Here is a 144179-nt window from a genome sequence, read left to right on the forward strand (position 1 = left end):
CAAGAGAGAGATGAACATGAAAAATCACATGAAGAGCAAAGGCCATTTGAATGTCAGTATTGTGAAAAAAAATTCAAGCTGAAACACCATCTCCAAGACCACATTAGAATTCACACAAAGGAGAAACACTATGAATGTCCATATTGTAACAAGAAATTTATCCATGCGATTTCATTACAGTTTCATGTGAGTAATCCAGAATGTATCAAATGCAGAGAGAAATTTGTCTGTGCGACCATGAAGTATACACATACAAAAAATTGTCGTCCATATCACGATAAATCTCGTGTATGTCTGAAATGTGGCAAGAAATTCAGATTGAAACAGAATCTGAATAAACATACACATGAATTTCATAGAATGGATAAGTTATTCCAGTGTAACCTTTGCAGCAAGGAATTTTCTGACAAGAAGAAATATGATACGCACATGTCCTCACATGTTGAGAGAGATTTACCCGAGACTTGCCTGTGTCAGTATTGTGGAAAGACATTCCGCACAAAAAGTAATCTAATGGGGCACCTTAAAACCCACACAAGAGACTCCTCTTTCATATGTAAACATTGCGGTGCAGAATTCTACCGTAGGATAACATTAAGGTCACATTTGGGTATTGGAGGAGCAAAACCACCAGAATGTCTCAAATGCAAGCAGAAATTTGCCTGTGTGACCATGAAGCGAAGACACATGATAAAGTATCATGGATACTGTAATAAATCTTATAAGTGTCTAGAATGTGGAAAGACGTTCGTTATAAGGAGTAATCTTAATAAACATCTTGAACTTCACGCAAAGGAAAAATCCTTTGAATACAAGATTCGATATGATACTCATATGACTGCGTATACTGAGGGAAATTTACCAGCAACCCATGAATGTGAGTATTGTGGCAAGACGTTCAACCAGGAATATCGTCGAGATTACCACATGAGAATCCACACAAAAGAGAATCTGTATAAATGTGAGCATTGTGACATGGAATTTATCCATAGGGGTACATACATTTCACATGTGGGTAATGCTGGACTGATCCCTCTAGAATGTTTCAAATGCAAACAGAAATTTGCCTGCAAGACCATGAAGCGAAGACATATGACAAAGTTTCATGATGGATTCCCCTTTGATTGTCGGAAGTGTGGCAAGAAATTCAAATTAGAAAGTAATCTGAATCACCATAAGTGTGTCAGAATTAAAAAGAAGAAAGCCTTCAAATGCGAAATGTGCAGCAGGGAATTTCGCTACGAGAAGTGGTATGATGTGCATGTGGCCACTCATGTTGAGGGAAATGTACCAGAGTAACACGGTGCTCTCAGTGGTAAAGACAGGTTTTACAGCATTGAAAGTGAACAAGGGAAAGGCCATCTTTGGGAACAACTTGAGCTGCTTATACATGAATAGTGTGAATGGCAGTCTTGTGGAACATGTGCAGGAACATACAAGAAACACATTCAGAATTGAAGGATTCACTAAAACATCCCTTGGCTTGTAGGAAAGACCTGTCTCCAAAGGTTCTGCTCTAGGCTGTTCTAATACAGCTTAGGATAGCACTGTCTGTTCCTTCTCATCGTGTGACCATCTCTTTCTCTTTCTACCATGGCAGCATTGTGTCAAAAACATTGCCAAACCAGAACAGCTTGTATTTCTTGACCAACTTTAGTATTGTCTCTGAGTGACCCACTAGTTTGGTGACATTGTCTCTGAGAAACCCATTGGTTCAATGTTCCTAACAGTTTATATTTCCAGTTTCAGCTAGGATTGTGCCTGTTGCACATCCATAGCTTATGATCCTGTATAGTATTTGCTGCTTTTCCATATTGAGCCTAGTCAACTCTACTGTAAGTGCCATTCACCATTGCTCTAATGTATTCGAAGCTTTTAACTTTCTCTCATGTTTATCTGCTTATTGTGATGTTTGCAGTGATAGTCTTAATGCTTAAACCTTAAGGTCGATATCAATGAATCAGGATATTGCAGAGAGGTCCACCACCAATTTAGATTGATGTGTTGTGGTCATGGAGTGTTTCCTTTATGATCATCTCCAAGAATACATGTTGAATGAGACTTGAGAAAGTAAACAACCATGCCTCATGTCGGATGTTGTCTGGGAAGAACTTTCTGAAGTGGCTCTTGAAGATAACATTACTACATGAAGTAAAGTCTGTGAACAGAGTCTTAATCTCCTGCACTATTTTCAGGCCTTGGTCCTGGACTCTCTGTTGTCTTCCATCTTTTGCTATGCCAAAAGTTTGATAGATCAATATTGTTTTTGACAGAGTATGGCAGGAATGCTATTTCATGCCAGACTGAGATCAAAAGTCTTACATGGCTGCAGAGTTACCTTCTTAAAGCATGTTTCTGGCCAATAATCTGGAAGGCATGTCATCCATATGATGTCTGACAAGTTGTCAGATCAATCTTAATACTGAATCTTAATCTCACACACAGTGCAATTAATAGCAAAATCGAAAGACGAGCTGTACAGGGGAGGGAATCCCTCTAGCATAGCCTGATGTAAATTATTGCACATCGCCTTTTAACTGCAGCACTGAATTAATTCATAAGGTTGTAATATACAAGGACTTTTATATAGTGGAGACTCAAAAGGGTATCATGGCAAACTTAATGCTGCAAAATTGTGGGCCAAATGCATATAAAGTACAGAAATCTTTTTATGATCCTCTTGCTAGACTTTTACTTTTTCCAATCCAATCAAAGGTCATTTGATATAGCGCCTTTTCCTTTCAGCTACAAAGTGCTGTGCACACACTACTCCATGTTTGGGCCACTAAAACAATTTATACTTGTAATTAAACGCCTCAGAATGGTTAGCTTTTCTAGAATTAGCATTCCGAAAGTAAACATCTGTTTGTAAGAAAATCTTTGCCAGGATTTATACATTTCATATTGTGTTTGCACCAGGATGAATCCTGTTAATGGAACCAAAAGTACATGGCTAGCTCTTGGTGTCACCTAGAGCATTTGGTTTTAGAGTGCAACACATTCAAAGCATTGCAAATGGTCAAATGCAGGTTTCATCTTTAAATGACATATATAACCTTCTGCTCCCCACTTGGGTTAAACATTCCTCTTCAAAACAAACAATTTCACAGAATTGATGAATCTTTCGTCATTTGTTGTTGTCTTATTTTTTTTCTCATGAATATGTTGATTTTTTTTTTTGCTCTTGTAGCTTTTATTGCAAAATAGACTTTACTGTCATTCGAACAAAATAACTTGCATGTATGTGGAAATTAATTGCGTATTTTTTAAAGTCAGGAATATGAAGGTTTTTTATCTCTATGTACTTATATTACATGTATCTCATGAGTGAAAAGTACAATTTGTTCAATTGTTGTGTGGTACCGTTATATTTTATCTGTTTATCTTTCTATGACCAAATTTAAAAAGTAATCTTCTTGCCACACTATTCAAGGTACATCTCTCTTTTACCAAACCATTACTGTAGTTTCCTGCTAAAATCGGTGTATGCCAGTGCTTGGTAATTCTGGTCACCAACACATTTATTTTACACAGTTTAAAGCACTTGGTAATTCTTTTGAGATTAATTTTTGAAAGTTTCATCTTTTCATTATTATGACATGTTTTCATAGCATTTAGGGTCATGCAGCTATTAATTGGGAATGAACTATTATCAACACTGAACTCTGCAAAGTCTGCCTTTTTAATGTCTGCTATAAGAGTCAAAATGATGAAAATTTGCCATAATGTTGACTTCAGGAATGTTTTCAGTTATCAAGTCACCTATTTTGTAAGCGCTGTGGATAAATCTAATGTTGAATTAATCAGTAGCATTGGATGATTTTTTGCTAAAGAATTTCTGTTGAAAAAGGACAAAGAATTTTGGTTTAAAATGGCAATAAAACCAAATATGTAAATGGAGAGCTAGAACTACACATTCAGGCGAAGTCAACTTTGTAATTAGGAAGAGCTGACTGTTTTCTGTATCTTCAAATTTCAGGACTTATATCATAACCTTTTAATTTTGATGTTGAACAACAAAATTCATGGTTTCCCATTAAAGTCATAAATCAAACACCTGTTCATCTTTATCTTTCTCCAATGCAGTTGTGAGAGAATTCTTAAGCCTCTTTTAAACTTCTTGTATTGGCATTCGTGTGGACTCACTCGTCTTTAAAATCTGTTTGGATTGGGGAAATAGACAGAGTTAAAAGGTGAGAGATTGTTCCAGCACAGCAATAGTTCACTCATGCAAAAAGCATGATCAGAACATTGTGATATGAGCCATTGCCATGGTGAAGGACCCAGGTTGTCCTGCCAACACTTTCACCTTTTTTCAAGCGTTTGGGTAATTGAACACTGGATATCTTACTATAGATTTGTTGATTGAACACCTACCTTTTTTCATTGTAGACAATAGCAAATTTTTGCAATTCCAACAGGGACAGGTTCTACAACATAGCGAATCTATTGAAGATGCGCGTCAAATTACAATGAAGATCTTGGAGGTCTTTGTCAAAAATTGGTGAACCAGGACAGTAGATGGTCCTCAGATTCGGAGCTGACAAGAAATTGCAAATAATGTCGCTTGTCCAGAGTCCGAGTCCAGGATGACACTGCTATTTTGATTCACTTATTTTCAACAAAGGCTGCTTTGTCAGGAAGGGCATTTGACAATAGATTCTCAGTGTTCCAGAAAGCATCTGCGTAGTGGTTTTGAAAACTCCCTAATGCTTCTGTCATCACATAATGTGATTGACAAGACTTCAGTTGTGTACGATCTGTGGCTCCCTGTCCAAATTTGTTGAACTGATATGTCTTCCAGAAGAGTCTGTCAATCATCGATGAAATGGAACATTAACTTGAGGATGATTACCTTGAAGGGGAAACTGATATTTTTTTTTATTTCACATCAAAATATTTTTGTGGTACCAGTCCTAAAAACTTCAGACATACTTCATGTAATATAGAAAGGTTATAGTGTGAAATGATGTACGTGTTATTTTTATATTTTGAAAATGAAATTGTTGATGGTAATATTATTGAATATACAGCATTTTCATTCATGTGCATCATGGTATGGATTAAGTGGGAGATCGAAAGAGAAGTAATGGGTAGAAAGAAATGGAATGAAAAGGATAAATGTATAGAGAGTGTGTGTGGTGGAAAGGAAGTGGCAAAGGTGCGGGAAATGAGAGAAAGATTGAATAAAAGGAAGGGGTATCGGAGGAAGTATATAAGTGCAAGGGGCCAAATGGTCTGAGAACAGATGGGAAATGAGAGAGGGAAGCAAACTTAAGAGATGGGGATGACGTTTCGTCAAAATTTGCCATCTGTAAAGTTGTACCAGATCTTGCAACTTCCATTGATTATGATTGGCTGAGAAGCACGGGTATCTGAATGTTATGGTAATTGTCTGATTAATCATTTGACAAGATCCTTTCATGAAATGTTCCCAATGAATTGAGGAGTGAAAAAGGTGTGTTGGGCACTTTGGAAAGAGTGATTAAACATTAATGAGAAAAAGAAAAGGGGGAAGAGAAGGGTACACAGAGCAAAGAAAACATGATATAGAGACAGAATTCTATAGGAGAGAGATAGGTCAGGACACACTGGGAAGAGCAAGAGAGGTGGGACGAGGGAATGAGTATAGGCCTACTTTCAGAAAGAGAGGGTTATGCTGCAGTCACATTTCCCCTATGGCGGCCGTACCGCGAGTCAAAAATATCAGTTTCATTTATTTTTATTAAAACCACCTTTCTATGTAGCGGGTTTTAAAAGCGGGTTTTCGACTCGCTGTATGACCGCCATAGGGCACTTACATCAGAAACGTGAGAAAGCTGAAAGCAATAGAAGTAAACGAGAGCTGAAACCTCAGAGGGATAAATAAAGATGGGGTAACAAAAAGTAAAAGATCAGAGAGAGAGAGAGAGGAACAGATTATGGTGCAGGGAGAAATCGGGATGGAAAATCTAGACAAAAGAGAAGATCTCAAAAGATATCTCATTTACTTTCTCACTTATTTATGTTCCTATCATTGACATCCCCTGATAAATGAATGGTATGCTTCTTTTTTTCGTTGGAAGAAGGTGTAATATGCATTGTTTTGTTTAAAGAGATGCGCGGCCCTTCCTCTTCACTATTCTATTTCTCTTTTTAATCTGCTCTCTTGTGACTTTTATCTTTTCGTCTCCTGTCGTCATCCTCTCTCTCCCTTTCTTTTATTTTATTCTCTTTCTCTTCCCCCTTCCGTTTACCTTTTTTCTCCTGTTCGTTTTCTGTTCCTGCTCTTTCCTTTTCCCTACCTTCCCTGTCTCTCTCTCTCTACTTTCTTAACTTTTCCCATTCCATTCTATTCTTTCTCCCTTTCCCTGCTTTCCCTTTTAATTCTCCCATTTCCCCTTTCTTCCTTCCTTTCTTTCTTTCCTCTATTCCTTTTACTTCTTTCCCTTCTCGTTCTGTTCTCTTTGCTCCTATATCCCCCTATATCCTTTTTCATCTTTTTTTTATAATCGCTTTGTGTCATGTCGTCATCTCTCTCTCTGCCCCCTTTCCTTCTCTTTCTTCGTCTACATCCCCTTCTCCCCAACTCCATGCTTTTCCTTCTTTGCCTTCATTCACTGCCTTTCCCTCTTTTATTCCCCCCTCTCAGTTTTCTTTTCCTTCTCTTAATTTACCTCGTTTCCCCTTCCTGTTCTTTAATTCCTTTCTCCCTCAGGGCCCTATTTGGAACGATTTTTTTTTACAGGGGTGCTGATGTAAATTTGAAAAGCAAAAAAAAGTAATTTTGGTTACATTTCTCAACACTTACAAAAATTCCAGGGAGAGTTGCCTATGGAAATTAGCACGTACATGCAGCATTTCTGCTTCTCAGTGCCATACATGTTTGTTCTCTTTTCGTTTTCTCCATCCTCTTTCCACCTCCTTTTTATCTTTCATGCAGGGGCGGATTCAGTATTTTCCAAAGGGGGGGGGGGCACATTTTCCCGAGGGAAAATGTGACAACCAAAAAAAAGTTTTCAACAGAAAAATATTTTCAAAAGTTGGGGGCACACTTCTGTTTTAACGGCATTTTTATTACAAATTCTAATTGTGCCTCTCAAAGGGGGGGGGGGGCACCGGCCGGACGATCTCAGAGCATATGAATACCTCAAACACTCTCTTACATGATAGGCTGAAAAATATTTGTGGTGGAAAATGTCTGGCATACCCAAGTTATTGAAGACTTTTTGTGGTTTGTCCCTCCCTGGCCCTCGATCGATTGGGAAATCCTGCAAGGATCTGCCCCGGGATCTGCCAATGGCCAATGCCCCCCCCCCCCCCCCATGGTCTCATGCCCTTTTCGCGAGTCCATCTCCTGGCCTTGAAAAAATAGCTTTTGTGTAAGAGCTTTATGAATACCCGGCAATGGCAGTAAATATGATGACATTGTCATGTGCATGAGCTTGTAAAATGATTTGACAAACCATAAAATGATTCAGTTTTTCTTTTATGATTTGTTATCCAGAAGACACAGTAGAACCTACATTTTTGTGTGTGACTTCGAAAATTTGCTATCATTCTCATTTTACAAGTTCGTTGGGCTAAAAATGCCTCTCAGATGGTAAGTAAAGTGATATGTTTTCAAATGATTGTAACTTTTCAATTTAGTAGTGTGGTGTTATCATAATAAAATATGTTTATTTTACTGTTTTTCCGTAATTTTGGTGCCGGCCCGGTGCACATCGCCGCGCCGGCTGACGTTTGGTTGCGTCGACGACTGTCGTCGTTGACATGGTACCGCGACGCTACCCGCTGCCTGTCCGGTTTCCGGGAGCGAGCCGGCCCAAAGCGCGGGAGGCCTAAATAACTATCCAAAAACCTCTCTCAATTCGGGCCACCAAAACTTAACATTTTTTCAATAATGGTTGCCCGAGGTGAATTTCTGGTGGCCACCGCTAATGTCGAGCCTTGCCGTCCTTATCGTCATCCAAGTCACTGGGGACAAACTTGAGACACACCTCAAAGTCAAATATCAGCAAACTTTCAATGGAATCCACGGTTGGAAGATTTTCAAAAGAAATCTATTGTTCGCGGTGCGAAGCTTCTCACTGAACGGGGACTTCCTTCCACCACACGTTTTCCCATTGACACAATAACAAATGACTCGGACACTTTTTCAAACGACAATAATAGTCTTTTTCTTTTCTCTCCTGTGGCTGTATATTCTTCCAAGTTGATGAAACAATGATCAAAAACACTAAATAAAACAAAATTAATCACATTAAAAACACTATTTAACTGTCTAATTACTCCTCGTGATCCGAGTCCCCTTCCCGTGTTGAGACTGCCAATTTCCCATAGGAGGGGACTCGGATAACGAGTAATAGTACTCCTCGTTATCCAAGTCCCCTCCTATGAGAAATTGGACAGTCTTAACACGGGAAGGGGACTCGGATCACGAGGAGTAATAAGACAGTTCAATAGTGTTTTTAATGTGATTTTCATTGATTTTAATGATTCTTATTATCGAAAATGTTCATTTATCATCTCTAGGAAACTGTCTAAAAGTGGTAGAGTGGTTTTGAAGAGGAGGGAAATGAGGGGTAGATGAATATCAACGGGTTAATTGCCATTTTGTATTTTTAGGAGAGGGGACTTGGATCACGAGTAATAGTACTCCTCGTTACAGGGTAGGAATTACACGGGGGCGACGGGCGATTTTGCCCCCATGACAGCCCAAATCGCCCCTAAAAATTCTCAAAACCCAATGCTTTGGGGCGACTTTTTATTTCAGAATCGCCCCAATAAAATACCATCGACAATGTAAAAAATACTTCACATAATTACGTTCTCCGGGCCGCCGGCGGAGCAAGCGCATCTTTTATATCGCCCTTGCCAGCTTTAAGTTGAACGGTCGATGCAATATCCGAACCTTCCGTAACACCGGAAGCTTCGCGATTGTAAAATAAACGCGCAATGCAATATGGGATGCGGAGTGTACACGCATAGTCTTTAGCACGGGGTTTTTAGAATTATTGACGCACTTGCCGCATGGCTTATGTACATGTACGCGTGCACGATTAGACTGCACAGCTGGTAACGAGACCACGTGCATCGTACGGTATATTATGTGTACTAGGCCTAGGCATGCACAGAATTGTATGCGATCAGCTGGTGATTGTGACAGCACTGATTATCGACATCGTCGAGTCGCAGTGCGAGATGGATAAGTTTCTAATTCGAGTTCAACCTGGCTCTGCCAAACGGCCAGAGCCAGCGCAAGAAGCCTCTCCAAATCGAGATACTGTTGAGAAGGATAAGCCAAAAAAGAAACAGTACTGTACAGAGACAATCGACAATAAAGTCTTGGGGCCTCGATTGGCTCAAATCTGAAGTGTGTGAAGCTGAAGCTCTGGTGCACTAGCGTACCTACGGGGGGGGGGGCAGTCTGCCCCCCCCTGACGAGTCCCAACCCATGCACTTTTCTTCTTTTTTTTTTTGCTTGTCAATTTTTTTTCTGGTACGAAATCTTATATTTGTGGTTGAAGACTTGTTTATATTTATTTGCTTGTCACATTTTTGGGCAGACGAATTTGCCCCCCCCCCCCCCCCCCCCCGTGTGAAAAATCCTAGGTACACCACTGCTCTGGTGGGATCACTGTTGTTTATTGTAAGGCCTGTAGCCTACAGTAATTACAGTTAAAAATGTTCTGAGCTTTTAGGCATCACATTGAGTCTCGGAATGTCAAAAGGTAATTGCTGATATGCGATAAAAAAAGTAGCCCCATGAATTAGAAAATAGCCCCAAGATATTCAGTGGTAGCCCCAATGTAAAAAAAAAAGTAGCCCCTAAAAAAAAAAAATTAATTCCTACGCTGCCTCGTTATCCAAGTCCCCTCCTATGAGAAATTGGACAGTCTTAACATGGGAAGGGGACTCGGATCACGAGGAGTAATAAGACAGTTAAATAGTGTTTTTAATGTGATTTTCATTGATTTTAATGATTCTTATTATCGAAAATATTCATTTATCATCTCTAGGAAACTGTCTAAAAGTGACAGAGTGGTTTTGAAGAGGAGGGAAATGAGGGGTAGATGAATATCAACGGGTTAATTGCCGTTTTGTATTTTTAGGAGAGGGGACTTGGATCACGAGTAATAGTACTCCTTGTTATCCAAGTCCCCTCCTATGAGAAATTGGACAGTCTTAACACGGGAAAAGGACTCGGATCACGAGGAGTAATAACACGTTTAATAGTGTTTTTAATGTGATTTTCATTGATTTTAATGATTCTTATTATCGAAAATATTCATTTATCATCTCTAGGAAACTGTCTAAAAGTGGCAGAGTGGTTTTGAAGAGGGAAATGAGGGGTAGATGAATATCAACGGGGTTAATTGCCTTTTTATTTTAGAGGGGGGACTTGGATCACGAGGAGTAATTATGCAGACATTCTTTTTACCTAACGAAATAAAGCAATGGAGACTGTTAAGAGGGATCGAGATGCGATTTGATTTATTTAGTAAAAACGTGATAGACGAAATAAAGCAAAATCATAAAAAACATATATATGAAAAGGGATTTATTTAGCATAAAAAGTACAACGAAATAAAGCTATAAGTACTGAAAAAGAAGTAGATGCAATCCTGATTTATTTAGTAAATTAGGAATCAACAAAATAAAGCAATGGAGACTGAAGAGGGATCTAGGGCCTATTGATTTATTTAGTAAAAACGTAGACGAAATAAAGCAAATTTTATATTGTGAGAAACATAAAAAAGATTAATATAATCCCGATTTATTTATATGAAAAGTACTAGTTTACGGATTAAAGCAATATAGATTGAAAAGAAGTAGGCCTAGATGCAATTCTGATTTATTTAGTAAATAAGGAATCAACGAAATAAAGCAATTGAGACTGAAGAGGACATACTCATATAGGGCTTAAGTTATTGATTTATTTAGTAAAAACGTAGACGAAATAAAGCAAATTTGATATTGTAAGAAACATAAAAAGATGAATATAATCCTGATTTATATATACGAAAAGTAATAGTTTATGAACTAAAGCAATAGAGAATGATGCAAATTCTGATTTATTACGCCAATAAAATAAAGTGGAGACTGAAAAGAGACAAGTAACACACAACTACGAGCTAGGTTGGTAGAGACAGGTAGGACATGTTTTACGTTGTGAAAAATTGTCCGTGGATCCGAGTCACCGGGGACTTGGATCACGATAATGCCGCCTTGCCTACTAAAACCTTGTAAAAGTTGTAAGTAGACACTTCACTTCAGCCGGGCGGGCGATCGCGCGGACACAGCGCTAACACTTTTACTTACTGGTAGGGTGTCTGAAGCCACACTGAAAAGTGTCAGCATAAAACAGGCTAATTTAGGGGAAAATATGGCACATTTTTTCGGGGAAGTTCAGGCTACTAGAAAAATGTGATCTGAATTGATTATTAACTTGTGTTTGGCATGTATGGAAAGAGAAAATTCAGGGGCTTCTTCTGACAGCAAGGACAAGTTTATATGATAATTTTAAATAAGGATTTAGAGATAAATTGCAAACCCTTATTTTTGTGTGTGTTGAAATTGCCATTTCTCCATGCATTTTCTATGGGAAAATGAAATTTCTGTTTTGCACAATTTTTTTCACTTTGTCGCAATTTTTCATTGTGATCTGGTTTCCAAATCTTTATAAAAATCATACCATCAGATAGAGCATAAAAAATCCTATTGGACTCTTTATGGACAAGTTTTTGGCATTAATAATAAATTTATAACACTACAGCTCTCGGAAGCAAAAAATTTTGATTTGTGTGTGTCCATTTCTTAACTACACAGTCTATGGCAGAGAAATGCTGAAAATTTACCCAATTTCATTCTTCTTTTTTGCAGCCAATAATTGGATTTTTTTCAAAAATGTTACATTTCTGTCAGTCTGAAGGTAATTTCTCTTCAAATTCACAAAGAAAATGTGATATTTTCTTGAAATAAGAAAAATTATTTTTTTCTCCAGACACCCTATTACTGGTTAGACGTAGATTTTTGCATTGCAGTGAATGGCGAGCGCATATCTAACACACACAGTTCGCTCCGCTCGGCACTTTGGCCGAGCGCTGGAGTTGCATTCGGCATTGCTCGAAAAGACAGAGTCAGTTTCTTCCTTTATTCCGCTAATTTTGATTGGTCAAAAATTCCCGCGGTTGCTTCGTACATCTTCGGTAAACATCGGAAATATAATGTACAAGACGGAGTATCCATTACTTTCATGCGAGGAAAGGACCTAATATTCAGGTATTTATTTTTCTTTGCTTGAAATCACCTTCTTGTAATCATCGGATCCCTTGTATACTCGGTCAGTAATAAAATTGTATATTTGAGAACATTTTGTTAAATTCTAATCAAATTTGGTCCGTAGAGAGCCTGCGGATATGAGCTTCAGTTTTGAGTGTCATGAGGTGTTTGTGAATCTGACTCGGCCGATCGAGCAGGGTTGTTTTGAGCGTATACGAACAGCTGTGAGTGACGTCATCCCCACTGCGTTGGGCCTTAGATTAGTCTTGGTATTCAGACACAGTATGTTTCAGCCGTTTTATATTTTTTTAAATTACGATTTGAGCTCTGTTAATTATGAAAATCAAATTGTTATTTTGAAAATAATTTTATAGAATTTGTGTGAAAAAGGAATTAAGAGCAAAACTGTGAGTAAACTTCAAGAATTTTGTTTGATAAGTGATTTTTTTGTTGGAATGCGTCTGAATGTCTAGAATATGGTATTGTTAATGAAAGTCGTATTTTTGAATGGCACAGAAAGCTCCTTTCATGAATTTAATTTAGAAATAGGTTTACATACATGAGATGTGTTTCATGAATTTGATATCTGATTTATGGACCTTTGTTATGGTGTTAATTATTATTTTGAAGATATTATGAAAAAATAAGAGAAGACAATAATGAGGCAACAGTGATGATGAGACATTAATAATATGAGACAATAAATATTGAGACAATTATAATAATTATTATTACAATAATAATTATTATGATTATAATGATAACAATTATAATTATAATGACAATAATTATAATTGTAATAATTATTGAGACAATATTAATGAGACATCAATTCTAGTATTTATTGACAATAATAATTATTACAGTAATCATTATTATAATAAAATAATTGTAATGATAACAATTATGATGATGTAATTTGAATTGTAATAATTACTGAGACAATAATATTAATGAGATATCAATAATAATCATTATAATAATAATGCTTATTTATAATTAAAATAAATATAATTGTAGAAATAATTATAATTAAAGGCCTTATAATTATTGAGAAAATAATAACTATTATTACAATAATAATAATTATCATAAAATAATTATAATGATAAAAATTATAATGAAAGTAATTGTACTTGTAATAATTACTGAGACAGTAATATTGATAAGTCATCAATAATGATTATTATCATAAAAATTATTATAATTATAATTATAAAAATAATCATAATTATAATTAAAGGCCTTATAATTATTGAGACAATAATAATTATTATTATGAAATAATTATAACAATAACTATAATGATAGTAATTATAATTGTAATAATTATTTAGAAAATAATATTAATGAAACAAAAATAATTGTCATGATAATAATAATTATTATAATTATAATAATAATTGGGACAATAATGAAACGATGATGAGACAATAATAATATCAAAAATTTTATTGAGACCACAATAACAAGACAATAATGAGATAATAGACAATTGAAATCAATCTGTTTTTATTTTTTGATAGAAATCCTAAGATTATTTTAATTCTCTTTCTTTGATTACAAATAATATTCATTGAAAACTTATAATTTCTAATGTTCAAGTAAAGAAAATCAATATCAAGTCATGTTTACCCTGTGCACAAACCTACCACAGGGCAATTACCCCCGAAACAGGGTTAGGTTAGGTTAGGTGTAGATTTTTGGATAGGGGTACAGACTACAGTGTAGTTGTCCGGGGGGGGGGGGGGGTAATTGTCCAGGGTGGGGGAGGGGAATTGTCTGGGGGTGGGGGTGGGGTGTTATCGTCCAGGGGTAGTTGCCCTTGAACCAAAGAAATCATATGCCAATATGTCAAATCAATCTGAGTACTTTAAGATTTAAATAAAAAGCTTGTACAATTCCCCATTTAGCTATGTATTATAAATGTGCCATGCCCAAAACAAAGAGAATAATAAGATTTCGCAATCTTCTTTTGTCCACAAAAAGCACTGTTTTTTCATCACAAAGATGACAATAACTTGACTTCTAGATATCGGAATTTGAAAATTCAAACAGTTTTGTGAATCGTAGATATTGAGCCTCATTGTGAGCCTATCAAATATGCTGGAACAGCCTTTCCTAATTTTCACCTGAAGTGCCTATTGTAAGTATAATTTCTGACTTAGTCTTAGAGAAGTCTTAGGAATTTCATAAATAATTAAATTATGGAATTTTTCTGTTTTCATTTAATTTATTTAGATTTTCACCTCTGATTCTGAAGATACTAGCAAGAGATAAAGATGTCTTTGTTCAAAGCAAGAGATTGGTGGACAACAACGGTTGGTTCAGGAGAGGTCTTTGATCAGGGCAGCCTCGCTGTAGCAAAGATTGATGGAAATTCAGCTTCTCATGGTAAGACATTCATCAAGGCTTTAATACAAAACCAATGCGAACAGGGCCGTTTCGTAAAGCTCTTCTTAAGGCCACTGCACACCTTACAACTGGTCCACGATCTGATTTTGGAGCAAATCACAGTTTGCTAATTTTCTGAAAATGTGAAATTTTTATGAAAAATATCCTTTTATTTGAGATATTTGCTGTATTTATTAAGTGAATTTTGACATTTTTTAAGATAAAACTGTTAAAATGTTCATACTCTCCATAAAATTGTATTATCTTTGCCCATTTCTGTATTTGTCAAATTTTCATATTTCAGACAAAATTGTTGTTGGAAGTTTGAATGGGGTTCTTCGGATCTACCAGCCTCAACCGTCTAAAGGAGATAACCTGAAAGCTGAAGATGTAGTTCTTGAAGCTCAGTTGCAGCAACCCATCCTTCAGGTTGAAACAGGACGCTTTGTTTCGTAAGTATTATATTTTTTATTCGGCTGCATACAAGATGTACATGTATGCTAACAAAGAGTACAATGCTTTACCTAAATCCACTTCCACTATCAATTCATAAACAGTTATCTCATTGACTTCATCATCACAGCTTCATACATCAATAATAGGAACCATCTTCTCCATTTGTCTGTAGCAGAAGCAACTCTTGCTTTGAATTCTCATTCTTTCCTCATATCATACATATCTGAAACCAACTTCAACCATGGTAGATACTGCTCCAGTAGTTACTGTCGAGTGTATCATGGTCTGGTGGTTTTGACTCTCCGCTTTTAAACAGAGGGTCGTGGATTCGAATCCCAGCAATGTATTTGCATGCATGCAGCCATTGGCCGTGTTGTTTAGGGGGCTCTTCTGGCTGGTGATTGTAATCTTTCCTGCATTAAATTTTCACAAAAGACGAAATGGATTTCATTTTGATGTTGCACTTTTCCTGTGTCGTTAGGGATATGTATCTGCACAAATACCTATTCTTGACTGGTGACAGTCAGTGTAAGTTCTCATACTCACAGTTTGCTGTGAAAAGGCTGATTAATGCATAGATAGGGTTGCTAACAAGTTTTTTGATGAATGCCAGGTAATCTAGCCTACTGGTCATATGGTGGGTTGCATCAATTGGTGTAAAACCAGGTAAATATTCAACAAATTGGGCATAGCCTAGTTGGAAATCTGACATATTTAACATGGTAAATTGTTAATTTTTATTGATTTGCAGAAAAATCTGTTAGTCACTATTACAGAAAAGAGGTTCATTTTCTTCTGTACTTTTTTCCATTTCAATATCATTGTAATTAAAGGGTTTTAAGAGTAGTTAGGCAGTACTGTTACCCTGGTCACTATTATTTGATCGAAATAGTCACTGCTTACTGTGTCACATGGCATCTAAGTTTTTGGTTGGTAACTCCTTTTGCCAGTGGATTTCTTCCTTCAAATTATTCTCATAATATCTGTTTCTTATTTCTCATCAGGGCATCAGAATCGGTGCATTTATCTGTACTCCATCCCCGTAAACTGGCAATTTACTCTGTCCATGGTGAGTTGTAATGTTATGTTGTGCCATGATCACAGTCATTTTGAATAATGTTACATCCACTTCAATTGGTCTGCTATCATTTGGGTTTTCAGGGGGGGGGGGAGTTTTATATGTTGTTATATAAATGCTAAAATATTGTTGTTGTTTTTGTCTCGCCTGCATAGCAGAGCGAGACTATAGGCGCCGCTTTTCCGACGGCGGCGGCGACGGCGGCGGCGGCGGCGGCGTCAACATCAAATCTTAACCTAAGGTTAAGTTTTTGAAATGACATCATAACTTAGAAAGTATATGGACCTAGTTCATGAAACTTGGACATAAGGTTAATCAAGTATTACTGAACATCCTGCCTGAGTTTCAGGTCACATGACCAAGGTTAAAGGTCATTTAGGGTCAATGAACTTAGACCATGTTGGGAAAATTATTTTCAAAATCTTAACCGAAGGTTAAGTTTTTGAAATGACATCATAACTTAGAAAGTATATGGACCTAGTTCATGAAACTTGGGCATAAGGTTAATCAAGTATTAGTGAACATCCTGCTCGAGTTTCAGGTCACGTGACCAAGGTCAAAGGTCATTTAGGGTCAATGAACTTTGGTCAAGTTGGGGGTATTTGTTGAATTACTATCATAACTTTGAAAATTTATGGATCTAGTCCATGAAACTTGGACATAAGGTTAATCAAGTATTAGTGAACATCCTGCCTGAGTTTCAGGTCACATGACCAAGGTCAAAGGTCATTTAGGGTCAATGAACTTTGGCCAAGTTGGGGGTATTTGTTGAATTACCATCATAACTTTGAAAATTTATGGATTTAGTTCATGAAACTTGGACATTAGGTTAATCAAGTACCACTGAATATCCTGTGCGAGTTTCAGGTCACATGACCATGGTCAATGGTCATTTAAGGTCAATGAACTTTGGCCGTGTTGGGGGTATATGTTAAATTACCATCCTAGCTCTGAAAGTTTATGGATCTAGTTCATAAAACTTGGACATAAGAGTAATCAAGTATCACTGAACATCCTGTACGAGTTTCAGGTCACATGACCATGGTCAAAGGTCATTGAAATTTGGCCGTGTTGGGGGTATTTGTTGAATTACCATCCTAACTGTGAAAGTTTATGGATCTAGTTCATAAAACTTGGGATATAAGAGTAATCAAGCATCACTGAACATCCCCTGTGAGTTTCAGGTCACAAAACCAAGTCAAAGGTCAGTTAAGGTCAATAAACTTAGGCCATGTTGGGGTAATTGTTGAAGTGCCATCATAACTTTGAAAGTTTATGGATAGAGTGAATGAAATGTGGACATGGGTGTAGTTGACAGTCTTAAGTCTCCGTTCAAATGTCATTTATGGTCAATGAACGTGGTATTATGTCATTATATGAATGATGTTTTTGTGAATGATTATTTTATAGTAGTTTTCAAAGTTAGCACTGCTGCTATATTAGATTGCGTAATGCAGGCGAGACTGCCAGAGGCGTTCCACTTGTTTAGTATTCCTCGTGCAGTTGTGCGAGGAAACGGGTAAATTGTGACATTTCTTTCTGTAATTGATTTCTGCACTGCAAACATATATAGTTACGTATGGCACACAACACAGCAGATGATCACTGCTCGGATGATATCAACCTAGAAAATTCTTTTGCCAAATCCACAACATAATACTCTCAGTATTTTGAACTAGAACAAGAGAGAGCCAATGTTATCAATTGCATGAAAGATTTGTACGAAGGACAAACTGCCTTGTCACCTTCGGATAACACAAAGGAATATGGAATATTTAACATGTATGGCACTCACACATCTATAAGTACAGAATCCAGTGTTCAAAGTTTTTAATAATACCAATGAATATACATTTTAAGGAAACTTAATTCTATGGAAAATGCCTTGAGCAGTCTGTTTAAAATTGTTTTGCTTGAGCATAATTAACTCATTAATTTGCACATATTCAAGAAATGGTATTGAACAATTTTACATTTATTGATTTTAACATTTTGTACACTAGGCGAAGATGATAATATATGATTTTGTTGTGTTCAGGTGTGACCGGTGCAGTGGAGCATGGTTCTCAGTACCATCTAAAACTCATGTATGAACACAACCTCCAGAGGACAGCACACAGTCTTGTAGTGGGACCATTTGGAGGGGTCAAAGGTCAGTATTTTGTGTTTCAAAAGTTTTGTACATAAAATGGTTTGTACATAAACTGTTTGTTTTTTGTGTTATTTTGGGGGCTTTTGATGTCTATTTCATACTTCACCCCTACTTGTTATTGTTTCCTTTATTGCACATTCAGTTCAAATTTGTTTATATATATTTATGATACTTATTCACATGGCACCGTACCATAATACCTTGCCAAATGGGTTCATGGGAGCCTGAGAACTAGTCTGGTTTATCATTTTATTTTAATTTCTAATGTCAGTAGGGAAAATAGTGTCTTTTAGGTGCGATAGTGCATTGAGTCACTGTCATAATTTTTTTTGTTAGACAGTTCTGATCAGCAGAGACCATCGTAAAGACATCACTGATCCCCCTTTAATACAGACTGTTTAAAAAAGGGAAAAGTTTTCAAATAGATTGATGGCCTGGTGGCAAAATCAATACTTATACGGGCCAATGAGAGTATGGGCTTAATCTTTTCTTTTCAATGTTATTTAATGTTAATTGTTATCTTGAATATTTGATTTCTTATCCTCTTTGTACATCATTTGCCTTCAGTCACTTCTTCATATTTGTTTCTCCACCTTTACAGGAAAAGATTTCTTGTGTGTTCAATCAATGGACGGCACCGTTTCTTTCTTTGAGCAGGAGAGCTTTGCCTTCAGTCGTTTCCTGCCTGGCTTTCTCCTACCCGGTCCTATCAAATACATTCCACGTACCGATTCCTTCGTGACGGTGTCGTCCTCATGGCAGGTAGAAAGTTACAAGTATCAGGTCCTTGCTGTGGCCTCTGATTCCAAGACCAAGGAAGAGTCTCAGAAGATGACGTTAGGCAAGAGAATCACTGTAAGTTTTTGAGTTGTAATCTTCCCTCTTCTCCAATGAGTCGCTTTTTAAGCCGTATTCAGACATGGTGAGACAAATCATCCAGCTTTAATATGCTGATGAGCATGCACTACCCTCTAGTGTAGCTGGAAACCTTGTCAGGAAGGGAAAAATTGTTCTGACATCAAAGGAAAAGGTACCTCATCCTTTCGGGAAGCACTTTCATACCAACACAAATTTCTGACAAGTAAAAGAAAAAAAAAAGATATTGCACCCCCCTCTTTCTCTTAGTTATGCTAGTGCCAAATTCAAGCGCAGGCAGAAGACATATTTTTCATTGCCTTATACAAAGTATTGCTGAGCTTTGTTGGTTAGCTTTTTCCATCATATCTGAACAAGGTTTTAGTGTCCTCTTTTCTATTTCATTCCCCAGCAAGAGCTGACATTTATAGTAATCAGCTGGTGATTGGGAGAGCTGTTGGGTGGCTTATAAAATTTGGCTCACACTGTTCCGGGGGGGGGGGGGGTGATGGAGTTCAAAGCCAGCAGAAACGGAACATGCATTCTTTATGAATGGGCATATATACTTGTCACAGCACTGGTATAATTTACAATTGCCATTTCATCTGTATTGAAAAACAGGAGTGTATACTTGAATCAATTTTTCTTGTGGGTATACTGTGCGTTACAATATAGGTCTAAAATTGATTAAACCTATGCTTATTTCAGATTGTGTTCAAAGTGTAATTACTTGCATATTCTTTAACAGGCTGACTGGACATATCCACTGGGGGAACCTGTCCTTGATATGTCAGTCATAACTCATGCAAATGCAGTACCATCTATAGTCATATTGGGTAAGTAAATATGAAGGCATGATTTCATATAACATGTTGGTCTCTATTCTAAACTGTGAACTATCCATTAGTTTATTGTACATGTAGATTTTCTATTCATCCAATGATCTGACTGGATTAGGTTGAATGATCCGTGATCTTTTCCTAAAATATACTGTAATCACAATAACTTTATATCTATATTAGAGGTAAGACTACTAAATCATGATTATAAGGTCAATGGTACAAAAAAAATATGGAAAAAAAATTATTTCAATCACAATGACTATATTTGGAAGCAGAATAATCAAATTCATACCCAAGTTGCATGGCTTGAAGTCATAAACAATTAAAAAAATAAATTACAACCTTCATGAAAAGCCACTGGAAATATATATATATTTTTCTTACCTTAGATGCATTTTAACCATATTCAAATGGATTATATCCACTAGGTCTACAAGATGTGGGTCTACTTCTCAATTAGTGTAATACAACATGGGTTAACCCCATTTGGTCTACTATCAATTTAGTCTAATTTCCGTTTGGTGTACATATTACACTTAGACTAATACCCACTTAGTCTAATTGTATACTGGTGTTTTGGCTCGGTTGGTTGAGCGTCAGTCTCACAACTGGGAGGTCGGGAGTTCAAGCTCCAGCTGTGTCAGATCGAAAGACGTTAAAAGATTGGAGTTGCTGCTACCCTGTTTGGAGTTTAATAATTTCAAGGAAAAGAGCAATGTTTATCTGGCGCTGCTCAGTGGCTGCCGGGCCCCCGATCAATTGGACAAAATGAATTTTCGGATGATATCTATTTCTGATTTCTATTTCGAACAACAAAATATGGATTTTCATTTTCATTTTGCAATATCAGTACAATGCCCAAATGGTCTATTTCACCTGGTCTAATTCATGTGCAAACTTGAAACTTGGATTCATAAGCAATTTATCTTATCGTTAGACCAAGTGGGTATTGTATTGTATTAGCTGAAATTGGTATAGCCTAGCAGGAAATTATATAAACCGGTGAATGGGTTTATATATGGCAATTAGACTGAATCTTAAGTTGATGAACTGGCTGTAGACAAACTAGGATTAGACCATGTGGGATGAGACAAACATTAAGTAGACATTGCAGGTGTAGAACAAGTGGCACTTTACCATTCAAACATGGAAATATGCAGAATGAAGACAAAATTATGCCTGCCATTCCGTTTGTATTGAATGTAGTGATAATTTATTGAATAGATGTTATATAAAACGTGAAAAATTTCAAATTTTTACTACTATCTCTTTTCAGGAGAGAGGTCAGTTGTCTGCCTGAAAGATGTTGGAACGTTGTCTTTTTCTAAAAAGCTTGAGTATAATCCCAGTAGCTTCTTCATATATGCCTCATGTAAGTATCAAGTTCATTGACTTTAATACTCCCCGGGGAGTGGAGGGTGTGTAGACATTGTGAGTGGGAATGACTGACTGAATCTGATGATTGGGTTAATAAGATGTGTACAATTGATGTCTTATATACATTGTAAATAACCAGATGATGATGATTATTATTGTTTTTATACATTCGTCCTACTACGGGATGTATTATGGTATCACGCTCATTGTCCGTCTGTCTGTTCGTCCTTCCGTCCGTTAACTTTTCTTTGTAAACTTGATAACTTCAGTTCAACTTAAAATAGGCTCATATAATTGGTGTGTGGGATACTAGCATGGATCCCAGGAAGCTTATTGATTGGTCAAAAGGTTAAAGGTCAAAGTGACATGTTTTCATCTTACCCATCCGAAGTCCTTGTAAACGTGATAACTTTAGTTTTACGTAACTTAAGCTCATATAATTTGGTGTGTAGGAATTCTATTGATTTTAAGGTCAAAGGTCAAGTCGCCACCTTCAACTTTTCTTGCTTGACCAATGAATCCATTTTGAGCGTTACAGGCGAGCGTATTATGTGCTGGCCCCAGCGACACTCTTGTTGTTATTGTTGTTATTATTATTGATCAATCTTGCACAAATATCTTTTCAGAATGATATAGAGCACCACATAAATGATGTAGAATGCCCAAAGAGATAACTATTATTTGAATTAAATACTTTTATGGGAATATAAATGTCTTGCTCCTCCATTTCTTTCTCTTGATAGTAAATGAGAATAGCATACAGTATATGGTTGGTACCCATACCAGGCAACTTTTGGTCTATGAAGATGCAACACTCAAGTGGGCAGCCAAGCTTGAACATGTTCCAGTCGCCTTGCGAATTGGAGAGTTCCAGTAAGTTACACTCTATATTTTTCTTTCTCATAAATTTACATATATACCATATGAAACGAATATGGCAACCCAGCTCATCACCAAAGATAAAGGCATAAGTTGTCATCGATTTGTTTTGTGTCTCTGATATGTTACAAAAATGAAGCCCAGTAAAAAATCAACATCTAAAAATAAGTATCTAGTGCTTTAAAAAGGTAAAATCTAAAAAGATCAGAAACACCATCTTAATTTCATTATTAATTAACAAAGAGCAGTATGATAAGTAGAAGTGGAAATTAGGCTATCTGGGCTTTAAACTAAATTAGAAAATTGACCAAGTGATGGTTGGACTAAACGGTAATTAGACCAAATTGATCGTAGACCGATTGGATGTAGCCATGATGGTGTTAGCCAATCTGAGAATTAGACCATATGTTTGTACACCAAGTTGATACAAACCTCCTATTTACAACATATATTTGGTTTCCTTTCCAGAGATTTAAAAGGAATTATTGTCAGCCTTGATGATGAAGGACACCTGATGTGTTCCTACCTCGGTACCGATCCGTCCCTCTTTGTGGTGCCTCCACCGGATTCTAGGGAAATAGACTATGACAACCAAGACAAGGAAATGAAAGATCTTCAGAGAATCATCAAGGATTCATCTCATAAAGCAGGTAAGCTTTTCATTCTTTAGATTGTAGACATTCATGCTTGAATGAAATACTAAGTCACCTGCATGAAATGTGTTTGTGTGTGGTTGTGTTTGTAAGAGAGTTTTTAAAGTGTGTCAATCAGATATGATTATTTACATGTGGGCAGCCCTTTAGCATCATCATCTGAAGATGTGACTAGAGTTCGAACATTGAACCTCTGCATCAATTTGTAACTTCACCATCTAGCTTTGATTACAGTTGAGTGTTGCAGTGTCCAGTTTCATTCATTATGTTTGTCTCTTTTCTAGATATGTGTAGGATTCAAGTTAGTCTGTTACAGAAACAAATCATCGCATTCCTTTCAACGAAAAACTAAACTGATATGCAGCATTTACATATTGGTTTATACTCATTTTTTAAAGTAATAGCACTAGTAATCATATAATCATAATCCGTATTCATAACACAATTGATTTGATGTAGAATTCTTTGTAATGAACAATGTTCAAAATCCTTCATTAGAATCAACTCTGCAATTTTGTGTGTGTTTGAGTGTTTATAGCATAATTTATACAATGTAATGATGTTTGATATTATCTGTTTGTAGATTTTGCTCCTAAGAAGAAGATTGATGATGATCTCACAATGACAGCTTCTGTACCATCCAATCTAGATGCGAGTTCAGTAAGTTCAACCATTTACACTATGTTAGATAGCAATCTCCACTTTATTGTCAATCAATCTATTCTATTCTACTGACTGCACAACCTCCAACCTCTGGGTAGTATTCCAACAATGAGTTGTCAGTCTGTTCTAATTGCTAAGCCAGCGACATTGACATAACCATTATTGAAGAGTGATCTGTTCTTTCATGCCACAATATTAAATTATTATTGCACTGTCTTGTAGCCTTACCCTTCAGCTGCCTCTACTACATCCCTTCATTTAGAATGTCTCATCAAGAATCTCATTATTTGCCTTTATTTTATTTTGTCAGGCTGCTCAAGAAACGGAGATACCAGATGAAGATCAGATTCCTTTATTAACTGTAAAGGTAAGTACTGCTTTATATTAGTAATGTGCAGAGTCATATGTAACTTACAAATATTATCATTATTGCTATTATTATTATTTGACCAAATCACACAATACATGATACAAACATAAATTACTTTCACATGATAGAAAACAAACGATACAGAATGGAGTAGTGCTACTCGCTGGTCAGGGATGATAAAAGCATAATAAAAAGCTGTTGCTCAGAAGCATCAATAGCTTAAGAAAACGACCCTAGGTTCTTTGTGCATTACCTCAGTAGGTTTTTACATGCAAGACATCAATGAACACGGTCTGAAGGTGATATGAGAAAATGGAGAAGCACGTTAGGAAACTTGAAGAAAATATTTTTTTAGACATCAAATGTGAGGGCTAAACTTCTCTAAACATACAGCATTACTCAAACTATATCTATCTGATAGGCACTCACTCTCTCGACACTTTGAAATACTGTTTTAACGATGTGGATGATGATGCAGTTAGCTGCTGTTACAAATGGATTACTTTCATGAAAAAAATATCAGGTAACTTGTAAAGAATAAGCAGCTACCTAGACCCAGGCCTACCATGAACATTTGATGTGATTTTAATATAAATGTGATTTTAAAGAGCATATCACTGTTGATTTAATCATAATTGTTATTTACATCATTTTCCAGCTCACATTGAAGAGTCAGACTGGAATATCTAATGTACGAGTTTTACTACACTGTCCGTATCCATTGGCTGCAACACAGAGTACTTTCACCATTCCATATGTCGGTAAGCTCTCACTTTTATGAGATATTCTTGCAGAGATTTCATTTATATAAATCATTTTACCTTGTAGAAGTTAGAATCTTTATCATGAAATGTGCTATATCTTTGACAATTATGGACATTCTTATGTTGGAGAAGAGTGTAAAGCAACTTTCAAAACTTGGGTTGTTTGGGGGGACTTGAGCTTTAATTTTCAATGTGCCACATTGATTTATGTTGGAAAGTATTTTTTTCTTCAAATTTCTAAGATAATGATGAAAAAGCCTTGCTTGGTGAAGATTACTCAAAAATAATCCACAGACATACAATACAATGAGCATTGTTGTTTTACAAGGTCTGTACCGCCAGCATTAAAGAGAAAATGAATTGTTGCGAATGTATAGATAATAAGTATGATTGCATCAAAATGTATCTGTGGCATGCTAAATGAATGCCCTTTGTTCTGCAGGAGATGTGTCTAATCCCACTACCACAATGATCACGTTCTTCATGAGAGGACATTGTTTACCAGCTTCACTAGTTGCTAGGGCAACAGCAACATACACTACATCAGCAGGTAAATATCTTGAAGTAGTCCCATTTTCTGCATTTACAGTAGAGGTTAGACTAAAGAGAGTTGATATTGAAGATGTGCCTTTTCTATCTATGTTTAATTGTTTTTTATATCAAGTTCTCAGAATATACTTTCTCTGGTATTCTGCACACTTTTTCATACCCCCATATACAGTGGTGCTCAAAAATTAGTGAACCCCAGATTCAAAGTGTTCCAAGTTCTGTAATGTTTTAGATATTTAATTGTGATGTCATGTGATAAAGTGTTACATTCAATAAAGTTTGTTTATCTGGGCTCGCCGAACATTGTAGTGTTGTTTTCTAGATTCAACACTCAGCATGAAGGCGTGCATTTTGTGGTGGGATTTACTAACTTTTTAGCACAACTGTAGGCCCACCCACACACACATGCTCATTCATCTTGGATAGTAAGGGCAAGTGGCAAAGTTGTAAACATAAAATGAGAGGTGCTGTCCTCAAATTGTCTCTCTATAGTTAGCTGTGGTTCATTTAAGGTGTGAATTTCATATCATGCGAAAGCTGTAATATTAATAACGACATTTATTGAATTCAGACTATCAGATTTGTAATTTATTTCTTAAATAGTGCAACTCTGTTGGGACCTGGTTTACACGGTCATGATTTCTGTCATGTATTCTCTCATTATCTGTTGAGTGCAATCAAATCTTTTGATGAAGAGCTACATGTACACTGAAAAGGTTAATTTTTGTCTCGCCTGCATAGCAGAGCGAGACTATAGGCGCCGCTTTTCCGACGGCGGCGGCGGCGTCAACATCAAATCTTAACCTAAGGTTAAGTTTTTGAAATGACATCATAACTTAGAAAGTATATGGACCTAGTTCATGAAACTTGGACATAAGGTTAATCAAGTATTACTGAACATCCTGCCGGAGTTTCAGGTCACATGACTAAGGTCAAAGGTCATGTAGGGTCAATGAACTTAGACCATGTTGGGAGAATTATTTTCAAAATCTTAACCAAAGGTTAAGTTTTTGAAATGACATCATAACTTAGAAAGTATATGGACCTAGTTCATGAAACTTGGGCATAAGGTTAATCAAGTATTAGTGAACATCCTGCTTGAGTTTCAGGTCACATGACCAAGGTCAAAGGTCATTTAGGGTCAATGAACTTTGGTCAAGTTGGGGGTATTTGTTGAATTACTATCATAACTTTGAAAATTTATGGATCTAGTTCATGAAACTTGGACATTAGGTTAATCAAGTACCACTGAATATCCTGTGCGAGTTTCAGGTCACATGACCATGGTCAATGGTCATTTAAAGGAGAATGAAACTCTTGGAGCAAGTTAGCTTTTATGAAAGCAGAAAAATCAAAGAATAAGATCAACAAAAGTTTGAGTAAAATAAGACTAGCAATAGAAGAGTTATGAGCATTTTAATGTCGAGATCACTAATGCTATGGAGATCCTCGCATTGGCAAAGCGACCAAGATCTATGATGTCACAGATGAACAACTCTCCCCTTTTGGACACTGAAAATACACTGTATACCCCAAAACATCTCTTTTTGCTCATTCTAATCATATGACAAACGATTCATCAATGATATAATGTTGTGAAACCTCTGTACTTGTCCTCTCATAAAGAGAACACCTCACCTTTTGATAGACTCTATAAAAGTGAGAATATAAGTGAAATAAGTACTAAAGTAATGAGGGAGTTGTACGTGTGTGACATCACAGATCTTGGTCGCATTGCCAATGGGAGGATCTACATGGCATTAGTGATCTCGACATTCAAATGCTCATAACTTTTTTATTATTCATTCAATCTTCCTCAAACTTTCAACAATATGTTTCTTTGATTTTTCTCTTTGATATGGATTCAGCTGGTTTCAAGGGTTTCATTCTCCTTTAAGGTCAATGAACTTTGGCCGTGTGGTTTTTTTTGTGTTAAATTACCATCCTAACTTTGGAGGTTTATGGATCTAGTTCATAAAACTTGGACATAAAACTTGGGGTATAAGAGTAATCAAGTATCACTGAACATCCCCTGTGAGTTTCAGGTCACAAAACCAAGGTCAACGGTCAGTTAAGGTCAATAAACTTAGGCCATGTTGGGGTAATTGTTGAATTGCCATCATAACTTTGAAAGTTTATGGATGAAATGTGGACATGGGTGTAGTTGACAAGTCTTAAGTCACTGTTCAAATGTCATCTATGGTCAATGAACGTGGTATTATGTCATTATATGAATGGTGTTTTTGTGAATGATTATTTTATAGTAATTTTCAAAGTTAGCACTGCTGCTATATTAAATCGCGTAATGCAGGCGAGACTGCCAGAGGCGTTCCGCTTGTTTTGTTAGGGGTGTACAGGTGTTCTGTTGGATACTGTCAAAGCATTCAAGACTTATTGTTTCTTTTTCAATTTTACTCTTAGGAGTACCACACATTGTTCAGTGTACCATCAAGCTACCTCTGAAGCTTGTATGTAAACCCTGCCAACCTGCCAAGAATGCTACACATAAGATCACACTGGACTCTAACAAGAATTGTGCCAATCTACACGATATATTCCCAGGTAAGCACTGCATCACCAATGGTAACTTATGGTTACCAGACCAAATTACCTCTGTCTATACTCTCTTTTTTCCTCTCTCTCATTCTTTTATATTATTTTTTATTTTGGGTGGATGTCCCTTGAAGCGTACCTCTCATATTTTGATTCTTATTTTATTGTACTTTGTTTCTAAGAGATAGTTATGACTGTATTATGAGTTAAGTGTCATCAGGTTTGATTTATGGGTTTGATATTCATAAGTCCGTATTGTTTTTTTTATCACCCTCAGATTTGATTAAAAAGTTTGATATCCATGATTGTATTGCGTGTTTTGCATCCTCAGACTTGATTGAAGGGTTTGATAACAATGATTATATTGTGTGTATATATCATCCTCTGATTTGGAATAAAGAGTTTGATCAACATTATTGCATTTTCCTCAGCTTATGATTAAAGTGTTTGATAACCGTGGTTGTATTCTGTGTATAAAACAAATTGTCCTAAGATTTGATTAAAGATTTGATAATAATGATAGTATTGTGTGTGTATTGTCCTCAGGTTAAGAATCAAAGGTTTGATCAACATGATTGTATTGTATGTTGATTGTCCTCAGATTTAACAGGACCAGAAGGAATGGGATCAGGTAATGCTCTTGGTTTACAGATATTTGGAGGTCCCAGAGTTACCATCCTAGCTTCTAAATCATCACGTAAGTCAGTCATTTTGTTTGTACCTGAATAGTGAATATTTTTTTATACAGTTGATTCTTTGTGAGAAATGATTTTTAAATCTCTTGACATCAAACATACACCCCTTCTCAAATAGCAGATAGTCTTTGTTTCCACTGACTAATTTGTTCTGAGCCAATCAGATGAAAGGATTTCAGTAGCTTATAACAGTTGTCTGTGAAAATCTCTTATAATAATCAGTAGGTACTTACAACCCTGGAGCCCGTTTCATAAAGATTTACAACTGTTGTTACTTTGCCATTATGGCAACTACCATGGTAACAGGGCTCGGCACCGAATCAAAATCAAGGTTACCATGGTAATTGCCATAATGGCAAAGTTGTAACTCTTTTTTTTATTTGGGGGGAGGGGGTCTGCCTTTCACATTATCTGGCTATTTCAGGTCATTTCAGAAGGAGATGGGTTCTTCGCAAACCAGGAAAAAGATTGTTATAAATTTTGGGGAGCTATATTGTAATGCATAGTTTACGTTGAATCCCTGGGAATATCAGGGGCTCTTTTCTATTTAGTTTTCCAAGTCTCTAAATAGACATTTCAGGGGTGAATTTGCCTCAAGCACCTGTGTGTTCCCCCCCTCCCCCTTTGCAAACAGCATTTTTAATACAGCAGCATCTCTCAATGTCAGATTTTGAAGAACAACACTTGACATTAAAGAATCCTTTCTTGTATCTGCTTTCTTTTTCCAGAGAGGTATCGACTGCAGTGTGACATCTTTGAAGCAATGTGGCCTGTGGTCAACGAGTTCATTGAACGTGTCAGAATATATCATGTGAATACTGGGGTCAAGGATTTCAAGCTCTCTTTCTCATCAAATCTTATGATGCAGGAATATTTTGAGCTTATTGATACACACATGGAGGTAAGGATCATATCTTAGGCACAAGAGATTAAATCCCTCTTGTGTGCGAACGGGCTCTGAATGGGTTCTGAACGGGGATTAAAAGAGTCGACAATAGACCCCGTTCGTTCAAGTTCATTCACGTTCAGAATCCTACTGAAGGATTGAGCTGAGAAGAGTACTGATTTTCATTGTCTTCTCGCACAAAAGGGGGTGTCACTGTACGGCAAAGCGAACGGTCGGATTATTAATGAATGAATACATGCGAACGTTGGGATTAATTCAAGCCTTGATAGAGATTTCTTACTACAACGCTGGGCATTTCCCGAATAAAAAGGGATGATCAAACTTTGAGCGCTTCTTAAGTTGGACGAACAAACACGCGGCCTTGTATTTATTCATTGATATTGAAAGTTTATTATCAACCTTCCCCTTTTTAATTTCGCCGGGCGTATTGTTCATTTATAACCATTTTGACATTCAATACAGATCGTTTGTCAAGAATTTTAAGACATTTCCCGTGTATGAAGGAATGTCCAAACTTTGCGCTTTTTTATTTTGACGACGATATTTTTTTATTTATATTGAAAGTTAATCATTAGACATTCGTTACAAATCGTCTAACAATAATTTTAAGACATTTCTCGAATTGGAAGAGATGTCCAAACTTTGCGCTTTTTATTTTTGACGAACGTATTTCATTTAATTTAAAGTTGATAGACAACTTAACGATGTCGATGCTATCTCTCCGACACCAGGTCCGGCGCAAAATTGACATTTTTCTTCCCGTGGTCATCCTTTATTTCATACCCTGACATCGGTTACGTGATCATAAAATAGGTTCTGACGTCAGACAACTTAACGATGTCAACGCTATCTCTCCGACATCAGATCAGGCGCGGAGGTCGTCCGCTAGTTTATCCTTGACATTTTTCTTCCCGTGGTCATCCTTTCTTTCATACCCTGACATCGGTTACGTGATCAAAAAATAGGTTCTGACGTCAGACAACTTAACGATGTCAACGCTATCTCTCTGACATCGGATCAGGCGCGGAGGTCGTCCGCTAGTTTATCCTTGACATTTCTCTTTCCGTGGTCATCCTTTATTTCATATCCTGACATCGTTTACATGATGATAAAATAGGTTCAGACGTCAGACAACTTAACGATTTCAAAGCTATCTCTCCGACATCAGATCAGGCGCGGAGGTCGTCCGCTAGTTTATCCTTGACATTTTTCTTTCCGTTGTCATCCTTTATTTCATATCCTGACATCGTTTACATGATGATAAAATAGGTTCAGACGTCAGACAACTTAACGATGCCGGTGCTATCTCTCGGACACCAGGTCCGGCGCAAAATTGACATTTTTCTTCCTGTGGTCATCCTTTATTTCATAACCTGACATCGGTTACGTGATCATAAAATAGGTTCTGACGTCAGAGAACTTCACGATGTTGGCGCTATCTCTACGACATCGGATCAGGCGCGGAGGTCGTCCGCTAGTTTATCCTTGACATTTTTCTTCTCGTGGTCATCCTTTATTTCATACCCTGACATCGTTTACATGATCATAAAATAGGTTATGACGCAGAGAGCTTGACGATTTAGGGGAAGGGGGGGGGTTTGCTTTGAGGCCGATATTCTATACTTCAGTTTTAAAACTTTATTTCATATCGAGAAGCATCAAGAAGAAGAGATATGTGTATATTGTGGGAGGATAGATAGTAAATCGCGCAATTATATCAATCTGATTATTCCCTCCTTTAATTATTCAGAATTACGCTCATTGACAATCATCTTTTAATTTAATATCCTAGCACAGTTAAACCTTCATTTTTTATGCCGTGTCGGATCGAGAAAAGGCGAGAATCATATTTGGTTGGAAGATAATGATTTTAATTCACAATGCAAATTGCATAATAAGCTCTGATGTCTTTTAAACATATAAGCCTCCGATGTCGGAGTAAGAATTTATCAATACAGCAATGTCGAATTTTAGGGGGTTTGGGGAAAATGGTTTCATTCAATATCGATCAAAATTACGAAAATCACAAGCAAAACAAAAATTGGTCACAATGATATGCCTATATATAAATGAGTGATCATCACTCCTACTCCCTCGTTATTTTCATGACCGTATACTTTATCATTATTGTGATTCATCATGCTCAAATATATTCGACCCCCCCCCCCCCCCTCTGGATTAGAAGCTCTGTTAATATTAAACAGTTCTGACCCGAATCCGCGTCAAAAGGGATTTACGTTCGCTCAAACAATAACATACACTTTGATGTCATTCATACCTTAAGAATCACTCCGGGGGTTAATCCCCGGCCGCGGCACCTATGCCCGTCAGCAAGGCATTTAATCCGCAGCGTTCTTTTATCCTGCATTCAAATAAAGGGTGAATCACCTTTAAAAGTATGGTATTGTTCAAGTTTTTAAGTGTCAGGAATTTGAAAGAGCAAAGTTTGCTGCAAGATTAAACGTACATTATTATCGTTTAGTAGAAGTTATTTTGCGACATTTATCGAGTCAGAAGGGATGTCTAAACTTTGATGCTACCCGATATGAAATAAATGTTTAAAACTGAGGTATACTGTAGAAAACAACCTCAAAGCCCCCCCCCCCCCTCATCTCTCTCGCTCTTTTTCTCTCCATCCATAGACCCCACCTCTCCCTCCCTCTCTCAAACTCCTAACTCTATTGGTGCCCAAATTTTTCTTATCACAGTTCAATATTTATAAACATTGCAGAAAACATGTGGTTTCATCGTGGAAAAAGGTCAATCTCTCAGTTCATGTCAATCAAATCCAGTTGTGGATTGCGCAATAGAAAACAATGGTGTTGCAATCATTGAGCCTCGGTGTGCTCTGTGTGAGAATAAATAATTTCGAAAGGTATAGGTTAAAAATCGTTAGAAGTATCAAATAACAATTTAAAACCTTTTTAGGTCAATATTCGTTTCATGGCGGAGCGGATAAAAATGAAGCAAATATTTGATGTTATTGGAAGATATAATTACTAAAGGTGAACCCGGAAGGTGAATTATATTGATATGATTATGTCCATCTCGAAATTCTACAAAATTATGCTCATTGACGATCATCTTTGAGTTTAGTATTCTAAACTGAAATCAAATAAAGGGATGAGTTTGAGAATAGTAGGAAAGTCAATAGATGGAGAGATAGAACGAGAGAAAGATATATATGGAGAGGGGGGGGGGGAGATAGCGACTTTTGCGCCTGATGTTGTAGAGATATAGCCGACATCGTTAAGTTTTCTGACATCAGAACCTATTAAACGATCATGTAAATAATGTCAGAATATGAAATAAATAATGACCACGAGAAGAAAAATGTCAAGGATGAACTAGCAGACGACCTCTGCGCCTGATCCGATGTCGTAGAGATAGCGCCAACATCGTGAAGTTATCTGACGTCAGAACATATCTAACGATCATGTAAACGATGTTAGGGTGTGAAATAAATGATTACCACGGGAAAAAATGTCAAGGATAGAATAGCGGACGACCTCCGCGCCTGATCCGATGTCGTAGAGATAGCGTCAACATCGTGAAGTTTTCTGACGTCAAAATCTATTTCATGATCGTGTAAACGATGTTAGGGTGTGAAATAAATGATTACCACGGGGAAAAAATGTCAAGGATAAAATAGCGGACGACCTCCGCGCCCAACCTGATGTTGGAGAGATAGCGTTGGCGATCGTTAAGTTATCTGACGTCAGAACTTGTTTATGATCATGTAAACGATGCCAGGGTGTGAAATAAAGGATGACCACGGGAAGAAAAATGTCAAGGACAAAATAGTGGACGACCTCCGCGCCTTATCTGATGTCGTAGAGATATAGCCGACATCGTTAAGTTTTCTGACGTCAGAACCTATTAAACGATCATGTAAATAATGTCAGAGTATGAAATAAATAATGACCACGAGAAGAAAAATGTCAAGGATGAACTAGCAGACGGCCTCCGCGCCTGATCCGATGTCGTAGAGATAGCGCCAACATCGTGAAGTTTTCTGACGTCAAAATCTATTTTATGATCATGTAAACGATGTTAGGGTGTGAAATAAATGATTACCACGGGAAAAAATGTCAAGGATAGAATAGCGGACGACCTCCGCGCCTGATCCGATGTCGTAGAGATAGCGTCAACATCGTGAAGTTTTCTGACGTCAAAATCTATTTCATGATCGTGTAAACGATGTTAGGGTGTGAAATAAATGATTACCACGGGGAAAAAATGTCAAGGATAAAATAGCGGACGACCTCCGCGCCCAACCTGATGTTGGAGAGATAGCGTTGGCGATCGTTAAGTTATCTGACGTCAGAACTTGTTTATGATCATGTAAACGATGCCAGGGTGTGAAATAAAGGATGACCACGGGAAGAAAAATGTCAAGGACAAAATAGCTAGTGGACGACCTCCGCGCCTTATCTGATGTCGTAGAGATATAGCCGACATCGTTAAGTTTTCTGACGTCAGAACCTATTAAACGATCATGTAAATAATGTCAGAGTATGAAATAAATAATGACCACGAGAAGAAAAATGTCAAGGATGAACTAGCAGACGGCCTCCGCGCCTGATCCGATGTCGTAGAGATAGCGCCAACATCGTGAAGTTTTCTGACGTCAAAATCTATTTTATGATCATGTAAACGATGTTAGGGTGTGAAATAAATGATTACCACGGGAAAAAATGTCAAGGATAGAATAGCGGACGACCTCCGCGCCTGATCCGATGTCGTAGAGATAGCGCCAACATCGTGAAGTTATCTGACGTCAGAACATATTTAACGATCATGTAAACGATGTTAGGGTGAGAAATAAATGATTACCACGGGAAAAAATGTCAAGGATAGAATAGCGGACGACCTCCGCGCCTGATCCGATGTCGTAGAGATAGCGTCAACATCGTGAAGTTTTCTGACGTCAAAATCTATTTCATGATCGTGTAAACGATGTTAGGGTGTGAAATAAATGATTACCACGGGGAAAAAATGTCAAGGATAAAATAGCGGACGACCTCCGCGCCCAACCTGATGTTGGAGAGATAGTGTTGGCGATCGTTAAGTTATTTGACGTCAGAACTTGTTTATGATCATGTAAAGGATGTCAGGGTATGAAATAAAGGATGACCACGGGAAGAAAAATGTAAAGGATAAACTTGCGGACGACTTCCGCGCTTGATCTGATGTCGAAGAGATAGCGCCGACATCGTTAAGTTCTCTGACGATTAACGAAATACGTTCGTCAAAATTAAAAAGCGCAAAGTTTGAACATCCCTTCTGACTCCAGAAATGTCTTAAAATTGTTAGACGATTTGTAACGAATCTCTAATTTATTGACTTTCAATATAAATGAAAAAAAATATATATACATATATATATATATATATATATATATCATCCGTCAAAATTAAAAAGCGCAAAGTTTGGACATCCCTTCACACACGGGAAATTTCTTATCATGAGCGCAAAACATCTGTACTTGATCACCTTTTAATATAAATGAAGAAATACGTCCTTCAGAATTAAAATGCGGGAAGTTTTGACTCAGGATATTTCTGAAAATGATCGCCAAACGATCTGCATCGAGTGTCAATTCCATACATTGGCAAACTTTTTTTTTTTTTTTTTTTTTTTTTTGTCACTTTTATCACTTGGGGAAAATCCCCCTGGACCCGGCTGTAGCTGTTTCTAGCTGAGCAGAACTATTCTACGTTCTGAACGGAGTACTTAAGCGCTTTCTATTGACTTCTTTGTTAACAATAATCCTTGCGTTCGGGTGTATGCAGGGGGCTTTACAAACGCATTCGTGATGGGGATTAGCAAGACAATAGAGCATACCGAACGCGCACGAACTTAAGTGATATTAAATCTCTTGTGCCTTAATCAAACTGTTTGTTAGGATAGTACAGACAAGCTCTTTAGAATGCTCTATAAATGATAAGTAAGCATGACTAATCAAACTTACACACCTGGGGGCCGTTTCATAAAGCTGTTCATAAGTTAAGAGCGACTTTAAGAACGACTGGTGATCCTTTATTGTGGTAAATGGTATATTCATTGGCGATGGTTACGCGCGTAAGAAAGGTTCACCAGTCGTTCTTAAAGTCGCTCTTAACTTACGAACAGCTTTATGAAACACCCACCTGGTGGGTGTTTCATAAAGCTGTTCGTAAAGTTACACATAACTTTACATACGACTGGAACATGATCTTAGATGCTAAGTGAGCTACATAGGGTAATATCATTTAGCACAAGAAAGGGTCACCAGTCATGCGTAAAGTCATTTGTAACTTTACGAACAGCTTTGTAAAACACCCACCAGGTAGTAGTTTTCAGCAGGCCTTGAATTTTGACATTTTAGAATAAGGGTACATCTTTATATTAACCAATCATGTGGAATGTTTATAAATCAAAATGAATGAATTAATCTTCAATTGGTTTTAATTCAGACTATAACTACACGTTCCGTTGCGATACCATTTTCAAAGAAATTGTAGTAGCATTTGATTTGAACATTCCAACTTCTAAAATCTTAATGATCAAAGTTTTGAATAGTGGTATGAATACTAAAATCAATACCAGTCTAATTCAAGTTTCCCTTTAGAGATAAATGCAAATCAAATTCCAATTTGTAATGATGTTATCATCTGTTGCGACTTTAAGCCAACTGCGACTTTACTGCAACCACAATGCTTGCAGCAAAGCTTAATTCTGATTTTAGTAATGTGAACTTTTACACTGAACTTCAAAGAAAATAATTTCACTTCATAGTTAATGCGAAATGTGATTAGATGAAAAATTATGCCTTAGTTTGATTATGTGGTATAAGATGGGCGTAAGTGATGTATTTTTTAAACAAGTTTCATTTTAGAATACACACTATTCTTTGATTTAGTTGAGGGTTCACGCAGAGAGATACAAGGAGCTTCTAGACCAGAGAGCTAAACAATTCCGAGCCATCCAGAGGAGACTTCTGACCAGGTTTAAGGATAAGACCCCATCACCTCTCAATAATCTTGATACATTATTGGAAGGAACCTATAGACAGGTGAACAAATAGTCCTCATTCAACTTTATCTTAGTTCCTCAGTCATAGATTGTATGATTACTAAAGTAAACATACTAGAAAGTAACTCTTGGTTTATCAACACTTCACTATTCTAGAGGCCTGAAAATATCTATTGTTGTGGAGAGGGAAAACAAAATGTCTCATGAATCAAATTACTATTAAACTTTTAAATTCTGTTTTTGAAAGTAACATCTACCTCCCTGTGGGTATCATGTATGCACCATGAGTGAAAATAGGAATGCTCCCATAGGACAATCCGATATCATGACTGCTCCCTTCAGCTACAAGAACCTAAAGACAAGCTATTTATATAAATAGATGAATAAATGAGATACAATGATGATAACATTGTAGGAAAAGAAAATGAGTAAATTGATAAAAAGTAAATAAATAACAAATATGTAAGTAAAAAATAAAACTAAAACAATAAGAAAGTAGCAAATAAACAAAAGATGAATAATAATTGAATAAAGATAAGAAACAAAATAATACATTAAAAATTACCAAATTAACTGGTTTGAATAGAAGTGAAAATAAAAAATGCTTTATGTCCTTATCAGAGAATATGATTTTCAATACATGGTTTCCTTTTTCCTACGTAGATATTGAAATTAGCTGAAGGCGTGGATGAAAATCAAAAGGCTCTAGTTCGCTGCTCCATGGGTCTGAGCTGTGCCACTAGTATAATTACCACTCTTCTTGCTCTTGCTCATGGGTTCAGCGAATCAGAGAAAGAGATCTTGGATGCTAGTCTGTCTTCACAAGTACAGTGTGAAGGGGATCAGGTAAGTAGAGAGTGCAGTTGTCATAATGGTGATGATGATGAAAAAAGAGAACTTGATAAAACAGGGGTTAGTACTGATATCATTTTAAATGAACTTGACCTAAGGTTAAGATTTCAAAGTTTCAAGATAGCGTTGTAATTATAAGTCTATTTTTTTAATCTTGGATGTAATGATGAGTTTGATTATGATATCATAATCAGGTAACTGGGTCAAAGGTAATTTCAGGTCAGTTAATTTTGATAAGAACTGGTATTTTTTTATGATTTAAAAAATAGCCACAAAAGACAGGTTTTTGCTATACACAGGTGGTCGCAAAGACAGATTTGACTGTATATATATTTTTTTCCTATAATTCTTTTATTTACAAAAGGGTTGGGAGGAAACGGTAGATGCATCCATCATCAATCTTCTGAAAACCTGCTTGGCTAAATCAGCCAAAGACCAAGCGATTAATCCAGCCCCACTGACCTTGACACCGGATACAACCAAGCTCAAGAAACATATCATGCAGGTCACAGAGAAACTTGCAAAAGGTTCCCGGCTCCATGTCGAAGGACAGGCACAGGGTATGTACAATACAAGAGTGTTTCTTGTGGATTCTACGTTCTGTGGCATTAAATCGTAAATTGTTATTATAGTTGTTGCTGTTATTATCATTAATGCTCAAATATTTGATAAAAATACCTTAAATCAGGGCAAATTGCCTCAAATGAGGGAAAAATCAGGGAATTTTGATTAGCTATTAAGTCAAAAGCACATTATTCAGTCAGACTCTGTTATATTTTGTTGCATATCAAAACATCCATTGAATGACTGGTTATGGTGGTACTAACTAGTTTAACATTATTTTTATACTGAAAATACATGTAATTCACTGCAACAACTTAGAAAACATGCGAAACTGGGAATGGGTTTTGATAATTATCAGGAAATTTTAAAACTTTATCAGGGAAAAATCAGGGAAAACAAAGAAATTTTGTTTTCTTGAAAAGCTGGGAACCCTGCATTATGCTCTATGCAAACTGTGAATACCAAAGGTATGTGCCTGCTGACTAACCAACAACTGTCTTGTTTTGTGTGTATATAGGTGAGAGGGATTCTTCAGTTGGGCACTCACATTCAAATTCTACATCCGAGAGCAATGATTTCTTTGATGAGGAACCTGCATCTACTAATAACAGGTATGTTTTTTTTATTTGTGTTAATGCAACCCCTCCCATCCCAAATAAAGAAAGTACACTATTGAAAGGCAGATCTTTGCATCTTTTGGACTGACTCTAAAACCGATTATAACGGGCCCGTTGCATAAAACTTTGCCATAAACAAATCTGGCAAACAACCAAAAACTCTGGCAAAAAACAATTATGCCATTGACATTAACACTTTAAAAAAAAATTCTGGCAACTTTTTTGCCATAGTTTTTCTTTTATGCAACAGGCCGCAGGTATTCTCTAAATGGAAATTTTACTGTGATCTACCCTGATCAGAAAATACCAAGGAGTTTCGCTAGTGTGATATCAAATTACTTGTTATATTCTCAAACAAAATATGTGCTATATAGTGCACGTAGGTACTTACCAAATTGACAAGAACTTTCTCTCAAATTTTTCCAAGGTTGCAAGTGGTGTTCTTGCAGTGTCAAAGCAAATTTCACATCCCTGCAAATAGCTGAGCTTGGGTGCTGATTACTGCTTCCATGATATGTCATGTCAGTAGAAAAAATTGTCAGATAGAATTAACGTCCTTGTCTTTTCTTATGAATAAGAAGTAAGAAAAAAATCTTTATGAGAGAGAATTTGTTTAAGGAAATGAAAAATTGAATTCCATTACAAGTAGTTTTCCTGTCGGTAATGAGCAAATATTCTTTCAATACTTGTTGTATATAGGTCATCGATAGAATCCAAGCCAGCACCGATGGCATCCCAGCCACAAGCACCACCCTACGATGCAGCTGCACCACCAGATCGTACATCCTTAACAGATGGTACACCGTCCAGCAATGGACTAGGAGGACCAGCCCTCGCATCACCCAGAAGCCAGGGTCTGCTGGGTGATCTACCGGCTATGGGAGGCATTGGGGTGCGTGGGGGCTCATCCCTACCATCCCTTGGTGGAGCACCAGGTCAGTAGCATGGCAAATTAAGATGCTTCTTAAAGGGAAATAACAATTTTGGGAATTAAATGATGTAAGTGAAAGAATGAGAAGAAGGTGGGAGGGGGGGACAGAGTGTTGAAAGTTGAAAGGTAATCAGACAACAAATAAGAAAGTTATGGCTGTGCAAAAATTGGGATCACTAAAAATATGTACCCATAAATGTAAAGTTGGAAGGGACTACTTTTACATATGTCCTGCACATAATTATCAGTTTTTTTGTCCCCATCCTCTTCCCTGGGTCAATAATAGATAACCTTCTACATCTCATATACTCATTAACTCATATATTTCCCACCAATATCAATTGTACTGTGTCAGCCTTAAATCCTGGAATGATTTGCCACTCACATTTAGAAGGTCTCCATTACTGGTAATTTTCTAAAGGCATAAAAAATCCATCACTTTTGTAGTTTGTAATTTTAAGATTATCTATTTCCATTTAACTAATTCATTGTAAGCATTTCTGGGCAAAATGGGGAAAAGCGCACTATAAGTGCTATAATGATAATTAAAAGTCCAGGGGCACATTTCATAAAGAGTTGCTATGATAGCAACTCTTGCTGGAATATCACCTTTCATTGGAAGAGACAATCACAAAACTGAATTTTCTCTGTTGCATTAGAAGTTGGCCTTCCATCAAGACTTGCTAGCTTAGCAACTTTTCTTGAAATGGGGCCCAAAAAAAGATGACAGTTAATCAATTTTTTTTAAATTATTCTCTGATTTTTTTTCAGCAGGTGGTTCTTCGTTTCCTGCTCTGCAACCAATCAAAAAGAAGAAGAAGAAAAAGAAGAAGTCTTCAAAACCTCGTGACGACGATGATTTGAGTGATGACACAGATCTAAGCAGCATGGGACGGTCCTCTCCTGACTCTATTGTCTTATAGAATATTGAAATGGTGAACATCTGAGCCAATAATTCAAATAGATTTCAATCTTTGAAACGGCGGTTCCTTATCACCCTTATTCATTCCTTGTTCTTGTTCTTTTTTTTTCTTTTTTTAAAATAAACACATGCACACATTTTTACCATCGATGCATAGAGCATTTTCATTTATTTGATTAAAGATAACAAGAGCCATGTACGGTATTTGCTTAGGGGCATAAAGGGCTGTGTCGGGAATCAAACCGTTGACTTTCATGTGCGTGTCGGGTGCCTAAGACCACTTGGCCACTGGAAAAACGTGTAAATGTATGAGTGATATTTTAAATGTAAGACTCGTGTTACATATTTTAGGGGAGGGATTTTCAAATCGTGAAAATCTTCGCCGATGTTTGGAAGCAATATGGAATGATCCATTTATCTAACTGCCATTTTGATTTCATTCTTGACCTCTCTTGTTTAGAATATATAGAGAATGTATACAACAAAATTAATCCTACTCCATGGAAAAATACTGGGAAATTGAAATTACTTGCAAATCAGTTGAACACATTTAACTATCATATACACATGAGTGCAGTTTTAAATTTCTCCTATGCTCAAGTATTGATGCATGTCATTGTTAAAAAAGTGATGCTAGGACTTATTTGTTCCCTTGTAGATTTTAGACTTTGTTGATCTAGACCTTGGGATTTAAATTTCCTGAAGGCTTTTGGGGTTCTTGCTGGTTAATACGCAGGGTACTGTTTCCTGGTAGTTGTGAGCGCTAACACCGTGTCATTATCAGACAGCTTCTCGGCCAGTCAAGACCAAGGGAAGTCGTTTGATCTTACAAGTGCTTTGCAGAAATGATATTTGACATGCAATCTTATTGATTGATAAACCGTAGAGCATGTCCAATGAGTGTGATCTGGCCAATGCAGTGATGTGTTGCATAATAATAACAAATAATCCTAGTAAGTATGTCCAATGTCCTGCATAATTTTCCATCACTTCCTAAAAATGTCTGCCCAAGGTTTTTAGGACCATTAACTACTGCCCTTAGTCTTCATTTCACCTTCTTAAAATTAAAAAACACAATACAACCATTTTTTTTTTTCAAAAATCTTAAATGAAAATATTGAAAAATTTTGATAAATTTCATCACTTCATAGTTGTATTCCTTGATTTCTCTAAAAAAATTATTAGAGAGAATGTTGTGCAGTGGCTTTTATTTTACAGATTGAGTGCAATTTTTAGTGTAAATGATTAAGATATTAACTTGTCAAATGCAGATTACGATAGGGAAAATGTTTTTTTTTTCTTTGAAATTCAGATACTGTCCTCAGAGGATTTTGGGGTATCCTTTATGAAAATAGTGAGTGTCAATTCACTGGTGCGTGAAATATAATTGCACCTAATAAAGGTAGGTACCCTGTTGAAATAAAACAAAATGAATAAATGAAATACTGTAACTAATAGTAATCATGCAATGTATAACGCACATATTTTAACACTCTGCAGCATGACCAAGGTTTTGCATCATTTGTTGATGTTGTTGCAATTTAGATTTGTTGTTGCAATTTAGATTTGCCAATGATAACAAATTATCTGTATTGGGGTTTTTTAAATGGGATGAATTTTAAATTGAGATACGTAAGATCATTTCATTACCAAATTTTCACTTTTAAGATAAGACATTTTAAAGCCTTCATGTTGTGATATGAATTGATAAATTACACAATACAATATACATACCATACAAAAAAGTGTTTTGTGGCCTTATGGTTGTGGATTGTCTTATTGTCTCATTTTCTTTCTTGCAGATCAACTTCAAACTTGGTCCAAGTATAAGACTATAGTATAAGTATGCATGTAGGAATGATGTAGTAGTGGTTTTTTTTTCAGGTCATGGGTCAAAGGTCATTTACCTGAAAATATTTTATTCTTGCTATAATATTTGAGGGATCAAATTCAAACTTGGCTCATGTATGCATATTGGAGCACATGGGGGCAGCAATCATCTGATGGGGTCTTAAGGTCAAAAGTCACACACGTCATTGTATATTCTCTCTTCTGTTTCCTCATGTTGAGGCTGAATATATGAAGTATCGTAAGTTGTAAATTTCTTAAAATGTAGGGGGTTTTCTATTCAAAGTTATATTTGTATTGCAAACCGTTTTGTAAAAAATTATTTTGTTGTATGAAGTGATTAGAAAACAATAAGATACATTGTTTACAAACCATAAAGAAATGGTATCAAGATGTGCCTATGAGAGACACTGTCTTAAATTGATGTTTTTATGTCAATAATCATGTACTGATCATATGTGATCAAAGTATAGTTGCAGTAGCCTAGATAAAAGATTCTTTAGGGGCAATTCTATTAGGTATGTACATTCGACCTATGTGTGGAACCTTACAAAAATGATTTGTCTCTCGTTTTCTAGTTCTTATGAAAGGTTTTAATGCTCTCAAGTTATTACGGCTTGATCTGAGTCTTTTTTTTCATGAAGACTTGTCATGATAACAAATTCTGTAACAAATTAACTATATCAGCCAATCAGATTGAATGATTTTAGCAGCTTTTAACTGTTATGGCACATTTGTTATCGTAACAAGTTTTATGAAACGGGGCCCAGTTCATTGTGTGAAGTAAATATGGGAGAAATAGGGATGGGATGTACAATAAAGGTTGATTATTTTATGATTGAAGACGCTGTCTTACCTGAAGAAACTTGTTATCGTTGTTCATTTTGATTTATTTGAGAAATGGCATATGTTGATAAAACCCACTAAGACCAGTGCAAACGGTGCAATCAAAGAAATATTGGGCTTGTCCACTATCTTCTTTATCTGAAGGATTATTTGACAACCGGTGGCATTTTTGTCTCGCCTGCATAGCAGAGCGAGATAAGACTATAGGCGCCGCTTTTCCGACGGCGGCGGCGTCAACATCAAATCTTAACCTAAGGTTAAGTTTTTGAAATGACATCATAACTTAGAAAGTATATGGACCTAGTTCATGAAACTTGGACATAAGGTTTATCAAGTATTACTGAACATCCTGCCTGAGTTTCAGGTCACATGACCAAGGTCAAAGGTCATTTAGGGTCAATGAACTTAGACCATGTTGGGAAAATTATTTTCAAAATCTTAACCGAAGGTTAAGTTTTTGAAATGACATCATAACTTAGAAAGTATATGGACCTAGTTCATGAAACTTGGGCATAAGGTTAATCAAGTATTAGTGAACATCCTGCTTGAGTTTCAGGTCACGTGACCAAGGTCAAAGGTCATTTAGGGTCAATGAACTTTGGTCAAGTTGGGGGTATTTGTTGAATTACTATCATAACTTTGAAAATTTATGGATCTAGTCCATGAAACTTGGACATTAGGTTAATCAAGTACCACTGAATATCCTGTGCGAGTTTCAGGTCACATGACCATGGTCAATGGTCATTTAAGGTCAATGAACTTTGGCCGTGTTGGGGGTATATGTTAAATTACCATCCTAGCTCTGAAAGTTTATGGATCTAGTTCATAAAACTTGGACATAAGAGTAATCAAGTATCACTGAACATCCTGTACGAGTTTCAGGTCACATGACCATGGTCAAAGGTCATTAAAGGTCAATGAACTTTGGCCGTGTTGGGGGTATTTGTTGAATTACCATCCTAACTCTGAAAGTTTATGGATCTAGTTCATAAAACTTGGGATATAAGAGTAATCAAGCATCACTGAACATCCCCTGTGAGTTTCAGGTCACAAAACCAAGTCAAAGGTCAGTTAAGGTCAATAAACTTAGGCCATGTTGGGGTAATTGTTGAAGTGCCATCATAACTTTGAAAGTTTATGGATAGAGTGAATGAAATGTGGACATGGGTGTAGTTGACAGTCTTAAGTCTCCGTTCAAATGTCATTTATGGTCAATGAATGTGGTATTATGTCATTATATGAATGATGTTTTTGTGAATGATTATTTTATAGTAGTTTTCAAAGTTAGCACTGCTGCTATATTAAATTGCGTAATGCAGGCGAGACTGCCAGAGGCGTTCCACTTGTCTAAATCAACTTTGACAAATAAAACCAGCTTGCTTGATGGAAAGTGAATGGCAGAGGAAAGCTTTCATGACTTTGTTTTTTCAATTGTGTTATTTTGTCAAATTTGAATAGATGGTTATTTTGTGTATATTTGTATGATCTTCTTAAGTTATTGATACACTCGCCCATGTATTCATGTGTTCAAGTTAGACTCTATTTCTTTACTTGGACCCCCTTTTCCTTTCTTACTTTAATTTCCACCTTTTTTATGTTCTCTCTTTCTCCCTTTTCCCCCTCTTCATCTTGTCTCCATTCCTTTGTATTCGTTTACCTTCTTATATTTATGTATAGTTTAATGTTATGATTATTTGTCAATCCTGTACTGTTTTGCTGTTTTTGTATTTATTATGAATCAAATTGTGATTTATATGTATATTGTGATTATTCCTAGAGTCAACAATTATAATGAATAAATAGATACTTTGACAAAAGACCTTAACTCTTCAGGGTTAAATCTTGTTTTAATTTATTGTCATATCAGATGAATCTAATAAGTAATATGATTACTTTGAAATGTGAATAAATCAGAAATTGCTATAGTTGCAATTAATTTCTTCCTTGTCGTTTTTTAAGCCTTTTTTTTATTTTTGGTAAATCCCCTTATGAGTGAAAGTCATTTCTAGATGATGTTAATACGTATGCACTATAACAGACATGATGTGTAGGATCTGAAATGTGTATATATTGATATTGGATGAATTTTTCAATTTTACATGAAACATTTTTTATATTGGGTGCCTGATCATTTTTTTTTTTGGTTAATTCAAAACCTATTCTATAGCATGGAATGGTCTAATAATTTCAGGATGCAACCTTGTATTGTTATCAGGTATACAATATGCACCCGATAAGATCTGATCTGGTGACAAGTTCAGTTCCCGGCATTACGTAGGAAATGTTCACATCTAGTAATTACACTATTACAGAATTGAATTCAAATATTAAAATGATATAATCTTTATGAACTCAATTTCTTCCTTGGAATCTATTGAAGCCGTATGAAAATTGACACATGAAAACATCATTTACATACAGTGGTGGCCAAACATTAGATCACCTGGCATACTTAGGAAATTTTAGTTCTCAGTGAACCATTGAAAATTTGAAATGCCTATAAATGGTTTGAATATCTACAGCAAACATGCTTTATAAATAATAGAATATAGTCATCATAGCAATAGTTCAGTCAAAAGACCAGTTCGGTAATGTAAATAATTAAATTTTATGCATTCCATTCAGACAAAGGTTCTTGAAAAACAGCAAGCTTGCCAGACACAGCAACAAATAATGTATGCAAACTCCATCCCAAGCACTGACGGGCTCATTTATATAAAGCAGGTTAGTGGAATAGCTCGTCACTAGGTGCACTGAGAAGAAATGTGCATAAAGTTGTGTACTTTACCCTAAAAATAGTTGAACCTATTTTACAGATGGTGCCACACAATCACATACCTGAAATGATAGTTTTGTAAAGAACTGTAGAGTTTTATTCTGTTGGATGTACAAAGCCTATCTAGTTCATTATGGGCCTGTAAGAATGAGAGTTTTGTCACCAAGGCTCTTACATGTAAATTGGAAGTCTCTAGAAGGCCTTGCAACACAAGTAGGGCTCTTCCTTGAACATGGCTAGGGTGAAGAAGGAGCTTACAAATAAGGCACTGTTTGATGCTGGCCGGAGTTACCACCACATCGGCAAGGACTTGAAATGCAGTACAAGACTGCAACCCCATCAAGAAAATTTAGGGTGAATTGGAAAATAAACTGGACAGGTCTTGTGTACATTCAAAGGAAAGCCTGTGGCTTGAGTTGCAGAAGCCATAGGATGACATTAGTGTTGAACTTCTCAGGAAATATATTGACACGTCACACTATGGAAGGGAGGTGTGCTGCTGTAATTGCTGCAAAAGGTGGACAAACTTGTACAAAATGAAAGCAAAAAGTTCCAAAAACATTACAAATTGCATCAGCTGACAGTTGTTGTGCTGAGGAGCATCAATCTGCATGGATCTGTCAGGTAAGTTACGAAATGAAAACCATGTTTTGGAGGCAATAAATGTTGATATATTCAGATTTTTCAAGTGTCTCATTGGATAACCATCCTTTCAGATAGGGATTGTGTAAAATCATTGTCTTGAAATGGGCCGCTTGGGTAAAGTATTCAAATTTATGCGCTTTTCTTCACATCACATAGCAATGAGCTATGCCACTAACTTGCATATTATAAATGGGCCTCACTTTTTGGGATCAAATTTGCATACAATACTTGTTGCTATGTCTGGCAGGCTTACAGGTGGTCAAGAACATTGTTTGAAAGGAATGCATAAAATCTAAAAACATTACTGAACCGTAACTAGTATATTGACTTAACTCTACTTATGATAAATATATAGTTTATAAAGCATGATGATTTTTGTGGCATTCAAACCATTTTATAGGCATTTTAATGGCAAAATGAATGAGAACAACTAAAATCTTTTCAGTACTTGTATGCCAGGTGTAACTATTCCTTAACATACTGTAAATTGCACCATTTGCTCTAACACAAATAGATAGTGGCAATATTTCATAACCTTTTCTTTGAAGTCTCCCTTAATTTTTGTGAACAAAGCCGTGACATGTGGGTATCGCAATGCAACACACTATTTGAAAATTTACTTTAAACAGGCATATTATGTGTAAAGAATGTGCATGACAAATATTGGGGAGCATGACCTGGCCACCCCCCTACATCCTCAATACCTCTGAAGTAGCCCAGTCTTTTGTGGTTAAAGGGATGGTCCGGGCTGAAAGTATTTATAGCTTAATAAATAGAGTAGAATTCACTGAGAAAAATGCCCAAAATTTCATCAAAATCGGATAACAAATAACAAAGTTATTGAATTTTAAAGTTTAGCAATATTTGGGGAAAACAGTCGTCATGAATATTCATTAGGTGGGCTGATGATGTCACATCTCCACTTGTTCTTTTGTATTTTATTATATGAAATGAGGTTTATTCAAATTTTTTCCTCCAAGAAGTAGAAAAATTGGAATGACAACTGATTTAGTGCATTAGATATTTATTGCTGCAACTTATTTCATTATAAGGGAGACATGTTATTCACACAAGTATGAAATAATGAAAAAATTATGATTTTATGTAATAACATAAGAAAACGGAAAGTGGAGATGTGACATCATCAGCCCACCTAATGAATATTCATGACGACTGTTTTCACCAAATATTGCTAAACTTTAAACTTCAATAACTTTATTATTTGTTATCCGATTTTGATAAAATTTTCGGCATTTTGCTCAGTGAATTCTACTCTATGTATTAAGATATAAATATTTTCAGCCCGGACCATCCCTTTAAGGGCAGTTTAGTAGTTTTGATTGGAAATTGCCAGTTGTCAGTGGTTGTATCACTTTACAGTTTCGATTTTGAACTCTGTTCGGTGATACAATAATAGCTGGATTTATATAGCGCTTTTTGCCCGAGGATATAAAGTTCTTGCCATTATTACCCCGGCTTCAGCTCGAGCTACCATCACCGGCACTCAGTGCATGCAAGGAATTAATCCTGCCGGGTACTTATTCACCTCACCTGGGTCGAGTGCAGCAGTGTGGATAATTTTCTTGCTGAACGAAAACACGCCATAGCTAAGATTCGAACCCACGACCCTCTGTTTGAAAGGTCAGAACCACTAGACCATGATGTAGTAGACTATTCCATTTGAATACAGAAAAATCACAAAACAAATCACTCGATATGGCTTCTTTAGTGTTAAATCATTTTTTTATTTACATATTTGGGTGTTTCATAGTCACAGATCATTTACATACTTTCTAAAATTAATAAGATACAAAAGAGAATGATATAAATTTGTGCACGTTAAGAAGAAATATCAGGTATCAGTTATTAAAATGTACAGGAATACCCAAAGTAGGTTTTATCTCCATCAAACGTTTATCAGATGAGTCTTGCAGCTGGGATGCTATGAACTCTCTGTCTAATACCAGCTGGGCTAATATCCAGATCGTCTAGATATTTTGAAGTTCAGTTTAACTCTATATTGCCTGGGCATTTTCAAAATTACCTGTACACATCCGGGGCGGGGTCCACGGTCCTCAGATCTCGGCCACTGAGTGCAGCGAAAATAAGCATGCACTTCAGCAACAACGTAGTCTAATAAATTGTTCCTAAATGATGCAAAGTAAAAAATTATGTTACTCTATGCATGGAATTAGAACTTGGCTCTACACTTTATTGTTGTTAATTCATGTATTTCTGAGTTTTTCAACATTTTTGTGTTTATTGAATATCCGATGGAATTTGTTGGCAATACTTTCTGGATACTTAACAATATAAAATTAGGCAAGCCATTTCAATGAGATGACTTTAATCATCAAAAGTAAAATGTTATGATTGGATTTGTTTAAAAAATCAAATTTTTGGAGCAATTTTGGGTCTGACACACACATTTACAAATGTTCTGTAATTTCAGAACTGCATACATGGGCATGGTAATTTTGGTTTCAAAAGTTGCACAAAAGGCCCCAGAGAAGGCTTTCCATGATACATATTTTATAATGCAAAATGGTCAGGGGGCAAGACTCTTAGCATTGTCTATGGGTTAGAAGGTAGTGGATAGGGGCGAAGTGAAAAATGGACCAGTCACCAAACTGGTAAATGGTCCAATTGGTATTCTCGCCAAGTGTTATAAAAGGTTTCAAAATGTTTGTAACAGATTGCATGAAAGTATTTTGACAGTTTTCACTATTCCAACAGTTTTTCTTGTCACAAAGAAATTGAATGTTGAATATGTTTCAAATTTCTTTGCAAATCATTCACTTGCATTAACCAGTTTGCACTAGCCTTCAGCTTTTGCAAATAGCCTTTGTAAATGTTGTCAGTGAATTTCTCTTTGATTCACCAATGCTAGCGACCACATGGCTCCTATATAAGATCAACCCAGCAGAAATTCATCTCAAATGTTTGGTAATAATTATTTGTCTGTTTCAATACAATTCTATTACCGTTTTGAATGTTGTGGAAACTCGTCGGATAAGTTGGTGAATCTGAACATGGCTACAGTCGCAGGCATATTTCCTCAGATTTTGGGATGGGACCAAGTGGGACTAATTACCTCTAATACTGTAGTACTGAAATATTCAATGACAACTAAGACCCTTGTTACACCGTAATTCCTACCCGGGACCAGTCTCGGGGCGTCCCGAGACTGATGTCCAAAAAGTTGACCTAAATTTTTGACCCCATATTACACCATAATCGTAACGAGTCTTGGGGCGCCCCGAGGCAGCTTTCTATGCGTTTACACCGAATTACCAAAGCTGTCCGAGATAGGTTTGGCATGGCGCCAAGCCCGCGCTGTGTTTGTTGTTTGGATAATCGTTCCACGTGTAGTGCATCAAGCGAACCTGTCTCAGACCAGTCTCGGGCAGGTTTGCGTTTACACCGAATCCAAAGCAGTCTTGGGGCACACCGAGACCGGTCTCGGAACACATCGCGAGTTGGTCCAAGATAGGTTTGCTCAGAAGGGGTCTCGGGTAGGTTTGTGCGTTTACACCGAATTAGAAACCTGCCTGAGGCTGGTCGGGGCGCCCAGAGACTACTTAGGAAATCTGGTATAACAGAGGTCTTAAAACAATGAGTATAGTTACAAAATGAAGCCCATAATTACCCTCTTTTATATTACATACATGTACCACATTGAGCGACTGGATGAAATTCAGATCATCTTTTTTAAAGAAATGCAAGTATTACTTAGTGTATATCTGAATTCATAATAAACATAGAGTAAATAGTTGTGGAGTAAAATAAATATTGATTTAGGATCCTTTCATGTCTGCTACCTATTAGATCTAGCAACAATTAGTCTGTGGCTCAAAAAGTGGGTAGGAGACAAATGACAATTGAGCCAATTGGTGAATAGAAAAAATATGTAGAACAATAGGCTTAACTAAAACCAGTTGATATTCTATCAATTTGGTGCAATCTTAGCCACTGTGGTGTTAAAAGAAATGTGAGTTAGACCAAATATTTGACTAAGTAACAATATAGCATAAGTATTATCTCCCACCAATGACAAGATATGGTAATTCAGATCTTTGTCCATGTAATCGACCGAATGATATTCATTTTCATGTAGTGTAATTCCAATACGCGTCATTGAGAATCTGACCAGTTCTGCCATCTTTGCTAAATCTAGAATTTCCTGGGATATTATAAGACGGTCTCATGACGGAGGTAGTCTGTGTATGACAAGGTAGATCAATGTCAATTAGTCGCTGGCTATAAATGTTTCATCAATTAAAAAAGTTTACATGCAATATCGCCTTCACCACATAGATTCCAGTTATGAGTTTCAGCAATGGCTGTCCTTCTTTAATACTGGTCACATGATCATGTTAGTCACATGACAAACGCATGTTAATGTCATCAGTTGTGCTGCCATCCAGCATTCACAATGATCCTCTTACTCAAAACGTCTTTCACTGCTGACATCGAATAGCATCTTCGTTTTCATAAGTGAGCATTCGTACTGAGAGAAATATCCTCAAAATGGTTGCAATGATCATGAGTGAAGTGATGTGACAACAGCTGAGCGAACAAGTTTTAGTCCCACGATATGAGGTCCTGGACTACAGCTTCTTTCAATGGGCTATCTTTCTCTGGTGTGAAGAGGGATGGCGCCTGACCCAATCCAAGCCCCAACGAACTCTGTTTACAATGAAAGTCAAGAATAATTGAATTAGGATTTCATTTAATAGCAACTTCCAGAAAGAGAAACCCACAAACTCAGGGCAAAATATCACTTGAGTTTCAGTCTTGCCCAGTGGCAAATCTCATATTGGATAAGCTTCTGAGTATCCAGCAACAATATTCTACTTTTACTGTTTCTCATTTCGAAGAAACATTTAGTATTCAGGGTGACAAATTTTTATTTTTTCAGCTTTGAAATATTATATTCCTTGATGTAAATCAAGTAATAAAACCCTTAACACCAATTAATTTAGAGCTTGTTTGAAGATTATGACACAGAATACTTTATTTCAAAGAAAAGAGGTAAACTCCCAGTGCACTTCAAAAGAAAATATTAGATCCCTGTATGTGGAATATAATGCCTGAAACGGCCAGAAATGGTATAAGGTGCCAGAGCCTGCAATGAATCAGGTAGAAGCCTGAAGACTCGCATCTTTGGTCTTACCTTTCTTGTCCTTCTCCTGAGTGGACTGCACAGGTTGGTTACGGGAGCATCCATCATATTGGCCCTCTTCTGAAGAGCTGGACTACAATGATTGGATCCCGGACTGGACATGATGGTCATCTTCCTTAGGGCTGGACTACACATCGTGGATGCAGGACTGGCCATTGCACTGGACCTCTTCAACAAGGCTGGACTGCGTGTGATGTGTGCTGGGCTGGCCATTGCACCGGTCTTCTTTAACAAGGCTGGACTGCGTGTGGCTAGTGCTGGACTAGCCATGATGTTGGTCATGGTCTGAAGAGCTTGACGGCTTAATCCATCTGGAATGGTCATAAATTGATAAAAGAAATGGTTGTATCGATATACAAAGCTAGTTTATAAGGACCAGCTTACTACACCTTTGATGGTGAAGAGTAGTTACATATCCCATAGTTTCTTTAATTTTTAGTCTTGCCTAGCCTGGGGGGCATTATGCCCCCCAACCTTTGATCTTGGCCGCTTAACTTCACTAACATATTACAAGCAGTAAATGTAAGTCTGCTGGTATCAACTACTTATGGGTAGTGTTTTACAATGAGTTATGGTAAGTGTGACTCAGAGTCATGCTTAAATGCCAATGAACAGAAGTTATTTAACACATAATCTGATTTATTGATAAAGGGTAGTGCGCGTCCTGTGCCTATGATCTGACCAGAGATGCCAACTTTTGGAAATCAGAATTAGGGAGGATTTGCAACCGACACCAAATTATGTGCGCGTAGCGCACATCTCGAGCGCGGAGCGCTCGACCCTTGCGACCGGGGTGCAGGGCCCACCTTAGGGCCGTGGAAGCTCTGGGTTTCTAGATGCTCTCTGGTGCAATCTAACCCTTATTTTGGGGCTTTTCACATGTTTAAAAAAAAACATTGGTCCCACTTGTTTTACATGTAAAGAAATGAGGGGACAGTAGTTTTTAGAAGAAAAGTACCTGTTCAACAATAATAATGAGGAATTATCCTCTTTATTATTATTAAAGCGCGGGTAACGTCTTCCTCCTCGCTGGTCCCTTGCTTGGTGAAATAAGTCAACAGGGTACTAGTGGAGCTCGAAGATCTCGTCTTCGCAATGTCCGTATGCCGTTTGCTCCCTACGTGCTTCCGAATATCATCACGACCTCCGTGCTCAACTGAAACGTCCACGCTGCAAATTGTGCAAAATGCATGGTAAATTCCTCTTTCCGACTTCCGAATACATGGGTACTGGAGACTGTATTCAGTCTTATACTTCTGAGACAATTTCTTGGTCTTCTTTTGTTGATTTTCCGCCATTTCGTGTCAATATCAACCCATCAATACTCCGAAATCACACACCGATATTCCACCGCACGACTCGACAAATCCAGCGGCAGCGAGCGCACACGCCTCGCGAAGCTAGCCGGGCCTACCGGCCTGGTGCACAGTGGATTCCCGTTGGGCACATCACATGCACCAGCTTTTCGCTGCTCCTTATTTGTCTGCCTTTCACACAGAATTTAGTAGCAGCGAACGTAATGGAGTTACTACATGCTAAAGTTAGCAGACGATACATGTACTTCCAATCCAATTTGATCAATGCAAAAAAAATCGTAATTTCGGGAGGATAAGGATGGTAATCGTAAGGGCGGGAGTTGGGATGAATTTTCGGGAGCCTCCCGATGAAATCGGGAGGGTTGGCATCTCTGATCTGACCAACGCAGTGATCTATTACATACCGCATGCTACTGAAATTTAAGTGCGACTCGAAGTGACACTTCAAAGCTTTGTTGAACACCCCCAGATATCACATGAAATAGAAGTAACGAAGTAAGATAAAGGGTGGCCATCAACTACATACCTTCACGCAGCTCCTTGGTCTTGACGGGCGTGGCTTTTCTGGCCGGACTCTCAACTTTGAAGAATCCCCCTTGGAAGACAATCTTCTCTGACTCTGCCTTTCGTGTCGCTTTGGCCTGCATGGCTGCTTTGGCGGCTAGTAGTCTCTCCCTGGCAGCGATACGCTTGGCGGCAGCATCACCTCCTGCTGGCTTCTTGCTGACTGGCTTCTTCTTCTGTAAACATGGTGATGAAGGAAAATGGATGGGGTATACTCCTTCAGAAATAATTGGCCATTTATGATTTCATTTGAGGGATACAGTTTTAAAGATACCATGCCAAGGGGTACCAGCTACATGAAGATGTACTTCCATTGGTTGATCTAATCATTCAAAACATTTAATAATTTGTTGATAATAGAGGAATAGTTGTGTCAGAGATAATATATTGGTAGTACAGTTTACAAAGATAACATAACTTTTACAATTCTAAGATAATTAGTGAGCTTATTATCTTACCGAGATAAGACAAAATATATTAGGAAAAAATTGCAATTTTCAGAATACCACGGGGGAAGAACATGCATATTCCATGTGCTGTGTTTTTTTAGAAGCCAAAAGTGATATCTCTTACCTTAATCACCTTTGGTTTGGCCACCTTTTTCTCCTCTCTCTTCCAATTATTTTCTTTTAATTTCTCAAGTTCTTTGAATAATGCATCCACATCCTCCACCTAAAGAAAAGAAAATCATCATTTAAACAATCATTTGTCTTTGATCCAACTGAACTCAGTCTAAACGTCCATTTCTAACATTTTTATTATATCTGTCCCAGGTTCTGACCCCATGCATTTCATATTTGTCTTTTTAAACACATCTTTGAAATTGTCCACTTTTAGTGTGTCCTGGTGAGTTGTTGATTCAACTCCCATCCGTTTTAGGCTTAAACAGCCATAATTTCTTATCCACTGTGTGGAATGACTAATTGGAACTGTTTTACTTTTGATTTAAATCTATCCAGGGAAGGGCTATTTACAATTGAAAAAGGGAGGTTAGTCAAGTCCCTATGATGTTCAAGAAGAAAGAATCATGAAAACCCCTAGCCTAGTGGCGAATCTGATGGAATTTTTGGTTGTTCCCCCTTGTAGATATTTTATTTGACTCCTTTCATTCATCCCATTCCAATAAAAGGATTGGATTCCCCTTTGGGAATGTTACTGACCTGGAAGTAAATCATTTCCCAGAATCCTTCTAGGTCAGAGCAATGGGTGACCTTCTCACCAAGTCCAAATTCACAGTTCTTGACAAGTCCTAGGAACTGTTTGAAGCGCTGGTCAATCAGCAGTTTTGCCTTGCCGATGGCACTGCGGACCTCACCACACACTGAACAGAGATACAAGAGACAAAATGAAGAAATGTCAATATAACTAGAGGTTATTTCAAAATAGCATAGGCATTTGCATCCTACTACATCCCTTCAGAAAATGGAACAATTAACTCCAGACAAGAGGCTATGTATTCATACAATCACCAGCAGAGTGTCTTCATCAACATTTGTTGTCTTTACAAGTTGTCAGGGCCCGTCTTACAAAGAGTTATGATTGATCCGATCAATCGCAACTACGGAAAGCCAGCAACGTCAACATCTAAAATGCATGTTTGTCCAAAATATTTTCTAGAAATTACATATATTCAGACATTCACTGTTTTCTTGACCATTCAGTTTGCTTCTCTCTGTTTTCAAAGGACATTGGGCAAATTTCCTTAAAAAAGAAAAAATTATGATATTGATGGATTTCCATATACTTGAGCTTGATCGGATCAATCGTAACTCTTTGTAAAATGGGGCCCTGATCTGACAAATTTCATTGATTTTGATTGGCTGAAAGTCACAGGTGCCTCACTGTTAATAACTGACAGATCCTTTTGTGAAACCCTCTCCAGAGGACAGTATCATATCTCCTCTGTTTTCAGTTTTCCTGCCTATTGTTTTATTTTTCTTGCAATGTCAACCCCCCTCTGGATGTGCTGCCCTGGGCCCCGTCTTACAAAGAATTACGATTGATCCGATCAAAATTCAAGTATATGGAAATCCATCAATGTCATAATTTTTCTTTAGGAAATTTGCTAATGTCCTTTGAAAACAGAGAGAAGCAAACGGAATGGTCAAGAAAACTGTGAATGTATGAATATACATAATTTATATAGGTATGTTACAAAAAAAATTAAAATCATGGAAACATCATGAAACTGATCTCATTGAATAGAGCTTGCAAAAACCTTTAATTTGATACCTTACTCATCCCTATATGTTTTAGATTAAGGAAGTTATGCTAATTTATAGGCAAAAATTTGCATATTGACACTGCATTCATTTCCTATGTAGACAACCAAAAACTGTGATCGAGAACACGCTATTGAAGAATGAAAATGGTCATAACTTTCTTCAGGATAAAGAAATCCATCTGAAATTTTTACCATTAGTAGAGTGAAATATCTGCTACCAAATACATTTGTCTGTCTTGATAGATTATTTTGGGAAAGACTGTTGATACATAATTAATGACATAAGATCGTTCGATCGCCACTCACAGCATAGTGCAAGTTCATGTATTAGTACGTAGCATTCGGGTACAGCGTAGACGTAGTGACCGTACAAGAGTTACTGCCGATCCATGACATGCACCAATGTCGCTTCAAAAAATGATAGTTGGAATCGTCAAATTTCGATAAGATTTCACATGAGCACTAATTAAAAGATAAATAATCATCCTATATACCTTTTATCTCGGTCCAATACCCCGGTCATGGAATTTGAACGGGCTGAACTTTCACTTCACTTTGTCTTCGTCGACTTATCGCAAGCATAAATTGTCTCAATATAAATCAGATACCAAATTGAAGAGGAAGTTTTCAACATTCTAAAAACTAGTATCCGATGTATTAAGGCCACCGCACACCTTACGACCCGACTGGTCGGCGACTGGCTTGCGACTGAGTGAGGGGAAATGAATCGCAAGGTAGTCATAAGCCTCGACACCGCACACCTTGCGATCCGATCTGCGACTCACGCATGCGCTTTTTGCTTTTTGGCATAGCAACTGAGAAAGTGCGCTTACTACTGCGTATGCGCGTTGTTTATCATATACCCGTCGTGCAACTCTACTGTCTGATTGGCTGGAAGTTGGATTGAGCTTGCGATCCAGTCATAAGGATTCGACATGTCAAATCCTTCCGATTTTCCTTGCGACTTGTGTCTGACCGGTCTGCGACGCGCAAGCTGACAAGAGCCGTGACGTCACATCTCCCCTCACTCAGTCGCAAGCCAGTCGCCGACCAGTCGGGTCGTAAGGTGTGCGGTGGCCTTTAGAAGTACATTTAACCACTGAGAAAGCTCCATTTTCAGGGGATTCCCCGTCCATCTCGCACCCATATGCACGCACAGACAGTGACAGAAATTTCGCTGCCGCGATGCGGGGATTGCGACATACCTAATTTATAGAAAATATTTTGGACAAACATGCATTTTAGATGTTGACGTTGTGGCTTTCCATAGTTGCGATTGATCGGATCAATCGTAACTCTTTGTAAGACGGGCCCCTGGAGTCCACCTAACTGACAAAGCAACCTATAGTTTGATTTGAAGATTTACCTTCTTCTGATAAGTCACTATCAGACAAGATGTTCTCCCAGACGCTGCACCGGTCAAGAAGTCTTGTGGTCTCGAATGATACCAAACTCTTGAAGTAGGGTACATCTTTCTCAGAGGGTGAGGTAGCTGTATTCTCAGGTTTACTGGCAATTGTACGTAAAGATGAAATTAAGTTTACAATAGACCTATCCACAATTGCATTCTCTGCCTGAGCAGTACGAGATCATTCAAGATAAAACATCAAGGTGGTTTTCATATTCATTGACATATTAAAGCATTTGTGATTTGATGAATCCATATGTAGATGTAACTCTTTCTTAGTCAATTCTCTTGAGACAGGAAATTTTACTTCGGATAGGTAACACGTCTTATATAATCTAGACCAAAAACTTGCTTTGAATTAGGTAACTATTCAACTTAAAGAAGGTGGACTTATTTAGAGTTGATTGTATTCCTTTTAAAATATTCTTTTAATCACATTCACTGAAGAGTAGCATAATCATTGGTATCTGACAGTAGCTAAAACGACAGTCAATCTGCCAAAAGTGGACAATACAACAAACGATTTGGAAAGTTGATCACTGACATACTATTTTAGTTCTGATGACCGACATGCTATTCTAGTCTGGTCTATGCCATCTCTTTCTTTCTTAGAATATGAATATCAAAGGATGCTTTGTAGGAAAACCTTACCCAACACCTTCATTTGAAAGTGTTAGTTCTCATCCTAAGGACAAATGGGAAAGGTCATTTGAGAAAACTTGATCATGAGCTAACTGCAAACTGGCTTTAGGTTGCGTGTTTAATTTCCTGTATTTTGAAATAGCTTGACTCGGTTTTCATATCTGGGATTCAGCACAGATATCACTGGAGTTTAGCTTACAGTATAAAATGTTGGTTAACAGACTGTTTGGCAGCTAAAATTTCAAAAGGGCTATTAACAAAAGGACACTGTTCTTCCAATATCAAATAAATTTTCACCTCTCTTCTGGTGCTATTGACATAGGCTCTACAGACATGATCTCCTCTCGGTCAACAGTTTCAACTTTTACTGAGTCTCCCGTTTCCATGGCAATCTCTTCCTGAGGCAGTGGTATCCTGAATGCACAAACAAAAAATTGATGAAGATGCAATTAAAAAAATATGGTGTCATATACAAAAGGAATACATTGCAGAACGGTAAAAATAAAAAGGGAGAAAAAATACATTTAAGATAAGAAGTCATTAAATGTTGTGGCGTGAGTTTTTCACATTGACAAGCGTTACAATACAATTAGAGTTGATGGAGTCATTCACTCACTATTTCTTTTGTATCTTATAATATCTGGGGATAACTCATGACAATAAAGAAGCTCTCCATTGAATAATATAAAGTTGCAGTAATGAGAATTTCAAATATTTCGGGTGAAGTCAAGCCATGTTTTACAATTGAGGCACAAACAGTGATGTTTTGATTTTTCTCTAAAAAGGGCTCTTGTAAATAATAGATATTTTATGAATAATATATAAAGATTATATCCTGAAATTGTCCTACCTCTTGTTTTCCTCAATCGCTTGCGTTTCTGTCGCTGGTCTCTTGCTTTCTTCAAGGTTTACAGGGTCACATGACTTTATTTCCATGGCAACATCTTCCTCCTCTGTGATGTTAGGTTGAGGAGGAATAAGCTCTCGTCCTGGCGTCTGTTCTAGTTTTCTCAGCGGCCTCAGTGAGTAAGGTGTTGAGCATCTGCGCTGAGATGGGGTGAGCTTCGTGTTCGACTTCACAGAAGGAAAGAGGAAAATGGACGCACTGGCAGGGCTGATCGGCGTGAAGGGGAGTTCTGGTACATCCATACGGAAAGTGAATCCACCTGGTTTACCAAATGTGTCAGTGAGCAGGGATGGCCCGCTCTTGGTCACTGTAAAGGTGGCTTCATCTGAAAGATAAATGGATTGATTTGATGACGAGGTAAAGATTACACTCGGTAATGGCAGATAATTATTGTACATCAGTAGAAGAGTTCCCCATCCTGCATACTTGCAAATAAGCCAAATATTAGATAAAGTAAAACAAGGAAGGGGATAAAAAGGATCAACTGTGTGACATATGAAGAGAGGGCCAAATGCCATCATCTTTAAAAGGCCAAGTCAACCCCAATAAGGACAACTAGTGGAAAATCCGAAAAGTATAAAGCTGAATTACCCCCCCCCCCCTACAGAAATCAAGGTAGGATAGTAAAATTGTCAAATATGCCTCACTAATTTCGATAAAACTTAAAAGCAATTTTAAAAATTGCAATCCTGAATCTCCATTTCTTATCGAATTTGTTTGCGCCAATGGTATTTGGTGTTGGCTTCCCTCAAGGAACTCACCTATCTGTGCGGGTTCTACATCAACCTCTGCAGCAGTGTCCTCAACAATTGTATTCTCCTTCTCCTCCTCCTCCTTCAGTGGAGCCACTTTCTCGACCACTGGAGCTGCTCTCTTGGCCGCTGGAGTTGCTTTCTTTGCTGCTGGAGCAGTTTTCTTGCCAACTGGAGCAGTCTTCTCCTGCACCTTAGTCCCTCTGGTGGAGCGACCGTTCTGGGGAGGGGCTGGTTTAGACGCCAAACGAGTGGAGTGCCTGGTGGATGGGGCACGCTCAGAAGTGACTGATCTTGTGCCTGGCATCTTGGATGGGGCTGGGGCTTTGGTCGTTGGAGGGGGAGGCCCTCTCCTACTTCTGGTAGATGGAGCAGGATCCTGAATAACATTTGAAGGAAGATTGAGCAGGGGTCGGCAAAGTGGTTAAAGAATTATTTCAAGTTGGGTCAGATCCTCCCAATAGTACATGTCACTAGTCCAATTTAGTACTCAATTATATGAGTGTGTCTGATGTGGAGGATATTTAAATTTAAAGAGTCTTTTAGATCAATCTTTAAAGTATAGTGGTAGGTGGTGATCTCAAGAAACCATTACTCAGAAAAAAAATGCATAAATTATTTTTTGTCTTACAAAAACCAGACCTGTGCTTTAACTTTTGCATTTATTTGTACAAATGGTGATCTTTCCATGAACATATGAAGTTGTCATCATTGATTCAGTGAAATGGTAAGTCTCAAAGAAATTATACATTGCCAATATCCGTTCCTGTTGGTTAAAACAGAAACCTCATCAAAATGAAAAAAAAAGTCAGAAAATATCATAATTGGTACTAAGTTAGAACTGCTAGGTATTAATTACTTATCATAAAAAAGTATTCATTACTTACAGGTTTCTTGACAGGTGCACTCCTTGTTGATGACCTTGTAGTCCTTTGAGGAACCGGTGAAGGTTTGCTGATAGGTTTCTACAGTGGAAGACAATTAGATCTCAAGTTTAATAAGTCCTAGACATATTTGCATAAGTCTGTGACGTCACACTATTCAAGTGGGGGGGGGGGGTGAGACAATAGATCATCCCTCCTCCCCCGGAACAGTAGGTTCACCAATTGGATTTACGCCAGTGGTAATAGATAATGTGGAGTTTTACGATCATGTACAATTTTTTTTTAATTCTTAAAAGTTCACCCTGACGAGTTGGTTCAAATAAAAGCAGAAAAATTTAAGAGAAGGTTTGGTGAAAATATGTCAAAGATTAACAGAGTTATGAGTTTTTATTTTTCTTACACGTTTTTTTTTGTGAGGTCGCAGACGGGCAGCTCCTTCCAAGAAGGTCATTAAAAAAAGTGATTTTATTCAAGAAGTGGATATCATATGACACATTTCATAACCCATTTTATAATATATTTTCATTCATGTTCCATTAAAAAATGGAATTTATAGAATTTATATATTCCATGAAATGTGGGGGAGCTGCTTGCAGATGACCTGACATCATGACCATACAGATGAATTACCCTATATCAAATATCTATTGGGACCACAAATACCTAATTAAATTAGATGAGAGATACAATTTCTATGCAAAATCACAAAATCTATCATGTGAAACACATTTTTTCCTCAACATTATACTCTTTTAAAGCAGACACTTTCATACAACCTAGTAATGAATTCAAACAGTGATATGCACTTGGGGGATTCACCAAAAATTAAAAATGGGCTTTACTACTTACTGTTGCTGGCTTTGACTTTGATTTGGTAGATGACGGGTACAGAGTGGAAGCATCTTGGTGGGCGACATTCTTGGACACCCGAAATACCTTTCAAAAATTATTAATCAGATTCATTCATTCGCATTCTAGTAATTAAATTGCCAAATACTGAGAAATGAGAACAAAATAGATCCACAATTTTATTACATTTTTTTAACATCATAATTATGGACAACTCTACTTGATTATGTGTGTACAATTTATCAATTTGACAAAAGGGTCGTAACTCCCCAGCCCCAAACATTCACATCCACTCTAAAAAATAATAGCAACATAAGTGCCAACTTTTCAAAATGAAAAGTATTACTGAAACAAAGAAAAAAAAAATCTTATTCTGGGGCAATTACACACATACCTTAAAAGAATCTGATTTTTGCTCAATTCTGCTACTTTGAATAATAAAATAAATCATTCAGGTGTGTGATAATGACAGTCAAACCGTAGTTCTCTGTGAATTTTATTCATACCTGAGATTTGGCTTTACTAGCCATCTGCTTTTTCTTCATCTCTTTTTCCTCTTTCCATTTCATCAGTTTTTCTCTCCTAGTCATCCCAGCGGGAGGTACGGCTGTCTTTCCAACAGGAGCTGGAGCGTGTTTTGAATGGTCTGAAGATGATTTATTGTGCACTCCATTACCTATAGGTAAAATATTTCATATTTCATATCATGAAAAACAAAAGAAATAGTGAGTGGATGTTATCAATCCCCTCATTTGCATACCAACCACTATGTACTGTTTTGTGAAATTAAGCAAAATCTTAAAATGTCATAACTTCCTTATTTTGTATCCAATTTTGATAAAACTTTCATCAAAATTGTTATGCTTGTTGGATTTTTCTCTTTTTATTCAAATCAACTTTTTGTTGGTGTGAAGTCATCCATTAATAACAAATATCAGAATAAATAGTTTTAGGAAATAAACATTGAACCAATTTTTCCCCAAAATATATTTCAACATGAAGTAAAAACAAATCGAAACAAATTTCAAAAGAACTATTTCCCTCATAAAAAAAACACAGATGGAAAGTGTTTGTTTGAGTAACACTGACCCCCCCAAAAAAAAAAAATGAGATACATGTATTTCTCAACTTAACATTCATTCATGAATATAATCTTGAAAAAAAAATCAATCCTTATGGCCTGTACATGAGCATGTAAACCTTCAACAACTCTACACTACAGGATATAAGGAATCCAAAACAATCTTTGATTACTTTTTTTGGCTTTTGGAGGAGCAGCGACCGGTGGTGGCATGGCCGTCTTTACTCCATCAACCTCCTTGACTGGAGAGAAGGCCAAATCTTCCATGCTTCCCATTACTCTATTATCCATGAAGCTCATCCCTCTGATATTCCTCTGGTCAATCGAGCGTCTGTGGAGCCGGGCAAACTTGGCATCCACAGTGGAGCCCCTCTTCTTGAAGTAATCTGCTCTGTCCATTGTTCAAATTAGATCTACATGTAAAAGAGATTCATTAAAATATTACTTTTAAAATAAAAAGAAGTAATAACTGAGAAAACTATAGCGAAGATGAAGTCTGCCGTAGGACATGTTTCCAAAATCCATGAACAACGGACAAACCATGAAACATCCACCTTTTTCAGACCCCTTATTATGTGATGTTAAGAAATAGCGATAAAAAGCATTTTGGATGAAAAATGTGGTCATTTAGGTGAGAATATTGCACACACTTTTCTAGATTTCGTCATCATCAGATGACTTTGTATGGTATTTAAAAAAAAGGTGTAGACACTGTAAACTGAAAAATCTGCCGTTTGCAGGAGTTTTTATAAATTTTCAGATTTTTTTTAGTTAAAAAAATGTCATAAAATGATAAATATGATGATCGGACTTCTTGCTTATCAGCAGACATCCTCTTAACCTTTTCATTATCTTTGCCATAATTTTCGACTTTTGCGGTCAAAATTTATTTTCAAATCTGTTTATTTGCTTGAATTGTTCTGTTGTTGTTTCTTTTTAATATGTTCTCTTTTAGGTTTGAATATTCCTTCTTTAAGCAAAAACAAAAAATTTTCAACCGAAGGTATGGGAGAGCATTTTTTTTTTTTAATCCTTTCATTGTGTGCTACAAAGTTTATGGTGCCTTTGAACAGTGGCATACAGATGGGCGGTGGCTCGGGGTGCCCCCCCCCCCCCCAATAAAAAAAAAGTGGAAAGGAAAGATAGAAAGTGAAATATGATTTATTTTCTGAATATTATGTCAAAATCTATCACAAAATTTGATATTTTAATTTAAAAAAGTGGAAATTTTTGCTTGCTCATTTTGCTTGCTCACAATAAACCCTTGAAAATAGGATTCATGTTTTTAAAGGTACCATAACATAATTCATTTCACATAATAAAAAGGATTTGAATTACAAGTTCTCCCAATTAATAATGAAAATCTTCTTGCTTGGGCTGACAAACAGTCTTCTTTCCTAGGCGCTTACTACTGGTGTTTCTAAGCGCACTGTGTACTGTTTATGGTTTGTACTTGGGATTAAAAGAAAAGAAGAAAAAAAAATGTGGCAGGGGAAAATGACACAGCTAATGCAACTACATGCATACTTTTTGTTTTTAATCTTTGCCACTACTTTCTTAAACATGTTAAAGGGGAATCCAACCCAAATAAAAACTTGTTTTTTTAAGAAAAAGACAAATCAGACAAGTTGATATTTTTATCCTTCCCAATACAACATTTTATGGCCAAGGCTGGATTCCCCTTTAATCTTTCTGGCCCAATCCTCTCTGTACTTTCTATCTAGATGATAGATCTATAATCTATATAAGACTATATCTCCTTAGTTTTATTTTTAATTACCCTTTCCCCTTACTCACCTTTTCTCTGTCTCCCTATGGCTATGCCGTCTTTAATCTTTATCCTTCCCCTTTTTTGTCTTTTCTAATACTTTTCATTCATGCTGCATGTACAATGTGCCTCATTGTGGTGGTTATAATTTATATACATGATAAATTGCGTACTTTAATCTTTATAATTAGGCCTATATTTACAAAAATACTTGAAAATTGAATCAACAATTTATTCAATTTAGGCCTAGGCTAGGCCTATATGTATATCATTTCATGATTTTGAGTATTATTCTGTTATTGTAAATTGTACATATGTTTTTATTCAGCCTTTGGCTGCGAGGCATGTTTTAATAAATAAACCATTATTGAATTGAATTGAAAAAAAGGTGCGACGTGCGCACTGCGTAGATAGACATGCCCCGGCGTCAACACAAAACACTACAAAATAATGTGCAATGTGGGACTAAAGAAAGGCGTCACAGTCACACAGACGCATCGCAGAAGTATTATAATTGTAAAAAACAGCCATCTTAGTCATCTTCTACATCATCTATTTCTTTCTGAGAGGATAAATAATTCAAGCTACCTCTTACTGCAAACTCACCGGTCACCACGCTTTGATATCAAACAATTCTTTTATTTATTCGATCGTCTGTCTGGATTAAAAAGGCAAAGCTCCAAAACCGAATTTGACAATTCAAAATGTATGTGCTTCAATCTCACATCTGATTGGTTGTATCGGGATGCTTAGCTCCGCCCATAAGATCTGCCCACCGAACATAGAGGGCTTTAACACTTTTATGCAGTTTCATTAAAAAGCTCAAAAAATTTACAAAAGACTAGATTATATTTCGTTTTTTTTCTCTTTGCTGATGATACCGCTGTTACATACTTACATTATCTCACAAAAAAAAATACACACCTATATCATCAGCTAATCTTGAATTATGTAAATATCTTGGTTTCAGATCATAGCTCTCAACAATTATGAAAAAAAAATAATAAGTAGACTAGACCCAGATCCCCCTTGGGCCACTTCCATCGACGAGTGGATACCATGCGAAAATCATATGAAAATGATGACTATATCTTCTTATTTCTCTTCCTAAGCGCGATATGAAACTTGTCGATATTTCATTCTGAAAAAGGGACAATTTTATTCTTAAATTAATATCTTATTTATTAATCTAATCAGCCTAATGCATGTGAGAGCGCGAAATCTGTTAATATTATGGCCTGAAAACTGGACATTTAAAGCACTTGTATTTATGAATAAGATGCATGAGTTGATATATTTTCAACAATCAATGCGAGCGCAAATCGCGAGCCGAAATTTTAATATTCAGACCATAAAACAGAAAGTTTTACAGAGCACTTTTTAAAAATCAATTTGTAAATCTAACAAAATAATGAAATTTCGATTTTCGAGCTGAAATATGTTTTCTATGTTGACTTCAAATTTTGATATTTCAAGCTCCATATTGGTATGTAAATGACCTAACAGGTAATGCGAGCACGAAGCGCGAGCGATTTTTTTTTTATAGTGACATGAAAGATCTTAAATATTATTTTCCTAGTCTTCCCCTCATCTTATTCACTCGTCTTCCTCTTCTTGTGTTTCCCCTTCTTTTTTTCTCCTCTCTTTTCCCTTTTTTTTTTCTTTCTTCCCCCCTTTTTCTTTTTTTTTCTCGGTCAATAGGGGGGGGGGGGCCTCGGGCCCCCCCCTGGATCCGCCTATGTAAGTGGGCTGATGATGTCACATCCCCACTTTCCTTTTTCTTATCTTATTACATGAAATCATAATTGTTTCATTTGTTCATAGATGTGTTAATGATGATGTTTCTCCATTATAATGAAATAAGTTTCAGCAATAAATAACTAATGTTGTCAAGGTTTACTGACGGTTAGTCTAACATCACTTGGTCTAATCATCATATGGGCTATTTGGGCTAAACCCACTTAGTCCAACCCAGAAGGAAAAAACCAGTAAGACCAGTAAGAATTTTTACTGGTTTCCAGTAGAATTTTACTGGTTTCCAGTATATTTTTACTGGGCCAGTTGATTTTTAACTGGACCAGTAAAAATCAACTGGAGACCAGTTCAAACAATTGCATTCCAGTTAAAGCAAAGTAGTAATACCAGTTAAATTGTTTTTCATCAAACTGGTGTTACTGGTCCAATAAATGGTTTCCAGTAGATTTTTACTGGTTTCCAGTATATGTTTACTGGACCAGTTTATTTTTAACTGGACCAGTAAAAATCAACTGGAGACCAGTTCAAACAATTGCATTCCAGTTGAAGCAAAGTAGTAATACCAGTTAAATTGTTTTTCATCAAACTGGTGTTACTGGTCCAATAAATAATGACTTTATTTCAAGTCAGATCATTTGACGAATTATGGAAAATGAATCTTGCAATTCAGAGAAAGTTATTATCGTTATCATTGTTATCATCATTCTTCTTATAATTATCATAATTATTATTATTATGATTATTATGATCATTGTTGTTATCATTCTTATTACTGTTATCATTGTTATCGATATTGTAATTATTATTATTAATATTATCATAATTATCAAGTATTAACATTATCATTAAAATAATTATTTCCTTTAATTATGATAAAGATCAAAGCAAGATATATTCCTCTGATATAGTCAACTGGTCTAAAGTAATTCGAAATTGAACTGGTCAAGACCAGTAATACCAGTAATTCTGATGATGCTGATCACGTGGTTTCCCTCATTTCCTATTTTAAAAAGAAAAATCAGGATTTAGAATGGAATATCCTTGCAATGGCACTCATTTTTGTTTAAAAACTTTCCAAATAAGTGTGTGAACTAATTCACAATGGAAATATGTAATTTCATATATCACATTAAAAATAACAGCAGAAAGATTAATTTACTAACCATCTTTTCCATCACATTTCACTGACCATGGTACATAACAAACCAAATGACCAGTAGAAAATACCAGTAAAAGACCAGCTGTGAAGACCAGTATGAAGACCAGTGAGACCTGTAACAAGCACCAGAAACAAAACCAGTATAAAATTCCAGTAATTCAAGACCAGTTTAATTTTTAACTGGACCAGTAAAATTTTAACTGGACCAGTATGACCAGTTAGACCAGTAAACCGATGTTCCAATTTCCAGAGTTACCAGTTAAAATTCTACTGGTCTAACTGGTCCAGTGGAACTGGTTTTTCCTTCTGGGAATTCTCTTTTGGTCTGATGACCACTTGGTCTAATAGCCAATTAGTCCAATGACCACTTGGTCTAATAGCCAATTGGTCTAATGACCACTTGGGGCCCGTTTCATAAAGGATTTGCAACTGTTGTAACTTTGCCATTATGGCAACTACCATGGTAACCTTGATTCTGATTGGCTGATGAGCCCTGTTACCATGGTAGTTGCCATAATGGCAAAGTTACAACAGTTGTAAGTCTTTTATGAAACGGGCCCCAGGTCTAATAGCCAATTGGTCTAATGCCCAGTTCGGCTAATTCTCACTTGGTCCATTACTCAGTTGGTTTAGTGTGCAGTAGGCCTAATTTCCATTTCGGCTAATTTCCACTTGGTCTCATTCCTGCCTTTGATATCGAAACCCACTCGTATGGCGACTCATTCCGCCACACTTATAGACAATATTTTTTGTAACACCCTGCCTTCGCCGGATTCTTCTGTAGTCATATCCGACATAACCGATCATTTTCCAATTATGTCACATTTCACCCTTAGGCGCCCACTGAACAATCTACACCGGCCATCAAGGCGAAGACCAACTCATGAAAACATAGCCTTGACGCTTCTTTAGAATCTTCAGACTGGTCGCGTGTCTACAATACAAATGATGTTAATGCATCATTTGAAAACTTCCTTGACATATTTTGTAATAAATTAGATACTTACATTCCAAAAGTAAAAGACAAAGAAACGGCGTACAAAAAAACACCAAGACTTCCATGGATCTCCAAATCAATTTTACGTTCTATTAACAGAAAAAATAATTTGTACTATAAATTTAAGACAAAAGGTACTGAGCAAGCTAAAATTAAGTATTCCAGATACAAAAAATATTTTGACTAAAACAATACGACTAGCAAAGAAAAAATACTTCACGAAACAATTACATTTATATAAGAACGATATGCAAGGTACATGGAAGATTTTAAAACAAGCCATGAATTTATCAAATAACAAAACAAGCATAACTAAAATAAGGGATAATGATGAAATTGTTGAAGACTGAAATTATTGCCAATATTTTTAACAACTGTTTTTCCTCTATAGGGGTAAACTTAGCTCATGAAGTCCTTCCTTCAAACAAGCATTTTTCTGATTATCTGGGCATACCTAATCCAAATTCTATATTCTTTACGCCTGTTGTTGAACAAGAAATTATCGACATTGTGTCTAGTTTGAATAACAAAAAAAGTCCTGGCTATGATGATATCAACAATTTTATTTTGAAGGGTGTAATTTCCTCTATTGTTAATCCTTTGGTGTATATTTTTCATTACAAAATGGTCAAGTTCCCGACAACATGAAAATTGGCAGAGTAATACCTCTTTTCAAAAAAGGTGATAAGTTTAATGTCAATAATTACAGACCTATATATTTCCTTATTGTCCTCCATATCAAAAATTTTAGAAAAGGTTGTTTACAGTAGAACTATTAACTTTTTGAAAGCACACAATATTTTCTCCGATTACCAGTTTGGCTTTAGAAAAAAACATAATACTGAACATGCCTTATTAAATTTCATTGACAAAGTGGCACATGCTCTCGACAACTCTTCACACATGGTTGGTATCTTCCTGGACTTCTCCAATGCCTTCGACACAATCAATCACAATATATTATTACATAAACTCGCTCACTATATGGGGTGCGTGGGAAGGCCTTGGAGTGGTTCAGGAGCTACTTATCCAATAGACGTCAGTACGTAACATTAAACGACTTTACATCCAACATGCGAAATATAAATTGCGGAGTCCCACAGGGTAGTCTGTTAGGTCCTTTATTATTTATCATTTACATTAATGATTTTTGTAAATCATCCGATATTCTTTCGTTCATATTTTTTGCCGACGATTCTAATCTTTTCTATTCTCATAAAAATCCAAACACACTACTAAATATAGTAAATTCTGAGCTAGAAAAGGTTACTCAGTGGATAAGAGCTAACAAACTATCCCTTAATCTAAAAAAAAACCGAATACATGTTATTTAGTAACTCCATAGACACACTGCCCGCAAACATTGTGTTTGATGATACCCCTTTAGAAGTTGTTTCGTTTATAACGTTCCTTGGCATAACTGTCGATAACAAACTTTCGTGGAAATATCACATTGAAAATATTTGTAAAGCGATTTCACGCAACATCGGCATAATAAATAAACTGAAATTTCATTTTCCTCCACGAACCTTATTAATGCTTTATTCTTCTTTAATCTTACCATATTTGAACTACGGCATTCTTGTTTGGGGCAATACCCACCAAGTTATATTAAACAGACTTCTTTTATTACAAAAGAAATCTCTCCTTATAATTAACCATTCTTCATTTCTTTCACACACAGACCCATTGTTTGCTGAAAACAAGCTGCTAAAAATAAATGATCTATATCTGTTTCACTTAGGCCAATTTATGTATAAATATAATAACAATTCACTTCCTCACGTATTTGATTCAATGTTCCCTCAAAATCGTTCATTTCATCATTACCCTACGAGACAGTCTAATGAGTTCCATTTACCTCTTTTAAGAACACTGTTAGCTAAAAAAAAAACATTTATATACGATGGCCCGAGATTCTGGAACTCCCTTAGTGAAGATATCATTAAAAGCCCATCCCTCTGTTCTTTTAAAATGAAACTTAAATATAATTTTCTGAAATCATACAGGTCATCATTTCCTCAATTTTGAATAATCATATCATTAAATTCACAATTTCATGCCTCCTTAACTTTATTTTTATTTTTTTGTTATTATCCGCGCGTTGAAGTCCTGCTCTATTATCTTTCTTTATCTCTTTTCTCTTTTCCCTTTTTATTTTCATTTCCCTTGTGTGTGCTTCCATGTTTTCTTGTTCCTTGTTCTTTGTTTTTTTGTTTTGCTGTTCCCTGTTTTGTCATCTTCGTGTCTGTCTTCGTAAGCAATTCTAAAATAATTATTTAGAGGAGTCCACACAATACTGCTTTTTAGTGGATCCCTCCATTTTCTCAGAATTTTATTTTAAAATGGTTATGATATTTTGCTTATACATAATACTCTGTTTTGTTTTGCTTTTTACTTATAGATAAATATCATATACTGTACATGCCTGAATTTATTTTGTCTGTATAAGTTCACTGTAACTATTTTGACCACATTACTTTGTTCTGTTGAAAATGAAATAAAATAAATTGAATTAAGCTCTATATGCTTGAGGGGGCCGAGTATGGCGCTTTTGGCAGGAAGTAGCTTAATATAGGTCCCGAGCGAGCGAAGCGAGCGAAGCGAGCGAGATAAAAAAATCACCTTTTCATGAGAATCTAACATGAAGATAGATTTTAACGTGATATTCAGAAAAATATAATACTTTCCTTTCTTTCCTCATTTTTTTTTGTTTGGTTGTAGAACTTTTGGGGGCCATGGTCCAAACTCATCCATATAACAGTGCTTTATGGGTGGGGTCCAGGGCAGAGCCCCGAAACCTCTTGATATCAAAGCCATTTTAAACCTTACAGATGGCCACTTATTTTAATCAAATTGCGTGTATATTTATATAGCTTTAACACAACACATAAATTCAATGCAGTTGTGTATCGTAATCATCCAAATATTGTGAGGGGCACACCATAGCAAATGTGGGAAAATTTGTTATAAGTCGCCAGCGAGCCAGAAAAAAAAGGCCTGTTAAAATGAAATTCTAATTATGTGATAGATTTTTACATCATTATAGCAAATATGTCATATCTTTTTTTTCATTCATCTCATTTCGCTTCCTCCTTTGTTTTCTTTTATTTCCCCTTGGCTGTGGAACCACCCCCCGGTACGCCAGTGCTTCAACGTAAAGCTAAATGCAGGAAGGGTCCATATAGGGGCCCGTTATAGAACCCATTGAAGGTTACAGATGAAGAACCCCCACTGCACGGGGTCTTGACTCTTGGACGGAGCCTTTGGAGATTTAGCAAGTTTATGATAGACTTTCATACGACATTATGCTATATACCATCCATTTTTCTTCCCGCTCGTTATCTCAATCCTCGGCAGCCCGGTAGTGTACGTTATCTTGTCCATATTCTTTATTTTCCAATTTAGATTTTGGCTAATTCCATTCTGCCTTTATTTTCCGCTTTTGTTTGCCTTTTTGTCATCTTTAATTTATTTCCTTGTCTTATTAATCATGCTAATGTATTTGTATATCGGGGCGAATTGTTCTTTGTCACTCGTTCTTTTTCCTTCCTTTTCCCCGTTATCTTTCCGTTTTCCCTTTTTTATGTGTTTTCTTAGTTTTCTTTTCCCTTTTCCTTTCCCTTTCCCCTTTTTTCTTTCCTTTCCCTTTCCCTTTCTTCCCCCCTTTTTTTTTCTTTTTCCCGTTTTTTTTATTTTCCCGGTGAGCTCCGCCAGGGGGGGGGCAGCTTGCCCAGTGGCGTAACAGGCGGGGGGCAGGAGGGCAAGCTGCCCCCCCCTGGCGGATTTCACCGGGAAAAAATTAAAAAAACGGGAAAAAGAAAAAAGAGAGGGAGAAAGAAAGGGAAAGGGGAAAAGGAAAGGAGGAGAAGGAAAGGGAAATGGAAAAGAAAACGAAGATAAATATATATTTTTTTAACAGAATAGGAAGGAAGGACAGCGGGAAAAGGAACGAAAGAAGAACATTTGAGAAAGGATAAATCATTCCGAAATAGGCCTATGTAATGCAATAGTGTGATGGGAAATAAATTAAAAGATGACAAATGACAAACAATAGCGGGAAATGAAGTTAGAAGGGAATTAGTCAAAAGCTGAAGGTGGAAAACGAAGAAAAGGGACAAGAAAAACAAAACACTTAATAACACGACCGGGCTGCCGATGATTGAAAATGAAGAGCGGGAAGAAAGATGGACTGCATACAACATTGTGCTGTAAGCTTGCTAAATTTTATTCAAATAAGATACCGGGGCTTTGCCCCGACCCCACGCAGTAGGGGCTCTTCATCTATAACCTTCAAATGGCTCTATATAACTTCCCCCTGTAGGGACCATACATTAAGCTTTACGTTCAATGAATGGCGTACAGACCCGGGGGGTCTTGGTTCCAAACCCAAAGGAAATAAAAGAAATTAAAGGAGACAACGTATATGAAACAAATGGAAACAATGACATTTATTATTTACTGAATTAAAAAAATCTATATATCACGTAATTAGAATTTAAGTTCAGTAGGCAATCTTTTTTTCCAGCTTGCTTTCCTCGCTGGCGACTTTTATTAAAATAATATTCCCACATTGCCCCCCCCCCCCTCAAAATATTTGGTTCATTACGCAACTGGGCTGAATAAATGTGTTGTGTAAAAGCTATATTCTGTATATACCCGCGATATTTGATTAAAAATAGCGGCAATCTGCGTTGTTTAAATGGCTTTGATATCAAGAAGTTCCGGGGGCTCCGCCCCCGACCCCAATCGCATAGCACTTCGTATATGAGTATGGTAGGGTTGGGCCATGGCCCCAAAAAGTTCTACAACCAAGAACAAAAAACAAGGAGGAAATGAAGGCAAAGGAAAAGTGTAGGATATAATTTTTTTACTGAATATTATGTCAAAATATATCTCAAAGTCAAATTCTCATTAAAAGGTGATTTTTTTTCTCGCTCGCTTCGCTCGCTCGGGACTTATATTAAGCAGCTTTTGTTAACACATGCGCCATACTGCGCCCCTCGTTTGTTTGTTTTGTATACTCATCACGTTACTGCCGCAAAGAATCCTGTTCATAGTGGCGTACAGACCACGAAAACAAGGAATGGAAAGAGAGAAAGGTGAAATATATGATTCTCTGCATATCAAAAAAATTGAATTTTTGGATTTAAAATGTCAAAATTTTTGCTCGCTCGCTTCGCTCGCTCGCAAATTTTTTTTTTTAAAGATAAATTCTGCCGATACGCAATAGGCCTATCTGGCCCTCTAAAAATTGTTGCCTCATTTCTCCATTACGCCTGTTCATACCATGATTATGACCGGGAATTTTTTGGCTCTTGCCCCCCCCCCCTGGCCACCGACCCCTGTTACGCCGCTGAGCTTGCCCCCCTGCCCCCCCCCCCCGCCTGTTACGCCACTGATCGATAGTCCTTCACGGTGAAGTTTTGCGCCCAGCAGTCCTACCCCAGCTCTACCCCTCGGGATCCTGGCGACATGTATTAACTGATCAATGCATGATATTTATCCATTAGGTACCATATATATTTTTGTTAATTCTAGATCAAATGAATAATACTGAATTATGTTATATTAGAATAAATGGACATTAGACCAAATGTGAATCAGTAGACCAAATGAAAACTAGACCAAGTGACGATTAGCCCAAGTGGTCATTAGACCATTTGGCTATTAGACCAAGCGGTCATTAGACCAAATGGATATTAGACCAAGTGGTCATTAGACCATTTGGCTATTAGACCAAGTGGTCATTAGACGAATTGGATATTAGACCAAGTGGGAATTAGACGAATTGGATATTAGACCAAGTGAGAATTAGCCAAAACTGGTTATTAGCCCAAAAGGAAATTAGACGAATTGGATATTAGACCAAGTGGGAATTAGACAAATTGGATATTAGCCGAACTGTTTGTAGACGAAATGAATTTAGACTATGTAAGTTGGACGAAGTGATACGTAGACCAAGTGGTATTAGACCATCCGATAATTCACCGTTGTTAATCCAATTGTTTTAGTTCTAGGTAGAAAATTTTTGAATAAACTTAATTTCATATAACAAAATACAAAAGAACAAGTGGGGATATGACATCATCAGTCCACCTAATGAATATTCATGAAGTCATATGCCTAGAACTCATGGGCGGAAATCCCAGGGGGACAGGGGGGACGCGTCCCCCCTACCATTTTGGAAAGGGGGGACATCATATCAAATGTCCCCCTACTATTTGTGGTCTTTTATTATGGAAAAAATACATAATTCAAAATCGAAATTATACACATGTATCCTCGAATTTTGAAATATATATAAACAGATAGTTGGATAGGAAAAGAAAAGGCATACCGGCCCGACTATTCTCGAACTCGCATCTAGCCTATAAAGTCGGCAAGCCCTGAAAAAGTAGCTTCTTTTATCCAAGTGATATTCATGACTAGAGGTTTTTTGCATTGTTAATGAGCTTGGTGCGAACCAAAACACCTCTTTTTATTCGGCCATTGCTGCTCTAAATATTGACCAAATTTCATGTTTTTGGTATCTTTGTAAAGAAGAAGAATTATTCTTTCAGGTCATGTGTTTGGATTTTTAAAAGGATGTTGTAATATAGGGAAAACTTTTGAACTAAAACATGAAACAAAATAATTTTTTTCATGCAACAAAAGTTGTTGTTTTCACAATTAATTTCTGTTTGAGCACAAATGATTCTTTAAGTTAGATCATGATAAAGCTGAAGATCTAAGCTTTAATATGATATTACTTGTATAAGAAGATGTATTTTAGATGGGTCAGCAGCCAGCTTTTCATAGGCCGAGTACATTTAGCAGCTCAAAAACAAGAATACTGCGCTCTGATTGGTCATAGAGACCACACACCCACGCAAATTCCAGTGTTCCCCACACTGGGCCTCTGCAAGGTCACACTCACCATGTGGTAATCTCTTCAAATTACCCGCGGCTGTTGTTTTGAAAACATTATTCAGCCAATCAGAACTCTGGATTTTATGTTACTCAGAAATTTCAGAAATCTCGTCTTGCATCTTGATGGAAAAAGCTGGCTGCTGATGCTGCTGACCCATCTAAAAGATGCCACATATCAAGAGTGACATTGTAAGAAAGTATAGAGTTTGAGCTTTCTGATGATATGAATAATGTTTGTGCCTAAAACACAAAAATGTTGCACAATTTGCAAGTGAAAACAGAGGAAGAAAATTCTGTTTGATGCATCTTTTCAGGTAAAAATTTCACTTATTTATCAAAATATTTTATTCAAAAGAAGTGACCAATATAAAAGAGTAACATTTACTCTTCCCATGGTACAAAAATAATCAATATTACTCAAGGAGAAAGTGGTTATATTCTTTGAGAAAGAAAGTCTCACAATTCACGAGATTTTGCAGGGACATGAATTCAGCCACGAGAGGACTTGGATAAATCTTGCTCATTTCCTCATTAACACAGGGGCTTGCTGACTGACTGTATATGCCAAAGAGTGATGACATTGATGACATCGATGGCCATTGTCAATTTCATAACTAATAAAAATGACGGGGAAAAAAAATCGCCTCTGGATACCTATAAGTAAATTTAGTGCATAGATGGTAGACGAGAATGTACCATACCCCGTAAAAGCATACCCAATTCATTTTCCCTTTATTTCAAATTTACTTGGAATATAAGAATATTTTCATTGTTCGCGTACTCAGTAAAAAGAATAATTTTCATGAGTTATGATTAATCATTCACAGTGAATTTTAACTATGTCTAATCCCCCAAAATTTGTTTTTAAATACTCTATTAACGAGACTTTCATATTCCATTTTTACACAAAATTCCTGCCATGAGAGGGGTCATCATAGGTAGATCAAGGGGCACTGATCTCGGCGGCCCGCCCCCTATATATTGGCGGCGCAAAATAGGAAGGTGAGGAGAAAAATAAGAAGAAAGATAGGACGAGGAAGAAAATTAAATGATGGAAGGGGAGGGGAATGATGGGAAAAAAATAAAACTTTCAGTATAAAAATAAAAAAATTCGCTCGCGCTTTGCATTAATACACAGCCATCTCCTTATTTCAAAACGTGCTTTAAAATTTTTTAACTTTTTAGATCGAAATATATAAAAATCAATTCATTTATTGAGGAAGATATCCATCTTTTTCATAATTTTTAGGTTTAAATCTTTAAAAAAAATTAGCTCGCGCTTTGCGCTCGCATTGCTTATTAAGATAAACTGCTTGTTCTTTATTTCAAAAGTGCTTGAAAGATCCAGTTTTCAGATCTGAATAAAAAAATCATTTCGCGCTTCGCGCTCGCATCAGTAATATGGTTGAGTCAGATACTATCCTGTTTATTGCTATAAGGTGAAAAGAAGATGACTTTTTTGGTCGGAAAATAAAAAAAAATCAGGATGCGCTTCGCGCTCACATTAATTAAAATTTAGTTAGATAGCTACCCTGTCCTTGATTCTAAAATATGCTGATAATACCAATTTTCAAGCCGGAAATGACATATCTTCAGCACACACTTCGCGTTCGAATCTAATATAGTTTAGTAAAATTCCTATCCTGTTCATGATTTGAAAAAGTGTTACGATTGTCCAGTTTTTAGGTTGGAAAATATAAACTTTCAGCTCGCCCTTCGCGCCCACATTAATTGTTTAGATTCCTATCCTGTTCATATTTTTTTTAAAGAACTAAGAATGTCTAGTATTTAGGTTGGAAAAAAAAAAAAACTTTCACCTCTTGCTTCGCGATCGCATTAATTGTTTAGATTCCTATCCTGTTCATAATTTTTTTTTTAAGTACTAAGAATGTCTAGTATTTAGGGTGGAAAATAAAAAACTTTCAGCTCGCGCTTCGCGCTCGCATTCATTATTTAGATTCCTATTCCGTTCATTATTAAGTGCTAAGAATGTCCAGTCTTTAGGTTGGAAAATAAAAAACTTTCAGCTCGCGCTTCACGCTCGCATTAATTGTTTAGATTCCTATCCTGTTCATATTCTTTTTAAAGTGCTATGAATGTCCAGTATTTAGGTTGGAAAATCAAAAATTTTCAGCTCGCGCTCGCATCTATTATTTAGTTTAATTCCTATCCTGTTCATGATTTGAAAAAGTGTTACGAATGTCCAGTTTTTAGGTTGGAAAATATAAACTTTCAGCTCGCCCTTCGCGCCCACATTAATTGTTTAGATTCCTATCCTGTTCATATTTTTTTAAAGAACTAAGAATGTCTAGTATTTAGGTTGGAAAATAAAAAAAACTTTCACCTCTTGCTTCGCGATCGCATTAATTGTTTAGATTCCTATCCTGTTCATATTTTTTTAAAGAACTAAGAATGTCCAGTCTTTAGGTTGGAAAATAAAAAACTTTCAGCTCGCGCTTCACGCTCGCATTAATTGTTTAGATTCCTATCCTGTTCATATTCTTTTTAAAGTGCTATGAATGTCCAGTATTTAGGTTGGAAAATCAAAAATTTTCAGCTCGCGCTCGCATCTATTATTTAGTTTAATTCCTATCCTGTTCATGATTTGAAAAAGTGTTACGAATGTCCAGTTTTTAGGTTGGAAAATCAAAAACCTTCAGCTCGCGCTTCGCGCTAGCATTATTTTATTAGATTCCTAACCTGTTCATTATTTTTATAAAACTGTTAAGAATGTCCAGTTTTTAGGTTGGAAAATCAAACACTTTCAGCTCGCGCTCGCATCTATCATTTAGTTGAATTCCTAATCTGTTCATGATTTGAAAAAGTGTTACGAATGTCCAGTTTTTAGGTAATTCCTATCCTTACGAATGTTTAGTTTTTAGGTTGGAAAATCAAAAACTTTCAGCTCGCGCTTTGCGCTCGCAATAATGGTTTAGGTAAGTTCGAATCTAGTTCATGATCACAAAAAAATGTTCAGAATGTTCAATTTCCAGGTCACAATTTATGAAATATCATCATATTTAGGCTCGCGCTTCGCACTCGTTTTACTTTTTAGCGCGTTGTTTTTTATGCTTTGCGCACTGCGTTTCTTGGTGCTGTTGACTAATAAATTCATCATTTCCTGATGAAGCCCTATGGGCGAAAATTTGATCAACTTTTCTCTCTACGGTTGTTTTATTCATCTTGTATTTTGCTTTATACTACCACAACTGACGCAGGACCTTCATTTTTAGTCTTGTCTGATCTATATATATACATATATATATATATATATATATATGTGTGTGTGTAAACATATATATATGTATGTGTGTGTGTGTGTATGAAAACGGAAAACTCAATTGTGTCCCCCCTACCTTCAAGGAGAGATTTCCGCCCATGCTAGAACTGTTTCACCGGCGCAGCAAATCTTTAAAATTCAATATCTGATTTTGATCCGAATTTTCAGCATTTTGCTTTGTGAATTTTACTCTATTTATTGAGATATGAATATTTAGCCTGGAGTATCCATTTAAGGCCGGGAGTTGCATTAATTTTCAGAACATGGAATATACTTGTTTAGGGTGCTTTTCGAAACCCCATGGTCACGCTTGGTATCCGGGCATGTTATAACCACTCGTCAAGTGCCCCCCCCCCCGGCCCCGGGCGTCGATCCGTGATCATGTCCGACACCCAGGGCCGTAGCTATAGAGGGGGGGGGGTATGGGGGTGTGACACCCCCCCCCAACATTCATGGCAGTTGGCAAAATCATGTATCAGTTGGCAAAATGGAGGATAGGGGAGAAAAAGAAAGAGGGAAAGGAAGGAAGAGAAAAAAGGAAAAAGGAGAGAGGGGGAGAGAAAGAATGAAAAAAAAAAAAATAGGGGTACCAACTTCGTAGAAGGTTACGACTTATAGAGTAAAGACATCCAGTTGGCAAATCCAAGTCCATGTAGCTATACTAGACAGCAAAATACAAAGGACAAAACAGATGGAGCTATAATAACACACAAAGTAAGCCCCCGGTCCTCCCCCAATATAAACAAGCTTGTGAGTTTGCAAATTATACCACAATTATTGACGATTTAACAAACACATTAGTTTTGTAAAATTAGAGGCAAGACTAGGTAAAGAAATATGGGGTGGGTGAACTTCAAAGGTTTAAGTTGAATAATCAAAGCCAAAGTATAGTTGGCAAATTATAAAGTGGGCCTATTAAAGTGGCAGAACACTATATGCTCTACCAGTCAGCAAAGCACAAGTACTGCCCCGTTTCAGATCTGATAAGAACAGAACACAAGACTTAAAAAACTGGTAAGTCTGCAGTTGGCAAATTGAACATGCCTGTGAGAGCAGTCGTATCATACAAGAGATTTTCAACATCATGCAAGAGTTGCATGTGTTCTTCTCCAGTAGCACAAAGCGACATGATGTCCTAAGTAAGTGCATGGAAGATGTTGCCAATGCCCTAAAGCTCCGGAACCTGTCACAAACACGGTGGACAGCAAGGGCAGAATCAATCAGAGCAGAATGGTCGTCATATGAAGCCATTCGAAAAGCTTTGGAAGAAATCACAACTTCTGCAACCCCTACCGACAGGCAGTTGGGTGCGCAAGCTTCAGGTATACTATAAAGAAGATGAAGACTTTAGATTTCATCATATCGCTGATGTTTATGAAGAACGTGATGATGAAAACAAGCAATCTCACTGAATCACGCCAGAAAGAAGATTTAAATATCATAGATGCTCTGGAGCTAACATAATCAGCTGTCACGTCACTTGAGCGCTTGAATGGTGACACCAATGCCTTGGATGCTCAAATTCAGGCTGCATGCACCTATGCCAGGAAACTGGACATTGATCCAGAGCAGGACTACCAGAGGCACCATCACGTTAGACGCCCACCAGCAAGGCTTGATGACGCTCCTCACACTGCAGCAGCATTATCACTCCATGCATTCTACAGGAAAGAGTTCAAGAGCGTGTTGGATACACTGATACTGCAATTCAAGGAGAAAATGCAGCCAACACCTTACAAAGTGAAGCCAATGTCACGTTTGCTCTTGCCTCCAACGCCAGCAACTCCAACTATGGCAGATGTTGTTGACTTTTGTAAACTCTTTCCAAAAGAAGTAGATCACGAGGCATTGAAAGTGGAACTAGAATGCTTCCATGACATGGCAGTGGCAAGAGATCTGCAAAGTGTTGCTGACGCAGCCACTTTGGCATTTGACAAGAAGTATATTCTTCCTCTCACTTGGAATGCTTACAAGCTTCTCATGACAGCACCAATAAGTGTTGCAAAGGATGAACGCACCTTCAGCCATATGAAGTTTATTAAGAACTTTTATAGATCAACCATGGGATACCGGCGACTGGACAACCTGCTACTCCTGAACTGTGAAAAGGACCCAAAATGTTTATTTTTACAGTGCAAATATCTTTGTATAATTTACCTTAAAGTATTCACCAAATGCCAATAATTCAATTCTAAAAATTCAAAATCTTTTAGCATGTGATTATTGTAGGGGGGGGGTACATCCCCCATCAGACTCCCCCTGTGCTCACGTTACGCCAAATTTAGTTGGCAAATTTAGTTGGCAAATTTAGCTGGTACACCCCCCCCCCCAACAAAATGCTTCTGGCGACACCTACCCGTGACGTATACCAATTAAAATATATCGTACTTGTTTAGGGGGTCAATAAGGGAATACTTGTCAAGGGTACCGTTTTGTTTCCAATACAATTTAATACTTGTTAAGGCGGTATGGGTTTCACAGTCATGTCAATACATGCAGGGGTACATTTTCAGATCATGGAAAATGACTTGTTGCTTTTCGAAATCCCATGCGGGTCACGCACTCCACTCGTTAATGGAAGTGCCCCGGGGCCTATATAGGCCTTTATATTTGTTTCATTCAAAGAACAGGATCGAGTCCCTGAAAATCTCGAATCTATATCTGTTCAGAATAATATCCTTTATAATTAGGCCCGGCCAAGTTCCTGAACTGGAAAAAAAGATAAACTTGCGCATTATAACTCGATTGGATTGAAAAAAAAAAGCTTGCCGGCAATAAACTGTTAACACAAATTTACTAAATGAATATTCACCGACCAAACCTTATAATTCTTTATTTCTAGTTATAGTACATGCATAGGCCTACAGTCACTGGCGTACCTAGGATTTTCCAGGATTTTCGTCAGGGGGGGGGGACAAAAAGGTCTTTCAAGCTCGTCAGGGGGGCAGGGATACATGCATGGGTGGTGGCTCGTCAGGGGGGCAGACTGCCCCTCTGCCCCCCCCCCCCCCGTAGGTACGTAGTGCCTACAGTGAACAACTAACAAAAATGTCTCGATGGTTAAAGAAGGAATTAATAATTTTCAATGGTGTCGCATACGTGTATGCGTTATATTTTATATAGGATTTGAAAATAATATACCACTGAGTGCACAAAACTGTTGAGGCGAAAAGAATAATGTATATAGACCGATATATCTAAGATTAATGAATTTCTTGAATAAATATAAAATAATTTAGACTTTCAATTTGCCAAATTTCACAAAAATATAGTCGGCCCCTACATCTCACGTTACTCTCTCATTTGTTGACAAAATCACAAAAGCTATTGATAACTTTTTTTTTTCTGGATTCACCTCTAAGGCATTTGACGCTAGAATCATTTGTGGAAAGGCCTTCAAGAGGTTTAGAAACTATACGTACCCGGCGCATATCGTAAACAAGCATAAGCATGAACAACATTATTTTCTTCGGGTGTTCACCAAGGCATGCAGCCTATTCCACTTTTATTTATAATCGATAAAAATGAAATCCAGAACACTCTTCTTATACGTAGGCCTATATCCTTTAGCCGATTCGAATGCGCTCTGTTTTCATCATAGGCTATAATCCCGATATTTTAATTAATAATTTCTGAACTAGATAAGTTTGACTGTCATAATTATACGGGGGATCGATATAGGCATCATACGGGCGCCCCCCCCCCCTCCTCCCCCGGCTTCTGAGTAGACATGCCGGGTTGTTTTGTTCTCTTTAAAAATTGAGGTAAGAATTGTTCAGTGTTTATCAAAAACATGTATAATTTTAGGCGTATCTCGGTCATCAAAGGTGAAAACAAAGGTCAATTACCTTGAATCATACGCTGCAGAGCAACTTGAGCAAGAGACAACATAATATAAGGGGTATTAACAGGCCTATACTGACTCAAAATGCTGATTTGGCACATTTCGGGACAATAGAACAAAGAATAACTTGAAGTTACAAAGTATTATAGTGTTGCATTATTTCCACTGGCGTAAATCCGTGTTGATGGGTGGGGGGATAACTGAAATATTTTGGCATTTTTTTGCAATCATGTTTTTAGATATGCAAGGAATTGTCATTGATATGTCCACAGTGGCGACCGTGGGTCACGGCATGGGGGGGGGGGGGCACCAGCAAAATTTTTGAATGACTGAGTGAGTGACCTAATAGAGACATTTTAAGGACAATGTCATTAAACGGATATGTATCTCACTGATCAAATAATACGAGCGCGAAGCGCGAGCTGATTTTATTTTATTTTCACACCTATAAAAAGGGACATTATAATCAAATTTGTGTAATCATGATAGGTACCTGTCTCGCTTAACAATGCGAGCGCGAGCTGAAAACTTAGATAATTCAGACCTGAAGTGGGGCATTCTAAGGTTTCTTTGTAGGAATTAACTAGGACCATACGTATTTCATTAACCAAATGGTGCGAGCGCGAAGCGCGAGCTGAAAATTTTTGATATTCAGATCAGAAGAAGGGACATTTTAAGGACTGATTTTAGGAATTCATGAAGAGCAGACATATCTCACCAATCCACTAATGCGAACGTAATCACGGACAGGAAATGTTTCATATATACGAAGACCTTAACATGGGGCAATCACTTTTTGAGTCGTGGAAAAGAAGCATATGTCACTACATAAAACAATGATTACTCAAGTGCTAGGAAATATATTTGGTTTATATTGACTTGAAAAGGGAATGTTTTAGTACAACAGGATTATATATCTCGTTAAACAGACAATGCGAGCACCAGGAACAATGAAGACGTAGGCCCTGGGCAAATTATGTTTCATAAAGTTATGATAAAAATGTTTCTTACGTAATGTAACTTAACATAGTTATAATATAATATAACATTCTAATGAATAATATTTTCTTCTTTCCCACTACGTTTCTCTTCCTTTCTCCCTCTTTTCTCCTTTTCCCCCTTTCCCCGTTTTTTTTGTCAGCCGATGGGGGGGGGGGATGTGCCCCCCATGTCCCCCGTAGTTACGCCACTGTATGTCCATATGGCAAATACCCCTCCAATATTATTATCTTTTTTACCACATGATGGTTTAATGGTTTTATTAGAGATTACATTCAACAAATTTTTGACATTCCATCTTAATCCCTTCCCAAAGACCCCAACATTGATGAATTGGAAGAAACGGGGGTTTCTCTTCAATGTTATAATAAGGACATAAGTATTTCGTTTGGAAATGGTGAACTGGCTCTTTATCTGCATCTTATGATTCAATAATATTTTATTTGTTAAGCGGTATTTTTGGAAGAATTTTCACCAATAAAACAATTATCTCTTGTGATTTTTTTTTCATTTCTTTCGTAAAAAGTGGGGGGATGTTTGTACAGGCCATCCCCCCTCCTCGAAAAGTGTGGGGGATATATCCCCCCCCATCCCCCCGGGATTTACGCCAGTGATTATTTCGGTGAAAGAGGCTGAAAAAAAAGAAGAATTTATGACTGATTTGATATGCGCGTAAGACAGGCATCATTTGCAAGAAAGTGGGATGCCGTGGATGAAGCCAATTGCAATTTGCATGGCGGTGTGTATATATCTATCATTACTCCCTAATTCTAGTTTCAGTGTATTGCTCTTGGTGAATTTTACTCTTATACCGATGGGTGAGGCTCATGTGTAACTATGTTTTTTCAAAAACATGCATGGAATAAAATGCACGAAAATACGCCTAATTCAAAAGGAAGTGAGGCGGGTGTGCATTGGGATTCGGTGAGATCGAAGAGGCGACCTTTCTCCACTCGGATAATGTAGGCGGTGATCATGTGTGAAAATCACGTGACTTTGTTTACAATAATCACGCAGCTAGCTGTACAAAGATTGCCTATAGCTATGCAGCTGGGGAACCATGGCGACGTGGAAACAGCGTGAATTGTGAGTTGCACACACACGTACGTACACGTACACCGGCATACGAACCGTACAGGACCGACCGCACGTGCACCGGAGAGAAATATCCTGCCGACAGCGCGCGCGGCGTGCATGCGAGATCGAGATTGACCTGCTCAGCTGCTGGACTGTTTTACGATCAGATTGATTTTCGCAGAAAGATATTTAACATCAAATCAAGATCTAGTGCATCGTGAGGACTGTTGAAAATCACACACCATGCCTGGAGCCGGAACTCAAGGTAGGCCTAACTTTGACCATCTTATTTTTATTCCAATCCAATTCATCATTCAACTTCAAGTGACAAGTCTAAGTTACTAATACCGGTACCGTACCGGTACCACCTCGAGCGAAGTTCGTGCAGGCTCCACTCCACCTCACTACCGCTACACTACGCTTCACCTACCCGGGTAGGTGAAGCGTAGTGTAGCGGTAGTGAGGTGGAGTGGAGCCTGCACGAACTTCGCTCGAGGTATAATACCGGTAGTATGGTTGGAACTACCCCTTATCGACCACCTAATCTTCTAAGCATCGTATCTGCGAAAATATTCATCAATTTTACCCAGTTTTCGTCTCATTTGTGCAGAAAATTGAGCAGATCAGATTCCCATGTTTCGCTCGGCGACTCCGATTCAATCCGCGTATATATCGACGAACAACGAATACGACGATTTTACATTTGCTCATTTGCACCCATCTTTTGAAACCGACCACCCGCGATACGCTAAGTTTACGGCCGATTCTTGTCGCGGTGGCGAAATATTTTCACTCTTCAAAATCAGTTATATAATGTCAACATGCTAAATTATCGTCTCACTACTTCCATCTGTCCATTGCGAGCTCCGGCACATGATTCGACGATTGACGACGGATATTTGTTCTAAAGCCGTTTCCTATCGGATTTCTTTGTTTTTTCAGCGGGTTTGGGTCTGGTCATAACAATTTTGATTAATTCTACTGAATTTTTACTTTTCATTGCTTCTTTTTTTTCTTGTAAAATCGATTCTTGCCGTTTCTATGGACACTGCGCCTACTCTCCCGCGCGTATCGTTTGTAATACGCAATAATTTTAACGCGCGCAAGGTGGTCGGTTTCAAAAGAGGTGGTCGATATGTGGTAGTCTCACCATACTTTATTACTAATACTAGTAAAGTTAGCAATAGGCCTACAGTATTACAGGTACGGTACCGTAAGGGCACTAGTATTCAACCCGTTTGGAGAGTTTCCTCAAATATATAGAAATATAGAATTTACCTGAATTTCAGACCCGTCTTATTTCCAAGAGCAAATGCTGGTTATTCTTTTTCCGTTATTTTTTTCTTCAACCAGTTGACTGTGTGCGCGGGCGATCGAATTATACGGCGACGGATTTTGGTACTAGTATTCAACCTAGCGATGAAAGATGGCCCTGTCTCTCAATCTGCCCTTGTCCCATCCGACTATGGACTAGACCATTTGAGATGAGACCAAACAGGGAATTAATCAAAGCCAGAGACTTACATAGATCTAGATCTAATTTAGCAATCGAAACCTTTTTGAGATTTGCTATCAATCCTCACTAGGTTGAATACTAGTACCATTCAGTGCAAAAGGCCATCGCCGCATAATTCGACCCTCTGCGCATACAGTCGACAGATTGACAAAGAAAATATCGACAACACATTTTTTGACATTACCCTGGAAATAACAAAGGTGTGAAATTAAGATAAATTCCCCATTTCTAAATATTTTGGGGAATATGTCAAAATCTTTGAATTATGCCGGGTTGAATACTAGTACCCATACGGTAGTGAGGTACGGTACCGGGTACTATTGATTCTAAAAAAAATGCAATGACAACGTCATGTCAGTTGTCACATTGATGATAGATAATCAACTTGGCTGCCAGAAAATGTGAAGAACATGTCACTACATTTAATTACATAACCGATAGCTATACGCACTTTGTTTTCAAATGATAAAAACTATGTCTATGCCAATTTTAATATTTGAACAAATTATCTTTCTTTAATTTGTAGTAAATATTCTTAAGATCCTTAAAAACCAAGAAGAAAATATCACAAAACTCACTAATACGAAAATCCTGCCGTGTTTTCCGAATGCCTCTTGATTTCGCCGCCGGATTTAGAAGGGGTCCTAAACTCTATTTATCATGCAAATAAATGGTATTTTCTGTGCCTCAATTTCTAAAATACGTTCGTATTAGGCCTAGTGTAGGAAAATATAAAATTAAAGTGAATATAACTCCCAAATTCCAAACATTTGCTGGTTTTCTCTGCATTTAAGGATTTATTGCAGCCTCTGTAGAAAAATTGAATAGGGATCGTTCGTCACTCTGCAGTCACAGCTTCACACACAGAGCTAGAGTGCGCATTTATTTTGCCATTGGAATTGCAAAGGAGTGGTGCATAGCTTTAGGACCCTCTGCCATTCACTCAAAATATAGAAAGAAATTGTGAGGCCAAATCATTGACTTTTTGGACACATGTAGTGATGTACCCAGTTGTTGTGTGTTCGGACGATCAATTTTAGAAAGTCATTTGGAAAAATTTACAAGCGAAGTTTTATCAATTTTTAGTACAAAATGTTAGGAAATACTATAGAGAACAAAATAGAAGATGATTACAACTATTGAATTCATATTTTTAGTGTAATCCAAAGACAAAAAAGAAGGCTTCAAAAATATAAAGTGTCCGGACACCCGATCCCCCATCCTACCCCGGTAAGTCTTGCCCATGTGGAACTAGTACAGCACAAAGCTCGTGCCATTGCCTACCCTACCTAAGTATATAGGGTGCCTCACGAAACTCTGAAATGGGGGTCTAGGATAACCTTAGGTCTGAAAAAGGGGGTCATCAAAGCGGCACGTCCGATATGCGTCATGTAGCTTGGCAAAGAACAAAAAGAAACAAGATGGCAACGTAAACATCGCGGCAGGTTTTCCCCGTCATATGATATTTTTCATGTTTTTAAAATGAATTCTTGCTTAAAAAATGAAATCTATGTCGTATAAATTTTGGAAATGAAGCTGTATCCCATTTACATGATTAAGGGCTAGATCTTTTAAAGTAGAAATCTCTGGGGCGAAAATTTCAGTGTTTTTCGCGGTACACGCACATGAATGGGACGCAATCCCTGGCTCCTTGGAGAGTAAGCGCACGTTAGTGTCGTGTTGGGATCGGTAATTTAATTTAGAAGGGAAGCGTAATGAAGAAACTTTGGAGAAAGTTATACAGTTCAAAATCACAGGGTATTTAATAATCAATTATCAGCTACAGTTTACAATTCGAAGTACATGAAGATATCAATAAAGATTCAGATAAAACAGGAGACAATGAATATGATAATTTCAAAGTCTAAGATTAAGATTCTGAAGTTAAAATGATATTGGATGGACGTCTTAAGTCTTGAAGTCAGTCTATATGGATGAGTGTGGGTCTAGTATTATATATCTCTTTCTAATAATCAAGGAGATCATTAGTTTTGGGGGTGTAACAATTTAAGGTTGGAGGGATCTAAATTTGCTCTGATTGGTCTACAGGTAACTGTCTATGATAAAACTTTCTCTGTCATAAGGGGTGTGGTGATGCTCTGTGCAAGTGACTGGGGCTGGAAGTGTGAGTCATACTTCTTAGAACTTTTGTTCCTTGAAGTTAGCTGACGTCACTGAGGGTTGGTCTGTTATGGTCAGGGTTTAGGAGTTAAATGGTATTCGAGGTTTTTGGAATTCTTAGATGACATTGGGGGAGTTTGTAAACAAGTGAAGGTGAATGACTGAAAGGATAACAGGAAGTTTAATCTATACTACATAACATTAGTAAATGATTTTTACTTTATACAAGCATCCTGGCTAGTCTAGGAACTGACTAAAACTAAAGGGTAAAGTACGGGGTCTTAGGAAATTAATATATATACTGTGTGGGGTGAAAAACGGTCTACGGAACAGGATCGCGGCACTACAGGTGTAAGCACTACTGTGCATGTGCTAGCTATGCATGGAGTGGCTACTAGTTTTGTGTAGGGAGTTGCGAAGCAGTACATGCATCTCTCGCATGCGATGCTCGCGCTTCACAATATTTTGGCAGGGCTGGGGAACTGAGATGTCTCGTTGGGGGTCTTGTGAGCGGGACTGGGCGGCTTCTGAACTGAACTTTTGTCATTCGGAGTATCTAGATAACTGAAAATTATAGGTCTAAAAAAGGGGGTCACCCAAGCGACACGTCCCTGTAACACCAATATATGTGAGTGCCCCCCCCCCCCAGGAACTAGAGACGGTCTGAATAAGATCTAAGTACGGTACCTAGTATATAGGTTAGATTACTATTAAACATAATTGTAAACCTACTTCATGTATATATCGTACTAATGTAATTCATGTTTTGTTTATTTTCGATCCAATGCTCAGATTGGTTTTATCATGCTCCTTCTAAAAAGAAAGAAGGCGGACCAGTGGATTATCCTGCTGCATCACAGATCCCATCGTTTGGAGGTGGTATCCCTTATGATGAATGGGAGGCAAATGAGCGTGATAACGATGGAATGAAGAGAGGCTGGATTAGAGACTCTGACACCAAATACATTAAGCTCTGCAAAAAAGGAGGCCGCAAAGGTAGAGAAACAACGTTCGATATTCTACACGTACCGCTATTAATTATGGGGAAATATACATTTAATCTTTTAATTTAAAAAGTCTCGGTCTCCTTTTGGATGCCTGATTCTAAATTTTGTCCATACTCTAATATATTTCTCAGGAACAAAACATTGTCAAGAGACCTCACTTGTAATTACTTGTTGCCCCCATCTATTCCAGAACACCCCCCCCCCCATTCTCCACCCTCTACCACTTTTTTTTCCTCTTGCTTTCTACATTAAAAAAAAAACAATTTCCTACTGCTTGTTCTGCAAGTTCTAAAGTTGTGAATTAATTCTGAAGTACTGTACATGTACATGCATTTGAAAATTAAATGTTGAGAGTTTCCGTCGTCTGACTTTCCTTTGTATCACTTGTGTTGTAGATTTGTTGAGGATACGTGACCCGCCACCCAAAGCTGCTGAGCCTAAAGACTACCCAAGAGCAGATTGGTTTTATCAAGATGTGGAAGATAATCAAAATACAAAGTAAGTCCAGTGTGAGGTAAATTCAGTCAACCCCATTCACATGGTGCAAATCAGATCAAATTCGACACTTTGAAATCCAAGTTAAGTTTTATTTTCCACATCAAAACTAAAACACATCTAGAGGGATCTACACATCTAATTCAGAAGCATATCAGGAGCTCTTCTGGAGTGCAGTAGCACATAGTATATTTATAATTGGATAGTCTGTGCACTCTTCTCTATCAGTATTTACTCATCTTATTAACAATGATTCATGGACTTACATACAATAATGAACATTTAAAGAAATTCAAACAGTTTTTGTTGTCATATGGTGAAGAACATAATGGCCTAGCTGGCAAGGTTATTTCCAAATATGTCCAATTTACATAAAATGTCTCGAAAGTTTACTAAAATTAAGATAGAAATTTAAGGATCAATAACTAGAGAAATTAAATCTGGATTTGCAATGATTTGACAGTCTCAAATGGATTTGAAATTTATCAATTTTTTTCAATTTATTAAAATATATTTAATTTATGTAATTAATTTACAGTACCAACTGCAATTCTTTGCTTCCATGATAGTAGACAGGAATGACCATCGTTGCTGGGAATTACAATTTAGATATTTTAGTATTATCCGCAGACATATTATGTACCGGTGAGTGTAGCCAACGTAGTTCAGCGGAGCAACCAATTGTACAAAGACTGAAGCGTTTGCTCTACCATTATAGATCCATCAAGTTTCAAAATTATATTTGCAAATTGGATGTAATCAGATATTTCTCACTCTCTCTCTCTTCTCTTCTCCTCTTTCCAGTCAAGGACCATATAGATCACATCTACCAGACTACATGGTATATGAAGAACACCAAGGAGGAGAACCAACCACAGGGCATTGGCAGAGGCCTCCCTTCTCACTGGACGATAAGATGACTGCCTTTGAGCGTCACGGTGACAACGACAAGCTGAATATGAAGTTCCCCAATGACGAGTTCAAGCTGAGAAAGCCACCTAAAGACAAGACTGGCGGTAAAGACCACAAGAGGAGAAAGCCAGTCGATATGAATGCAAAGAGCCCTGCAAAATCTCGACATGCTACAATGTAAGTATTCTTTCTTTTTTTCGCATTGATTGCAAACTTTCTTATTTTATTTTTATTTTCTACAGTTAATGCTATCCACCACTTAGTCCCCAACTGATTTCTCTTGAGATTTCAGAAATCACTAGGACCTTATTAGTCAATGGCTTCAAAGTCACCCAGGAGATATTTTATCACCAATATTGCATTTTATTCAAATGGGAGAAGACAGGATTTTGCTGAAATCCAGCATCTCAGCATTATCTCTATCAATGAGTTATTTCATAGTTGAAGTTTTTGTAATACCAACTGTTGTAATTGCATTCACATGTTTGTGAAGGTGATGGAGTCCCTCTGTTAGAAGTCTGTAATTTTTTTCTGAATAAGCATTTTGTTTCTAGTATAGGTAAAAGTTTTGTGACTTTTCCCTGTATATGCAAGTCCCTGTACTTATAAAGATACATTTATCTACATGTATGTAAATTCTTTCCATGTACTAGTTCTTTTGTGATAGAAAAAGAAACAATAAAAAATCATGTATGGATATGCCTATAGAAATTATTTCTCTTGAGATGTTATTTTAAGCTACTGCAGATTTGTGCATCCAATTTTTTGAGAATGAAAATCATGGACAAAACTCTTTGTGAAACACTCCCCTGTTGTTTGAATGAAAGAACCCAACCATACTCTGCTCTCTGCTTCATTCTTTAGACCAACTCCAGAAGCTTACAAAGGGCCTGCCAGCATCGGTAAGCTCCTCTCCAACGGCTACCAACAAGACTGGTATGAAAACAGGGACACCCACTTCAAGAGCCACAAACCATCCACGGCAGACATGCAGTTTGAGGCTGCTACCCGGGCTGATCGTCAGAGCACCGAGTACAGAGATGCCATCAATGTGAAGAAAGCAGGAGGAGGGGGTGGCTCGTACGCCAAGAATGCCATGGAAGTACGGGGAACAAAGAAGTCCGAGCAGGTCAAGTCACTCAACACCAAACAGGATGAGGAGAGGGAGCTCTTCAAGCTTAGCAAGTAAGAAATTCTTTTATAAAAAAAAAAGTAACAGGGAAATCCTGCTGTGAGATTTTACCAGTGGTCAGTTGACAGTTATGTTCTTTATTGTTACTTTCCACATCTGGTAAAGGAGGGTTCTCCGCTAAAAGCGGAGCTCCTGGCTGAGAGCCGGGAAAACATTGCTATGTATAAAACATTGCTCTGTTCTGCAAGTAAGATAATTTTTCATGCTATCTTGCTATAGGATTGTTCAAAAGTTGAATTCATTATAAAGTGTAGATTCCTCATCAATTGTCACTTGAAGTGATGGAACGTTTGGGTTTTGCTTATCCTGTCAGCCCATAGATTCAATAACACATTATCGATTACTTTGGATATATGCAGTATTAACAGATGCATGGCTACTCATTTTTTGTTGGGATATTTCTAGACAGCAAGTCAATAAACAGATTAGGAATACTTGAATAAAGTAGAATCCACGAAGTATAACAGTTGGAAAATCACCAAAATCAGATATGAAATGTAGAGGTACTAGATTTATACTTAAGAATACACAATGGCTGAAAAGTATATGATCAAGTGTAAAATTCTAATCAAAATTATATGCAAGTGTGCATGACATTTCCTACCATAAATTACAAAATTTACCAAAATATGTTATTGTATTTTTTCAGGTTTGATAAAGTTGGCTCAAAGGTAAAAAGTCGATGGTCTGAGACACATGAGCGATCCTCCCCCATCACAACTGGTATGCAGTTAGAGCTGGCTCCTGTTTATACAAACTAGGATATGAGCGGGTGGAGTGAGAGGGAGTTTGGCTGAATCAACTCATCTGAAGAAGGACAGAAGAACAAGTACTGGTTGTTCTTTGGTATTAACTGGAAGCCCGCCAACTTTAAGCATTGTGGGAGAGGGCTACTCTATGATGAAAGATAAGCAAAGGTGCTTGATTATTCAATACCGTCATGTTTCTCACAGTGATGGATGCAGGCCATTGCAAAATGACCTCCATGATGAAATTGCTGTATTTCAGAGGGATGGATGATAGGTGGGGGGGGGGGGGGGATTGGTAGAGGGAGGTAGTTGGGATGGGGAGGGGGGTCTCTGTTTACTTCAGCTTCATCCCATACTTACAACGTTGAATATGGATGCAAAAATAATTTGTGTAGTGTGTACAAAAAGCATCAATTATTCATTGAAAGGTTTACATTCCATAGTATCTGTATCTACCATATCAAAACTCAGGAGATGCTTTCACCAGTCTCTGGTCATGACATTAAAGAGCCCCTCCCCTCTCCTTTAGTTTTTGCTTACTTTTAGGTCATGTGGCATATATATTTTGAAAATGGATACATATTATTTGGGTTATTGCTAATTTTTACCTCCCAAACCAACTCCAGAACGTGGGACAGATACCATATAATGCTATTTAGTGCTTCACTTCTGTAGCTGGAATATACAGCGTGATTTTATATTGAAACCAAAATCTTAACAACATCGAGTCATGATTAGGATAAATGCAATTAAGGATTTAACTTCTCTGCAATGCACTTCCAGACAATATTGGATTTGAGACTAAACATACATCATTATTATGTGCGGCAGTCAAAAATCATAGTCTGCATCTGACTCCCTTTGTGAATTTCACCCTTTTGTAGTTGGGTGACTTGTATTCAATACATCAATATTAGAAACACCCTTTTCTGTGGTGTTTGGATTTTTATATCGAAATTTTTTTATTAACATTTTTAACAGAAAAGGTGCTATTTTTACATCTTTACTGTAAGTATTTCATTTGAATTTGTTCCATCATGCTTTTTGCTTTGGATGTCTTTTGCAGTGGCCTGGCATTTGCTCCAGTGACAATTGCTCATGCCTTCATTTTTTGGAATTATAGTGTTAGGGTGAGGGCTGTGCCTGAAAATTTGGTTCAGAATATTGTGAGAATAAAGTTTAGGGATAGATTTCAGTAGAGTTCTAAGTTCAGCTTAAATATGCAGAATAATAATAATAATAAAAGGCATTTATATAGCGCCATCTATCTAGAAATACTCTATTCCAAGGCGTGTTGTTATTATTATTACCCCGGTTTTAGCTCGAGCTGCCTTTCAGCGCTCGATGCATTCAAGGAATTAATCCTGCCGGGTACCCATTCACCTCGCCTGGGTTGAGTGCAGCACAATGTGGATAAATTTATTGCTGAAGGAGATTATGCCATGGCTGGGATTCAAACCCACAACCCTGTTTCAAAGTCAGAAGACTAATCCACTGGGCCACAACGCTCCACTCTCATAAGTGATAATTCTTGCTAGACATATTGTGGAGGAATCTCTTTGGCATGATGGAACATATTCATTGTATTTTGTTTTATTTACCGTTCCTGCTAAATGCATTCCTGACATTCTTGCCAAATGTGTTGGAAATTTAAGAACTTTAAACAAGTATTTATACATGTATGTACATAGTGTAAAAGTGTCTCTGTGTGTAAAATATTTACTTCCATATTCTTTGATATCTTAAAACATTGTCAAATATTATTTAACATGAATGCATTGTAAGAACTACTTTTTGTAGTGTAAACTTCTGTTCTATCAGAGAAAAAAAATCTATATCAATGTTTTTATATAATTTTTGTAAATATGGTTCTTCAAACAGTACATACTTCAATAATTGGTTCATTTTGACAAATCATCATACATATAGGAATATAGTAAAATAGTATATTTAAGATTGCTGAGATTTTTTGTCTATCACAGATGTCAGTTATGGCACAGACAATCTTTTTGCAAGGTCTTTGAACATACATGTTTGGAATAGCACTAAATTCCACTAAATATTCTTGTTTGAAAAAAAAAAAGTTGCACGTATATTCATTGAGTTACTCTTCCATTAGTTTGTTATGTCAGGAAAATTGTTAATGCTGATTGTCGCCACCTATTTAAATCCACCGGAAGGCCATGGCGTATTAATGTACATTGATATGATCCGTCCTTTTCAATACTTCATTTTTTTACACTGTAAATTGTGATAGAAAGCAATGAACAAGTAAATACAATAACAAACAGCAAATTTGTTTCGTTGTTTACTTATTGAACTCCACAGTGACACTGCCAGAGGAACACATCAGGCGCTGTTTTCTTTATTACAACTATGGACATATTACCACATTTGTGAGATAATGAACTGATAAGATTGTAGAGCTGTAGTGGGAGAGAGAGGAGGTACAGCGAATGAAAGGATTGAGAAAATATCAAACGAGTGACAAGTGAAAGTAAGAGTGGGCTGATCTGAGAGAGCAAGGGAATTAATTGTAGATAGATATTGTCAAAGGGGGTCGGGGAGAAAGAACAATGGGCAAAGGAGATTAAATTAAATTGTGCTGAGGTCAAATCTTTCAGGATGAAAAAAATCTCTTCAACTTGGTAGAAATTTGACTTCGAAGAGATTAATAGCATATGATTTGCATAATCTGATCTACATACTATGTACAAAACTGCTTTGATTTGGGCAAATATTGGACTTGTGGAAGTTAACCTGTGGGATATGATGCAGAGAAGAGGATTGTTTTGTTGATGAATTGTCAACATATTTATTTATACAGGGTTTGTGCTATGATACGATATTTGTTTTGAACGCCAGTATTGATTTCAAAATCAACAGCTTCAAGCTGTCACTTGAGGCAATTATAAACATATAAAAGAGAGAAAAATCTTAATAAGGATATACATGTAGTACAACTTATATTTTTAGTGATCTTGTGTATTGAAGTAAATAGTGTTGTACCTGTACACAATAACATCAACTACAGAGCCAGTTTGATTTCAAAATATGCCAAGTGATTCCAACTTTCTAATTGTCTGGTTTTGTTCAATTGTTCACCTCTCTGCTTCTGTTAAATTTTTTATTTCTTTATTACTTTCCACTGGTTGTGAGGTCGTACTCCCCTAATACTAATGAATATTATTGATAAAATAATTGGTCTACTCACCGGGGGTGTAATATTTAATACTGAGATTATTGAAAGCTTTTAGACAAAATTGCCAGAGGCTTAGATCGGCATGAATATGTTTGCATAAGAATAAAATGAAAAAAAGAATCTTAAAAGAAAGCGAGGAGAAGAAGACCCAACCCCTCCCCTTCCCACCAGAATTTGAACATGTAGGCCCGAATTCTCTAAGGTTGGCTTACTTAGCCCGGGCTAAATTTGGCCCATGGGCTTACTTAGCCCACCTTCGAGAAATGCAAAATTTAGCCTCCGTGGGCCAATGACGCGTTTTAGCCCATGGGCTATTATATAAGCCCATCTTCGAGAATTCGGGCTGTATGCTCGCAGTCACAAGAGAGATTCATACATTTGCAGATGTGCATGAAGATATAAAGCTTATTTAAACATTTTCTTTAGTTTTTATACTTGAAAAACAATGAAAAATAGTCAGGACTATATATCAACATATTTTAAATACACTGTACTATCTTGGAAATAAAGAACAAATTCCAGAAAATACTTCAGAGAAAAAAGTTTATTCCAACCAAAATTCATTTATATATTTAGATAAATATACAAAATGAAGAGAATGAAATACTGTACATACAAATACATCAATTACTATGTAACTGTACAGAGATGGAATTTATATACAGCTTTGCATAGCAATACTATGGATAAAAAATTTCATCAATTTAATCCATGAATTACAGGTCAGAAGGCTATTTATAAGCACACACATTATTAATCATTTCCACCTGCACAGATTCCCACAGATCACACGACAATTGACATGAACAAACGAGCGTTAAGAATAATGTACAAAAACACATAGTAGATGTTTCTTCCTGTTTTTATGAGAATAGCAAATAAAATTATATTGAAGTCAAAGAAAAGAATTACCAACGGGTGGTGCGTTGCAAGAAACCTATTAGCGATTAATTGCAACTTATTGATTCTCCATTGCATCATGAATTTGCATTAGTAGCGGGAAGCATGCAACAGCCCTAGGAGAAAGTGAAGTGATTTACATTGAATTGGGGGAGGGACGGGTACAAGATGAGTGTACTAATTATGAAAAGGTGTTCTGATTGGACATTAAAGGGTGCAACAATTCAAAGTACAACTTAAAAAAAAAATCTGTAAAAACACTTGGCAAGTTTAATAACACCCTTTATGACAACATAAATTGTGCGTTATTTTTAATGATGTGGAGAAGAAGAGGGCAGAAAATATTTTTCTAAAACTCTTTCGAATTGCACATACTGCAACAAAGTATTATATTTTGTTTATGCCCCATTTACCTTTGACCATAAATGTTACTGGGAACAAGGAGGTATCACTTTAATTTCCTTGCTTGAGCTCAACTCTATCCAATCACTTCATTAAAAAAAACATGTAAATATGCTTAACCAATAGTTATTTGATATGGTATTCAACTACATGTCCAATTATATCACATTTATAATTCATCTCATATTGTATGAAAGTACAATGTCTATAATAATCTTAATGCTGAATAGTAAAATGATAGACCTAACATGAATGTAAAGGAAGTCATGGGTGGTATCCTGAAAAAGCCCTCGGTTAATCCCAGACAGAATAAATTTAGTACACGCTTCTATGGAATGCTTGGTTTCATCTTTTTTGATAAAAATTCAGGTAAAAAAAAGAGAAAGTACCAAAGAATTAATTGTATGATTATAAATGCTTTACTTCTCCTTTCACAACAATATTCATTTTGACAACTTCTCACTAAAGAACTAAATCGTGCTTGTTAAATGAGTCTGTAAATGACACTCCATAATAGTGTGGTCTAAGTCAATTTAGGTTATCATATTAATCTTTGCTACTACGCCACCTTTAACTATACATACCTATCTTGAAGCCAATACTTATTTGTGCGAATATTTCTTTTTATACAAGCTAAAAAATGTTTAAATCATCTTTAGGTGGGGGAGGGAGGTTTAGAAAATTAGGAGTATTTTAAACTTTCTCTTGACACAGTATTCTTTTACATTTTATCAAAATGAAATAATAATAAAAATCGATGGAAAATTATTAACATAAAACTTTGAAAACATGACAAAGAAACAACACACTAACCGTTCTTATATGGAAACACAATCAAAAATACAAATACTAAATGGTGGAAGTAATCCTCGCTAATCAGAATTTTCTCTACGATATACATTCTATAATTCATAGCTGGGGAGAAGTAAGGGTTTTCATTTCCTGTTTTGTCTTTGTACAGAATAAAATTTTCAAAAGGTATGCATGTCCATTTATAACAATTCAAATACATCAAGTAAAGCTCACAAAGGCAAGAATACCTATTTATTTCACTTGGGGGCTGTTTCATAAAGCTGTTTGTACATTATGCAGGAGTTTACAAATAACTGGCGATTGTTTCAGTGGTGCTCAATAATTAGTGAACTCCACCAGAAAATTAAAGTGTTCAAGTTCTGCCATGTTTTAGATATTTAACTGTGATCTCTGGTGATGAAATATTACATTAATTAAACTTTGTTTCTCTGGGCTCGCCAAACATTGTAGTGCTGTTGTCTACATTCAACACTCAGCATGAAGGAATGCATTTTGTGGTGGAGTTCATTAACTTTTTGAGCACAACTGTATATTCCCCAAATTATCACTGGTGATTTAGCTCCTGAGAAAAGGTCACCAGTCTAGTTGCCACAGTCAATCGGGAATAACTTACGAACAACTTCATGGAACACCCACCAGGCTGTTTTACACAAATTTAAATGACTTAGGAGTCATGCTTGAGTGCAATTACTTACAAAGTACAGTATGTTTAATCTATTAGCTCATTCTTATTAGGATGCAGTGGCGGGCTAACAAATCTGCAGCAAGGAATTTAAATGCAACATTAGGTCACACTTAACCCTAAAAAGACTGGGAGGGGGGCTGATTCAGCCCCCCCCCCTCGTCATTTTTTCGCGATAAATCTGTAACGCGAAAAGCTGGCGCTGTGCCGTTCCATGACTTTTTTCTTTCAAGTCTTGCGCAACTTTTGAGACCAAATTTGCGACGCCAGAGTACGTGGTTCCGAAATTACGCAACATTTTGTAAGTGCATGTCGACCCGAAATTGCTCAAAAACGTGAATTTGTGTACAAATCCAATGCAAATTGTGTTTTTAGCCAAACTTCATAAATGTATCATTATTTTCAATTTTCCTAATCAAACTTAATTAATTTCATCTTGTTAATGGTCAGAATAAAGTAGCGGACGATTTCCATTGAAAAAACAATAAAAAACAAAAAGTCGAAAAACAAAGAAATACATAAGAAATTTAAAAAACAATAAAATACATAAGAAAAGAATTGTGATATTGATTTTTTTTTAAAGTACATTTGATCAGAATCTTTCAGAGTCTGTGAATAAATAATGAGCAGTTTAGAGGCCTTATCTAGTTAATTAGAGCAAATCTTTGATTTTATGCATAAATTAGCATAATTAATGAATTATGAGATTTTTCGGAAAATTTGATCCTATAGTCTTGAAGATTATGCCATGGGTAATGCACATGCAAATTTTCGTCGCGATCGCGCGGTCGACGGCCGAGATCATAGGGGGGGGGCTGAATCAGCCCCCCCCCCCCCCCCCCAGTCTTCTTAGGCATCAAAATAGCCCAGTCTATTTAGGGTTAACTCTTGCAAGTTAGATTATAGCTAGAATCTTTACAATCTATGGTAAGCTAAATGGTATTCACATAAAGAGTGTAAAAAGATTTCTGATACACACTGAAATTTACTTCACTATTGTTTCAAAATATGCTTTAAAAATATTTGGATATATATCAATATCTAAGCAATGTCTGGCTAATTCTACATGGGACTATAAGCAAATTTTGAAAGAAAAAGATAAGAAAACACTTGAAACAAGACAAAAATCACAAATCAGGAAGAAATTTGCAGCAGAAAATTGAAAAAAACACACCTCTTATGGAAACAGGCGGCACTCAGTTCTTTGCTTCTATACAGGCATTAAAACTTCAAAATTTATATTTGAAAAAAAAATACTGAATGATAAGAGATAGTTTGCTAGTGCACATCCCATACTTACTCTCTTACTGAACTGAGCATTCACACCATTTATTCATTAATTCACTCATTACTCATTCACTCACTCATTTACTCATTCATTCCTTTATTTCTCTCTTCATCTATTTATTCATTCATTAATAATGTTTCAAGGTTACTTTTTATAACCTTGAAATGACCGAAACGTTTCTCTAAGAGCATAGAGTTCAACCTCATTGTAGTCCCTTAAATGTCATTTTTTTGCAAGTAGTATAGCACACCGCCTCTCAAAATATAATTTAATAATTTTCTGTATCAAATATCTGTCCCAAAGAGAATACTAAGAAAATATGATCTACATAGCTATTTCACATTCATTCATTTATATTATGAATAAATTACTATTCATCAGCAATTCATAAATATAACAAGACTTATCTACCATAAAATACCAGTCTATCCCAATCAAACCATCCTTGACCTTCACATCCTATACATAATTTATAATTACCATGATTGATAATACAGAAATACACTATATCCATTTAATAATGATGTTATTGAAATAGACAAAGGTATTTCTGTCAATTTGGTGTTAAGTCATTTGTAGTACTCAAGATAAAGACTCACTGAGAGATAGGTTTATATGCTGTTTTTGCAACCGCAAGGAACGTAGAATCTGCAGTTAGCATACAAAATGGAAGAGAAGAAAAGCAGTGTTGTAGTGTCTGGATGATTGAATGTGCCCTAGAGCCTATTTTTTGTTCATGCCTTGACCTCGGCCTGGGTTCCAAGGCCTTTAGCCTTGGTCTTTAGAACGTAATGCCTAAGCTTTGGCCTTGAGATTTTAGGCCTTGACTACAACACTGAACAAACCCCATTGAGGTGATTGGCCAAAATCTACATCCAAGTAGATTTATGCCGCACATGTAGTTCCATGAGGGCAACAACCAATCAGCATGCTTGTATGATGTAAATGATCCCATATTCCAGCTGAGGTTGCAAGAAACAGCTTCTTACGAGAGTTGTTGGAGCATGGAAGCTGTACCTCTTTTATCACACGTTTGTAAAAAAATGCTAGTAAGGTGCTAGGTATAGCCAACAATGAGACATTAAGAGGTAACTGTAGGTGTTTTCTCAACATGTACTGTCATTTGTCAACAAATCCTTTTCGGGTTTACAGAAGTATATAGGAAATGCTTTATACTAGTACCATTCTAGCATGAGACCTGACCGTTGTTACAGTAGTACGAGTGAGGAAAATTTAACCAATATACAAGTGCTATTGAAAGTCCTGATATCTAATGCCCCATATAAATGATGATAAGATTCTCAAATTATACCAATGTGGTCATGAATTTGGCTCTGGCTTGGTTGACAGATACTAGAACTGATTCAATTCACTTGTTTAAAGGATAGAAAAATAACTCTTGATGCTATTCATAGGATACTTCAACAAAACATGGGGGCCACTTTTTAAAAGCGCGACATGTGGCTAAGCCAATGGACATGACCAAAGTTTACGCTATAAGCCCTCCAACAAAACTGACTCCAAACCAATCGTCGATACACAAGTAAAAATACAAAGTAAAGTAACAGTTTGTATTGGTGTGGAGCTGGTTATATAGGTGTGACTATAGCATTAGGTAGCAAAGCTGGGGCCCGTTGCAGAAAGAGATGCGATCAAACACAACTCAAAATATCTTGCACAACATGATTTTCATCCAATGAAGCACCCGTTTTCGGGACTTGCGCTTGATATTTTAACAAAAACGCAACTCTTTCTGCAACAGGCCCCAGAAGAAACTAGGCAGTGATACAGCAGCATACCCATAAATGGCAGATTCGCAGCATGAATGGCGTGTAAGACAAGTTTTCAAAGGCAGTTCAATGCAACATTACTGCTTCATTTATCTTTGGTTGATAGTTACTTCAGTAGAACCTAGACTGAGGTACATGGAGACAGCGCTCCATCCTAATGGATAACAATCCATGAGGTTCTTTGACATTCAAAGACATAATATTCTCCTCGGTCAAATTTGTTACTTCAGTCTTGGTTCCTTGGGCACTGAAGTTGACTCTGCAGAATAAGCTTTGCCAATATATCAAAGAGATCTCCATCGATGTGCGAATTTATGCAGATGTTGTTTGATAACTCCTGCATGGAATATTATATGACATGGACAGGGACACCAGTTTCCATGCCGCTTGTATAAAGAACATTCCATGGTTAATTTTCAGAAATATGTGAATGAAATTTACTATTTTAAGGCTCAGTATGTAGATAACCTACTCTTGAAATGCTTTCACTTAAGTAATACCATGTTTCTGCTAGAGTTATGTGAACCAACTCTTATGAAGTAAAACCAAATGAGGCTTGGGATTTCATGAAGTTAACCCATTGGCTACTGGAACTGGGTGTTTCCTAGAAAAAAGACTAACAGACTTCAGCAGGCAATGCGTTAAATTCTGGTGCAGAAGACGGAAGACTAGTGCTCTCTGTCTCCCTTCTCTCGTGAGATGTGAAGTCACAGGAAATGGCAATGATGGCTGTCTCTATAATATTTTCTGAAGGAGAGCATTGGCTATATCCATTGTTTCATCTGATATAAGAACTATGTCGTACCTCTCTTTGTAGGACTCAAGGTTTTGATCAATCTGGAAAATGGAGGAAAAAGAGGAAAATTATTAGAGGCAAACTGATGCTGAACTTATGAGGACTTATTTATACAAACTCAATTAAAGTTTCAGTAAAAGACTACATAAAATGTATTAAGGTTCATTACATGTAATTCATTATATGTATGATCAAATCCAATTTTGGAATACATTCTTTAAATCTATGTTGCTGTTGCAATTTTCTTCGACTATTTTTACTTGCTTTGTTTTGAGAAAATATATGAAGATTTAAGGATTTTATTTATTCTGGATGCCAATTGTATTTTGGGTTGGTTTGCATATAGCCTGGCCAAATTAGAGTTTGGGGAGGAACAAGTGTAAACAGAAGTGGCACATTCAAGATTAAGTTTGGGTAAGTCCTGGGAGGTCCTCTGCTATTACTAAAACACTACTACTTGTACTATTGCTACTTCCAATACTATTTACTACAACTAAACCTTACTTATTCCGAAGGACAGCAAGCTTTGGCTAGTATGAACAACCCTAATGGTTATCTACCACTTACATGATCATTAAGGAATCCAATGGTAAGTATAGAAGTGGCCTGCGGCATGCCATCAGCCATTGTAAGATCACCTAGCGTATCTCCTAGCAGGATGACATTGGTTCTATGCTTGTGACAGTCGAAGAATTCAGGATGGTGAACAGCGACTTCGTGCTTGTTGTACGTGTGGATCAGCTCGCCCTTGAACCCTACAAGGTTATCCTGGAGAAGGAAGAAACGGTTGAGATAAGGGTTTTTAACAAAACTGGGAAATGATAATTGCAATGATAACAATTATTCTTCAGGAATGCCACTTCTTAGAATTTGTTTCAAAAAGTAAGAAAGTCATTTAGAATACTAGTATCCCCTTTTGCACTGTCTATAACAAGGTGTTTTCGTGTCCTGAAATGTGCTGAAACAGTAGCAATCTGTACTCTGTCTGAAGATGGCATCTCAGGACCTTGTTGCATATAAGAGTATAATTATGCTACTGTACCATACAATAGTAAGCTACCATGGTAATGATGCTAAACAGTCAACTAATATCAAAGTTTCAATGGAAGTAGTACATGTAGTAAAGTTACTATAATAGTAACTACATGGGTCATTGGTCTTGGATTTGAGAACGTTCAGGCATCCTTGTGCATTATGCAATGAAATTGTTTGCTTGCACACATTTTTCACACAAACAAGATGAAGGCAACATGAAAGGACGCGCGAGGTAGACTCTGCTTTAGTCGACCTTCCAAATAATCACATGTCAAAGCATATTTTAAAATCACAATATGCAAACATCTGCTATTTACAACCTCTAAGTCAAATTTTTTCTCATTTATTTTATTATGGTCCCAAATGATTCAAATTTGGCAGGTTCCTTTTAATTTTCTTTTTTATGTTAAAATGTTTCAGTAATGTATCGCTTTGGTTAATACAGGCATGCTACTGTATATGAGAAAAGTCATATCAGAATAAAGTCCTTTGGCCAATATCTGAATTGGTATGCATTGAATGAATATGCAAATAAATTCCAATCATTATGTGTAAGCAGATTGCTGAAGGTTTTGTTTTGAAGTGTGTGACAGCATACATGTATATGTATACACTGTGCAGTGGGTTTTTCTAATATTGTTTTATGAATGTAAACAAACATAATAATATCGGTATCAAATCAATTGTTGAACTTGAAATAATATATTCTAACTGCTGAAATGGGAGAAAGAACAAACAAGATTCTGGCAAAGATATTCTAAAACAACAATTCTGTTACCTGGGAACCAGAAGGAAAGACCTAGAACATGATAATGTTTCAGATTTCCTTTATTTATGTTACATGACACTGAATGACACTTTGAAATATTGTTGAGTGCACTTTGAGCCTATTTGTCTCTTGCAACATACTTTGGGAATTCCCATGAGGATTTGCAATATGAGAAGCCAGCAACCTGAATGTTATTATTTGTCATTAAGTCGACCCCCGCATTTATTTTTGTGTTTGTTTTGGGAAATAGTGATTTCTTCATGTTGAGGCATGTATCAGTGATATTATTTGTAAATGATAAAAACAAGAATAATGACTGCTTCGTCAAAAGAATGAAATTGGCACTATTGATCTAAAAGCTGAATTTAAAATCTGAATAAAAACTAGTAATGCTACACTCACAATGGCGAAAGCAACCCCACACTAACCGAAGTTCTATGCTATTCCTAATGGTATACCATCGCTTGGTTTGATGTTCCCTATTGTTGGTTTGCATTCCAAGTAGGCAAATTAGATGGCAATGCGGGAAAGTTAAGCTGTGTGCAGTGATGTAAGAGTCATTTGAATCATTGACCATTTTCAGCATGCAGTGGACAAGTCACACTTCCAAATATTCATTTATTTTTTCTATCTAATTTACATGAATTTGATGTTTCAGTGACCACTGATGAATTTCTGTTACTTGGTATTAATTAATTGCTCCTGAGATCAACTTCAAAAATAATTTTCCACAAAGTAGTGGATATATGAACTTATCGAGTTAAACATATCGTGTTGAATGACTTCCTCATTCAAGATTATTTCAGAATAATTTTTATGTCGAGAACATTTATAAACTTGTGTCAATTGATCATTCTGATTCTGTTCGGTTTTTTGGGGGGGTTCACAAATGTAAGTGAAAAGAGAGAGAGCAGAGAAAACGTCTTGTCCCTGCAGCTGAAGTATGGTGCCTCTCAAGGGCTGAAGTATGGTGCCTCTCAAGGTAATATTATTCTAATTTATTTATTATATTAGTATACATGTTTCTTTTGCAAAGAAAGAAGCTCAATAGGAAAATATTTATTTCCGGTTGAACATGCGAATTAGGAGTTGGTTTCATCGGTGTGATCGTCCAGTTTAGCCCCCGTTACAGGAAGGCTACCTTTCCAAAAGCCAACACTGAAGGATAACTCATGAATTCCTTAACCCAGCTCCAATCCCATCAACACCCATAGCTTCCCTCTTACAATGGCCAAACTGGATTATAGATGGCTCCCACATGCGGCAATGTTGAAGGACAAGCAATAAAACAAGTGCATCAATCTGTTATCAATCATTGTTTGTATGGTCTCATGCACACATTTTCAATTTTTTATTTTCTCCATGGTGGGATCATTTGTGAACCCCCTATTGTTGTGACTGCAACAAAATGTGGGATTGGTGTATGGTTGAGTGCTTCAACCTCATACGCCTCCCATTAAAACTAAAGAAAAACAAACTTTAAAAGTATCTTAAAGAACAAATTCTAAGTCACCTCCATAAACCAAGATCATGACACCAAATGCTTTTAAAAGGGTGTGGCTCAAAATAGGGTATCCAGACATGTTACAGTGCCATTGTGTATAACATTCTAATGAGCGTTAAATTCTATACACACTATGATCTGCACACATGATGTACTTTTACACAGAAAGGGGTATGCCTATTGTTGAGTAAAGCTCCCAAGTCCTTTGTTCTATTGTGGCATGCTTGGGACAGATTCTCAATAAAGCACTGTCTGCTTTTAATCTTGGTTGGGATTGGAGCCTGAAGCTGATAGTAATGAATAAACATTTGGCAGGTAATAGGGGAGAGTTTGATGAAAGACAATACTACAGGAGTCAGAGAAAGGGTACTAGATTAAGATATTGATCCGTTCGTTTATAGTCAGCATTTAATCCTAATACACTAAATATGTTGGGACATGGACATTTTACATTCTGTATTTGCTCAAAAGGGCAATTGCCAATAACCCCAAAATCACATCGACTTGATTATATTGATAATAAACCGATGATGGGAATCTCAAAACACTCAACGCAAATATTAATTTCAATACTCCTTTAAGGTCAAACTTTAAATGAGCATTTTGCCAGGTTAAAAATTTACTTTACAGTGTATTTAATGAATACTAAGCAATTCACAGCAAATTTCATGTTAAAATTATGACACAGAAGCCTTGTAACATAACACTGTAAATACATTATAATTATAGCACAGTTAAGATACCGGGGTGGTGTTTCATAAAGCTGTTCGTAAAGTTACGCACAACTGAAACCTGTTCTTAGGCGCTAAATCAGTTACATAGAGATATCATTTAGCACAAGAAAAGGGTCACCAGTCGTGCATGAAGTCATTTGTAACTTACGAACAGCTTTATGAAACGGGCCCCTGTAAGTACGTCTTTATGCAACTGGCCCCTGGATTTCTAGCAGTCCTTCCCACTCTTGCCTACCTGGTCATCAAAGTCCATGAAATTTGAAACAACCTGCATGTTGGGAAAGAACTGTGAAAACTGGCGAATGGCTTCGGACAGGATGTCCCCGATTCCTGCAGAGAAGACAAGGCAAGGTACATCGGCTTCGCTGAGCTTCCTGAAGAGCTCTGTGGTTCCTTCCCTCAGTACCATGCCTGACCTAGCAATCATTTCCTTCAGGTCTGATCGCTTGAGTCCAGCTTTCACAAGCAGGTTGTGCGCACTTGTCCACCTAAGGGAAGAAAGAAAAAAAACATGGATGTTATTAAAAGAGCTCAAAATCAGCTGAATGTTGGTCTCAATGCTCTCTTTGCCCTTATAAACCTTTTTTTTTTCATATCCATACAAACAGGCAGAATGAAATAAAGTTCTTAGATATATTATTGTCCTTAAAATTATTTGTTTTCTTAATTATTTCTCAATATTATTTGGATTTTAAAAACAAGAGATTGTTTTGAATAAGTAAAAGTAAAAATAATAATACAAGTTTTCATTTTGCCTTTTTATAGGAGTTATACTTGAATTCACAGAGTATGAACAATTTTAGGTCTGACAGGCCCTTACAAAATTTTACATACAATCAGTCAAATAATCATCATCATAATAAAAATGATATGAGAGCTGAAATATATTACTGTGAACTAAATACTCATTGAATTTCTATGTCATGGTATTCCAATGTTAAAAGAATATTGTTCAACCCTTACGCCATATGCTGTACTTACCACTCTACCATAAGGTTATATTTCTCATCGATCGTAATGTTATTTGCCATCTCAAGCGGGTAGTACTTGGATCGTAGCTTGTGTGCTGCCTCCCTGTAGCTTTCGGGCAGAGCCTGGCAATCATCTAGGACAGCTGTAATTTGAAATTGTACAAGTAGGGTTTCATTGCACAAAGGCTTGCAATAAAATGCTAATAGCAGTGAAGATCATTGCTACGTGTGCATTTTGCTTTAAAATGAAAGGAACAAAAATCAAAATAGTTCTTTCATATTTGCAATCTATCACAGAAATATGTGTATGGGGTCCATTGAATTACTAGGGAATATAGATTCACATCAATGCTGGATCCAGGAAGGGGGGGCACAGCCGGCCCATGCCCCCCCCCCTTTAGGAGGCACAATTAAAATTTGTAACGTAAATATACAGAAGTGTACCCCCCCCCCTTTCGAAAATGAAACCCCTTTTTTTTGGCTTGTCAAATTTTTTCGTGGACAAAATCTCCTTAATTTTTGGTTGAAACCCTTTTTTGGGGTCAAATTGTCAAATTTTTCCTCAGGAAAATGTGCCCCCCCCCCTTTGAAAAATCCTGGATGTGCCCCTGATTCACATGATTTTTTTGATACTCTTTCTTTCCTCCTTTTTCTTCCTTTGTTTCTCTATTGAGAGAAGTGCCTCCTGTATGGTTTCTTATTCAGCACATTCACAGATTTCTCAAGAATGGGCTATAAATCAATTTTTGACAGGGATGAGGGAAACCAACACCTTTAATAAGCCCCTGCCTGTATATACTTAAGATCGTATCTTTAGAGGAGACATGAGGAACAAATTTTCAGCAAAAAATACAGGGAGCATACCAAGATTTTAACACTCTGATATGGGATCTTTGATAATGATAGTATGGTCAAACTAATATGGCAGATAACTGATTGTTGGACAATAACAAACATAATCATGCTGCTGGAATCATAACTACATGTACCATCTCTGTCCATAAGGAGCTCTGACATTCCATGACCCTTCTTTGACCGATCTATTGTACACTCTTACATAATGCAAATTCAATTAGTTCAATATGAAAGGATAAGCCCTATTGAGACATGGCTTATTACCACATCATTAAACAGCACACCCAGAGATCTTAGTACATGTTGGCTGTGAAAAAAAATGCTGCACAATAAACAATTAAAGGTCAAGTCCACCCCAGAAAATGTTGTTTTGAATAAATAGAGATAAATCAAACAAACATAACGCTGAAAATTTCATCAAAATCAGATGTAAAATAAAAAAGTTATGGCATTTTGAAGTTTCACTTATTTTTCACAAAACAGTGATATGCACAACTCAGTGACATGCAAATGAGTCAGTCGATGATGTCCACCACTCACTATTTTTTTTTTTAATTGTTTGAATTATACAATATTTTTTTTTTTTTACAATAAGGACCACCTTGACTTAACCATGTAGTATTCAACAATGCTAATTCCACATGTTCAGGGAGGAATTAATCATTGTTTCCCTTGACAATGAAGAGAAAATTAGAATATTTAATATTTCATGTAATGAAATACAAAAGAAATAGTGAGTGGATGACGTCATCAGTCTCATTTGCATACAGACCAGGATGAGCATATAACTCTAAAACTTAACTATAACTTTAAAATGTCATAACTTTCTTATTTTACATCCGATTTTGATAAAAATTTCAGTGCTATGCTTGTTTGGATTTTTCTCTTTTTCTTCAAATCAACATTTTGTTGGGGTGGACTTGTCCTTTAAATTCAGCCCTGGGTAGGCTAGAAATTCAGACTATTTTTTTGTGTTATGACAAGCCCCCCCCCCCCCCCCCCATGAAGTTCTACTCACCATGACAAGTGGGTACCTTCCTGCCTTCAAACATAAACCTTGTTATTGTTCTGTCAAAATCTGCAACAACCTTGACAATAGGAGACAATTCAAAGGGGAACAATTACAGTCACTCATTATAGCCCAGGGTCAAACATTTGCAGATCTTTATCAGTTAATTGTTTCTAAACATTAAATTGCATTCAATACATGTAAGTTAAAAGTCGTATTACTATTACTCTGAGTGAACAGATAATAGTGTGAAAAAAAAAAAAATCTTTTCGCACTGGCTTTTATTAAAGCAGTATCTTTGTATCATTACTTTTATATTATTTGTTACTCTCAGAAACCAAGAAGACTACAGTACCATGCACTAACAAAGACAATGGATATGAATATTATGTACATCTAACCAAGTAGCCTGGGTATGGAGTAGGTCAAATTAATGACCAAGGCCCATAGACCTTACCTCCCATATTAAAGTATGTAAACTTCATTTCATGTCCAGTATCAATGTCGGATCTTATGCTTTAAAGTTACTGATAGATGTTGCTAATTACATCATTTTATCAGAGATGTATTGTTAAAGTATTTTCACTATTGAAGTTCAAGTAAACATAATGAGATCCCTACCTGTAGATTTTGACGTCCATCTTTGACGAGCTGTGCAATGATAGAAGCCACTCTCTCCGGATCTCGTATATGAACATGACTCCTCCGCAATTCTTGAATCTGGAATATAAAAAGAATATGTCAAATTAAAGTGGATATTGGAGCATTTTAAGGGGATGAAAAGAATGGGAAATGGAGGGGAAGGGGATGCATATGAGGAATGGTAAATGGTAGGGTACTTGTATGTAGAGGAGGGGAAGGGAAAGAAGGAGTGGAAATTGGAAGAGAGCAAACAGGAGAGAATGGGAAGGGGAGTGAGAGACAGGGGAGAAACAGAGAGGCATAAAAGTGAGATGGAGCTGAGACATATGTTTATAGAGAAAGAATATAAATGCCATTGGATAGTTATGATATATCATCCCATCCCATCTACCCACTCATACGACCCAAGCCCATTCTACCCCCCCCCCCCCTCATAACCACAGACCCCATAGAGTTAGCCTCCTTTCCTGAATCTTGTATGCAATTTAATCAAATTTAAAGAATGACATCTGAAGCCACTTAATCCAAATTTACATACACACTAAACAAAAAAACAAAAAATTCTGTCTCTCATTCTATCAACTTTGCTTTTTCTCATTAATCATTCTTATCCTTCATTCTCAGGGGTGGATCCAGGATTTTCCATAAGGGGGGCACATTTTTAAGAGGAAATATTTGAAAAGAAAAAAAAGAAAAAAAGTCTCCACTTCAAGGGGGCGCACTTCTGTTTTAACGGCACAGGCCGACTGTGCACCTCCTCCCCTGGATCCGTCAGTGTTCATTCTCATCCAAATATACTAGTCTTTTTCCTCCCATTCTTTAAAACCAGCCATTTAGCCATTTTAAATAAAATCATATTTTCTGTAAAAATCACATATCCCTCATCTAAAAAAAAAAATGCATGACTCAGAGCTTTATTGGTTACATTAGGAAAAGTTAATTACAAAAATAACTCTATCATGCATGCAACAACCCAAAACTAGACTACATGTACACATTTTTTTTCTTCATCATGTATCATTTATTAAAATTGGCTGTGTATAGGGGTAGCCATTAAGAGGCACAACAACAAAATGAAATAAAGAGTTAATTTCTATTGTGCATATATTTGTACACCTCCACAATCATTTTTCTTGATCATGTATCCTTTATTAGAATTGGCTGTGTATAGGGGAAGTCATTAAGAGGCACAACAACAAAATGAGAAACAAAAGATTTAATTTTCATTTGGCATATTTGTACACCCCCACTATCATTTAAAACACTATTTCTTTGATATTAAATCAACCATTCATATACAGCGCAGACAATGCTGTGGGGAATTCCAAGTGAACTTTTGATACCATAATGCATTCAAGTTGATGCATAGAGTGCAACAAATGATTTACAAATAAAAGTAAACAAAGGATGTTGCGCAATACAAATATACATGTACCTGTACATCATTATACCTCTTCCCTCCTCCAAGTGTAACAGTCAAAAACAAAATTTCAGCTATTTTAGAACCTATTGCTTTCAATGATGAGACCAACATACATACGTATATACTTTGTAAACATATTACATTGGTATTGAACACTGGCAAGCAAGTTCATTTTACATGCAATACAAACAATTATGCCCATTTTTTCCATCTTAATCATTCATCAGTGGCAGATCCAATATACTACAACATGTATGATAATAACCTAAAAACACACCATTACTCATTTTTATGATGAGCCTTTATTCGTAAAATTGCCAAAATTAGTATTTTTCTTTCATTGCTGCAATTTCCTTTGAAAGTTCATCCATCACAAATAAAGGTTATAGGCCTACATGTACCTGTGTCTAAAGTTAAAAAAAATGTACATGTACACATAATAGAAAAATTTAGATTTCTTTTTATTTGTTTGGTTTACATTTCCATTAAATTGCCAACTTAGGAATTTAGTGATTGATTTCCTTCGTAATAAAAGCACTGCAATTATGCCGTGCACATTATGGGTAAAATAACTATTTCTTCTCACATACATTGTATGATTTTTAGGGCTCTGAAACAGAATTCGTCAATTTGTTCTTTTTCCTTCAAGATCTTTCAATAAAATCAAGGTAAACCACACATAAAAATAGTCTTTCATCCTAAATGACAGCTACATGAAGGATTAAGATGTGACACACTGGTACTTAAATAGAGTAACCAGTATGCTGGCCTGATTGTATTCTGATAACCTTATACATTGTAGATTTGCATCTTTTCTTGTACATGTACATCTTATGATCCACTGACCCTTGTACATGTACACTGTGCATACATGTATGAATGCACCTCAAATAATGTTCCATTGTTTTGAGGTCAATGGCCTGTATCACCAAGATTTAATAAAAAAAATACTACCCTTTCCTTGACCTACACATGCTTTTACTTGGAGATAATACAAATTACAGGAAATTGATATGAGGAGGAAGTTTCATTTAACACCACCAACAGTCAAGGAACAATGGTTGCATGTCAAAGAGTACATGAACCATTAAATGTTCAGGGTTTAAGTGCTAAATTTGCAACAATTGGGGAAATGGTCTTAAAGTATAAAACACACCTTTGCACTTCATAGAACGAGGCACAGCCCTTTGAAAATCACCATCCTTGTCAAACATGTAATGATCCAGAATGGATTTTTATCTTTGTTTTGAAGGGCACTAAAATTGAATTTAACAACACAACAATACCATACTATATGTATGTTATAAATAAACCAAACCGACATTACTTTATTCTAGTCAAACACACAATCATCAATCTTGAAAGGGTAATACAGTTAACTTCCATTCAGTCATAACTTCAATTTGCTAATTCCATATCAATTTTAAGCAAATCAATTTCCATTTTCTGAGGCAAGATGCAGATCAGCAAACAATCCACATCCATGTAAAATCAATTGTTAGATTTACTATTGATTTTTAACCTAAAATTGCCTGGCAAATAGGTGTGTTTTTAGCAGTATCCATTGATTTATGGCTTGAACTAAATATGAATAAAGAGAGTAACATTTTTAAAAGTACTATTACTCACAATTAATCAAAATGTGATTGTGATGTACAGTTGAGGCCAAAAGTTTACATACACCCATGGAATTCAGTAAAATTTGTTCGCTTGCCAAACATTGTAAAATTTACTATATCTTCATAAATCTTTTTAAAAAACATGGCAAATTCGCTATCAAATGAAAGAGCGTATTAAGCTCTTTCACATGATTGGGATGCTGTTTGGATTAAAGTATATTTCAAGTGGAATTTTCTTTGAAGAAAAATAGCAATATTTGTGCCAAATGTATTCTATTGTTTGTTAAATTATACTTTCAAATATTGTTTCATAGAAATATATAAATGTCAAATCTTTGATTTATATTACATTTTCTATCATGATATGTCACCACTATAACAAAACAGTGTAATCTGAAATGTTTGTGTTTATAAGTAACTAGCACAAATATGAAATGTTTTTGTCAAGTTTTTATTAGTAATCTGTCTAAGATATGAATATTTTTTGGAAAAAATGACACCTAAATATTAAGCTCCTGATGACGAAGCACAGTGATGAAGGTGCATAACATACTCGTTTGTTTGATATCAAATTATTCATGATAGCACAAATATTTTATAAGATACAGTAAAATTTATGTTTGGCAAGTGTCAACTTTTCTTTGAATTTCCTGGGTGGATGTAAACTTCTGGCCTCAACTGTACATGTACATGTTTGAAGAAAGACGAGCACATGGCATTTCCAGACTTTGCATTGTTTAATTGAAACAATGAATATTGAATAAGTGAACTGAGTAAGTCCCAACTTTTCCTTGTGTTTTGTTACAACATCCAACTTCTTCTTTAACATAAAAATATTACATCATTCAATTTCTTCTAACATTAAAATATGTTTGATATTCAATTCAGTATTTATTAAAGTTTTACATAAATCCTTGAAGAATAACAAACTTCTCATTCTGAATTTTCAAAGATTTGATTTTGTGGCATCCCATGTGAATTGCTCCCCTGTAGCAATTCTCTCTAACAATATAAATGCAAAGAATACATGTAGATTCAGTGGAACAAATTGATTGTCCTGTGCGTTCACAGTGTGGACGATAAAGCAAAAAACTTATTCAATTTGAAATAATCATACAGAACTTAACCAAAATCGAGATTCTGCTTTGGAAAAAGTTTGGTGTGAATAAACTTTTGTAGCCAGTCACAAATTTTGACAATCTCATTTTGTAAATACATTACACAACTAAATTATATTTAAAAAAAAAATTATTATATTTATTACCAACATTAACACTCCAATAACTAATCTATTGATCACCTGAACCTAGAAAGCAACATTGGCAATCAGGAAAACTTCTATTTGACCTTAGATCTTGATGTTGTCGTTCATTGTCTCAATCAGAATTCTCCATCACAGTAGTTTCAATACGGACTGAAGTTTATGCAATTAGCTGAAAGTTAATATTTTGATTGCTAACTTCATATAAAAACTACATGTACAGCAAATGCAAAGTCTGATTGAAATTTTGACAGACAAGATTGAAGCAAAAATAGAACTGCTCCCAATGACCAATGTAGCTTTAATTTATGAAAGTGGTTAATTAGATAATAGAGGGAATATATCTGGGCAATTCTTGAGCAAAATGTGTTTGATAAAATAGAGGGGAAATACGCACGTGGGTTGGATATGAAATTCTATTATTGGACATCAGAAGTTTTATTTAAAAAAATGATTTTTAATTAATTCCCAAGACTGACCCAATCAGATATGGACCAGGGTGATTGGCCATTCCATTTGGCAATCTTGTGGTCAGTGGTCATGCACATATTGAAGGGGAAGTTCCTGTCTGATGATAAGTTGGTTTTAATAAGAGCAGGTAAAATATTGGTGAAGGTTTAATGAAAATCCATCCAAGAATTAGGGAGTTAGGAAGCATTTTTAAAGTTGTTGTTTTTTTTACGTCAAGAGGAGCAGCTTCTCCATATATTGTGTTATAAAATAAGAAAAGGTAATTGTAATTAGTATTAAATAGTGGACATTAATTTTATTTGTGAAGGGCTAGATCAGATGCATCATTTCACATCCCCTTCTATATAAAATAAAATAGTTCAATAAAAAAACATATGGAATTTCTATCACAAGATATATATAGGAACTGCTCGCTTTTCAAATCACAAATTAAAAACCTTTGAGAATTCAGATTTCTTATTCTTTGATATTCATTTAACCATTACCAATATTTTCCATATTTTTTTCTGCTTTTATTAAAACCATCCAACTTCAGTTTATGGTGAACTTCCCCATAGATATCTGATAAACCCTAATATAACCGTTTTTCTGAATGAAACTCATCAAGAGCCGCCAGACATGTCAAGTCTTGCACTGAAGACATGAGACCCTTGCTTAAGCTTAAAGGTAAATGCTAGTTTTGGTAACGATATCAAAATGAGTTCGTACAGAATCCAATGAAATGACCACCAAAGTGTCTGTTTGTATAAATAAAATGCATGTGCCAAAGGATTCTGGAAGAAATTGTGTAATTGCTGAGAAATCAGCAAATAAGCACAGGATTCGGGTAGAGCGTCGGGCCCGACGCTCAAAGCAATAATTATACACAGTCCCACGTGCGCTTATCTGTGTTGGGGAAGTTCAGTCTGAACATTTTTCAGCGTAGATTTCAAGATTTCACAAAGTTCAGTTTATGTAACTGTACCAGATTTAGATCCTCGATGATATACTGACAATTAAGCCTGGTTTTACAGACTTTCTCATGAAATCAGTGTTTACTGCAACTACTGGAATTTCTCTTTAACCTTAAGGGCCTTCAATTTTTAAAATAGCGGCAGATCTCTTTTATTTAGTCTTTTTCACATTTTAATTACAGCCTATCCTCATGCATATACATTAATACACAATGCCTGGTGATCTCATGACATGTGCATGTCCCACAACAATCACATTTTCAGTCTAAAATTGGGAAGAGTTGCCTCGTCAGTTAGAGTCAGAGTTACGGAGCGTTGCAAGAAAATTGCAATCAATTGCAAGTCTATTTTCAATCATATGTTTTAGGGCCTATTACCTTATTACCGGATGTACCTACCTAGGTTACTGGAAAAATGCACTCATCCTACGAACGAGGTTATCTATTACTAATCGTGAGATTTGCAGCCAAGTTTTGAAATTAATTGCCAATTTGTGCTTGATTGTCTTAACGTTAATCTGCTTCTTGAAACAAACAGTCAGTGTAATCTGATTTGCTACAGTCAAAAATTGATCAACAGCAAACTTAACAGAATATTTGCAATTGATTGCAAATATTTTCTTGCAACACCCCCCCCTTCACTTTTTCAGCTGAAGATTGTGTAAACTAATTACAAATATTTTTTGCTAAGATTAGATCCAGAGAAAAAAACTAAATGACATAAATGACTAAAAGATTTGCCTCTGAGCTCTGCAACTTCAGGGCGGCGCCCAGTCCAAGTTTATGCCGAGCCCGAGCCCGCCCAAGTTAGTCCCCGATCCCCAGGCCCAGCACAGGCCAGCCCTGGCCCAGACCCGTCCCAGGCCAGCAGCGCTGCGACGCCTCACTGCAGCATCGGTGTCTACTCATTTCACTGCGACAGCTACGTAAACATACCATGTCGTTTATCTTGGCCTTCTTGCATTTACCCTTCGACATGTAGACTGCTACAGCACCAGCAGCAACTATTCCTCCAGCTAAAACCAGCTTGAACGAAGATGAACGCCACATTTTGAGAAAACTAAATTAAATACAGTGCAGAATGGAGGTAATCAACAACGGCTGATACGTGTCGCGACGTCGGCGGCTTGATCGGAATTGATCAAATGAGATCGACCGAGAAATACGGTAAATAAATTATAGATGGCGCTATAACAATTCTGGCGCGGAAGCTCCACAGAAATACAATTTGTTGGGAAGCCCCCGAAGAGATTAGAAAAACTATCAGTCATCATCATCATGTTTCACCAAATCAGAATTCCATTCTCTAAACCAAGTCCGGCTAAAATCCACTTCCTTCCCATCATGATTTCATGATGCAATCCAACTTTTCCTCCCCATCATGATGCAATCCATCTTTTCCTTGGTCAGTATTTCTTGAACTTTTCCCTTTTCATCTTTCGACCTGTGTTTATCCCCACATCATAATAATCAAAGTCTCTTTAATTTTCTCAAGCATAATCTATGCCCCTATGCAACCCCCACTCACCCATTTTGTATTTTTCACATTCCTTCTTCATTTTCCGCATGCAGCAGGGAGACATCACGAACTTGCCCCCCCCCCCCCAAAAAAAATACTTATATATAATTTATATATATATATATATATATATATATATATATATATATATATATATATATATGTATTCATTTTTTTATCATGAGGGATTTTTTTTAAATAAATAAATGTTTTGGTTTTTTTGCTAGTAAGGTGAGAAAAAAGAAAACCAACCACTGGTCAAATTTGGCAATCTCATCGGATCAACTAGTCGGATAAAATCCACATCACCCATGTATTTTTTTCAATCTTACCCTTTCTTTCTTCCTTTCAGCTTTCTTTTTTTTTTCTTTCTTTAATTCTTTCTTTCTCTCTCTCCCCCTCTCTTTCTTTCTTTCTTTCTTTCTTTCTTTCTTTCTTTCTTTCTTTCGCTCTCCCTCCCTCAGTTGGCGGGGTGGGGCCTGGGACCCATGCCACTCTCTAAAGTTTCACGACCCCCCAAAAAAAAAAATAATAAAGGGGAGAAAAAGGAAGAAAATAGGAAAGGGAAAATGTTACAATATGATAGAATTTTCTGAATTGTATGTGGCAAAATAAATCGCAAAATTATACATTTTTGTATTACAGAGGTCAAATATTTTGCTCGCTCCCAACTTTTTAGATTTTTCCCGCTACGCCCAGTGTGGCCCCTGGCCCCCTCATTTTGGCTCATTATGGCACTGATTGACGGACCCACTGGTCGGGACCTCCACTGCCCTGGCCTTGCGTAATCAATGTCTTTTTAATCCAACCTATCCACCTGATTATCGCAACTGAACATGACCTTCGAACGATTAAAAAGGAAAGCTGAAAAAAAATGGTGCATAGTCAATATCGTGAATTCAGATAAGTAAACATTAAACGTCACTCTGTTAAACAAGATGTTTTGCGGAAATCCCAAGAATGCAAACATATCAAAATGTCAAAGCTTGCGTCAAATATGTTTGCACTGCTGTTAAGGTCTATGTAGGCTACTCGAGTAGAATATTGTTCTGGCTCTACTGCCCAATTATATAGGACAACCCATCAATGAATATTATATTGATTAATGAAATCATACATATATACATTATATAGCCTACATCCCGCGAAATTATTTTTCCCACCGAGTTCTGGACCAACATATGAATATTCATGACTTGCGTCTTCGGATTGAGAGTACGCATGTGGATCGTAAGCATTCACGTTGCTCAGAATGAATTAGCATCGTCAAATTACCGGTACCCTTACATAGTTACATAGGCCTTATAGGCTTAGATCTATATATACATCCAATTCTTAAACACTTATCAAACTAGCTGCCATTAATGGCAAGACATGTGCTAGGGTAGGGCTAGCTCCTAGCTTAGGCTAGCGCATTAACTTTACCTCAAATCTGGACCTGTCTAATTAATGCCTAGTACTAATCAGTGTTGTAGTGCCTTGATGCTCGGCCTTGGCCTTAAGGCGCCTTAATGCCTAGCTACTTTTTCAAAGCCTTGGCCTTGAGGATTTTGAGCCTTAAAATTTTAAGGCATTTTCAAGGCTTTTTCAAGGCATTTTGTATTTTGTACTTTCATTTGTTTTAAATAAGTAATTATAAATGTTTCAATTGTTTTTTTATATATATTTAATAATGGTCACTTCTACCAATCACCAGTAACAGTAGCAGCAGCAGTAGTAAGTGTACTAGCAGTGTCATCAATTGTAATTGTCACCATTATCAAGAAATTCAAACAAAGAATACATCAGTTATGAAAAATAGCATTATGTATTGGTAATGTGTTGTAATCATATGATGATAATGACAGTAAATAATAATGGTCATGATCAAGATAATAGTGCTTTGATGACAAGAATAATTTTAACATCTGACTGCAATTTTGACAACAATTTTCATACTTTAAACATAGCTAACTCTAAAGAACGATAACAAGGTTGATTTCTATTCCATTAGGATTTTCCTTGTATTATTTTCTTTGGCCAACAAGAATGTTTTAAGTCTTAATGATATTCTGAAAAGATTTGGTAAACTTGAACGCAGTCTCCAATTTTGTCATATCCAAATGGGTTATGTCAATGGCATGATGAGCCAGAAACTTTGAGGGGCCAAGCATGGCATATATAGAGCAAAATTTCTGTCAAAAAAGAAGAAAGCGATTGAAGCGAGCGAGTGAACAAAATTTGTCCCCCTCTTTCTATAAGAAAAGCTAATTTTGCAATAGATTGTTTAAAAAATAATATCACATTTACTCCATCTTTTCCTTTCCCTTCCCCCCCCCCCTTGTCTAAGTTTATTCTTGGTGGTGGGACTTCTTCTTCTCTCTATCTCTCTTCTAAATTTTATATTTGTTTTGGGTCAGATTGACAAAACAAAGGGGAAAAAATGTTTAATTCTTTTTAATCATATATCGTTCAACATTGAATCTCATTTCTCTACAGTTTCAAGGAAATAAGCAACGTATTTGTTTTTGTGTCAATATGGTTTCAAGAAATAATAATTAACAAAAAATAATTTAATAATTAATAATTATCAATATTATCAATAAGTATTAATAATTAATGATTAATTAACTGTTTGATAAAAGTGGTTGTAAGCAGAAAAAAATATGAAAACTGACAAGAGTCCTAAAAATGACTCATTTTCAGTTTAAGCATTTGAAAATTTTAGCTTGCGCTTTGTGCTCTCTTGCCCCCCCCCAAAAAAAAAAATCCCTGTAGGATTTTTTTTTCCAAATGAAATATGCCCTTTTTAAAAAAGAAATACCTTCTTTAATAATAAAACATAATACATTTTAGGTTCGAAAATCACAGATTTTGAATCGTACTTGCATCAATTATTGTTTAGTACAGTACTGCTAATGGTTACAAAAATGTATAGAATGTTGCTTTATGGTTGAAATATCACAAATATTTGGCTCGCTTCCTGCACTCGCATCAATTATTGTACTCGTTCTCTTCTCGTTCACAAAAAAATGCTTAGAATGTCCAGTTTTCAGGTTGGAATATCACAAATTTTTGAGCTCGCGCTTTGCGCTCGCATTATTTTTTATTGGTGAGTTATGTATCTTATTTAAAATGCAGTAATTAACTGCTTCCTTTACTGGTCAGTATATAAAAAAAATTAGCGAGCGCAAAGTTATTTTTTAGTTAGATACACATCTTTTTCATGATTACAAAACCAGCTCAGAATAAAATAATTTCCATGTCTTATTACACGACATGTCAAGAAGTTTGAGCTGGTGATTCGCGCTGGCAACATCGCGCAAGGAAATTTCAACAATGATTAGCCCCATAATTGACCATAAATCAAGTTTTACAACATCAGAATTGATTTTTTTTTTCAAAACCGCTTGCTCGCTATGCTTGCTCGCTGAGAAGTAAAACCTAAAGCAAAATATCTATCTTATAATTAAAAATCACTTTAGAAAGCCTTTGCTCAACTTAATTTCTATAAAACACACAATTACTTCACACAGTTCATAATCTCATTTTGAAAATGCATGTATCTGTTTGCACAAAAAAACTCATTTTGATAAATGGGTGCCTTTTTGGCGTTGACTCCATAATAATTTTCTGTTGCCCCTGTCCCATGGAGTGGAGAAAAACATACGTTGACAATGCCAGAATCATAATTATTGCAATGTAAATCGCCTATAGAAAAATTATGGATTATGTGTACACAGGTAACTATATCATTATTTTAATATGTCTCTATCATGAAATTATTTTTGTTTTAAATGTACAAAGGTTAATTTTTTTTTCTCGCTCAGTCCCCTCGCTCACATACATTTTACCATGTGTGATGTCTGCCGCCTAATTGTTAGTTCATTGTTCTGTATATCGTAAGTTTGAAATGCCTTGGCCTTGAGGTTTTCAGGCCTTGGCCTTGGGTTTCCATGCCTTGGCCTTTGGTATTGAAGCCTTGGCCTTGGGTATTAAAGCCTTGGCCTTGGAGGTTTGAGCCTTGACTACAACACTGAATAGCCGACTAATGCCATGGTTAACTTCGAACTGGTTAATTTCGAACTTCACGTTTAATTAGGTTTAGACAAATATTAGCTTATTTGCCATGGTTTAATATGTCTAGTCCGTATACAAAACCAGTCCTAGATCTAAAAAAAATTTATCTTAGTTCTAGTCTAGTCTCTATATCTAGACTCTGATCTACGCTGTATCAGCATGGAACCACTATAGTGTAACAAGGGGGGGGGGGGGGAGACTGTCCCTCTGACGAGTCACAACTGATTCAGGGGGCGTGCCCCCTTTGAGAAGCCAAATTAATAATTTGTAATGTAAAAATGCAATGAAAAAGACGTATGTCCCCTTTTTTGAACGTGAAGATCTTTTCTTTTTTTTTTTGCTTGTCAATTTTTTTTTCAGCTAAGAAATCCATAATTTGGGGTGAAGACCCTTTTTTTTTGGGGGGGGGGGCTTGTCACATTTTTTCGCGGACGAAATATCCTCTAAAAAATTTGCCCCCCTTTTGGAAAATCCTAGGTACACAGTGCGTGCATGGAACGTATTCTAACGTCAGGCACAAATTAACGTCAGTGATCTTGATCCCTGTCTTCACCCAAAATTAAGGATATAGCTGAAAAAAATTTGACAAGAAAAAAAAAAAGATCTTCACGTTCAAAAGAGGGGACAAACGTCTTTTTTCGTTGCATTTTGACATTACAAATTATTAATTTGGCTTCTCAAGGGGGGGGGGGGCACGTCCCCTGGATCAGTTGTGACTCGTCAGGGGGGCAGTCTGCCCCCCCCCCCTTTGGTACACTAGTGGTTCCATGCTGATAGCGCGTAGATCAGAGTCTAGATCTAGAGACTAGACTAGAACTATGAAATTTTTTTTAGATCTAGGACTGGTTCTGTATACGGACTAGACATATTAAACCATGGTAAATAAGCTAATATTGGTCCAAACCTAATCAACGTAAAGTTCGGAATTAACAAGTTCGAAGTTAACCATGGCATTAGTCGGCTATTCCTATTAGTATTAGGCATTAGACAGGTCCAGATTTGAGGTAAAGTTAATGCGCTAGACTAAGCTAGCCCTACCCAAGCACATGTCTTGCCATTAATGGCAGCTAGTTTGATAAGTGTTTAAGAATTGGATGTATATATAGATCTAAGCCTATAAGGCCTATGTAACTACTGTATGTAAGGGTACCGGTAATTTGACGATGCTAATTCAGCCAGTGGCGTAATGAGCCAGACGTGGCTCATGGGGCCCAAAATTTTCCCTCTTTTAAACATATAAATCATTATTATCTTAAAGTCCTATTCATAAAACAATATCACATTTCACCCCTTTCATTATCTCCATTTTATTTTTATTTTTTTTGGGGGGCGTGAAAATTTGGGGGTCCATGACCCCAAGCCTTCCATCTGTACGCCAATGTGTATAGCTCGTGTCCAAAATTCCTAATTTTAGCAAATAATTTTAGCAAAAAGTATCTCTTGATTTGCTCCTCCTATTTCGAAGTGATAAAATTTGTTTTGCTTGTCAGAATTCGTGTAAAAAAAACACCACCCACCTCACTCCCCTCAGCAGAGTGAGCACAACTTTGTTCTCTTGTAAGCGGCGCAATGAGCTAATAACTTTGAGGGTTCCAGATATGGCGTATCGGGCAAAATCTATAAAAGATGCGAGCGATCGAGTGAGTGAGCTAAAATTTTGATATTTTTATTACAAAAATCTATTTTATGATAATTTTTGACATAATTCAGAAAATTATATATATTTTTACCCTTCTTTCTATCCTTTTTTTTTCGTGGTCATGAATTTTTTTTTTTTTTTGGGGGGGCCGCCCCAAGCTCCCCCATTTGTACGCCACTGCCTCTTATTTCAACATTCAAAGATTAATGAAATAATGTCCCTTAAAGAACAATTCAGAGATTTTCAGCGTTCCCCTCCTTTGTTTTAATTGAAATCCTGGATCTAACCATGGACCTACTAGAGTAGGTCCATGATCTAACCTTGCCAGAGACGCGGAATGATGCATTACTGACACACGACAAGTGGTCGCACGTTTTAGCTTCTGAATATTATTGACAACACTTCAACCCTGTTGATATAAGCAATCATAATCCAAAATATTAATGAGAAAAGTCATAGAGTTACCATGGAGCTAGACGACACAGTGTTTTGCCCAGATTTCCAACATGACCTTGATTCCGTCAAACTTCTTTCTAAAATATAGCCTAATTTCCAAGATTATTTCAACCTTCAATTAAATATTTGACCCTACACTCTTGCTATAAGAGACAATTTGATCATTATAAAACTCATGTTATGAATAATATTAATGTTTTTGATGTTCTGATTTTAATGTCTGTGATTACCTTTTCACAACTTCAAAGAAAACAAATGCACAACTTTTTACAACTTCATTTATTATATTATTTTGATGTCAATTTTTCTTTCGATAAGAATGACTTCATTTCGTGTCAATGATTTGCCAAAGAGAATTGTCAATAATAACCCAAATCAGGGTTAATAAACCCTGGTTATGAACCATGAATAGCTATACCATTCATGGCTTATATAATATATATATTTCGCAGGGGGCGCGGGCGGTTTTAAAAATGAATGTGACGGGATAGGCTGAGCCAATTTTTTTAAGGGGGGGGGGGGGTGACCAAGCAGAAATCACAATCATTCGGTCATTTTTATTTTTTGTGCACGTTTATTGAAGAAAAAAAAAGTGAAGGGTGTTGAGCCCCCATCCCTCTCCTCAGTTCTGCGGCCACTGAATTTCGTGGCATGGTGGGGAAAACTTCGTAGAAAGGGGGAAATTTGTTTAATCCATTCAGGTTTTTAGCCGATGACATCACAACCCCATTTGAAGGTCATAAACATTCAGGATCCTCATATAGAATGACGCATTCCGCCCAAATTAATTCTGTACTGATTATTATTTTTTAGAATCTGACTCATTACTCTCTCCAACAGGGCAGGCCAGTACTTCGTTCTGGGGCCCGTTGCAGAAAGAGTTGTGTTAAACGCAAGTTAAAAAATCAATCGCAAGTCCCAAATGCGCGCTGTTGATTGGTTGGAAATCAAGTTACGCATGATTTTTAGAGTTGCGATTGATCGCAACTCTTTCTGCAGCGGGCCCCAGATGAGATAGGCGTATTTTGAACCACATCTTGATCATAATGATAACCATCAGGGGAGCGTTTCATCAACATTTTTGTCCGACAAGTTGTCTGGGGAGTGTTTCATCAAGATTTTCATCCGACAAGTTGTCAGATCTGACATCTTTCTCTGATGTTGATTGGCTGAGAGGTACTGTTACTATGGTAACTGTCGGATAAAATGGGACTTGTCGGATAAAACGTCCGACAAGTCCTTTCATGAAACGCTCCCCAGATCTGACATCTTTCCTTGATTCTGATTGGCCGAGAGCCACTGTTACTATGGTAACTGTCGGATAAAACCGGGGGGCGTTTCATGAAAGGACTTGTCGGACGTTTTATCCGACAAGTCCCATTTTATCCGACAGTTACCATAGTAACAGTACCTCTCAGCCAATCAACATCAGAGAAAGATGTCAGATCTGACAACTTGTCGGATGAAAATGTTGATGAAACACTCCCCAGGACTTGTCGGATAAAACGTCTGACAAGTCCTTCATGAAACACTCCCCAGGAGTGGATACCCGCGGAGCGTTTCATGAAGGGACTTTGTCCGACAAGTTCTGTTTTATCCGACAATTACCATAGTAACAGTACCTCTCAGCCAATCAGAATCAAGGAAAGATGTCAGATCTGACAACTTGTCGGACAAAAATGTTGATGAAACGCTCCCCAGGGCTCCGTCTTACAAAGAATTGCGATTGATCCGATCAACCCATAGAGACATCTCTATGGATCAACCACAACTCCCCACAACTATGGATGGCCAGCAACGTCTACATCTAAAATGCAGATTTGTTCAAAATAATTTCTAGATATGATGTATATTCAAAATTCATTTTTCTCTTGAAGATTCAGTGTGATTCTTTTTGTTTACTAAGAAGACAAAATGGTATGGATTGAGTTGAGATTGATTGGATCAATCGTCACTCTTTGTAAGACGGGGCCCATGCAGCGCTGTACTTTGGATCGATCACTGGCGTACATCTTAGGGCAATGACCGCCCCACACCTACCTCAAAATATCTACCACTAAAAAAAGGAGAAAGAAGGGGGGAAAAGGAAAGGTATAATATTGTTTTCTGAAAACTATGGCAATGTCTATCATGAAATTAGTTTTTCTTGTAGTGCTCAATTGGGGGTAAGCTGCCTATGAACCGAGAACATCACACTTTCAAGCAATTATATTGTCAAAGAAAACTTTTGGATTGTTGGAGAATATCGACAAAACGACAAATCTCGGTCATTAATGAATGACTCTGATTGAGAGAAGCATCTACGTGTGTGGTAGTACTATTGAGGAGCAGTTTCTCTCGCCCATCGCGCGAAGCGCGAATGCGCTCACGTCATCAATTCTGAAACCGTTTAAGGCAAATATGACTGTTTCTTGAAAGATATTGGTGTTGACCTTAAGAAAAAAAGACTAGTTAATGGGAAAAAGAAACATGCCAGAAATTATCAGGCCACGGTGCATCTAATTACGAGCGAGTAACCCAAGTGAGGAAAATAAGCTTTTTTTTTTCATGATGGAGTTTTCCCTCACTGACTTTTTAGCATAAGTGGATAGGCCTACGTTATGGAACCTATCATAAAACTTGAGTTCATCTGTACATGATCAAGTACAATGAATGAATCTGAAAAATCACCCGGCACCAGGATATTTTGATTGGAGGGAATGGAGGGGGGGGGGGGGCGTGAAACGACCTATAAAACTGACGCCTTAATTATGATTATGGGGATAGTTACACAGCTCAGACCTCAATTTTTTACATTCTCCTTTCTTCCCTTCCCTCTCTTTCTTTGCTCCTCCCTTTTCTTTTCTTTACACTTTTCAACCTATCCCTGCCCCTCCTGTGGTTTCGCCCCTGAATACTTGCAGACTTGTACTGAGCAGTCCCAACTGACATCAAGTCTAATAAGGTCATGCCCCCAATGTCATTACCACCTCGCTGACTCGCACCGAAACTCCATGTTCGGATGCAAACCAATGGCATAAATCCATCATTGTGGAGCAGCAAAATGTAAATTCCTGCTGACGTTTCATTCTGCAAACACTAAATATGCTGCAGGTGTCATTATAGGGGAGGGTGGGGGTGGTTCTGGCAAAATAATTTAAAGGGAGCTTTGAGGACCACTCTTATAAAATCTCTCTCTTTTGAGGCAACTTCTTGCACGCATTCTTTTGGGGACTATTCTTGAATCGCGGTAACCCCCAACAGGGGATCTTTAAAAGAAAATCACTTCATCAGGCCATAATTTAGTTGTTTCTTTCCGTTTTGCACTTGCAGGGGCATGGGCGGAAATCTGTCCCCAAGGGTAGGGGGACCAGGGGCTGGGAAATTTGACTTGCTATTTTTGGTAGGGGGACGCGTCCAGGGGAGTAATTCATCCTAATAAATACTATTTTTTTCTAAATAACATACATGAATCAGAGAATTGCCTAACTCCCACTTACTATGCGTCGATGGTCTCTCGTATCCCGCAAAAGACGGATGTTACAGTGCTAATAATTTATTATAATACTAAAAAAGTCTGCTGTGCAAACCCTTAACTGGAGTTAAGGGTCTGAATGTGCAGCCTACTAATGCTTTGTGTACTGAAGGCCCCAAAAGCAAGTTTTGATCGCCTTCCTATGAATAGTTGTTTGGAAACCACTTCATATAATCATAGCTTGTATATTTTGCTTTGTCTACTTTATTTACCAAACACATTGCCACATTCCTTTTTTTTTTGGGGGGGGGGGGGGTGGTGGGGGAGGATAAGTGGGTAGGTTTTTTTTTTTTATTATTATTATGGTTGTTATTTTTTTGTGTAACTAAATTGTGTTTATGTGATTTGCAATCACCTATTAATCATTTGTAAATTTTGTGATTTATTTCAATTTGAATAATAAAAACAGAATTATAAAAAAAGTTTTGATCGCCTTTGCATAGAGACCCACTTGTTGATCAAAGTTTCAATCGGGGTCTGTGCCTGCAGACTACTTATATACATCAGTAGTAGCCCAATCATTCCGGGAATCATCGTATATAGTAAATATATTTTAAATGTTTATTATTTTCAGCTACCACAGACGTCAGCTAGTGTATATGTCTTACAAATTGCAGTCATAAATGTAAAGGTACATCAATGAGATGTGGAAAATCTCTATATATATTCTTTAATTAATCAAGTAACTTATTTATTTACTTTTATACAAAACTTCGTATATACTGTCTAGTATTAAAAAAGTAATACATACGTCGTACGAATAATATACACCTGTTAACCCCCCCCCCCCCCCCCTCTACTAACATTCAGATCATGTTGGAGGGAAGTGAATATCATCGGGGAAACAGCAAATTTGCATATTTAGCATGTTTCCTTGTCCTGTATTATCATTATCTATCAAACTTCAGGAAATATCTTATTGCTGATATTGTCATAACCCAATGGATATGGCTTTAACGTTATTATGTTACCGGCTGCAGACATGCCGAAATTCTTTTCACCCATTCGGATTTGATACTTGACCTTTATGTCTGCATATACTTCACTGCATGTTTGGGGGAGGGGTTGGAGAGGTCGGGTGAGGTTTGGTGAAATCTGTAACGTTGCCGATGGGGGGGGGGGGGGGCATTTCGATCATTTTTCATGAAGCTGATCAGCACTAAGCAAACAGTCATTCTCTGTCAGTTGCCATGGTAACAATCAGAGACAAGTTTTGCTAAGCCAATTAAAACCAATGATTTCATATTGTCAGAGGTGACTAATTTCAAGAAACGGTCCCTGGCAAGCAATTCGATCTATACCCGTTATTTTGCTTTAAAAGTCCAATATGTACTCCTTGTCCTTTAACAGGTTTGGGGTCAGGGGAAGAGGGGGGGGGGGTAGAAACTAGAGTGACTAAGAACTCCTTATTGTTACCTTTTTTTACGTTTTAAGAACATTTGAGTAAATCATCCCACTTTCTGTGCCCCCGTTATTTATGAAATCCTGGATCTACCCCTGCCATCTGCATCATCGTCTGCGCCGATATATCCCCAGAGAGAGATTCATTTTTTTAGTCAAAGGAAACTTTTGTCTTGTTGGTTTTCTCACTCCACCTACGCACTCCGTCTATACTCTCACTCCTCTCAGTTTGCAAAATATTATTGTCTGTTGAGATTTTCAAAATTCTCAGAGTAACAACAGATCACTGGGAAAATTGTTGTTATATCTGAAATGGGATGTGACTTTGTCTGAATTGCTACGTCAGATAGTAATCTGTTGTGTGGTTTGGAAGACGTCTTCTTGAAAGGAAACAACCAACATTCTCGATCAACAAGGTAGGTTAAAATTGTTGATTATAATATTCAAGTTGGAATTTAATTTATTAATTTGTTTTTATGCAGTGATATCGAGTATGTACGGTTTATTTCCGATTCGTCTTATGTCAATTCGCCCAATTGCCAACTAGTCTACTATCGTTTGGTCAACCATCAGTTCGTCCACTATCCACATGGTCAAATTGCCAATTCGTCCACTCACCATTTCGTCTAATAACCAGTTGGTCCAATAGCCATTTAGTCCATATACCATTTGGTTTAATTGGACTGAGTGTTAATTGTGCAAAGTGAATGAAAATGAAATGGATATTAGACCAACTGTTTACGAGACGAAATGGTGATTAGACGAAGTGATGATTGGACCAAATGGATTGGACCAAATGATTGTTAGACGACCGAAATGTTGCCGGACGGAATTGCATTAGACTAAATTAAAGTAGACCATGTTGTGAGTGGACGAGTTGGCAGTATAGACGAATATTTTATTGGCAGTTTACCGTCATGACCGTATTGACTAGATTTTTCTCTTCTTGTCATTATTTTGGCCGTCTTTTTGATCCCTTTAATATGCCGTCCGAGACACTGAACCTTTCTTTATAACGTGTTTAAGAAAAATTTTGCGTATAAGAGTTTGCAGATATTATTATTACGGCCATCAGTTCCAATCAGTTATTCCCGCACACAATATATGCTCTTTCTCCACTCGATGGGGAGTGTTCCTGCCAGTCGTCGTTGGGCGCACATAAAGCTACAATGACGTTCACATTCTACCGGATAGGTATACTTTGGGTATATGATAGCAGAGTGTGCATGCATGCTTATCGCCTTGCCAAAGGACGCTAGACCGCGATGAGATTCGAACACACGACCCTCTGATTACAAGGCGAGAGTCATAACCACTGGCACTACACCACAGCTTCTCCAAACTTTTTTTTCATAATAAAAGCTCTCCTTCCCGAAACCCCACCCCCTCCCTCTCCCTACTTTCAACAATATCCTACATCTATTTCCTTTAAATTTCATTTTTTTTTTTTTGGGGGGGGGGGGTTGTCGAGATGTATAGATTCGTTAATGTGGGTATAGAATAATTATGAATAACTTTCCCCAACAAATTATACATGTACCAAGGTGGGTACATTATTTTATTGCACTCTAAACATGCTAAATCAAGGGTTTGAATGTTTTTGTTTTTGTCACATCGTTGTCGATATTACCAAATTTTCATTTGTGATACCCCTTTTCAATGTGGCGGGGGTGAAAGATTTCAAGTTTAATTCAATAAAAAAAAAATCGATGCGATACATGATAATACCGCCATGCAGTGATTGATTAAAATGCTACCTTTTAAATCGATGATAAACCACCTTTATTTCTAAGGAGGTCAGAGTTTGGTATAGATTATGATAAATCTAAATACAATGACAAGTGATGAAAGATATCATTGACTTTAAAGATACCAAATACAGTTAAACAAGCACTTAACACATCTTGGTTTTGACAGCGAAGCTAGTGAGGGAGGGGGGGGGGGATTTGGTCTGCATGAGGGGGTAGTAGGACCGTCCCCCTATTACTCTTTACTGATATTAAAAACAAGGATCGACCCGACGTTTTTAAACCTTAAAATGAATAACAAAACCTGAATTAAGCTCCATGTTGCTTTGCTCGATCCCCAATGTATATGTTTCAAACAGTTTATGTATACCCCCTTCCTTTATAGGCTTAAGGCTCAAGATTCTGCGTTCGGCCTGTGGGATTGAAAGGGGATGGAAATAACTTCGATCTTTGATCAATGTGCTCAAAACCTGATGTAAAATATGTGGCTTATTTTTCACAAAAGATTTATTATGCAGGTACAGAGTGGGGTTTATGCAAATCACGTAGTCGATGATGTCACGCGCCCACTTTTTCTTTTATATTTCATAACGTGCCATGTTAAATCGTTCAATATAATAGCTTCGGTGCATTATAATTATCATTGTTTTTAAAGGTCACTTCTTCCCTATTTAACATCCACTGGTATTGGTAAAGGTTTCAGCGTTCTACTTGCTTTGATTGTTCTCTATTAATGTCATTCAAATGAGTTTATTGTTGAGATGCACTTGACTTTCAAAGAGCCAATGAATTACATGTATGTACAACATAGCATACACGCGGGTGTGTTAAAGGACAAGTCCACCCAAACAAAAAGTTAATTTGAACGTTATGACATTTAAAAGTTCGCTTAATTTCACAAAACAGTTATATGCACATCTTGGTAGGTATGCAAATTGGCAGACTGATGACGTCACCCACTCACTATTTCTTTTGTATGTTGTGAAACAAAGTTTTATTTCTCCCTGAACATGTGGAATTACCATTATTTTAACAGTTTATGGTTAAGTTAAGTTGGTCCTTCTTGTCAAATCTGTAAAAATTGAAATATTGTATTATTAAAAAAAAAAAATAAATAAATAAAAAATAGTGAGTGATGGACATCATCGACTCTCTCATTTGCATATAACTGAGTTGTGCATTTAACTGTTTTGTGAAAAATAAGCGAAACTTAATAATGTCATAACTTTCTTATTTTAAATCCGATTTCGATGAAATTTGCAGCGTTATGTTTGTTTGATTTTTCTCTATCGATTCAAATCAACAATTTTCTGGGGTGGACTTGACCGTTAATAATTACACCATAAATTTATAATGTTATTCAACCCCATTGGTGTATTCATACACATTCATATAAAACTATATGGTGCATTTTTCACACCTGGGATATGGTATTCTATCACATCACCCATTAGTGTTTATAAATTACACTAACACCTTAGTTTTCTACGATCTATCTTTCCCTGGTCGAATAATATTTGAAGTATAGGCCTACATCTCACAATGTCACCTTGATCTCTTATGCAAATGAATCGAATAGATAACCAAATAAAAACAATTACCATTGTCATTTGGCGAAGAGATAGCGAGAGAGCAGAGACAATTTTCCAGTTCCACAGTGCTTGGTTTTTATTCAGGGGATTATTACAATTTTATATTGCACGCTTGTCGTCTCAAAACGAAGGTAACTAGCCTCAAAAACAAATTGCTACCAATATTGTGGCTGTAATTGTTGTTGTGTGTATGGTTTTATGATTAATCATATTGTTTCTATATAAAATATTTATGATCTATAATTGAGACAGGCCTGTGTGTCATATTGTATAGGTTACACAACATAAGATTGAAAATGGATTATCTCATCATTAAAATAATGTCCAGCCTTCATCAGATCTATTGAATTTCTATTCCATGCGATAAAAGTGTGATTCTGCGCACAATGATTATGATTGGTGATAATAGACTTCGGCTCTATACATAAATACATTTGCATTTTGTCGGTAAACGACACATATAGCATGTCGATCAAATTTCCAGGGGGTGCGAGTATATAGCTGATAAAATCGGGGGTGCTTCCCGCATCCCAGGGCCATCATTTCATATTGAAGCAAAATGCTAGCCAAGTGTTGGAAGGAGTGATTACTATTTTTTACGAGACAACGTTGCATCCATAAAAAAAAAAAAAAAACAGGGTCGCAAACTTTTTTTCCATGGTTAAGCCATGCAGGGAATAACTCTTCCCTGCATTTAAGCGGAAATTGCAGTTTCCTTCGCTGGCGCGTTTTTTCGATTGCGTAATGTCATGTGTGAATATGTTATTCAACAGTTCAATGAATCAATGTCAATGTCCTACATCATTTTTGCTTTTTTATTGTTCTGCCTAATGTAACACTGTGTTTTAAAATGTCAATGTTTGGCATGGTGAAAACAAAATAAAACAAACCAACCAACAGGGAGAGAAATAGGAGTCGTTTATTTAATTTTGTTTCATTTTTATTTCCAGGAACACAATAGTAATAGTGATCGGATCAAACTATACAGCAACATGTTTTGCGGATCGAGAGTCAAACATTGGCGGAAAAAAGGGGGAATAGACCGAGGCGTAAACGAGGCAAAATTTCTATTAAAAAAGTATCGAGGGACCAACAAGTTTGACCTTTTGTATTGAAAATCTAATTTTGTGCTAGATTTTCTATAAAAAAAAATTATTCGCCCTTCTACATTTCCTTTTACATTTTGTCTCTTTTCATTTCTTTCTTAGTCGTGGAAAATCTCGAGACAGAATCCCTGCTTGATAAATGATGATGATCACATAGATGAAAATATTACTAAATTGAATATATTTATTGTGTCTTCCTGATATTTTCTGATCGAGGTTTTAAAAGGGCAGAAAACTTGACGTTTAGCAGGAGTATGCAGGGTCACGTTAAAGTGCATGGGCAATGATTTGTTTAAATTTCCGACAAGGCCCCCATAAAAAAAAGGGGAAAAAAGAGGAAAAAAAAACGGGGCGGGGAGGGGAGGGGTTCTCACTCCAAAATTGTATACGCAAATATAGACTGAATTTGAAGCACATAAAAGAAAGAAAAGAGATTCTAAGTGGTAAATTTTAAAGTTTGTGTGAAAAGAGTTATGCACGTCGTCATGAATATTCATTAGATGGGCTGATGATGTCACCCTTTTCTTATGCTTTTACATGAAATCATAATTGTTTCATTTTTAATACATGTGCGAGTGATTATGTCCCCCTTGTAATTAAATAAATAGCAGCAATGACTACGTAATGCACTTAAGCAGTTGTTATTCCAATATTTTTGGTTCTTGAAGGAATAAAAATGAATAAACCTAATTTCATATAATAAAATACAAAATAACAAATGGGGATATGACATAATCAGTTTGCTCATTAATGTTCATGAAGACATGCCTATATAGGCCTATAGAACTACTTCACCAGAATAATGCAAATTTTTAAAATGCCATGACTTTTTTGATCAAGTTTTCAGTGTTTTGTTTGTCTGATTTTTCTTAATCTGTTTAAATAATATTAATTTCAGCTTGGAGTAAAGTTCTTCATATTTGTTTCCACTCATTTAGACCATTCGTCGAATAGGTATATATACAGCAACGTAGTGAAAAAAAGGAAAGCTCGCAAATATTGGATCACAAAATAATGATGAATAATATTTTTGTTCTTGCTTTCGTTTGCCGTTTTCTTTCTCTCCTAATATAGTAATTATGTCTAGGGGACGATTATTTTGTTCAGCTGTAGCCTACTATGATGCATTATAATCTTTGCTGTCATAAAGGATGATTTATGTTAGTAAGATTTTGAAAACGAATCATATTATTTTTGCATGGAGTACCCCTTTAAGGCCATTAAAAGTTCTTTTTTTCCCCAATCATTCAGACCATTCGTCGAATGAGTATACAACAACGTATAGTTAGTGAAAAAAAGGAAAACCCGCAAATAGGCATATGGATCACAAAATAATGATTTTTTTTCTTGCTTTCGTTTTTCGTTTTCTTTCTCTTATATAATAGGCCTCTAGTAATTATGTCTTTAGGGGACGATTTGTTTACGGCCTAGCTATACTACGATGCATTATATTTTTGTTATCATAAAGGCTGATTTATGTTAGTAAGATTTTGAAACCAAAAGTGCACGCAAGTGTTTTCTCAACACACGAATATCAGTGGGCAAAATTATATATTTGAGGTTAAAGAAAAGAAATGTGATGACAGCGGTGAATAATGATGACGACTCAAATTAAGATGAACAAGATTAAGAACTTATACAGGCTATACGGGAGGGGGGTGAGTGAGTCATGATAAACCATTCATATTCAAAGGAATATATTTGTCTGTCCCGTTAAAGTAAAAATTTTAATTTCACTTCACCTCTAGGCCTATTCATTACGAAATGTTATCCCTGTCTTTCCAATATATTTTCACTTATTTCATTGATTGATACCCCCCCCCCCCCCCGTTTTCCCCCAAATTGAAGGTCCTGTATCTAGTTTCATCAAGCCTTTTCCATCATATTTTTTCATTGAATCAACATAATAGAAGAGTTACCCCCCGGCCCCCCCCCCCATAGTGATGATAAAAAACACCCCTCCCCCATATGAAATAGGCTCATCTTGGTGGCTACTGCACCCGAAATTGCTCGGCTAGCTGCATAGAGATGTATACTCAGTGTCACTGAAACTAGTTTTGTGGCTCAAGCTCAACCTCACGGAATTCGCCTTGAACCAAGTCGACCATCTCCGTATATCAACCGAGTATCGATTCACTGCCCCTATATAGTGCCATTTTTTACTCATTATTTAGAAATGACAGGTACTTTCAAAGAATTTTTTTCTTATATTTTATGCCATCAGACCGAGCGTATCAAAATAAATAAAAAAGAAAGAAACATTTTTGCGTACTTAAAATACAAAGGCGTGCAGTTGCCCGGTTCCGTGACCAAAAGAAAAAAAAGAGAAAAGGGTGAAGTATGATATTATTTTCTGAATAATATTATGTCGAAATCTGCGACAAAATTGGATTTTTATTATAATGTCGAAATTTTGCTCGTCCTCTTCGCTCTCTCAACTTTTTAGGCCTATATATCTTACCTGATACGCCATGGACGCCATCTCGCCATCCCTCAACTTTTTTGGCTCATTATGCCAGTGTATTATTTGCCTAATTTCACTTTTAGAGAGGTAACATTATCGTGATGTGAGATAACACTGCATGGCCTCAGAACTTCATTGATGAAAAAAAAAAAACTGTCAGCCGGGCCCAGATCATCTCAAACTGATGGTGCAAGCTGGGTTCTGGAAATTTAGAACAATAATTATTGACTGAATTAACTTGAAGAAGGAATATCGAAGTGCTCACGTTCTTAAGTAATTAGTGCAGGTATAGGGCCTATAAGAATGGCCACGACCTTTTCTCTTCCAGCCGTCAAATAAAGTTGCAAAGCAAATAGTGACAGGCTCTTGCTTGACTGATTTTCTTTGATGGTTTGTTTTAAAAAAAAAAAATCTTCACTCCGAATGAAGGTGATTTTTGTCAAGAAAAATTTGACAAGCAAAAAAAAAAGAAAAGGTTCTCAATTCATAAAGAAGATTATTTTGTCATGCCCGGTGGTAATTTTGTGATATATTCAGATATTTCACCAGTCCTTGATTTTGCTTTCAACTTCATTCTGCGGCCCTTGCTTAAGTTATAATCTGCATTTTATTTTGTTCTGATATATTTGTATCATTGTATGCATCATCAGCCACCAGCCAAAATGTGGGAAACATAATAAAAACAACGAATTATTATTATTATGCCTAAATTTATAGGCCTACATTGTACGGGGTCGTAATATTGAAGGTCGAGTTGTATAAAAGCAGCGCATATGAAAAACGGTACCGGTACGTACCGGTATTTGTATACATTACGGTACTGTATAGTGCATGCAGTGTATGCGCTATATATGCAGTGCGTCGCGAATTAATTGGAACTGCATCTGTCGACGAGCTAGGGCAACACTTTTGGGATTAACGTTCGTGTTAATTAACTTCGGAGAGTGACCAACCAAGTACAGGCCGTTAAACTTACTTTTACCTTTGCTACTTGAAAGTCAGAGGAAGTAAAATAATCAATCATGCCGCGAAAGAATGCTGCTCAAGGTAAGATTCAGAAGATCAAAACAAAAGTTATATTAATCTCACAAGCCCGAATAGCCGAGGCACTGCCGCGCTGCTCTGCCTGCGCTCTGGCCGCTGTATGATAGACCTACCGTACCGGTACCTAATTAATGGCTATGCTGCTCTGGCCTGGACCGGGTAGGTTATTCGCGTATTTGCAGCCTGGCTTAGTCGTGTGGAGGAAAAAAAAACGAATTTTTATTTACTTTAGTTTTATACTTTTTGCTCTTTTTATGTAGTAGGCCTAACGTTAGACGTAATACTAATACCAAAGCTTTGGTCTCTGTAATTTTAAATATTGGTTGCTGGTTGTTCCGCTGAATTCTGTTGCTTGTTGTTGGCTCCACTCACCAATTACAGTCTACACTCCCAGAGACCGAAGTAACTCGGTCTGTATATAGTGTACAGCCACAGGGACTCAATGGCTATATATGTTTATGTATCAAGTTTGGATAAACCTAGCCTGGAGGCGTCTGGGGAGTAAAAATCATGGTACTATCGTACACTTACTCTCCAAACGCCTGGGTCGGGAAGGTATGCCTCGCTGTAGAGGCTAGCCTAGGATTACCCATGGTGATTTATTTAGGTCTAGTTTCACCAATTTTTATTTTTTGTAAAGCGCCAAAACTAAAGTACATGGGCAAGTTTTATGTTTACCCCCATTTTTTATCAAATTTTCTAATTTTACTTGAATACTTATTTTTAAAATCGAAGAAATGCAAGTAATTTTTTAATCCAAGTTGGCAGCTATACTGTATACAGTGTAGAGCTGCCAACTTGGATTAAAAAATTACTTGCATCTGCCGATAGATATCAGGAATTGTAAAATATTTGTTTTAATCAATAAATATCATATAAATTACTTTATGATATTTATCAACCGAAACAAATATTTTATTAATCGGCAAATGCAAGTATTTTTAAAATCTAAGTTGCAGCTCTGCACGCGTGTGGTATCTAGGTATCGATAACAAAAGAATGGAAAATTGCGACGTAAACAGACGGGGTAAGTGAATGCTCTTGCTCTTAATTTTCTTCGATTTTAAAAATAAGTATTCAAGTAAAATTAGAAAATTAGATAAAAAATGGGGGTAAACATAAAACTTGCCCATGTACTTTAGTTTGGGCGCTTTACAAAAAATAAAAATTGGTGAAACTAGACCTAAATCACCATGGGAAATCCTAGCCTCTACAGCGAGGATACCTTCCGACCCAGGCGTTTAGAGAGTAAGTGTACGATAGTACCATGATTTTTACTCCCCAGACGCCTCCAGGCTAGATAAACCATGGAAGTGGGAGTTGCGTGACAGCTGAAGTAAGTCACTGTTTTTTCCCCTTTTAAGTTCATTTTTCCCTTTTTGGTGCATTTCAGGCCAAAACAGAATAATAATAATCTTTAATTTGGCCCAATTATGTTTATATAAAGACAAAAATTGATGAGCCCCATCAGGGAAATTTTGCATTGTTTACCCCTCCCCTAATGGCGACTGTAGTCACTGTATGATAGCGAGCCGTCTGTGTACGAGGAGAAATAAAAAATAATGTTAAAAAACTCCTTGAAACAGATGGCTGCCAGCTGTCTATTAACCCAGGGAGCTCCGGCCAGCAAAGCGGGCCGGAGCCCAGGAGTCGACTGTGCAAAACGAGGGAGATACGGGACTGGGGTAGATTGGGGTCTCAATAGTAATCTTAATAAAATGTGGAAACAGAAATTATGCACTTACCACGATTATATGGATGAAGGTCTATCATGACACACAAATCCTGACATGGAGGCACAGACTGGAACCTCAAAAAAACAAAATATAGCCTCGGTCTCGATCGGCCATTTTGTTTTGAATTTCGAAAGAAGGAGAGGTATCGCAACAGAACTTTTCTTTTTTTGAGGTTCCAGTCTGTGCCTCGATGTCAGGATTTGTGTGTCATGATAGACCTTCATCCATATATTATAATCATGGTAAGTGCATAATTTCTGTTTCCACATTTTATTAAGATTACTATTGAGACCCCAATCTACCCCAGTGTCTCCCTCGTTTTGCACGGTCGACTCCTGTGCTCCCTGGTTTAGCTGTCTATATGCGCGCATGCCGACTGAGTTGTGTTTTTAATTTGTCACCTCTCTTCTCTTGTGTGTTGGCATGGTTGTCTGTTGATCATTTTGATGTAGCCTTGAGGACTTTGTGATGACATTTTTTAATATTTTGACATATACATGTAGATCTACTTATTCGTCACGAAGCCTTGAAAACCTTCCTCATACAGGCTAAGCGAGACATATAAACACAGATGGATTTCCATAGGAAATCCATTATTAAACCTACTAATCACATAAATTTGTTGCATTTTCTTTATTTATACACCTTCATATGCCTATTATGCGAATGAAGGTGCAAAAAAAAATGTTAGTTTAAATATGAAAAATGAGAGGTTTCTTACCAGACCAATCTCGTGTAGATCCCTTGATCCATTTGTAAACACCGCATATACAATAAGTTTGACCCTTGAACTGCCTCGTTATGATGTAGCTTCAATATAGCAATGTTACAAAATGCTGTTTGGAAGAACAATTTATTGATAAAAATTATTATTTAACAAATTCAATTTGAAACTTGATGATAAATAATTATTATTTACAATAAAGTTTCTAATTTTAATTTTTGTTAAGTAATAATTTTATCTATAATTTAATAAAATTTTGGTTTAAAATGCTATCAGCAGTTGCAATGTTAAATATGAAGGGAATTCCCTTCTTGACTACCGGTACATAGTTTGCGAAGCATAGTCCCATTTGAGTGTCTAGGCTCCGTGATGGAATGACAATATCAAAATCATTAAAAAATATCATCACAGAGTCCTCTAAAAACTCTAGGCTGGGGTAAACAGGCAATTATGCAATATGAAGTAAATATCATTATTCTGCCATCTATGATCTAGACTAGTTTTAATTTTGATTTCATAAATCTTGAAATTTTGGCACTGACAGTTGCAGATCTTGGGGTGACTCTAAAAAGAATGGTCACCCTGGAGCATGCATTTGGGTAGACAGCTGAAATCCTTTTGTTTGGAGGAGTATTTAAACATTTTAAAAGCTTTTTGTAATGTTGAGTGGAGCCAACGTACATACCGGAATAACCAATGTACAGAGACTGAAGCTTTTGGTCAAGATAGCATTTGGGAGAATTTTAGTGGCAATTTTGACTGTCATGAGGGCAGAGTCTCCTGGCGCCCCCATGTATTTCCTACACTGCCAGGACTGAAACTTTCAGTCTGATCCTTGGCTTGATCTTGGCCACAATTCTCTTATAAATAGCATTGTGTTGAATTCTAATTTTGAATGGCTGTGGTTCACTATTGTCTGTTGGATGTACATGTACTGTACCTGATTGAGACCTACATGTATTATTTTCATGCAACTTGGCTCATCCCCCAGCACACCGTCAGAATATTTTGATGGGGGGGGGGGGGGCATGCCAGCTGAAGGACCTTGATTTTTTTTGTAATGAGAGTTGCAAGTGCTCTGGAGTCTGGACCAATCTTTTTAACAGTCAAATATACTGGCTGGTGCTGGGAGGAGGGGGGGGGGGGGGGGGAGGGGGCTATCTATTGAATTACACTGTGATACATGTATGCTTGTGTGTTAGATTAAGTTAGTGGCCACTTTACATATTGAATAATGCACGTTCCTAAATACCAAGATAACTGATTCAATAATGGCCTCTAGCCTGTGTGTTACAATTTGTGACACCACTGACATAATTGCTGTATAAAGTAATAATTTTACAGTACAGTTATGAGATCTTACAATGACAGATGCATGAATTTCAACACTTCGCATTAAGTTGGCACATACTTGTACATGTAATGGACGTAGAAGTTCAACTTCAAGGTATATATGTAAAAGAAGAAAATGCACTGGAATCTGAAACTTAGAAAACTGAAGAAAAAGCAAAATTATACTTTAATACTACATGTAACAACATATTTAGGTCTACCCATACCGGGACAACCCAAGTACGGTGTGTCATCTTCCAAGCAAGAGTAGCCCTTTATTGTTTTGTCTGCATAGCACACCCCACCTATTATTGTTAAGGGAACAATAGAAAGTATGCCTGCTGATTGTCATACCACGGTGATAACCAGTGCAATGCACTGCACTGGGTTCAGTGCCTCTCCCATTCATGAAGCGGATATGGTGGATGGTTTATTAAATGATAATAACGTTAAATGTGAAGTTTATACATACTCAGTACTGTGTAGGCCTATAGTGTATTCACTTTTATTATTTCAAATCTATACCAAGTTGTTTGTCTGGACATGATGTAAACTCCAAATATGAACAGCAATTTCAAGATACATGTATTTGCAAGTAAACTTTGTTGGAAAATATCATCACTACAATAAGAACAACTTTTTATTTATTATCTGTGCTTCATGGTGCATGGTACATGTAAAATTCAAATGGAAAATAAGATTTTCTTGAGTGTCATTCAGACATCCGACCCCCATCCAACAAGTGGAATTTCAAAACACCATTCTGATGTGAATTCACTTGCAGTTGTGTTGCATTTGCCTTTAATACAAGAAAGTCTCGCTTTCTACAAATGTGAATGTAGACAGTATATACATGTAGTACAATGTTATGATGTGTCATTTGAAGAGGTTTTCAAATAATTTGTTTTAAAGGTGGAGTCATTTCTAGTCATACATCTGTCCCTATTTAAACTTAACAAATCCCAGATTTTATTTTGTAAACACACAATTTAATAGTATAATGCTTCACAGGCAGTGACTAACTGGGGATTAAAAGGTCCTGTGAATTCAGTGCACTCACCTGTGTATACCCTAACTTCTACTATTGAGTCTTCGAAAATGTATTTTTTTACAGAGAGAGACTTGTTGTTTTGTGGCCATTTTGTAGCAGTTTTAAAGCTTTTTTGTAGCCCCTTTGAAAAATGGATAGACAAGTAAATGTACATGAAATGGCTGCATGTCTAAAGCGGCAAATTTTGTCCACTTTGCACAGCTTTCCTCACTATGTGTACGATGCAGCAAATAAATAAGAATATTACTCTACTTTCCTTGATGATTTGTGTACTGTATGCTTTTCAAATTTTATCTTTAATAGGGAAATAATGATCAACTTGATATTTACATGTATAATAAATGTATTTCATAATCCACGGGCCACCGACGTACATTGTCATGAAAGGCCTTGTGGGTTTATAGTGAGAATTGAAAAAGTTTAAGAACCCTAGATACTTTCAGAGTAATCCCAGAAAAAAAAAGGTTTGTGTGACTTGTTTCTGTGATTTTAAAACTTGAAATTATAGAAACCTCTGTTGATTGGTGTGGGTCCTCCATTCTCTCAGGATTAACATCAAGGAGTGATGTCACGATATAAAGAGCGCAACTTGCGCACACTTTCTCACCAAAAATTCAGGGATACATTGATACAAGTACAGCATACATATTATCAGACTTTTCTTCAAAATTTGCTAGTCCATAATCAAACTTTATTGAAAAGACAAAGTTTGGTACAAGTGGAGACAGTGGATATATCCTGTCAACATAATCGATTTTCTTGTACTGTACATTTAGTAAACATGTCTGTATGACTTCAATGAGCAAGAGGCAATTATTAACAATTGTTCTACTAAAAACAATGAGTATAATAAACCTTGGCTTAGAGACCATGACCCACATTGTCATGCATCCACAGTTGTTATCATTGCTATTAAAACTTTTTAGTGGTTAAACTGTGCTTGTGGACAGTTACATTTACATTTTGGAAATACCATTATTAAATCTCCGACTTTGCCTAATCTTGGACTTTGACAGAGGTGTCTTGGTTTTCCCATGTTATGTAAACATGAAGAATGAAAGCCCTATTCAATGATGACTTTGAGCTTATCAATTACTCCCTCTGTATACACGAACATGCAGGTCATATATTCTTTTTGCTTCTTACGGTTGTCGCAACTATCAAAGGATCCTAGAAAGCACTTTGTACATCAGTATATTGTAGTACAGTAGTCTTTGATATAATGACCATTATTTTGGTAAAGAATGATACATGCACTGTTCTTCATATGGTGTATTCTTGATTTTATAAGAAGAACACACTGAAAAGCAAACTAAATCCCTGTAATACATAGCCTCTTGTGGAGGCCCTGTCGGCTGCTTTAAGCTTTCCTAAATTTCACCGACTTTCTTTTGTTATTTTATTGTTTTTACCAATATACCGACCAAAAACTGGTCGGTAAAAATCATCCAATGAGAGCGCGGGCTGCTATGATGTCATATTGAATATTCATGAGCTCATCTTGAATGGCGACCCGTGGATTCTTGGCTAAGAGTGACGACGAAATATCAAAGAGCATTGAATATGCCTCTAAAATGCTGAATATTGACCGATTTAAGGATTTGCAAGTCGATAAAATTAAATCTGCACTGAAAGGACGAGATGTTTTTGTAAATCTACCCACAGGATATCAAAAAAATGTTATCTTTCATGCGATTTCACTGTGTGTTGATTATCGTTCTCCGCGGTGCAGTGAGGGAATGCTGGAGTAGAGTTGTTTCCCCTTGACTCGAGTCTGACCCGCGGCTGACCAGTATCTCCCGGCAAGTTTCGGGGCGGTGATGGGTCTTTTACGGCCAGTACTAGTAGTAGTAGTAGTAGTACCACTGCTTGTACATGTAGCACTTTGCTGGTTATATCCCCTTTAGTGTCCAGCAATTAATCGAATCCCCTGCAGAATAGTGGACTACTATAGTATTCCGAACCCCGGACAAAACGGCTTTGACATTTCATTGGTTTACTAGGTGACCGGTGATATTACAACTCATGTATATTCATTAGGAAGACGTTCCTCATGAATATATAATTCAGATCAGATGTCAAGAGGCCCTGGCTCGCGCCATCCCTCGCTTCGCTTGGGAAGCAGCCGCCTGGGCCTCGACAAGAGGCTATGTAATACACTGTACAACAAGCAATTACTCTCAGCTTATCAATTCTATAGATCCACATTCATGTACAGTTTGTTTCCTCCATGTACATGTAGGGGAAGGCGGGGTAAGTTGAGCATAGGGGCAAGTTGAGCCACCACCCCCAGGCCAATAATGAATGAGTCGGGCATCGTGGTGGTGCCATGTATTGATGACCCATTGCATAACCTCTAACCCCACCACATTTTTTTCAACTTTGAAACAAAAAGTACTTTTTTAGAGGGAAAATACAAATTTCAGCCAAAAAAGTAAAAAAGGGTGTAAAATAAATAAGTGCTTTTTCCACGCACATGTCTTTAAATATAATAAAGACATAAGAACAAAATTGTTAGTCCAGGTATGGATCTTCAGTCTTGTCGTAGTTTTTACATGATGGATGCATACGAAATGTGTGGATGCAAAATTATCGCATTAAGTTAGGACTGGGGTAAGTTGAGCAAACCAACATGGGGTAAGTTGAGCCACAGTTATTCTTATGGTAATGTGTATAAAAAACAAACAAACCTTAAAAAGCCATCGATATGCAGGCAGAAAGGAGCAAATTTACATGACTGTTCTTTTCCTTTTAGAGGATGTTGGTATTTATAGAGAATAAGCGAGTGAAAAGACTTTAAATAAAAAAATTGACATGGTGGTTCTTCCCCCATACATTTTGTACATAGTTTTTGGGGCTCAACTTACCCCAAAAGGTGGCTCAACTTACCCCACAGATGGGGCAAGTTGAGCCATTTGACATCTCTTTTTTCAAAGGTGACAGTGACTTTCAGTGTGGGGGTAGGAAGTTATATAGGTGAAAATATTTCAGAAGAATTAGATTTTAAGGCAAGGTATTTATTTCTACAAGACCATTAATCATATCAATTCTAACATGCAAAATGCAAAAAGTGTCACAACTTACCCCACCTTCCCCTACTTGTTAATCTGTCAAAGGAACTGAGAAAGCACTTGTACTCACTTGAGGAGCACAGTCCAAAAAGTAGTTTAATGACCATATTAGAAAATATTACGATGCAAATGAAGCGCAAATAAAGGACAATCTACATGTACGTGTAATCTGCATTGTACATGTCATGTTCATGTATTTTATTGAGCTATGTAGAAACCTAGGATTGTGACCATTGTAGGCCTTAATTGAAAAGAAAACAACGGAACAAAAACAGAAATTTATGTGAAATGTATTTGAGGTCTTTAACAAAGTATTTGTGACACTGTGCAAACAGTATCCATACAAGATGCATGAACTCATTATCGTTTTACAAGTACCGGTATATTCTTAGATTTATGTGCACATTGTTTGATGATTGGATTAAAATGGCTTTGTTTTCAGGATCAAAGGTTACAGATTATGTTCTCATTGTATTCTTTTATCCTTGCCGAATCCATTAACCATTTGACTTTCATATTTGCAAAGTGTTGTTAGTGCTAC

General features: G+C 36.7%; 4 protein-coding genes across 10 annotated transcripts; 2 read left to right on the plus strand and 2 right to left on the minus strand.

Moving 5' to 3' along the window:
• Nucleotides 1–7466: 7466 nt before the first annotated feature.
• On the plus strand, nt 7467–44871 carry LOC129259959 (protein PTHB1-like). 6 transcript variants are annotated; one of them, XR_010293495.1, is made up of 25 exons: nt 7485–7582; nt 14506–14658; nt 14963–15110; nt 16119–16183; nt 18231–18344; nt 18946–19199; nt 19948–20035; nt 21318–21413; nt 22162–22291; nt 22766–22947; nt 23534–23610; nt 23924–23980; nt 24642–24744; nt 25190–25297; nt 27718–27858; nt 28451–28546; nt 29273–29445; nt 36356–36508; nt 37132–37314; nt 37685–37880; nt 38402–38495; nt 39201–39436; nt 40207–40367; nt 41667–41756; nt 42157–44871. XR_010293495.1 is itself a non-coding variant. In XM_054898073.2 (23 exons), the coding sequence occupies exons 2-23, from the start codon at nt 14547–14549 to the stop codon at nt 40353–40355; spliced, it is 2958 nt and encodes a 985-aa protein (XP_054754048.2). In that variant the 5' UTR covers nt 7467–7582; nt 14506–14546; the 3' UTR covers nt 40356–44871. The 6 variants fall into 6 exon arrangements, 2 of the variants coding, with proteins under 2 accessions (XP_054754048.2, XP_054754054.2); XR_010293489.1 differs by having other exon boundaries at nt 7488–7582; nt 40204–40367; XM_054898073.2 differs by having other exon boundaries at nt 7467–7582; nt 40204–44871.
• A 3329-nt stretch (nt 44872–48200) lies between these two features.
• LOC129265032 (disks large-associated protein 5-like) lies at nt 48201–64791 on the minus strand. Of its 2 annotated transcripts, none has more exons than XM_064099122.1 (14): nt 64656–64791; nt 62455–62694; nt 61707–61876; nt 61201–61287; nt 60355–60432; nt 59477–59846; nt 58659–59040; nt 58106–58222; nt 57125–57267; nt 54695–54855; nt 54108–54206; nt 53497–53710; nt 51646–51965; nt 48201–51158 (listed from the first exon to the last, which is right to left on the minus strand). In XM_064099122.1, exons 2-14 carry the CDS (start codon nt 62678–62680, stop codon nt 51054–51056), a joined length of 2472 nt encoding a protein of 823 aa, XP_063955192.1. In that variant the 5' UTR covers nt 62681–62694; nt 64656–64791; the 3' UTR covers nt 48201–51053. The 2 variants fall into 2 exon arrangements, with proteins under 2 accessions (XP_063955192.1, XP_063955196.1); XM_064099126.1 differs by having other exon boundaries at nt 64638–64761.
• Nucleotides 64792–84020: 19229 nt separating this feature from the next.
• LOC129259978 (uncharacterized protein C7orf57-like) lies at nt 84021–94359 on the plus strand. Its single transcript, XM_054898089.2, has 6 exons — nt 84021–84337; nt 88502–88705; nt 89112–89214; nt 90016–90300; nt 90988–91308; nt 91965–94359. The coding sequence occupies exons 1-6, from the start codon at nt 84316–84318 to the stop codon at nt 92074–92076; spliced, it is 1047 nt and encodes a 348-aa protein (XP_054754064.2). The 5' UTR covers nt 84021–84315; the 3' UTR covers nt 92077–94359.
• Nucleotides 94360–96928: 2569 nt separating this feature from the next.
• LOC129259990 (cytosolic 5'-nucleotidase 3-like) lies at nt 96929–116337 on the minus strand. Its single transcript, XM_064099139.1, has 7 exons — nt 116119–116337; nt 109436–109534; nt 108824–108893; nt 106961–107093; nt 106215–106467; nt 102505–102705; nt 96929–101978 (listed from the first exon to the last, which is right to left on the minus strand). The coding sequence occupies exons 1-7, from the start codon at nt 116230–116232 to the stop codon at nt 101877–101879; spliced, it is 972 nt and encodes a 323-aa protein (XP_063955209.1). The 5' UTR covers nt 116233–116337; the 3' UTR covers nt 96929–101876.
• Between the last annotated feature and the right edge of the window lie 27842 nt (nt 116338–144179).

Source organism: Lytechinus pictus, chromosome 1 (assembly GCF_037042905.1).
Source record: "Lytechinus pictus isolate F3 Inbred chromosome 1, Lp3.0, whole genome shotgun sequence".
NCBI classification, from domain to species: domain Eukaryota; kingdom Metazoa; phylum Echinodermata; class Echinoidea; order Temnopleuroida; family Toxopneustidae; genus Lytechinus; species Lytechinus pictus.

Coding starts and splice junctions, on each gene's coding strand:
- LOC129259959 (XM_054898073.2), top strand. CDS start 14,547: ATGTCTTTGTTCAAAGCAAGAGATTGGTGGACAACAACGGTTGGTTCA. Junction 19,200..19,947: donor CGTTAGGCAAGAGAATCACT/GTAAGTTTTTGA, acceptor ATTCTTTAACAG/GCTGACTGGACATATCCACT. Junction 28,547..29,272: donor CCTAGCTTCTAAATCATCAC/GTAAGTCAGTCA, acceptor TTCTTTTTCCAG/AGAGGTATCGACTGCAGTGT.
- LOC129265032 (XM_064099122.1), bottom strand. CDS start 62,680: ATGGACAGAGCAGATTACTTCAAGAAGAGGGGCTCCACTGTGGATGCC. Junction 54,207..54,694: donor GGGAAATGATTTACTTCCAG/GTCAGTAACATT, acceptor TCTTTTCTTTAG/GTGGAGGATGTGGATGCATT. Junction 51,159..51,645: donor TCAGGAGAAGGACAAGAAAG/GTAAGACCAAAG, acceptor CATTGTAAACAG/AGTTCGTTGGGGCTTGGATT.
- LOC129259978 (XM_054898089.2), top strand. CDS start 84,316: ATGCCTGGAGCCGGAACTCAAG. Junction 84,338..88,501: donor GCCTGGAGCCGGAACTCAAG/GTAGGCCTAACT, acceptor TCCAATGCTCAG/ATTGGTTTTATCATGCTCCT. Junction 90,301..90,987: donor AAATCTCGACATGCTACAAT/GTAAGTATTCTT, acceptor TTCATTCTTTAG/ACCAACTCCAGAAGCTTACA.
- LOC129259990 (XM_064099139.1), bottom strand. CDS start 116,232: ATGTGGCGTTCATCTTCGTTCAAGCTGGTTTTAGCTGGAGGAATAGTT. Junction 109,535..116,118: donor AGGCCAAGATAAACGACATG/GTATGTTTACGT, acceptor TTTATATTCCAG/ATTCAAGAATTGCGGAGGAG. Junction 106,468..106,960: donor TATAACCTTATGGTAGAGTG/GTAAGTACAGCA, acceptor TTCTTCCCTTAG/GTGGACAAGTGCGCACAACC.